The sequence below is a fragment of the Felis catus genome, chromosome A1 (assembly GCF_018350175.1).
Source record: "Felis catus isolate Fca126 chromosome A1, F.catus_Fca126_mat1.0, whole genome shotgun sequence".
Classification (NCBI taxonomy): Eukaryota; Metazoa; Chordata; class Mammalia; order Carnivora; family Felidae; genus Felis; species Felis catus.
The window spans coordinates 183093262-183237440 of NC_058368.1; the positions used below are offsets into that span (position 1 = coordinate 183093262).

The 144179-nt window shown below is 34.7% G+C and overlaps 1 long non-coding RNA gene across 1 annotated transcript; it reads right to left on the reverse strand.

Annotated features, from left to right (window-relative positions):
* Positions 1 to 1316: 1316 nt before the first annotated feature.
* LOC123385127 lies at positions 1317 to 115213 on the reverse strand. Its single transcript, XR_006597273.1, has 3 exons — positions 115137 to 115213; positions 95164 to 95315; positions 1317 to 1415 (listed from the first exon to the last, which is right to left on the reverse strand). It is a non-coding gene; the product is annotated as an uncharacterized LOC123385127 (long non-coding RNA).
* Positions 115214 to 144179: the final 28966 nt, after the last annotated feature.

Sequence of the window (144179 nt, forward strand, 5' to 3'; positions counted from 1 at the left end):
TTGAGAGAGAGAGACAGAGTGTGAGTGGGGAAGGGGCAGAGAGACAGGGATACACAGAATTCACAGCAGGCTCCTGGCTCTGAGCTGTCAGCACACAGCCCGAAACGAACGGGGCTCGAACTCACCAACTGTGAGATCATGACTGATCTGAAGTCCGACGCTTAACCGACTGAGCCACCCAGGAGCCCCAAGAATATCACAATTCACACTTGGAAGAAAGTAAGAAAGACACAAGATCTAAGACACTTAAAAGAACCTGATGATTACAGAACGCTAGTACTTTGACTTTGCCCAGATCTTTATACATATTTGACCGAGGCAGGACTTATTAGAAGAATGTGAAACAGAGAACAAAACTTTAGACTAAGGGCAAGTTCTATGATGGTGGGTCATTTGCCCCATTCCTTTACTTTTTAATTTCCTTCTCTGTAAAAGTACAGGATTTGGACGAAGTTTTCATTAAGTTCATTTGACCTTCCAAATGGTGATCCTGTATGATTTACATGTAGGGCTTTCTAGAAATTCCTTTTTTCATGCATTAAACACTCCTGCATTTGATCACCTTTTCTGATGTACTCATGTCACAAAACAAACCTGTTTTATGTACTCATATCATAATACAAATCTTTTGTATCTCCCTACAAGATGTTGGTATCAAGAAGACAGGAATTTGCTCAAGATAGATTTGCTTACTTACAACATCAAGTGATTGTTCATGTTTCAAAGCAGAGGATTTAGGGGATTTTCATTGTCTAGATGGTAGAACTGAATTTTTCAAAGAAGCCAAAGTTTTGCTCATATTTCCTTCACTTGCTGATGTATAGTTATATTAAAGATGCAGTACACATCATACATTGAATTATTCCATGTTCTTAACTTACCAGTTGAGCTGATGAATTATGTCACTAGAGGTCAAGATAATATTTTAAGGTGCTAAATGCGTTTATTTAAAAAAGGAATAAAGCACTTCATTTAAATTAGATAAAAAAATGTTATTCAGAATTATTTGCAGGTGTCGGGAAAACAAACACAAACACACTACCTTACACAGTCACATTCTTTCCTGGCACTAGGACTTTGAATTTAATTTTTGAGAAGACTCTCTCATCATTGAACAACTACTGAGCCAGAAGCCTTTTGCTTTTTGATGACATTTTAAGGTGAAACCATCAACGTGCATGTGTGGTTCTGGCCACTTAATGTTAAAAGGCAAAAAGAAACAACACTTACCATTTTGTTTCTTGATTCAAAATTTAAATTGAGTAGCTGGGAAAAATGATATAATCTGCAATGAATTCCCAATCATCCAAAGACTATTATCATACCTTTGTTATCACTGAGGGCTGGGTGCACTTTTGACCAGCTTCTTTAGAATGAGAAAGTTTCCACTGGAGCTGTTTCCTCAAGGCCAGCAGCTGAAATAAGAAAGCAAGATCTTGCAGACATTCTCATTTGGCAACATTTTGCCTCTTTCTGAGAACCTGGCAGTATTTGGCTTGTCTCAGAAGGTGAAGAGGGATCTGAACAAACACAGGTTAGATTTTTGGTCTTCTCCTTCTAGTAAGGAAACAAGAAAAAATTCACTCAAGTAAAGCATAAGAGATCCATGTCATCACCTCTGGATTCAACTTGAAAAGAATTCTTTAAAGCATCCATAAAAGACAAATGCAAACAAACTAGCCTACTCTATATAATAGTTTATTATTTCCATCATTTGCTTATTCTTTCAATTATATTTTGTTGCCAATGACCATGTGCCTATCTTTTCTTAATTATTTCAGAAATATTTAAATTTACTTTATATATATATCATTTATATGTTAATGATTAAAAGGATCTTAGGGGATTTATGTTTACAGGATTTAGTACTCTCAAATTCTATAGAAGCAAATTATAATTTTATAATAAAATTCATATAATTGAAAATCTTTAAGATTATTGATGTGAATGAGGTTTGCATATGTGGGTAACTTTTCATCACAAGTGCAAATTTTGTACACAAGGAACTATTCAAATGAACCTCTGCAGACAACTGAACACTGTCACTGTAAATGTAGGCTCTATTTCTGCGTACCTGTTGAATCTATGTCTCTTTTACCTAAAACTACTTATTAGACATACCCCTGGGTTCTCCCTTATTACCCACATCCACTGCCCCTATGTCTCCTGCTTCAAGCTTATCCTAAAACTTCTGTTGAATGAATAGTGTACATTTCCTTATCAGCCTTGGCCACAATCCACTGGATTAACAGTGGCCACTTCACCTAAACTGGATCATATTCTGTCTACATTCAGAGTTGGAATGAAGAGGTTCTGTGTAGTGACAAGAGTCTCTGCTTCCCTAAAACTAGAGAACCAACACAGAGAAAGCCAATGTGTAAAAGTGAAGTGAGCACACGTCCACAGGAAAGTAGACGCAGAAGTGCTTATAGCACTGGGGAGGCAAGATACTTTTCCGCCATTCCAGTTCTTCGTTCATTCCTTTTTGAAGGAAGAACTATATACTTCCTCACATTTGATTTGACGGTCTATATTCTGGTAAATTCTGCTTTTTGTCTTTTTCTTTCAATACAACCTAGTCTGATGGAAGTATCTGTCACTTGTAACCAAAAACATATCATAATATACCAGACAAGACAATAAAAAATCTGACTACCCTCAAGAAAAGAGATAATAAGCAAAATAATTACACCAAGCAAGTTTCAAAAGAGGAATGGAATTGCAAACTAGAGTGCACTTTACCATGATATTGGGATGTCGAGCCCAATACTTTCTTAATTAAATAATATTTACTTTAAAAGCTCAAGGGATATCCTGAGCTGAATCCAAGTGCATCTCTACCACTTCTGACCTTTGCCTTCTAAGAAAATGGTTTGGATACTTACTTCTGAGACTTCCAGTTTGAATCAGATTCCTACTTTAATACTCATGCTTCGAAAACTTTGAGATAACTCAAAATAGATGTATTAAAAAGTGTGTTCTGAGATAGTACATGTCATCTCAGAGTTCTGGATTTTATGCTTAAGGCAAGAATAATAAATATAGAATTGCATTAATCTTGTTCAAAGAACTTTCTGCAGCATCTCCTTCTAACAATTGTATTTTTATACCAAAGTCAAGTTTAAATCATTTTTTTAAAAATTAAGAGGCAAAGGAGACTTAATCCCTTACAGATCCAGGAGATATAATGATGTTAGTTTAGTTTATTTAGGGGAAATTTTAATCTTTAAAATAAGAACTAAGAGAAAAAAACTCAGTCCTGCCTCAAAACTTTTAGACAATTCTAAATTTTAAAAGCATACACATGTTCACTTATTAACAAAAATGTATATTCTCATTAACCCAACAATATGGCCAATTTTCATTATGTTAGTGATGTGATTTATATGGACATTTGTGTATTATTATTCACATATACCTACATCATTCTTTGTTAAGTTTTTGATAAAGTGCTAACATTAAATTAGTACTGTCAAGAATTTCAGTAAATACGTCAAAGTTGTTTTGTGACTTATTTTAAGAATAAATTTTACCTCTATGTAAATTATCCTTGTTTCTCTCTCTGGCTGTCAATTCAATGAACATTTTAGTAATATATTAAAAAAGTGATATTTCAAGTGCCATTAAAGATTCTGATCAACAATGTGCCATCGGCAAATCTAGAAGTTAACACTTGAATTAGTAGAAATATTCAGTTTTTTCTTTCCTGCTAACCTTCCCCTGTCCTATCAGATTGACATGTGTCATGATTCAGTTTCCACATTAAACTTTCTTATTTCTACCAAAATTTACTATAGCTGATGTACAAATTTTATTTTACATTTGTGTGGTTAGCCAAAATCTCTTAGACACACCTTTAGAATAAAACTTCAAACATGACTGTTTGATAACTGCCTATCACTTTATAATTTTATTGAAACTACATGGGGCAAAATGTGTCACAGAATATAACTAGTGTGTTAACACAAAACTAAAAATAGTAGATGCTCATCTCAAAAGATGCAGAAAAAGCATTTGACAAAATACAACATTTGCTCATGTTTAAAAACTCTTAACAAAGTAGGTTTAGAGGGAATATACATCCACATAATAAAGTCTATCTATGAAGAACCCACCACTAACATCATACTCATTAGAGAAAAACTGAAAACTTTTCCCCTAAGATCAGAAACAGGACAGAAATTTCGATTCTCACCACTTTTATTCAATGTAGTACTGAAAGTGCCAGCTACAGCAATCAAACAAGACAAAGAAATCAAAGGCATCCAAATGGATAAGGGAGAACTGTCACAATCTGCAGATGACACAATAGTGTGTATGTGTATATATATATGTATGTATATATATGTATATATGTACATATATATGTACATATATATAAAGCCTTAAAGATTGCACCAAAAAGCTATTAAAGCTGATAAATGAATTCATTGAAATTTCAGACACAAAATAAATATACAGAATTATATTTATATAAACTAATAATAAAGAAGCAGAAAGAGAAATCAAGAAAGAAACCACATTTATAATTGTGCCAAAAAGAAGAAAATACCTAGGAAAACAAAAATAACCAAGGAGACGAAAGACCTATACTCTCAAAACTATAGGACATTTATGGGGCGCCTGGGTGGCACAGTCGGTTAAGCGTCCGACTTCAGCCAGGTCACGATCTCGCTGTCCGTGAGTTCGAGCCCTGCGTCGGGCTCTGGGCTGATGGCTCAGAGCCTGGAGCCTGCTTCCGATTCTGTGTCTCCCTCTCTCTCTGCCCCTCCCCCGTTCATGCTCTGTCTCTCTCTGTCCCAAAAATAAATAAACGTTGAAAAAAAAAATAAAAAAAAAAAAAAACTATAGGACATTTATGAAAGAAATTCAAGATGACACAAACAAGTGGAAAGATCATGCTGTGGATCAGAAGAATTAATATCATTAAAATGTTCACACTATCCAAAGGAATCTACAGACTCAGTACAAAATAATATTAACAAAATATGAATACCATTTTTCACAGAACTAGAACAAATCATCTAAACTTTGTATGGAACCACAAAAGATTCCAAAGAGCCCCAGAAATCTTTAGCAAGAAGAATATAGCTGGAGGTATCACATTCCCAGACTTCAAGATACACTACAAAGCTATAGTAATCAAAACCTTATGGTACTGGCACAAAAACAGACACACTGATCAACAAAACAGGATAGATTACCCAAACATAAACTGATATACATATATGGTCAATTTATCTATGTCAAAGGAAGCAAGGGTATAGAATGGGGAAAAGACAGTCTTTTCAATAAATGGTGCTGAGAAAAACTGGACAACCACATGCAAAAGAATGAAATTGGGCCACTTTGCTATATCACACACAAAAATAACCTCAAAATAGATTGCAGATTTAAATATAAGACCTGAAACCATAAAATTCCTGAAAGAAAACATAGGCAGCAATTTCTCTGTTTGTATTTAAAATTACTGGTGTTCTTGGAAGATCATGCATGCCATATCTTGCTTAGTCACTTCAGTTTATTCCTAAAAACTCTCTTGCTACATGAAAGTCATCATGTGAAAACATATGTCCCTTTAATCGTAATGAGAAAAAATTATGATGCAGTCCAAACTAACCCAAGATACACAATATTTACAGGTAGAAAAATATATCAATTAGCAATAAAAAAAAGTTCATACAAATGATGAGTAACAGTTTGAAAACAAACACTAGTTTGTACACAGTACATATAGTGTACTCTTCAAAGCAGGAGAGTGGCAGGTGACTGGCAAAAATGTGTACAAGGGATGGGGTGCCTGGGTGGCTCAGTCAGGTAAGTGTCCAGCTCTTGATTTCAGCTCAGTCACGATCTCACGGTTTGTGAGATCAAGCCCCACATCAACCTCTATGCTGACAGTGTAGACACTGCTTGGGATTTCTCTCTCTCCCTCGCCCCACCCCTGCTTGCACTCTCTCTTTCTCTCAAAATAAATAAACATTTTTTTAAACATTAAAACATATGTATAAGGGAGAAATTCCTTGAAAAATAAATTCATTCTTTTTGATATATTTTCACCAATTTTACTGACTTTAGTCAATCATCTTGCACTCAACCTGTATTTAAATATACAGCTAAGGCACTTTTGGAGCAAAATTAAGGACAAACATGAGGACACTTCAAAGGAAGTATAAAAAACATAAATGAATAACAAATAAGTATTTATAGAAGATGCTACCTCCACATCTTTCTTGCTAATCATACACAGACAATGAGAAAAATGTTAGGATCACTCAAACTTGAATGGTGCACAATTCAATTTTGTTCCATATGATATGCTCTGAATTCACTCCCTTAGAATTTCATTATTGAAACAATGAATCCAATATATTGTATGCCTTCTACTATCCAATCTTTATATTAGATGAAGAGTACAACATTATGACCATTAGAATAAAAATATTTGGTATAACATAATTCTAATAAAATTCCAAAAGCCAAACTAAATCTCAATTTTACCTCAAGCTTTCATGACCCTTTCTGAAATCCAATGATTTTTAGTGCAATTTTTAAAAAACAAAAATTTTTTTAAAAAGCAGAAAGTATAAGTTTGTAGCACAATGGATTTTTGCAAAATAAGGAAAGTTCTCTGACTAGCACCAAAACAAGAAACAATATCATTGGAACTCCAGAAGTGTTCTCACGCCCCTTTACTAATTGCCTCCTCCAAGATAACTGCCATGTTGACTTCTCATACTGTAGATAGTATGGACTTAATAAAAGTATAATGATACAGTTCATATAAGTAAGAAGTACATATGTCTTCTTTCACTTAAAAATATCTTTGTAAGATCATCCACATATTGATGCATTTTCTATTCTACTGTGTGCATTTTCCCCTCAGTTTTGGGCTACTATGCAGACATTTGCTATTAATGTTCATGTACAAGTATTCATTGTAATTCATGTCAATAAGTTTTCATTTCTTCTGACTAAATAAATACCTAGGTGGCTGGATTAACTGATAAGAATATATTTAAATTAATAATAAATAAACTGTTTTCCAAAGTGGATGCAGTGTACCTTTTCTAGTACTTGGTACTGATTCAAGTTGCTAATATTTTAGGGATTTTCACATGAATATTCATAAAAGATACTGTGTTTTTTTTTAATTTTTTGTAATGTTCTTGACTGATTTCAACATCATGATCCGGGTGAGATGCAAAGTATTTCCTCTTTTCTCTATTTCTGGAAAAAAAAAAATGTAGTATTGGTATTATGTGTTTCTTACATACCTCTGGGTCTGGCCTTGTCTCTGTGAGAAAATTCTTAATTTTAAATACAAATCTAAATTCTTCAATAGATACAAGGCTATTCACATTTTTTATTCCTTTCAGTGTCAGTTTTGATAATATATATAGTTCAGTTTAATTATTCATGTAATCAGGGGTGCCTGGGTGGCTCAGTTGGTTAAGCATCCAACTCTTGATTTTGAGTCAGGTCATGATCTCACATTTCATGGGATTATGCCCCATGTGGCACAGAGCCTGCTTGGGATTCTCTCTCTCCCTCTCTCTCTGCCCCTCCCATTTTCAAATTAAATAAACATTTAAAAAATTATTCAGGTAATCAAAATAATAAAGTTGCTTATAAATTCCCTTATTCCCTTTAGTAACACTAGGATATTTAATGATATGCTTTTGTTGACTCTACTTGTTTTCTCCTTTTTTTGTGATCAGCACTGAGGCAGATCAAAATTTTAATATTTTTAAAATGCAAATTTTAAATTTTCTTCATTTCTGCACTGTTTCTACATTTTATATGGCTGTATTCTTAACTATTATTTTTCTTTCTACTTATATTGCATTTAATTTATTTCCATGTTTCTGGCTTCTTAAGATGATCGTAAATTTCATACTTTCATTTTTTCTAATATAATCACTTCAAGGAACACATTTTCTCTAAGCACAGCTTTTGTTGAATTCCCCAGATTTTGAAATATAATTTTTTTCCATTCATGTTTTTATCTAATTTTATTTTTGCCTTATTCCTTGACCCAAAGGTGACTTAGGGACATTAGGAATTTAAAAATGTTAATTTAATTTCAAAATTTTGAGGATTTTTTTCAAATATTGTTCTGATATTGATTTTTCATGTAATTCTATTTTGATCAAAAGACATACTCTAGGTAAATATTTTAAAATTTATTGAAATATGCTGTATGGCATATAATACAGTCTGTTTTGTGGAAAATATAAAATGCATTTGGACAGAATATGCAATTTTTATATTGGTTAGATTAATCTATGTCAATTAGCTCAAGTTGTTTGATAATCTATCAAGTTAGCGGTTTAAATATAACTTTACTGATTTTCTGTCATCTTGATTTATTCATTTTAGAACGGTATTAAGTATTCAAAGCTGAGTATGAATTTGTGCTTTGGTTCTGTCAATTTCAGTTTTTTATATATTCTGAAGTTCATTTACTAGGCACATACAAATTTAAGAATACTATAAATTCTTAATAAATTATAAATTTAATCCTTAGTAAATATTCCTCTCTTTTGCTGGTAGAATGAATTGTCTTCAAGTCTACTTTTTCTGGCAATAATGTATGCACTTCAACTTTCTTATGATTAGTGTTCACATAGAATATGTATGTTTTCATCTTTTTACTTTGACCCCTTCAATTTAAATGTAATTTTCTTTGGGGCGCCTGGGTGGCTCAGTCAGTTAAGCATCCGACTTCAGCTCAGGTCATGATCTCACGGTCTGTGAGTTCAAGCCCCGTGTCGGGCTCTGTGCTGACAGCTCAGAGCCTGGAGCCTGCTTCGGATTCTGTGTCTAGCTCTGTCTCTTCCCCTCCCCTGCTCATGCTCCGTCTCTCTCTGTCTCAAAAATAAATAAAACATTAAAAAAATTCAAAAAAAAATAATAAATGTAATTTTCTTCTATAAATAGAATATAGTTGAATTTTAATTGTTTTTATTTAGTTTGGCAATTAATACTTTTAATTGGACTATTTTGTCAACTAGTACTATTTTTAATTTTTTTTTTTACCAGTTATTTATTTTTGAGAGAGAGACAGAGTGTGAGCGGGGGAGGGACAGAGAGAGAGAGAGAAAGACACAGAATCTGAAGCAGGCTCCATCCAGGTTCCAAGCTGTCATCACACAGTCTAACACGGGGCTCGAACCCATGAACTGTGAGATCATGACCTGAGCCTAATTTGAACACTTAACCGAATGAGCCACCCAGGCATGCCTAGTATTTTGTATAATTATTGATAAGGTTGATTTTAAGTCTACCATCTGTTTTATTATATCTATTTGCTCCCTCTGTTCCTTTCTCTTGGTGTTCATTCTTTTAATCTCCTCTCTTGATTATTTTTTACACATTTTTCTTATACCTCTTTGACTTAATTTCTGTGTTTGCATTAATGATAAAAATATATTAAAGATTAATACTTACAACTTCACATATAATTTTAGAAGCTTCCAGCAATATAAATCCTTTTGTCACCACCTAGTCCTTTGTAATATTATTATGTATATTTATTTTATATATGTTTTTTTTTTCTGGGTTTGGCGTCCAGTTCTGCCACTGATTTGTATGTTTTTTATTTTTTTAAATTCACATCCAAACTAGTTAGCATATAAATTTTACATGTTTTACATCAAAACACTTTGTTAACAAAATGCATATAAATTCTGTAATAAATCTTTTTTATTTACTAATATATTTACAGTTTCGTATATTCTTTATCTCTTCATGTAGACCTGAGGTTCCTTCTGATATCATTTTTACTCACCCTGGAGAATATTCTCTAATATATCCTTAACATATTTTCTCAGCTTTAGCTTATGTGAAAAAGTCTTTGTTTCACTGTCTTTTTTATATTTTTATTTTTTTTAATGTTTATTTATTTTGAGAGAGAGAGAGCACACATGATCAGGGGAAGGGCAGAGAGAGGGAAAGAGAAAATCTTAAGCTGACCCAGCACGGAGTTAGATCCCATGACCCTGAGATCATGACCTGAGCTGAAATCAAGAGTCAGACACTCTCATCCGACTGAGCCACCCACACGCCCCTCACCTTCATTTTTAAATGATATAATCAATAGGATTAGATTTCCACACTTTTTTCCTTGGTCCTTTAAAAATATAATTCCATTTTCTGCTGACTTACATTGTACTTGATAGGATGTCAGCAATTAGTTCCATTGTTTGCCTATAATTAACACTTTTTCATGCTCTGGTTGGTTCTGATATTTTTTCCTTGTCTTTGATTTTTGCAATGTGACTATCAGTAAGTTTTCCTTGAATCTATCAGTTTTATATTTTATCATGTTTGAAAAATCGCTCTTCTTTCCTTCTGTTTCTTTAGTTACATATACATTAAGCAACATGAACTTTTCTCCCCTCAACTCACTACACACGTTTTTCTTGTTTTATTCTCTATTTGTGTTTTAGTTTGTTAAATTTCTTCTAATATGCCTTTAAGTCTGTTGAAGTTTTTTTTTTCCATCTTTACTGTCTAATCTTCAGTTGAGCTATACTGAAAAATGTTCATTTCAGACATTTCAAATTTCAGTTTTTGAATACTCATTTGGTTCTGTATCATATTTTTCATTTCTCTATTGAGTTTTTCCATCTATCTATCATTCATTTTGTACATATTTTCATTAAAGTATTCAACATTTTCATAATAGCTATTTCAAAGTTCTTGACTGCTGATACCAACTTATGTAGAATCTCTGCTGGTATTTCTCTTGACTTTTTTCTCAGAGTAATAGTTTTTGTTTGCTTGTTTTTTCTTAAGGAGAAAGGGAGACAGGGTATAGTTATTCTTTTTAGAGGTTTTCTCAATATTGTGACTACTACTTTTATGTCTGCCTAAATTGTGTTCTCTTACTTTAACAGTTGCTGAGTTGTATAGTTTTATCCTGTCACGGGTTCACTTTAATCTATGTTACAGTACATTGACATAAATTTACTGCTAAGGATTGACCTTGCTGTCAAACTACACAGGCATTCAGTGGAATCAACTGAATCCTGTGGAATCAACTGAATATTTGGTAAGTTCAGAAATGTTTCTCTAATTATTGATAGTAAAAATACCAATGTCTCCCAATATTATGGAATTTCAGGGAAAAAAAAATTCAGCTCAGATATTCAACAGTTGTTTTCTACAAAGTCTTAAGTGTTTTATCACATGCACATATTAGTATTTAGCTAAATACTCAAGTGGAATCTTATGCAAATTTCTAAGACACCTTCTCTGCACAGATCCTTTGTGTCTAATACCCCAATTCACAAATTTCAGCCCCTGAGCAGCTCCAACTCTGACTTCTATTTTTTCCAGGCAGTGAGGCCTCTGGTTTATGTTTGAGTTTCATTTCTCTGTGTCACATTTTGGGAAGTGTCTTCATGTAAAAATCTGGAATGCAGGCTAAACACATCTTTTACATTTTTCTTTCTCAAAGATCTCTCCGCAAGCTTTCTACTATCCCAGATCTTAAAATTGTGGTCTCATATATTTTATCCAATTTTATGAATTATGGAGGCAAATCTGATACCCATTACTCTATCATGGTTGAAATCATAAACCCACCCATGACATCTGAATAATTTTGACACTGTTTGTGTCATGAGATTTTTGACTAAAATAGTTACCTCTTTGACTGTTCAAGTTGTTCCTTAGTACTACTGCCTCTTTGAAAAAAAGCTCGGAGTTTCTGCTAAGGCATACTAAATGTACCTTTTTAAATGAATGAGATGCATCCAGTAACTTTTTACATGTGGGGAAAAATAGAAATTAAATTTCATTTATGAAGAATTTTCATTTAAAAACATTCCCTCAATCCAAAAGAATATGACCTCTCCTTTTTGATCACTATTTGGCAATGTCACATAATTTTACAGAAAGAATAATATGCAAAGAGTAAAACCTATAAGGGAACTAGCGTAACTAGTAGTGTTTCACTGCTGACTCCTTCAAACATATGAGCAAATTTATCAAATGTACTAAAAATATAGTGGTGTGTATGTATGTCTTTTGCTTGCATGGTGCCTATCAAAATTCAAGTCATTTATACTCATTAGCCAAATGATAGAAATAAAGTCAAGAGTTCACACTGTTGGAATAATATTCATTTTTATAATAGATGAATCATTCCTCATCTCAAGTCTCAGTGCCTACTTGGCAAGAATTTAGAGGATATGAGTGAAAGATGGAGCAAGTGTCACAATTCATACACACACACACACACACACACACACACACACACACACACAATTTATTATCAAATTGGCTAACATACAGTTTGTAAAGTGTGCTCTTGGTTTTTGGGGTAGATTCCCGTGATTCATCGCTTACATACAATGCCCAGTGCTCATCCCAACAAGTGCCTTCCTCAATGCCCATCAACCATTTTCCCCTCCCCAATCCCTCCATCAACCCCCAGGTTGTTCTCTGTATTTAAGAGCCTCATGCTTTGCTTCTCTCCCTCTCTGTTTGTAACTATTGTTTTATCCCCCTACCATTCCTCCAGGGTCTTCTGTTAAGCTTCTCAAGATCTACATATGAGTGAAAACATATGATATGTATTTCTCTGAGTGACTTATTTCACTTAGCATAATACATAAAGAACTTGATAGTTACCAAACTCAACAACCGAAAAACAAATAATCTAGTGAAGAAATGGGAAGAAGACATGAATAGACATTTTTCCAAAGAAGATATGTAAATGGCCAATAGACACATGAAAAGATGCTCAACGTCACTCATCATCAGGGAAATACAAATCAAAACCACACTGAGATACCACCTCACACAATTCACTTCTAAGTATTGTGTAACACTAAGGAAATAGACCCAATCTTGAAAGGGGGGATTAAATCAAATCAAGAATCAGAGAGCCTATACATGAGAGCTACAGAAAATGTAAAAATGTTAATAATATAATTCAGTCCCTTCATTTTACGAAGGGGAAAACTAGTTTCAGAGAGCACAGAATGGAAGGAACAGGAACTTGGACTGAGATAGATCTAGCATTGAATGTTTACTACTTAATAGCTCTGATATGAGACAAATCAATGAATAACTTTGAAATTTGGTTTCCTCATCTCTACAATGGGTAAGGCAACGTTAAATTTACCAAATAATTATGAAGAATACCATTCAAATACTTGCAATTTACCTGAACAGAGTTCAGATTTTTAAAAATTGTATTTTCTTTCTATTGGATTTGCCCAAAGACACATCATAAGCAATTGACAACTCTATAGCCAGCCCAGTGTTCTTTATATACAGACACTGTACTTCACAATGGATCAATATTTGCACATATTTAGCAACTCCCCTATAGAACACATAAACAAGTTATACACTTAATATTTTGTATGTGTATGACAAAAATAAGTCATTATACAGTGAAGCTGTAAAAAAGTTTGTTGTAAGGAAAATTTCAAGTATTTTTCAAAGGACCTACTGCTACTTTGATAATATTTTTTTCATGTCTGATTAATGAGAAACTTTTTGAAACAATTTAATCTATCCAGGGATGTGAATGCTAGCTTCCATTTTTCAAGCCTGATTACAGAAGAACTTCTAAAGCAGTTTAATCTGTTCAGGGATGCTAAACAAATATGTCAACATTCATTTTGCATTTATGTCTGCAGCAGTTAAAGGAAGAAATGTGGAAATAAACAGAATTTAGAATTTACTCTCTCACTTTTTTTAAGAACTAAGAGACTCTAGTGCATTTCATTTTTTTATAGAGGATTCAAACTCCTAACTGAGATAAATGTATTTCAGATTGAAGTTTTTAGTAGCTTTACCAACCAGTTTATGGGTTGGCACTCTGCCACAAAGTGATCTATAACCTTATAGCTCACTATTATGCAAATAAAAATTTGGCAAGAAGACATGTGTTCTAAGATTTTCTCTAAGGACAATCACATATTTCAAATTTTGAGTACAAAATTATGTTTGACATTAAATTTGAACTTGGCTTACCCTTAAAAATAAATAATATAAAATCTGTCCTGTAGTACTTTGGTTGAAACAAGTGGATTTCTTCTTTCTCGATATTTTAGGTTTATATCTTCAGTAAGTATTACATATAATGTGCAGTATATATGTATATGCTATATAGGGATAGCATATATACGTATTCAGAAGCTTCTCTTGGTCTTAGGAGACCCATAAAACATTGTTCCAATGAAAACATGGCATATTAGAAAATATAATTTACATCAGTAAACATATTCCATGTTTTTGAAATTCATACATCTAATCATAATTAATTCTATAAAATGGGGCTGACAACTTCACATGCATTCAACCAAAGTGTACAGGAATTAATACTGGAGGGTGAAAGATAAAATATAACCAGGATTGAATGTGAGTTATTAATCTGAGAAAAGTCAGTTTGGGAAGGGAAAGTTTTTCTTTTAATCTTCTTACATTTAGCAAATAGGGGCCAGTGCCACAGCTGTGGTAGACATTTCTCATCATCTTCCATCTTCTGAGCTACTCTGATGCAGATACAGCCCATTTTCAAAGCTCAAAGGTGCCAAATCAAGATGAACAATAGTTTTAATATCTGAAATTATGCTGAATACTTTGACTATTCACAGTTTTCCTAACAATCAAGTAAGTGCCCGACAGACTTCATTTCGATGTGCTGGGTCAATCAGCACACACATTAAGCAAGGTGTATTAGTTAAAATTCATTGCAAGTTGATAGTTTGTTTTGCATTGCATTGGAATTTCTGATACCAAAATAAATTGCATAATGGATCACCTCCAAAGAATCCATTGACTTTGTAATGGAGAATAATGGAATATACAATATATAAAGTAAAATATCTCATATTTTAGCCTTATGCTAAGTGAAAATAGCAGATGCAGGTGGACCCATGTTTATGAGAGTGTTTTCTTAATGTGTTGGGAGGAAAACTTACACACATTGTGACACGTTATTTCGTCTCAAGACTGCCACGCACCAAGTAAGATTCACCGTATTGCCAATTTCCTTGTATTTTCACTCACTAAGGCAGTGGAGGTAAGCACCATGTGAAGGCTTAACATTTGGCATTGTTTAAATGATTTCAAAAAGATACATATGTAGGTAGATAATATTATGATCTATATAGATATCATTAGCACAATGCAGTAAGGAGAGCCACCAAAATTTCTTGGAATTCCAATTTGTTTACTGTCTAATGTTTGACTTTAGGCAAATCAGATCATCTCACCAAGCCTCACTTGTCATGATTGCGAAGTGTAAATATCAATTCATATCTGGAAGGATTTCATAAAAAATAGAGATAGATGTAAGAAACAGAGTTCAGCACTCACTCTCTTTGTAATATTCAATATCTGGTAAATAATATATTACTATAAAATTTGCTAGGCCTCCACTGAGCAATGTGGCACAAAGACTGATGAAAATAACTGTATAAACCAAAATATTTGCAACACTTCTCTTTTCCTTTCTCATGCACCTATTAATCTCTCTCACACATGCATAAATATATCCAGAATATACAAAGAACTCCTAAAATTCAAAAGAATACAAACAACTGATCCAGTGAAAGTATGGAATTTTATACGAGCAAGAAATTTATAAAGGAAGAAATAGAATGACTAATAAGTGATCAGAAAAATGTAATTAAAACAATGAAATATCTGTAACAATGAAAATATCTAATGCTGAAGAAGATGTAGTGGAATGAATTCTCACATATACTTGTAAGCCAATATTTGGGTATCTATAAACATTTTTAAAGTATATTCACCTTTTCTCAGCAATTCTGCATGTAGATTTCTAATAAAGATACACTCACATGTTAGTCAAGGGAAATGATGTTCACTGTTCTTATTATTTATATAAAAAAAGGAAATATTCTAAATTCCATGAATAGAATCATGCTTTAATAAATTGTTGTCTATAATGGGGCGCCCGGGTGGCTCAGTCGGTTGAGTGTCCGACTTCTGCTCAGGTCATGATCTCACGGTCTGTGAATGTGAGCCCTGCGTCGGGCTCTGTGCTGACATCTCAGAGCCTGGAGCCTGTTTCGGATTCTATGTCTCCCTCTCTCTGATCCTTCCCCACTCATGCTCTGTCTCTCTCTGTCTCAAAGAAATAAATAAAGGTTAAAAATTAAAACTAAATAAATAAATAAATAAATAAATTGTTGTCTATAATGTGGAAGGCATTCATACGTTTGATGATTTACATTATAAGTAGACCTATTAATTTAGCTATTGGTATCTATAGAATTTCTTCACAAGGTAATTTAAGCTGAAAAAAAAAGTATAATACCGTTGTTCAAAAGTATTGATGGAAACACACACACACAGATTCACACATACCCACACAAAAACACATACGAAACTGTACATTTCTGTAAGCAAATTTCTAGAAATGCATTGTAAAAATGAACAGTTTTAGATGGAAAATGTAAGAAATGCACAAGAAAATAAATCTAACCCTTGTGAAGGGAAGTAGCAGAGCTGTGGGATGAAGACAGAATTACATTTTTTACTCTAATCATCTTTATAGTGTTAAAAGAATACTGAGTAATACTTTGGGACTTTTAAAAAACAGACTACATCCTTCTGAAACTTTGCTGCAATGTTGAGAGGAAACAGGCTATAGCTGGGAGTTCTAAAGATTATATTGAGCTCAAATTAGATCTCAAATTTGAACATGTGTTAGAAATTCAAATCAATTATAAAAAATATTTCATCTAAAAGTATATGAATCCTCAAAATGTCATAATATTAATAATATAATTGGCCATTTTGAATTATACATTACATTGTATGGCTTTGAGAATTCCTATCAAGGGTTAACTGCACAGATTTATAATGGTAAGATATGACAAGTGGAGTGTAACATCAACATATTAACTCTTTAATACTAGTCAGTTTCTTTTTCTTTTTAAGATTTTTTTAACATTTATTTATTTTTGAGAGAGAGAGAGAAAAAGCAGGTGAGGGGCAGAGAGAAAGGGAGACACAGAATCTGAAGCAGGCTCCAGGCTCTGACCTGTCAGCACAGAGCCCAACACAGGGCTTGAACTCACAGACTGTAAGATCATCACCTGAGCTGAAGGTGGACCCTTCATGGACTGAGCCACCCAGGCACCCCAATACTACTCAGTTTCAAGTTTAACAGAATTGTGCAAAATACAATATCTAAGCCACTATCCATCTGATCTTACTCACCAGGGTCCATGATTACAGATCTGTTACCTTAGAACCACAGGCTAATATAACACAACTTTACAGTACATCTCAAAGTTTCTCAGAAAAGTGTGCTGCTTTAATCATGTGCTTTTTCAAGTTGCAACTTATCTGGAGGGGGGAAAAAAAGTTGGGTTATGCATTCACTACCCAGTCCTGCATAATAAGGAAAATGTTAATTATCTAACAGCATGTTCACATTTTCTACTAGTTGGCAAGTATAGAATTTGGCTGCTATCACTTCTCCAATAGGTATTGAAGTTTTACACATTTGTTATCAGCACAGAATTTGCCTTGTCTAGTTGTACTGCCTACATATTCTTCTGTTCCAGGAGTCATTTAAGCATATAATAAATTGAGTTTCAATGAGCTGGAACCTCCCGCTTCAACCGATTTTTCAGCAAATTATTTTCCAGCTGTAGCTTCAGCAGGAGTTTTTCCCACTCCTGAAAAGATGGCTGTAATGGCCACATATTTTATATGCCAATTCTAAAATCATTTTAATCGGCTAGTTACTATGCATTAAGTCAGTGATGAGCACATTTAAAAAGGGTTCAAATCACTCTATGGATATGGCAAGTGTCTTTAATAGACTTCATGTTTTGGCACCAAAGCCTGATATGACAAAAAACAAGGCCAATACATTTGTGGTTTTGCCACAGAGCAGGAAAAATGTTTTGCTATTTATAGCATACCTTCTGCATATCCATGTTCCAACAAATATCACTGGAGTATGAAGCCAGTATTGATGTTTGAGGATCAGAGAGCCCCAAACTTTGACTCTAGCTTAATCACTTGCATCTGTTCCCATTTAAACTCAAGTTCTCTCTTGAAGCAAATAGATATGAAAGGTATTCAAATGAACCAGACTGAGATGGACCTTGTGTTGTGGATCACTGATTTATCCCATTTGGGATTCTATACATACTTGGCAGTAGCCTAATTGGAGATAGAGATAAAGTTTTCCCCACCTTGTGCAACCATAAGGAATGGCAGAGAACACTGCAGTTAGAAATAAAATAGAGTGTGCTTCAAAAAGTTTGCAGGCCTATTGAAAAAAGTCACAAATAAGTTATATTTCAGGCAGGGAGTTTGAAGAAAGCTGCACTCACAAACTGGCAAACCCAAGACACCGAAAGGAAAACTAATCAGATGCGATGGTTGGGATTTTTCTGGGGCTGTGCTTTAATTTTCAATGAGATGCTTCAGAGTTTTCTAAGAACTCCAGATACCATGTAGGGCTGCCATCTCTGTTCTAAAAGGGAATGTGTCCACAGAATGGGTGCGATTGTGAAGCTCTGAACATTAGCAATTTATGTGACCTTACACAAATACCATACCAACCCTGAGTCAACAGTTCCTTATGCGAAAATAGGAGTACTGAATTAAATGGCCTCAAGTTGCTTTCCAGCTCTATAATTTTTATCTTTTCTTTTGGAAGGAGGGTCACTGCATTGCTAGTTATCTTGTTCAAGTTCACACAACTAATAAACTGTATAAACAGGGTTTATCCAGGACGTTATTGTTGTTTTTGCTTCTTGTTTAATGCTACCAAAGCCTGTGTTCTTAACCAACAGGAAACACTACTTTCCATGGCAATGTTCGTTGTTCTGAAGGAGTACATTGCCTAGGTTCCTAGGGAGAAGAACCTGTAAATAGATACATTTCCATAAAACAAAGGCTTTAAACAAATTGTCTTTCTACTGTAATCATCCTTGTATTTCATCTTTTTGAAGTATACTTCAAATGGTGCTTTTTAAAAATAATTTTTATGTTTGAGAGAGAGAGAATATGTGGGTGCACTCAAGCGGGGGGGGGGATCCCAAGCAGGCTCCGCACAGCTGGACGTGGGGCTTGATCTCATGAACTGTGAGAGTGTGACCTGAGACAAAATCAAGAATTGGAAGCTTAACTGACTGAGCCACCCAGGCATCCCATAAATGGCACTGTTTTAATTATTTTGTTCTGTCATTCTTCACCCCATTGCCTAAATTGTATTATTTTGTTTGTTCTACATTGCTTTTTTTTTTTTCCCCTGATTGGAATATCATGTTGACTAGCTACATATACGGACCACAAATATTATGTTTTCATTATTTGTGGAATTTATTTGCTTTACTTGGTCTGTATGAAGTAAGTATTAATAAGAGGGTCAATCAAAATCCTTTAATGTAACTAACTGAATTCCTTTTTCTCAGCTTGTTCAACTCACATCTCTAATTCAGTTGGTAAATACACTGAGTGATCACAATGTCAACATTTGGTTACTATTTAACTGACCATTCAGCAGGCCGTTTTCATCCCCCATGTGGGCACATACCTTATTATTTTTGTTAGGGCTCTGTTTCCTCCAGCACTTAGTATGGGGCTCAGTAAGTACTTAGTGAATACTGACAAAATTAAGGTTGAATTTAATTTCCTACCAATATTCTCTTCCAGTACTTTTACCTGTTCTCCATTTCAAAAAACTAGAAAGAAGTGAATATCCTTAGAGTCACCAAGTGAAAATGATAGAAATGGCTTTACATACTCTATTTTTGTAGTAAATAAACTGGTAGGTTGGAGAACATGCTTAAAACAGAAGCTAACTTCAATTTCTACTATATTTCACCCATTAAGAAATCTGTTCAGTAGGCTCCTCTACAATCAGAATAATCATTCAATAATATAAATCACATCACACTAAATGAATACTTAAAAGCTTCCAATGGCACATCAGTGTAACTAATATAAAATCTAAACTCCACAGAATCACAATCTGGGCCCTAACATACCTGTTTCAAATGATCTGAGATGCCAACACTTTTCATCTTCACTCCCTATTCTCCAGACACACACTAACCTTCTTTACATTCTTAATTATAAAAAGCTTAAATCCACATATGTCCTGAAACTAGCTCTCCTCTGGGCTTGAAATGTTCTTTCCCCAAGTCTTTCAGTGGCTAGCTTCTTATTATACTCTAATCAGCCTAAATACCACCTCCTCAGAGAAACTCTCTCTGATCACCCAGTCACTAACTGTCTTATAAACCTATGTTAAACCTCATTATAAAATGTAAAATGATCTTTGTAGGGTATTTAATGATTTTCTGTTTGTTTGTTTCTCTCTCCCTCACCAGAATATAAATTTTGTTTTTGTAAGTAGTAGAAAAAGTGACTAAAGTCATGGGTTGGAGTCAGACTTCTGTGATTGGAATGCAGACACCAACAATTCCTAGATGAATTACTTTGGGCAAGTCCATTCCCTTCCTTAAAATTCAGCACTCCTGCATTAAAAAAAAAAAAAATGGCATAAAGATAACATTACCTCATAAAGTTGTTGCAAGGATAGGATGAGACAATGCAAAGTCTCAATAGTATTATTATTATTCCCCACCCTATGCGACCCTATACCCTGTAACAGTGCATAAGGCCTTATAAGTTGATATTTACTGAAAGAATAATGAGTGAATACAATAACATTACTGTGAAAATTGTTAAAAATTAAACTCTTCTTCCTTGGTTCTTTCTGTTTCCTGTCACATTCTCTCCCATCCACTCAGTGGTTTTTCTCCATCATTTTTCTCCCCTCCTTCTTTTATCTTACCCACTCTCATTATCTTTTGCACTTCAACACACTCATGATTCTCCCATCTGAAAAAAAAAAAAAAAGGATACTCCCTATGTACCCCTTTCCTTTTTTTATGGCTTTGAAGAAGCAGTTAAACTTGTCTCCATTCATTCCTAAACCTATTACATTATGGCTTCTATCTCATTACTTTCCCGGGATTGCTGCTGACAAGGCCACCAGAAAATTTCTCTGTTCTTAAGTCTACTAGACAATTTCTAATCTTTATCTTACTTACTTATCAGGGGCAGTTTACTCTTTAGATAATGCATAGGCACTGAAGCCAGAGAGATCGGAATTAAATTGTGCTTCACACATTAAAGAATTTTGAGGCCTTGGGCAAGTTACTTAATCCTGAGCTTTAATCTCCTCAAATGCAAAATGATAATGAAACTAATCTACCTCATTCAATTATTTACCCAACATTTATTTATCAAGATCATACTCTGTGTCAGGCCATGTTGTAAACACTGGAGGTAAATCAGTGAGCACAAGAGATGAAAATTCTTACACAGATCTTATAATCTAGTGGTTACTAAAGAAAATAAACAAGCATGTTATGTAATATGTTAGTTCCTGATGAAAGGTGAAAGCAAATCATGTATAGAATGATGAGTGGGTGGGGAGAGTTGCTATTTCGAAAAGGGAATTGCAATTTTAGATGGGTTGTGCTTTCTTGAGAAGGTGACATTTAACCAGAGATTTGATGGAGGTGTAACTATTGATAAAGAGTAGGGGTGGGAATGGAGGGTGTTCCAGGCAGAAAGGACAGCTAGTGGAGAGGCGTTCTGATGGAGGAGAGAGGGGATGTTCAAAGAAGTAGAAGAAGACAATGGCTGGAGTTATGCAAAATAGGAACAAAAAGAAAAGAAGGTCAGAAAGATAATGTGGGATGGGAGTAAAGTAAACAGAGGTCATACAGGGCTCTGTTGGTCATCACAAAATTTTTATTTTTGCACTGAATAAACTGGGAACACTGGCGTGATTTGACACACTGTAAGGGTTAAATTGTAGTGTAGGGCTAACCTGTAGCCTTGAGAAATAACAGCTTTGTTTTGACACTGTAGGTTAGGAGATAACAGCCTTGTCCTATCAATCCAGGGAACAAAAGTTCAAGGAAAATCAACTGGATTAGTGTTTGATTGAATTGGGGCAAGGGCATGTCTGAACTGTTTCCACCCCCATCTGGGAACTATTTATTTGTTCTGTTCCCAGGTGATAATAAGACAATGTGGTGGACTATAAAAACTCTGTACCCCAGCTGTTCAAGGCCGCACTCTGGTCAAGAGTGTAGGTCCCCCTCAGTCGGCTTTGCCTCTCATTGCAATAAACTTTGTGGTGACTGTCACTGGTGTCCTTAGCATTCTGTTTCAGGAGTCCTGTAGCTCCAACAATACCAGTTCACCTGCTTTGTTGGAAGGAAAGCAAAAGAAATAGCTGGCAGACCACTTGGAAGCTATTGCAATAATCATGTGAAAGAAATTGGTAGTTTCCATGATAGTGATAGCAATGGAAATAAAGAGAAGAGTCAGATTCCTGATATATTTTAAAGATATATTTAAAGGTCAACTGTACTTCTTGATTAGATGAAGGGTGTGAGAAGGAAAAGAAGTCAAGGGCAATTCAAACTTTGGCTTGGGTGATTGGTAGAAAGGAGTTATTATGTAAAAGACCAGGAAAAATTTCAGGAAAGACGTTGATTTGGGGAAGAAGATCAATGTCAACTTGGTTGGCATTAAGTTTGAGATACCTTTATATGTCCAGGAGTAGACATGAATATTTGGTTTGTTGTTCAGGAGAGATATCAGGATTATAAATAAAAGTTGGAGTCATCAGCATATAAATGGTACTTAGAGTCATGACACTAGATAAGAATATGAAGAGAAGGAGACTAAAAGAAAGTAAAGAGATGCAAGGACTAAATTCTGTGAGAGTCCACTGTTGAGAGGATGAAAAGATAAGAAATCTGAAAAAGTGACAAACTAAGAAGTCACAGAAATAGAAGGAAAACCAGTAGAATAAGTTCTTCTAAATGCCAATTTTATGAAGTGTATTAAGGAGGAAAGACTGTGTCATGGTTGTTGATTGTCCAAGTATGAGGACTCAGAGGAGAGAAAAACAAACAAACAAACAAACAAAAACACTGGGTTTGCAGTGTAGATTAATTAGCAACCTCAACAAAGGGGTGTGTGGGTGGCTCAGTAGGTTAAGTGTCTGGTCACTCTTGATTTCTTTGGCTCAGACCCTGATTATGGTTCAGTTCCTGAGACTGAGCCCTGCACTGGGCTCTGTGCTCAAAACCTGGAGCCTGCTTGTGATTCTCTCTCTCTGTCCCTCTCCTGCTCACATACATTCTTTTTCTCTTTCTCAAAATAAATAAAAATAAACATTAAATAAAAATTAGGGGCTTCAACAAATGCAGGTTATCATGAGTCCTAAGGGAAATGTTGGAATGATGTACATTCAAAGGAGAACTGGTTTCAAGTTAAGAATGCAGATTGAACCCATGCATGCAATTTTTCTTCCTCCAAAACACCACTATAAATATTAATAGAGTGTTCGTGAGAGAGGAGGAAGATGGCGGGGTAGGACGATGCTGGGCTCACCGCGTCCTGCTGATAACTTAGATTCCACCCACACTTGCCTAAATAACCCAGAAAACCACCAGAAGACTAGCAGAACAGATTCTCTGGAGCCAAGCGCAGACAAGAGGCCCACAGAAGAGGGTCGGAAGGGCAGAGAGGCGGTGCGCGCTCCACACACTGGCGGGTGGGAGCCAGGGCAGAGGGGCATCCCCCTGGCAAAGCAGAGGCCCCAAGTCTGGCTTGCAAAACTGGAGGGGCCAGTCGGAGTGTGTTCAGACAGCAAGTGGGACTGAACATCTGGAAGGTTATAAGCTAACAGCTCTGCTCAGAGAGCAGAAGGGCTGGAGGACAACAGGAGGGAGAGTTGTTGAGCCCCCGATGACAGAGCTAGGCTTGGCGGGGAACAAAGGGGCTCGCCAGCGCCATCCCCCTCGCCCATCCCTCAGCCAAAATCCCAAAGGAAACCATTTCCTGTCAGGGAACTTGCTTGCACCACGAAAACACCCAATGCTGTGCTTCTGTGGATCCATCCCTCCAGCAGTGGGTCTGACTCACTCCCGGTGCCGCAGGGCTCCTCATGAAGCAGATCACCCAAAGAAAAGTGAGCTGAGCCTGCCCCTCCCGACCCTGTGCACCTTGCCAATCCACCCCAGCTAAAACACCAGATCCCCAGCACCACAAGCCTGGCAGTGTGCAAGTAGCCCAGACGGGCCACGCCACCCCACAGTGAATCCTGCCCTTAGGAGAGAGGAAGAGAAGGTATACACCAGTCTGACTGGCCCCAGCAGTGGGCTGGGGGCAGACATCAGGTCTGAATGCGGCCCCGCCCACCAACGCAAGTTATTCAAGACAGCACAGGGGAAATGCCCTGCAGTTCCGCATCACTCCAGGGACTATCCAAAATGACGAAATGGAAGAATTCCCCTCAAAAGAATCTCCAGGAAATAACGACAGCTAGCGAACTGATCAAAAAGGGTTTAAACAATATAACAGAAAGTGAACTTAGAATAATAGTCATAAAATTAATCACTGGGCTTGAAAACATACAGGAGAGCAGAGAACCTCTTGCAACAGAGATCAAGGGACTAAGGAACAGCCAGGAGGAGCTAAAAAATGCTACAAACGAGCTGCAAAATAAAATGGAGACAACTACGGCTCCGATTGAAGAGGCAGAGGAAAGAATAGTTGAACTGGAAGATAAAATTATGGAAAAAGAGGAAGCTGAGAAAAAGAGAGATAAAAAAATCCAGCAGTATTAGGGGAAAATTAGAGAACTAAGTCATGCACTAAAGAGAAATAATCTACGCATAATTGGTATTCCAGAGGAGGAAGAGAGAGGGAAAGGTGCTGAAGGTATACTTGAAGAAATAATAGCTGAGAACTTCCCTGACTGGGGAAGGAAAAAGGCACTGAAATCCAAGAGGAACAGAGAACTCCCTTCAGACGTAACTTGAATCGATTTTCTGCACGACATATCATAGTGAAACTGGCAGGGGTCCCTGGATGGCTCAGTTGGTTAAGCATAGTGAAACTGGCAAAATACTAGGATAAAGAGAAAATTCTGAAAGCAGCTAGGGATAAACGTGCTCTAACATATAAAGGGAGACCGATAAGACTCGTGATGGATCTCTCTACTGAAATTTGGCAGGCCAGAAAGGAATGGCAGGAAATCTTCAATGTGATGAACAGAAAAAAATATGCAGCTGAGAATCCTTTATCCAGCAAGTCTGTCATTTAGAATAGAAGGAGAGATAAAGGTCTTCCCAAACAAACAAAAACTGAAGGAATTCATCACCACTAAACCAGCCCTACAAGAGATCCTAAGGGGGATCCTGTGAGACAAAGTACCAGAGACATCGCTACAAGCATGAAATCTATGGACATCACAATGACTCTAAACTCATATCTTTCTATAATAACACTGAATGTAAATGGACTAAATGCGTCAACCAAAAGACATAGGGTATCAGAATGGATAAAAAAACAAGACCCATCTATCTGCTGCCCACAAGAGACTCATTTTAGACCTGAGGACACCTTCAGATTGAGAGTGAGGGGATGGAGAACTATTTATCATGCCACTGGAAGTCAAAAGAAAGCTGGAGTAGCCATACTTTTATCAGACAAACTAGACTTTAAATTAAAAGTTGTAACAAGAGATGAAGAAGGGCATTATATAATAATCACAGGGTCTATCCATCAGGAAGAGCTAACAATTATAAATGTCTATGCGCCAAATACGGGAGCCCCCAAATATATAAAACAATTACTCACAAACATAAGCAACCTTATTGATAAGAATGTGGTAATTGCAGGGAACTTTAACAACCCACTTACAGAAATGGATAGATCATCTAGACACACGGTCAATAAAGAAACAAAGGCCCTGAATGACACATTGAATCAGTTGGACTTGACAGATATATTTAGAACTCTGCATCCCAAAGCAACAAAATAGACTTTCTTCTCGAGTGCACATGGAACATTCTCCAAGATAGATCAAATTCTGGGTCACAAAACAACCCTTCATAAGTACACAAGAATTGAGATCATACCATGCATACTTTCACACCACAGTGCCATGAAGCTTGAAATCAACCACAGGAAAAAGTCTGGAAAACCTCCAAAAGCATGGAGGTTAAAGAACACCCTACTAAAGAATGAATGGGTCTAACAGGCAATTAGAGAAGAAATTTAAATATATATGGAAACAAACAAAAATGAAAATACAACAATCCAAACGCTTTGGGATGCAGCAAAGGCAGTCCTGAGAGGAAAATACATTGCCATCCAGGCCTATCTCAAGAAACAAGAAAAATCCCAAATACAAAATCTAACAGCACACCTAAAGGAAATACAAGCAGAATAGCAAAGACACCCTAAATCCAATAGAAGAAGAGAAATAATAAAGATTAGAGCAGAAATAAACAATATAGAAACTAAAAAAAAAAAAAAAAACAAAAAACTGTATAGCATATCAATGAAACCAAGAGTTGGTTTTTTGAAAAAAATAAACAAAATTGCTAAACCTCTAGTCAGGCTTCTCAAAAAGAAAAGGGAGATGACCCAAATAGATAAAATTATCAATGAAAATGGAATTATTATAACCAATTCCCTCAGAAATGCAAGCAATTATCAGGGAATACTAAGAAAAACTATATGCCAACAAACTGGACAACCTGGAAGAAATGGACAAATTCCTAAACACCCACACAATTCTAAAACTCAATCAGGAGGAAAGAGAAAGCTTGAACAGACCCATAACCAGTGAAAAACTTGAGTCAATTATCAAAAATCTCCCAACAAATAAGAGTCCAGGACCAGACGGCTTCCCAGGGGAGTTCTACCAGACTGTGTTTTTTTTAGTTTTTTTTTAAATGTTTATTTATTTTTGAGACAGAGAGAGACACAGCATGAGCAGGGAAGGGGCACAGAGAGAGAGGGAGACACAAAATGTGAAGCAGGCTCCAGGCTCCGAGCTGTCAGCACAGAGCCTGACGCAAGGCTCAAACTCACGAACCGTGAGATCATGACCTGAGCTGAAGTCGGATGCTTAACCGACTGAGCCACCAGGTGTCCATCTACCAGACTTTTAAGCACAGATAATACCTATCCTTCTCAAGCTGTTCCCAAAAATAGAAAGGGAAGGAAAACTTCCAGACTCATCCTATCAAGCCAGTATTACTTCGATTTCGAAACCAGACAGAGACCCAGTAAAAAAGAGAACTACAGGCCGATATCCCTGATGAATATGGATGCAAAAATTCTCAATAAGATACTAGCAAATCAAATTCAACACCATATAAAAATAATTATTCACCATGATCAAGTGGGATCCATTCCTGGGATGCAGGGCTGGTTCAACATTCGCAAATCAATCATTGTGATACATCACATTAATAAAAGAAAAGATAAGAACCATATGATCCTGTCAACCGATGCAGAAAAAGCATTTGACAAAATTCAGCATCCTTTCTTAATAAAAACCCTTGAGAAAGTCAGGATAGAAGGAACATACTTAAACATCATAAAAGCCATTTATGAAAAGCCCACAGCTAACATCATCCTCAATGGGGAAAAACTGAGAGCTTTTTCCCTGAGATCAGGAACACGGCAGGGATGTCCACTCTCACCGCTGTTGTTTAACATATTGTTGGAAGTGCTAGCATCAGCAATCAGACAACAAAAGGAAACCAAAGGCATCAAAATTGGCAAAGATGAAGTTAAGCTTTCACTTTTTGCAGATGACATGATATTATACATGGAAAATCCCATAGACTCCACCGGAAGTCTGCTAGAACTGATACATGAATTTAGCAAAGTTGCAGGATACAAAATCAATGTACAGAAATCAGTTGCCTTCTTATACACTAATAATGAAGCAACAGAAAGACAAAAAAAGAAACTGATCCCATTCACAATTGCACCAAGAAGCATAAAATAGCTAGGAATAAATCTAACCAAAGATGTAAAAGATCTGTATGCGGAAAACTATAGAAAGCTTATGAAGGAAATTGAAGAAGATATAAAGAAATGGAAAAACATTCCATTCTCATGGGTTGGAAGAAGAAATATTTTCAAAATGTCAATACTACCCAAAGCTATCTACCTATTCAATGCAATCCCAATCAAAATTGCACCAGCATTCTTCTCGAAACTAGAACAAGCAATCCTAAAATTCCTGTGGAACCACAAAAGGCCCCGAATAGCCAAAGTAATTTTGAAGAAGACCAAAGCAGGAGGCATCACAATCCCAGACTTTAGCCTCTACTACAAAGTTGTAATCATCAAGACAGCATGGTACTGGCACAAAAACAGAAACATAGACCAGTGGAATAGAATAGAGAACCCAGAAATGGACCCACAAATATATGGCCAACTAGCCTTTGAAAAGGCAGGAAAGAATATCCAATGGAAAAAAAGACAGTCTCTTTAACAAATGGTGTTGGGAAGACTGGACAGCAACATGCAGAAGGTTGAAACTAGACCACTTTCTCACACCATTCACAAAAACAAACTCAAAATGGATAAAGCACCTGAATATGAGACAGGAAACTATCAAAACCCTAGAGGAGAAAACAGGAGAAGACCTCTCAGACCTCAGCTGTAGCAATTTCTTACTTGAGACATCCCCAAAGGCAAGGGAATTCAAACCAAAAATGAACTATTGGGACCTCATGAAGATAAAATGATTCTGCACTACAAAGGAAACAAACAACAAAACTAAAAGGCAACCAATGGAATGGGAAAAGATATTTGCACATGACATATCGGACAAAGGGCTAGTATCCAAAAATCTGTAAAGAGTTCACCAAACTCTACACCCGAAAAACAAATAATCCGGTGAAGAAATGGGCAGAAAACGTGAATAGACACTTCTCTAAAGAAGACATCTGGATGGCCAACAGGCACACAAAAAGATGCTCAACGTCGCTCCTCATCAGGGAAATACAAATCAAAACCACACTCAGATATCACCTCACGCCAGGCAGAGTGGCCAAAATGAACAAATCAGGAGACTATAGATGCTGGAGAGGGTGTGGAGAAACAGGAACCCTCTTGCACTGTTGGTGGGAATGCAAACTGGTGCAGCCGCTCTGTAAAACAGTGTGGAGGTTCCTTAAAAAATTAAAAATACATCTTCCCTACGACCCAGCAGTAGCACTGCTAGGAATTTACCCAAGGGATACAGGAGTACTGATGCATAGGGGCACTTGTACCCCAATGTTTTAGCAGCACTCTCAACAATAGCCAAATTATGGTAAGAGCCTAATGTCCATCAACTGATGAATGGATAAAGAAATTGTGGTTTATATACACAATGGAGTACTATGTGGCAATGAGAAAGAATGAAATATGGCCCTTTGTAGCAACATGGATGGAACTGGAGAGTGTGATGCTAAGTGAAATAAGCCATACAGAGAAAGACAGATATCATTTGTGTTCACTCTTATGTGGATCCTGAGAAACTTAACAGGATCCCATGGGGGAGGGGAAGGGAAAAAAAAAAAAAGAGGTTAGAGTGGGAGAGAGCCAAAGCATAAGAGACTCTTAAAAACTGAGAACAAACTAAGGGTTGATAGGGGGTGGGAGGGAGGGGAGGGTGGGTGATGGGTATTGAGGAGGGCACCTTTTGGGATGAGCACTGGGTGTTGTATGGAAACCAATTTGACAATAAATTTCATATATTAAAAAATAAATAAAGATCTATTGGTTAAATAAAAAAAAATAGAGTGTTCGTTCATTCGCTATTTAGACATAAACACATAGAATGGAAAGAAAAGGAGAAAAAAATCAACAACATTATGTAATCTGAAAATCGGATAGATGAGGAGAAAGAAATTTACCTGACAGAAGAATTGCAAGCTGGCAGGGAAAATTCCAGAAACTAACCTGATTTATACCTCAAATTAATTGAAGTATGTATGCGGAATGCTTAACTCAAAGAATCTCAACACATTTTACAGAATGCTAACTCCCAGAATATCAGTATGTAGACCTCTACTCTCTAGTAAAAGTTTGAAGAAGCTTTCTCTGGGAAATCTGACCATTCTAAGAAGAAATATCAAAGAATGCTTATCTAAGGAAGTTCCAACAAATGACTTTCCCAGGGACATCCACGGTGAAGACCAAAGTCAACAAACACCACCTAAGTATTCATAACTTCAAGTTACCTCTTAAGTTTCCAAATATAATCATGAAATAGACAATCCGGATTACATCACATCTAAAGAAATTCCCTAATACGGAGAACAGAGAACAAAACCAGTCAATATAATGAAACACGGATGAACAAATTATTCAGAAAAGAAAACTCTAATCATTACCTTCAGGTTGATAAGAGTCTATGCTCTCATATAGCAAAATTATATTGTTATTTTTGAAGAATTATTTAGAGAATAAAAATGGTCCTTGAGGGGAACATGGGTGGCTCAGTAGATTAAGTGTTCAACTTCTGCTCAGGTCATGATCTCAGGGTTCGAGAGTTCAATCCCCACATTGGGCTCTCTGCAATTAGTGAAGAGCTTACTGCAGATCCTCTGTCCCCCTCTCTCTGCCCCTTCCCCACTCACTCACTCTCAAAAGTAAATAAACATTGACAAAAATAAATGCTTCAAAAGAAATTGGTCCTTGATAATAAAAACCATAGTGGAAAACTAAAAAAAAAAAAAAAAAAAAAAAAAAAAAAAAGCCATCAATAGAGAGACTCAAAGATAAAATTAAGAAAATTACTAGAAAATATGTCAAAGGACACAATAATGAAAGATGAGGAAAAAGATATGAAAACCAGAGCACATAACAATATTGTCTCACATGGGATTAAGAGGAGTTCTAAAACACTGAGAAATGGAAAAAAATAATAAAATAAAGTGTTTGAGAAAATTTCCAGTTCTAAAGGATATGAGTTTTGGTATTAAGTGTGCTACAGATTGTCTAGAACAACTAGAAGAAATAGTAAAAATGTCCTGAAATATGGGGCCAAAAAAGAATATTTTAAAATTTTCTGAGGAGAATACTGGAAGTTGTGGACAAATACTGGTTATCAGAAGGTTTTGCAATTTCCCAAAAGCACTATCAGATGCTTGAAGACAAGAGAGCAAAACTTCAAATTTTGAAGGAAAATAATTTCCTACATAAAATTATATACTGAGCTAAAATATATCTGAAAGGAAAAGGTAGAATAAAGTTATTTTAAGGCAAATATGATGTTTTCAAAATCATACCTCTCACACAGTTTATTATTATTTTTTTTTATTCGGAACTTTACTAAAGAATATGCTTCACCAAAATAAAGGTATAAACCAATATAGAGGATTATATGACTGACATGCAGGATATATGAGCCAAGGAAGAGCCTAGCAGGTTTACCACGAGGGAGAACTAGTCATATCTTTCCGTTTCACCTTTTTGTTCCCCTTGTATCACTCTATACTCTTAACTGCGGTCACATTCCATTTCCCAGTTTATACCAGCCTTTTCCTCTTCACACTTTGCACACGCTGCTCCCACAACACAAGGATATTTATCTATCTTGAAACTATCTTTAGTATTCGGTTCAGAAATATCTACGCTTCTACTTACTCCCTAAAAAAACCTTCAGTGATGCTCTACTCTGAGTAAAGTGACTTTGCTCTGAGTTGTCCAAGCCTCTAGGGAAGCATTAAATATTCTGTACTTTTCTCCTTAGAAGCCTGACTCCTGCCTACTGAGCTACATATCCCTTGAGGACAGGGGCTGTGTTATATTTCCTTTGTATCTCTAGCAACCTGTCTGATGCTCAATAAATATTGAATGAGTAAATGAAGGAACAAATTTAATCCATTATTTAGAGATACGAGTCTGATTAAGGAGCTCATTAAGTTCCTAAGTGATAAAAGGACTAAAAATTATGAATAGTATATGCCTCTATAGCTACCCGTTATTAAGTGTTTATTATATTTGGTAAGTAGCTCACTCACAATCTCCTACCCAGTAAGTCATGGAATTGGGATTTGAACTCATGTCTGTTGAACTCTAGTGTCAAAGCAAGCTTTTTTTTTTTTTTTTTTTTTTTTTTACTAGATAGTTCTTCTGAAGAAAAGGAGAGGTTCTACTGCACAAATATATAAAGGCTAATTAGGACATCCTCTTTTTTAGAGAAAGAGATTTTGTAGCAAAAAAAGGAGTCTGTGAAGTCCAATTGTATGAGAAGAGACAGCCGGTATATTCTTTTTAAACAGTTGGTAAAAAATAACACCTTTCTTCCCTAGATGAGAGTTTATCTGCCAAAACTAATCCTGGAGTGAGTTTTATGACCACGTTATAAACCTCTGTAAAGTAAAGAATGTAATAGAAATGCTGACAGAGCCCTCCTTACGATGGGTTTAGAAGGTACAGCTATAAAACAGAAGTAATTTCTGGAATTTGGAAATTATGCATAACTGTAAAGACAAACATATTTGCCATAAATTGAAACCCACACCTGTATGGGGATATATTGGCTCCCACTTAATTCAAGGTCAGCAATAACTTTAAAACAAATTCTATTAAACTCTCATCAAGCTGTTCAAGTTAAAATTAAAGGGAGAAAAAAAACACAACAAAACTCTCTGCAGAACACTAAATCACACAAAATCTCAAATAAACTTAAATTCAGCTAAAGGAAACTAGGAACAAATCCTCCTTTTAAAATATTTCTCCTATAACAGCAAAAGAATCCAATAGTTTAATAGCAAAAATCTGAAGAGTTTGTAAGTGTTCTAGAAACAAAACACTATGAGTCTGGTTACATAGAAAATGAAAATGAAACAATCTTTCAATAGTTCAAAAAGCCACTTAGTCAACTGTGATCTCTTTGATGGAACCTTTAAAATATCTGTCTTCCCTGGCTAGGGAACAGGAGAAGACTAAGAAAGATTTCAACAAATAGAAAGTTGGTCTATTGACACTCCTGTTCTGGGTTTTCTGTGCTACTCAAGTACAACTGATTACATATTTTCTACCTAAAGTTTCCTACGGCGTTTTTCCTTGTCTCCTCCTTTTGAGGTCATGTACCATAATGCTCACCTTTATAATACTTTCTCCCCCATTCAATCTCACTTATCCTGTATGTCTTGATTTTGCGGCATTTATAAAATATATTTGAAAGATCTCCGGCCCTGAGATCAAATAAAACTATATTCAAATCTTGGTTTTGTATATAATTGAGTGAGATTGCACAAGTTATTCATTTATCCCCATTGCTTATTTATATTATCTATAAAATGAGGGTCCATAAAACATACCCATATTAATAGAAATGCCCACAAAAATGCCATTTTGTGGGACAATGTGTCCTTGTTTGCGTACCTGGAAATGATAGCAGTTATTTACTTGAGTCACTCAAATTTCTAAATAATTAGGTAAATCTAACATCTTAAACTAAAATGAAACTGATGTCCTTAGATGACAATAGAGATAGATAAATCAGATACAAATGGCAGGTTTGGAACCTAAAAGTTCCACTAATGTTTTATAATATTAAAAAAAAAGAAAAAAAAAAGCATTGGTGGATTATTTGAGTACAGGCCCACCAAGACTTTAAAACATGGACATGTTTGATAAGAAAACACCAGAAAACTAAGATCCCTATTATGATATCTTGAGTGCATCTCAGACAATAGGACATACCAAATACAAGCTCCTATCATGAATTATTACACCTGTGGAGTTGGTGTTCTTTGTTTTAATCCTTTGGTTTGGTATAATGACTGACACCTAGTAGGTATCAATAAACATTTGTTGAATAAATGAAAGAATGAGTGTAGTGAAGACAGACTGAGTCGATAGGTCTTTTGTGAGCTGGAAAAGGGAGCGGTATGGAAATAGCTAGAATGGAAATCGGAAGACTTGGGATTTGTTTTTTCTTCTTTCTTTTTTTAATTTCTCTTTTTAATGGTGAAACTAGAGCGCGTTTGAATGCTGATGGGACTAATATAGTAGAGAAAAATAGAATTATAATAGAGAGGAAGGAGAGAATTAAAACAAATAACGCTGCACAGATCACAGTGTCTGTGAAAGGAGAGAAAACAAGTTCCAGAGAGACAGACAGATGGGCCTTTGGTATCAGGGAATACACTTCCTCCATGGTCAGAGGAGGGAAGGAGAACACAGCTCAAGAAGTAGGTGGGGTTATACTCCTATTAACTGGAAGTGAAAGTGTGCACAAGGTCCAAATCCCTGAGGTCTGAAGCTTATTGACTTTTTAGGGTCCCTTTGAAGATAAAACACGCAAAAAATTACAAACACAATTTAAATATAAGTCCTCAGAAAGAGCCTGTAAAAGTGAGTGTTCCTGAATCTTAAATTTCATCAGTTTTGTGGAAAATTTCTTTCTCTGCCTAAAATCAAATCCTGGCTCCCTATCTTGTCAGCTATCTGAATTCAGGCAACCAATGTCTCTGTGCCTAGGTTTCCTCATTTCTAAAGTAGGGACAAACATGGCATCCATCTCATATGGCTTTGGATACAAAAACCCATGTAAAGATAATCAACATAAAGCATTTAGATACTTCTCAGTAAATGCTATTGTTTATTATTATTATTATTATTATTATTATTATTATTAGAATCTCCGATACATAGGAAAAACACGGTAAATATTATTTTCTATTCTACCTAGATGAAAGTAATTTGTAAGAGTTCATGTTATACTTCATTTGAAGTTTAAAGAATTCTTATTGCACATTAGACTCAAACACACACACATGCACACACACATACACAAATTATTACTACCCCTATCCCTGTTCCTCCTTCCACTCTCCTCTTGCTTTTCCTCCTTCTACTCTTATGGGCCTGGAACTGTGTGGGAACAGAAAATCCATATGTAAACTAACTTACATCACTCCTAAGGGTAGGAGTTGTATCATTAATATCTGACGTGCAGAGCATTAAGCACATGGTAGCTATTCAGCAAAATTTTGCTACTAAGAATATTATTGATATTATACCATCATTCACAGTTCAGTAATCCAATAGAATTTGAATGCTAAAAATGGTCTCAGAACCAATGGTGCACTTGATGACCTTTTAGAGTATATGACATAATTCTCTTCATTGTTGTAGCCCTAAGTGTGATCATAATGGAATCCTATCTCTGACACAGAATCCACATTCAATAAATGCTCAGCGGGTGAATGGTTCATCATGAGAGAAGAAAGGTAAATATAAAGGGTGACTGACTGGAGTTTTTTCACACACTGCTAAACTCTAAGAGACAGAATGCCTGCAAGGCATTCTCTATCAGAAAATGTTCATTTTGATAAGTCTGTCACCAAAAGAAATTCAAAACAATGTTAAAAAAAATTTACTTCCAGTATTCGTAACCAAAAAGCTGTTCATTCAATTTTCTGCACTGCACATACTCAAACGATGCATAAAACATTTAACACTGTTGTTCTCCAGGTTTATTAATGCTTGCTAACTCATTTATTCTCATGCTGATAATCTTGCCTGAAGCATCTCACTTTTTGTGAGGTACTAAAGTGACTTGGGTTGCAACCAAATCTGTAGTAATTAGTCAGCTAAATCTGTAAGAAACTGTTGGGATACTTTGTTATTACACAAAATATTTCAGAATTCTAAGTATTTACCTCAGAATACTTCCATCTACCATATGTCCATGCCTGCACAACTTGAAGGAATAAAAGAGAATCTCTGTAAATATATTTTTTTAAAAGGTGTTTTTGTTGTTGTTGTTGGCTTTGTTGGGTAGAGAGATTCCCAATATGTGTATTTGTAATAAGCAAAGCAAGCAATGAGACAAGAAACTAATGCTAATGGCAATGAAAGTAGGGCTTTTTATCCTCTATAATGCATTCTAGAAAGCTTTCTTCAGTAAAACTTGGATGGTGGAGAAATCTATTTCTCATAAGGTTTGGATGGAAGTGTGAAAATATTTAAGATACAAACTCAAATTTATTCAATATAAGAGGCAGGATAACAATGTACAAAATGTCAAACTACAATGAAATAGATTCAAACCTGAGTTAGTACCCAGAAAAGGCAGGCTCTGGTAGAGGCAATTCCTCCTCCTTTCATTCCCAGCCTTTTAGAAGTTCTAAAAGTGTATTGCTCATTGGAAATGTGCTCTGACACTTAGTATGACTTATATCAGAAATTGAAAGTAGACAGCGTCTTGTCCACCTCCTTAATTTAACAAAACAATCTATCAAGTCCAGAGAGGTTAAGGGACTGATCCACGTTAAGACAGCTAATTTGAGCACCACAGTGGAAAGTGGGGCAGCAAAAGGAGGTACAAAGTGTAGGATCTTGTAATCATGCACATCAGAGCTGAAGTTCCATCTCTGTCATCTATCTCCACAAGAAGTACATGGTGTGGTGATTCACAATGCTAGTTCTCAGCCAGGAGGACCTTATTAAGTTAGCTTCCAGCTTCCATATCAGTAGAAAACTCGTGATCACATTGCCCTTTTCCAGACTGTTTTGCCCTTTACATCACACAAACAGAAATGAAAGCGGTGTTCAATACCTAGGATGTGTTTGTCAGTATTCCACTGGACATACAGCCAGAGTTGCTTGAGAAGAAAAACTACATATTTGCTGTTGCTCCTCAGATGGGCTTAGTCCATAGACAGGCTGGGAACCTGGTGGACTGAGCCGATAGGGAAGGGGAAGAAGCCAAGGTAGCAGCAAATAAATTATCCTGAGAGGTAAGCTCCATCAGTAACACTCTATCAGGTAATGTTTACCTATAGGAAGTCAGCCTATTTGGATATGATATAGGCCAGTGACCATGTCCAAAAGGATATAATCTGGTCCAGAGGACACAGGGGTTTCCATAAGTGATAGTACTCAAAGTCAAAGCAATATAGCCCTCAGTCTCAGTAAACCAACCTTTTGGGACAGGCAGAGGCACAGAAAGTAATGGGAAAATAAGCAGAAGTACCTAAGAATATAAGCCAGTGTCAGGGCTGTACCAAAGTTATGACTTTAAGAGAGACTGAAGTCCCTGTGGAAGTTAGGAAACCAAAGTCATACAAACTGACAGAAGTAACCAGTTGGAGGAACTTGAAGGGCAAGGCCTACAAAAGCCTAATGCAGTTCCACTCTGATCTGTTTTTATGGGCTGTGGAAACTTCCCTGAGAGACTCAGGAACTAAGTGTGGCCGAACCTTTAGGAGTAAGGTATCATGGAATCCAAGTTGGTCAGAGTTGGACAGGGGTTGACACTAACATCCTACACATTTTGACATCCCTGACCCTGGGAGATTTGGCAGCAAATAGGATGTGGCTAGATGAATGAGAATCCCTTCACAGACAAAACACACTTGAGCTTCATCTGGAAGTGAATCCAAGTCTGTCTCATCCTTCTTTTAAAATAAACATACTTTTCTTCTTGAAATTCCTCTTGAATAAGTCATTTTCTTAAATTATTTTTTGTTTATTTATTTTTGAGAGAGAGAGAGAGAGAGAGAGAGAGAGAGAGAGAGAGAGAGAATATGTATGGGTAGCAGAGGGGCAGAGAGAGAGGGAGAGAGAGAATCCCAACCACATTTTGTGCTATCAGCACAGAGTCTGATGTAGGGCTCCATCTCATGAACATTGAGATCATGACCTGAGCTGAAATCAAGAGTCGACGCTTAACTGACTGAGCTACCCAGGCACTCCCTCTTAATAGGTTTTACACACAAATATAGTTAAAGATTTATTAAAGGATTTTTATACTTCTCTATTACACATGTATTTTCCTAAAATGAATGCTTAAAACCCAATGGGGTGTGTGTGTGTGTGTGTGTGTGTGTGTGTGTGTGTGTGTGTTTTAAGGGAGATTCCAATAGTTAACTATCAAAATTAAAAAAGCTATAATACACGGGTAAGAAACTAATCATTCTTATGCACTTCCTATACAAGCAGTCACTCAGTGAATGGGCCAAAAGAAAATAAAGAGGATTGCAAGGAGAAAATTTACTCATCTTCAAGTGGAAATTATTTGAATGATAGCACTGAATAGAAATTACTTTTTTTCCATACAAAAACAAGATAAATCTTGATAATGTTCTCTTACATTTTAAAGTGCGTTAGTCAGAATCCCTATCAAGTGCAAAATAACCAAGTTAGCATTTCGTTACAGAACGGAAGTAAAAAACTGTATAGTTCATCAGTGAGCAAACAACAATATAAGCCCAAAATCCACATGAAAAGCTTACTATATATACTTTATACAAATTTATATTTTATGTAAATATTTATGTATTTGCCAAAAAGGTCAGCATGAGAGTTACAGGATGTAAACATTATCAAAGGCAGTAATGCAAGAAAGCATCTTCAAAGAAGGGCTCATTGCGACTCTACTTTTATTAGCCATGAAATCTTATCTTCCTATAACCTTGCTTTACCTCAGTTTCCCCATCTGTAAAATGGAAATTGTAATAACAGGTCATCCCTTATAGAGTCGATTTAAGTAGTAAAATGAAATAATTCATGCAAATTTAGCATATACAATAATTCATGGTTGTTATTCATCAAGTTTTGTTGTTATTATTAAGGCACGTTTCAGGGAAATGTTCAGAAATTTACCAAATAAATAAATAAATAAGTCTAAGGTTAACACAGCAGTAAATTAGGCAACCAGCATTAATATGCCCATCTGTATTCACCTGCTTGTCAAGGACTTGCTTACTAAATAAGATAATCCGTTTATCAGACCTCTCTAATTAATAAGTACACAGCTCCTCTCCCTATGCTCTTTTATCAGATATATGACATTAGTTGCAAAATGACATGACAGTGATATAAAAATTACAACATTAACAGGCTCTGAATAAATAAAACCTGAAGCAAAATCTTTCCTGGCGCCAAGAATAGAATAGCTGAGATGCAGAAGGATATTTCAGAATTGAGTATAGAACAGTAAATCATACAATACTGGCAGAACACTAGAGATGATGCTTTTTCAAAATAAAACCATGAAATATTGGTGGGGACATACAGTTCTGCAATTTCATTGTGAATGACATAGTCAGTCTAATAAAGTAGCTGATTTATTGAAAACCTTATCACATTTTAAAGGGAGGTGTTTCACTGATTCTCTTTAACCACTACAGAACTTGTGCTGTTGTGCCAACAGAAGGTTTGATCTTTATTCAAGCAAAAACCGATTTCTTCTATGTAAGGACAGTAGGAAATTCAGCCTCCACTCCTTTGAATATAAACATTTCAACATATGCACTACCACAGGCATGTGTTAATATTGAAAAAAGTCAATCAATTTTATAATCAATGACTATAGTGGCCTCTGTTAGAGATATGATTTTGGTCTGTTTAATACCATTATTTCTATTGCATATCCATGTTTTTCTTAAACCGACAAAGGGTATTATTTTTCTCTCACTTCTCCGGAGAAGGAATCACAGTATATTCCATACGACAGGGGAGTAGGATGGGGAGTTGTGGGGAACTTGTCCATTCCTCTAACTCTATTATTAACTCCTGGGTTCCCAAATATCTCAGCTTAGGCTTCTGTTTTCACTGACTCACTGAGAAAAATAGCTGTGATATGTACTATTAGCCCTCTATGTGATTGGTGGAACCATGTTGGGTTAATAAAATAAGCCTCTTAATTAATATTCCCTGTTTTGCTTCTCAGGAAACTACACACAAATGTTCCTCTTTGGACTCATTTTCTTTGTTACTGACTGCTGCACCCTCCTCACCACTCTCCCCTCCACCCCCCGCCAGCCATATTTCTTAGTTCACACAAATATATGTCACACTGTTCAGTAGTAACACCTTAATGCCAATTCCTGGTCCCCCATTAAACAAGTAATGGTCCTTCAAAATAAATTAAAGGGTTTTTGTTTCCATTTTAGTAGCAACTTCATTTCTTTGATAAATTAGTAGAACGTAACCACGAATGTTTATAACCTTTCTTTTAAGGAATCATCTACTTATTGGATATACCTCATAAATATTCTTCTTCAATTTCCATAAAAGAATGGTGCATGAAATAACAATTATGCAATTTCCTAATCAGCTTTGCAGCACCGGACAATCATTACAATATAATAGATTTGCCATCAAATAATGCTGTATTAAACCTTCAAAAAATTACACATCACTGAAAGTCTTAAAATATTTCCAACTATCTTGTTTTAAATAGTGATTTTTCATGTCTCAGTATAAATTCAAAGAGTGTATGATGAAAGAAATGATGTCTCAAAAAACCAATTTGGGTACTATGAATTTAAACAAGGTAATTGACCTGATAGCTATTCAGAAGTGTTTTGTTTTGTTTTGTTTTGTTTTGTTTTGTGTTTTTGGTTTTTTTTACTTTTCACTTTTCTATTGTTTTATTATTTTTATATCTTAAAATTTGATTTTGAAAGGTATAACATAGTGAATATAGTCAATGATACTGTAATAGCACTGTGATTTTAGCTACACTTGTAGTGAGTATAGCATAAGGAATGAAGAGGTTGAACCACTATGTTGTACATCCCAAAACTAATGTAACATTGTGTGCCAACTGTACTAAAATAAAATTTAAAAAAATTAAAAAAAAATATTTGATTTTGGAACATAGCTATTATTCAGTTACTGATTTCCATTCTTTCAGCACCAAGACTCCATAGAAAAAAGTGTCATGGTAACAGTGAAAGTAAAGACACATTTTAAAGCTGAAATCTGTTCTGTAAGTGTCACTACTGGTCATAACATTGACTAAATCATTCCAAAATATTTGACAGTATTCAGCACCTCTCTTCCTGAGTAGTATTTGTTTCCTGTTTTCTTATTTTGTTCAGAGTTTTCTGGAATCGAAGTGTATTTTGCTTATCGCATCAATTTGCTATTTGTGTTTTATTTTTAATTGTCCTTTACAAGATTCCCTACTCTAATTAAATGTGAGCATTTAATATTTACTTGAAAGGGAAAATATAAACAGAATCAAAAGTTACTGAGGCAACAATAGTATTTTCATTAATATAACTCCTCACCTGATGATTATGCTAGCCTTTCATGGAATGCTGCTAAGCCTTATTAATATTTCAATCATTTTCTGTTAGAGAAGAAAAGGAAAGAGAATATGAAAAGTAAGATTTAATTAAAAATTAAAAGCTTAGAAAGTTAACTAATCATTCCAAAACTATATGACCTATTAATGTTGAAAAAAATTAACCTTCATAAACACAATATTTAACCCGAATTTCAGGAAGTTCTATTACTTAAAAAAAAAAAATCCAAAATAGTTCCAAGGAAGGAGGCCTTAACCTGGTAGGCGTTTATCTAAGATGCTTCTTAGGACAACGGTTCTTTCACAAGTGTGGTGATTTAAAATGACTTAGGTACTATGTTCACATGCTCTGGAGAGACAAATGAGCTTTTAAAATGTCTAATGTGAATAGGCAAGAACTGTAAGTTCTCCCTACTGATGAAAACATACTTTCTTCCTCACCCTCCTGAGCCTTTTTATCCTCTTGACATCTACAGAAATCCTTAGGATGAGATCATGCTACCTTAATATAAATGCTGAGTTTATTTAACACCATCAAACTGCTATGTCCAATTGTCCAGATGGGTTTGCATATGGATTTTATAAAGCATGTATGCAGCTTAGAGTAAATTCTAGATTAGCAAAATTTTATTTGTGCTACTCTCATACCTCAATCAGGGATAACATCAAAGTCATCCTATACATTCAAATACATGGAAAACACTAAAAATAAAGTAACCAGATATTTTCAAAGTAGCTTTATAATGAACTACTATGTCTATAATTACTGTGAATAAAATACATATGCGGCACCTTTCATATATTAAATATTAATTAAAAATACTTAATACAGAAACACTTCTATCTAAAATTATTATTGGTTTTATATTTTTTCATAATATGAACAGTTTAGTAAGATATAAGAAAGCACTATTCTAAATAAAACAAATTCATTTTTCAGCAAAAACATTTGCTGTTTTTTAAATTTATTCTGTGTTCAATGTGACTCTGTTCTGTTCGCCCCAAGTTTAGATTTAGATTTTCTTTAAAATACTAAAATGAAAACAAAGTTACCCACCTAATTTAGACTATATTTTCTCTTCAGAATATGGAATAGTAAACATTTTGAAGATGATAGGAAATAGAAAGCTCTGATAAAAACTACAGACTTTTTTTCTTGGAAAACAATGCAGCATATGTATATATATGCTGCATTGTTTATATATATATATAAATACATATATATATATATATAAATATATATATATACACCACATTGTTTTTCAAAATAGCTGTAGATCACAGGTTGAAGTATCTGACCTAGAATATTAATGGAACAATATTCTATTTTTCTATTATTAAGCATCTTATATTCATTTTTTTCTTATTTCACTTTCAAATAAATATCTGGCCATAATTTTGCCACTACAAACGTGAAAACTTAAAGGAAGAATGAGAAAATCAGAAGTGAAACTGTAAATGTGCCACTAATAGCATAATTTAGAATAAGTGCTTTGGCTCAAGAGTCATCTACCCAAACTCTGAAACTTTATCGTTTTCTTTTTTTCTCTTGCAACACCTCCAATGACTAAGAGTATGTAATTATTATCTCTGTACTTTGAATAATCTCCTTTGATCATATCCATATTTTTTTTATTATTACTATTTTTTTCCCACAGACACTTGAAGGAGAGAATCGGAAACCTAAACCAGATGGCTTCTTGTTATATATGTCCTCAGGTTAAGGGAAACTGTTCATCTGTTGACTGGGCCAGGACACATCAGCCATCACCCAAGGAGGAACAAAAAAATCCCCCCACCAACTGAATTAATGGCATGTTCTGTCTCTTAAATTAATAGCTAGTTTAGATTTTTTAAGTGAATGCATTCCAAAAGATTGATTAGTTTTGGATGAAATCAAGTACTTGCAGTACTTGCATCAAGAGTTTTTGTTTTCACTGTTTTTTAATAGATAAATATTCAACATGGGAATTTCCCTACAGGAGTGGGAAATGTTGCATTTTATAAGCCTATTTGACCTTAGTTCCCTTTATTAGAAGAGAGCCTAAAATGACTTAGTATTTAGTATTTGCAGTTTCGTATGGTCCATTATGATGACATACTTGGAAGAGTGTACAGTCTGGAACCATTGCTACTTGGGTTCAGATTCCAGCTCTTGTATCCCCTAATCTGACACCTTGATCCAGGTAATTTTTTTCTTTAATGTTTATTTATTTATTTTTGAGAGAGACAGAGAGAGCGAGTGAGCAGGGGAGGGGCAGAGAGAGAGAGAGGGAGACAGAATCCCAAGCAGGTTCCATGCCATCAGCACAGAGCCTGATGTAGGGCTTGAACCCATGAACCAGGAGATCATGACCTGGGATGAAACCAAGGGTTGGTTGCTTAACCAACTGAGCCACCCAGGTGCCCCTTGAGCCACGTATTCCACGTTCTGTGTTCCTCAGTTTTCTTATCTGTTAAATGGAGAGAGTATTTGATACCATTATAGTACCTATCTCATAGAGTTGTTTTAGAGATTAAACAAAATTCATTAATTCAGTTCCTGAGTTACTGTGCTCAGAACGCTACCTAGAATACATAAATGCTATATGAGTATTTTCTATTGTCAGATATTATTTACTTTTGGCTTCTTTAAATAAAATCTTTTCAGTTTAGAGGTATTTTTCTCTTCATAATTACTACCAAAATCCATTGTCAATGTTGGCACTAATTTAAAATGAGAATTACTCTGGGGGAAGGGAGAGAGGGAGGCAAAAATAAAATAAAATAACAAGAGACTTACTCTGATGTTTATATGCAGACATCTTTGTATTAATGGACTACACTTCCATAACTACAGACTCATTTATTTCAAAATCCTATAAACATACAATGATAGAATATATGTCTATTTTGTCATTCTCAATGTTATTAAACCATTGTTATAATTATTATCAATAATATATGCCAATGAATTTGCATTTTCACTAATGAACGTGCGTACTAAAAAAATTCCTTGGATAATATAATTAAACACTTTATTTTCTCTTTGAGCTGTCAACATTTGTGTGGAGACTTTATAATTTTTTTACAACTTGAGATACAATTTCTGATATTTTCCCCCATGCTTGGTTAGTTTCTTTTCTCAAATAAACTGATAAGTTTGACATGCCCTATTTAAAACTATGCAGGGATTTCCATATTTTTCTAATGCATGATATAATGCTAAAATATAAAAATGCCATGTCAGTTACTCTCCACAAAAAGTGTTCTCTCTGTATTAAATAATATTTCCTTCAATATTTTGAAATATAGTTACTCCAGAAATTCTAACAGTACATTAACATTGTGGAGATAGCTTATAAAATAGATTTTCACAAAAAGAACAACAATGACTGAATTCTTAAGGATAAATGAGTTGTTGTGGTCCTACACATAACAAAAAATTACTTTAACTCCAACTGGTATAATATAATTAAACATTTTAGCAGCCTATAGGCTAAGTATTGCCTAGAAAAAATTAAAATGATTAAAAGGTAGGAGAATCATATATTTTCTTCACAACAAATATTTCTGAAAGTACCTTCTTTCTCTTTGAGAACTCTATTTTTCTAACTATTTAACCTCTACTTCATGGAAAAGGGAAAATACACATAAAATACACATATATATTATATATATTTATATATTTTATATGGGTATATATGTACTATATATAATTATATTAGTATATGCAAATGTACATATATATAAATTTAATATACATTATATCCTGTGAAACCTATAAATATGATGCAGTATTAAGTGTCATTTTTAAATAAAATTTACACAGAAATATACTTAAAAGAAAGTTCATCCCAGTTTTGTTTATAAAAGCAAAATATTAGAAATGTCCTACCATTTACCAATAGGAAAGGCACAAAAAATTGTGATAAGTTCATACAATGATGGAATAGGCAGCCATCAAAAGCGTGTTGGATAAAAACATTTTGCAATTCCCTGATCTTAATTTTGTAGTATAGTCTTAGATATGCAGACAGAGACATAGTTATACATATGTAAATATATTACATGCCAAGCCAAATGCTTTAAATACATTATCCTGGAAGGTAGAGAATTGACACTCAGGGAAGTGAATTAATTTGTTCAAGGTTACACGGCTATTAAGTTGGGTTGCAACCCATGTGTATCTGTTCTCTTGAGTGATATATTCAACTCCCTATTTGTGAAATAAGGAAAAACTGTAATAAAGGAAAAGCTACAATAATTGTTATTTTTAAATAGAAAAAATAAACATGAAGTATAAAGAACAGAACTAAATATTTCTCCTGATGAGTAATAATGTAAAGAAATTACTACCTAGAATAATAGTTGTGCTTATTGTTTTACATCCGTAGATTTTATATATAAATCATACCAGAATTATTCTTTTTTTTTTTTTTTTTTTCAGCGTTTATTTATTTTTGGGACAGAGAGAGACAGAGCATGAACGGGGGAGGGGCAGAGAGAGAGGGAGACACAGAATCGGAAACAGGCTCCAGGCTCCGAGCCATCAGCCCAGAGCCCGACGCGGGGCTCGAACTCACAGACCGTGAGATCGTGACCTGGCTGAAGTCAGACTCTTAACCGACTGCGCCACCCAGGCGCCCCCATACCAGAATTATTCTTACTGCACTTTTCATCAATATCGCAAACTCATTTTTATACCTTATATTGTTTTATCGTTTCAAGTTTTTCACTCACTTGGGACATGACGTAACTCATAACCAAGAATTTTAGTTTTAAGCACTTTTACTACACTGGATGCTGATGTCACAGCTTTTAATTTTGGCATTAAATCTAGAATAGAATCAATTCATTGTACAAATATAGTCAATCTTAAAGAGTAGTAAGATGCTATATTGTGGGTCATTCACGTTTATAGACTTGGGACTATGCAAGTATGAAGTTGGTCAAAATTTACAATAAAAAATGTGAAAATAAATGAATAAATAAACAATTTAGCAAATTTAATCTTATGTTTCATTTCTCCATTTTTATATTTTTATTACTGTTTATCAACACCCTCTATCTTTATTACTGCTCAACAATGAATGACCATTAATTTACATTATCGTATGGCTGCCTTTCATAAATTTTGCAGAGCTTGGCATGCAGAAATGTTGATATACTGAAACCGATGATAAAGAGAAGTCTCAATTTAGCAAGTTGTACTTGACAAAATGATTTTAAAATGAGGAATTCACAATTGGGCTTATTTTTCCTTTCTGCTTTGATCATAGAAGCTATACCTATCATAAGATAGCTTTATTTGACAGATTATTTCCTAAATTTCTCATGATTTCTATGTGAATAAGGTGTGACATCTCTGGTGTGTTATTCACATACTTCATTGTTTTTTGAGCAACTATATTAAATAATTTCAAAGAAGAAAAAGAAAAAAGGATTACAAGTTCAAATTCTTGCAAAGACAAAGCAGTATCTTAAATGGGTGAAGAATGATTGCTACAGAGGAGAGATGGGAAAAGGAAGGAAACAGAAGGTGTCTGTATCCATTAAAAGGAAACAGCTACAATATAATTCTGGTCAATATTTTGCCACATGGAAACTGAATGCAGGCTCACTTTGATCATGTCTTCAGGTTCTTGAAGAGAAGACAGATATTCTCACTTTATATTAAATCATCTAAAGTTTAAATGTTGCCAATAATAAAAGTTTTTAAACGTTATATAGAACCAACATGCATAATATAATATATATATAAGCCAAATACATAAACCAAATATATAAACCAAATACATATATTCAGTAGTAATTTTCAAGGACACTCCAAAAGAGATTAACTTGATGTTACCCCAGCCTTTGTTTTTTAAACTTAAATCCTTAGATAGGCTAAAACTAAGTACCTATCATTGATCAATAAAACAGGGTACATTTTTAAAAATGGAAATATCTGGAAAATAGGATTGCAGCACTTCATATGAACAAAGCCACGTTGGAAGTTGACTCGGAGGAGTATGTGTAAAAAGTAACTGAAACAGGAAAAAAACTGACCTTAGGAATAATAGCAAACCTTAAAAAATTTGGTATTTGTTGACAATGTGCTTTGAGTTGGAAAATCCTGAGGTACACATTATAGCATGTTAGAGACGTTTAAAAGGAGAGGGATTAGCAAATATTCACATACCAGTTTCTACACACTATTGGTTATGTCTGATCTTACAATGTATTATTTTATTATGAAATTAAATTCTGTAAAAGTTTGCTTGCTTAACAGGACAACATTTTGCTTAAATATTGAAAGTGTGTGTTTTTTGCTTTTATTTTCTTCTTCGTAGGTGATTCTGAATGTTTGTTTTAAGAAACTACATCTGGTGAAATATTTGTTATAGAAAAATATCTGTACTCATTTAAAAATTTTAAGCTATGTTTACCATAGTAGGATGATTTTATCCACACTTTGGATAATTAATTCACTAGGAAGTCTCTTATCTAGCTTTAATTAACTCAACCTGTATAAAGATACTGTGGGTTTGTTTTGTTTTTGTTTTAATTAGGATCATAGCTAATAGTATATTTTCTCTTTTAAACAAGTATTAGCAAAATGCAGCAAGTTTAACAAAATAGCTTTAATGTATAATACTTAATCCCCATTTGTGACTGTACTTAAAAAGTCGATATGCACTGAGCATGTGATGGAATGATTAAAACATTTCAAACAGAAATCTGTTAAAGCAAACAGAATAATGACTATTCAAACAAAGGTTTGGTGTCAAGATGATGGGATGTAACAAACTAAATTATCTACTGGCAAACTATTCCTTAAATGTCATATTTAATTCTGACAAATTTTAAGATATTATAAATAAGAAAAATGTATTGCTAGTGACTGACTCTCTCCCTCTTTTCGTCCCTCCCTTCCTTCTTCTTCCAGGTCTTAGTTCTTTTTATTTTCTTCATAGAATCCCTTTGAAAATCTATCCTCCTTCCCCAGCTAGGTAGAGAAAAACATGACCCATCTGGGGCCAGAATGAAGCACCCTCTTTGTTTTGCCTTTTTTCCTATCTTTTTGATTTTCAACAAAATATTTGACCCTTTTATGCCATAGTATCCTCATATGTAAAATAGAAATAAAAGTTGTTCTTTTATCATAGAATCTCATTTAATCCTCTTAACAATTCTATGATCAAGGAACTACTCTTATTCCCAACAAAGTACATGACTTATAATAAATGCTCAAAATACATTAGCTATTGATATTATAACTATTAACTGAAGTCACTATTATTATAATACTGTTTTTCTGATCTATAGGGAGACAAGTGAAACTTCCACTAGTTGTTAGATAATCTGCAAGGGAGACTGGGTCTTAGGAAACCTGTTTGTTAAAGTTACCACACTGAGTATACTAAAGAGTGAATAGTGGAATTAACTGACTATGCTCTTTTAGGTATACCTTAAAGGTATTCCTTAAAGAGCTCTTCAATATTATTACCTCATTAGGCAGATCCAGAGTCCATGTTTTCATTTATATGGAGATGGTAGTGACATGCCCCAGGTAACTCTGTATGACTGTGAGCTAAGAATATTTTTTAATTGAAGTTCAGAGGTAATATTCACTTATGAAGTCATAAAAAAATCATAGATATTAAAAAGTGGCATAATGTTAAACATACATTTGGAGAGAGAATACTGGGCACATTTTCAAGTTAACAATGGACATTTTACTTTGTTGTTTATTCTCTATAAATTTTCCAAAAGTGCATTTGAAGTGGCTTAATTTACACTATTATAGTTATGATACAACATGGACTTGTAATTTACACCATTATAGTTATAATACAACATGGACATGCAGAAAACCTCGTGCAACTTTTTTTGGAAATTGTTGTAGCAATCATTTATCCTCTGGATTAGTTTAACATTATTATAGGTGGAATGAGTGGCTGTACCATATTATAATCCGTCACCTTAATTCACTTCTCTAAAATCTCCAACATGTAATTTCGCTTCTGTTCTATTTCCCTTGGATACCTATGCAACATGGCACCATATTCATTTTAGCAATTTTACCCGTTTAGAGTTTGGGGAATCAGGGAGGGTGATGATTGGTATAAAATTTGCTATATGCAATGTCCCGCACCTCTCCAGAGATGATATCCAGGATCCTTATTCCTCATTTTCTTTCACTGAATCTAACTTTAACATAGTTATTGAACTCTTTCTTTCTTCCTAGTAGGTGGTATAGGTTTTACACTGGCACTCACTAAGGCCTCCTTTCATGCCAAGGAGATCATCTGATGGAATTCGGAGTCCTCCTTCCAGTGGAGTTAGAAAACATCAAGCATAGCTTTTTATTAGAACCAAAAACACTTTATATGCTAATAAATATCCTCAAACATATAACAATTTCAATAAATTTATATTAAGTACTTAAGGGATTTTAATTTCAAATGTTACGTGATATTGATTCACTGAGTGACCACTGTGGAAAAAATGTAATCTAACAAATTGAACCTCTTTTCCTGTGGAGATCCTGAAAGAACTATAAGTAGGAGGATTAAAAGTTGTGATTTTTAAGTAGAGGATGTAATTGATAATGTAATTATTAAATAAATTGAAAGAACAAAATTCTTCCCTTTCACTTTATGCTGCTTTGTCCTTGTCCTAATATGACTGGTATTAGAGTGAAGACCAGCAAAAACATGCAGTGGCCGAACAGGTCTATACATGAGGATCAGAATCAGTACCATACAGCAGCATTCAGAACCTATTGCGCAGTGTTTCTCAGACTTCTGTGAAAAAGCACCAGCTATTTTTTTTTAATTTCCTGTCAGTTGCATACTGATATTTTTGTAAATAAGTAAATTGCTACAAAAATGATCATGCATGTGAATACCACAGAAATGTCAAAATGCTATAAAAGGTTCTAAATGGATAGTCTTAATTTCTTTATTCATTTCATTACAGATCAGCAACGAATAGTTTTTAGATTTCACAGCTAGTGGATCACATTTGAATGGAGAATATGAATATTTACGAAATGACTTCTGGTAAAGTAGGGTGCATGCTCCATGATTAGTTTTAAAAAACCCTCTCCAGAAGGGGAAAAAAACAAAAACAAAACAAAACAAAAACTTCCTACCACTAAAAAATAAACAAATTGATATTAATGTATGCAATGACTACATTAGAAAAAGTAGCACAACATGTTATTACTCACAAAAATATGTGACAACTTAAAAAAGTGATTGCCTGGCTTTTATCCATTTTGTTGATGGGCAAATGATCCTGGAGATGTTAAAAGAATTTTCTGAATCGGAATCCAGAGTTTTGGTAATTCATCAAATCGCCAGGATTTTTTTCCATTCTTCATTCCATTGACTACTGACTTTAGGAGAACACTCTCCCATATGCTAACTATAATGTCTCATTGTACAGCAGTCCCTCCTTATCTGCAGTTTGGCCTTCTGTGATTTCAGTTACCCATGGTTAACCATGGCCCAGAAGCAGATGATCCTCCTTCTGACATATGGTCAGAAGGCCAACAGTAGTCTAACAGTACATCATAATGCCTACGTCATGCACCTCACTTCCCCTCGTCTCACATGGGTATTTTATCATCTCACATCATCACAGGAAGAAGAATGAGTACAGTACAGTAAGATATTTTGAGAGAGAGACTAATTCACATAAGGTTAATTATGGTTAATTATGGTATATTGTTATAACTGTTCTATTGTATTATTAGTTACTGTTGTTAATTTCTTACTGTGCCTAATTTATGAATTAAACTTTATCATATGTATGTATGTACAGGAAAAAAAAAACTACGCAGAAAACTATTTAGAGTTTGATACTATCTGTACTTTCAGGCATCCACAAGAGGTCTTAGAATGTAGCCCCACAGATAAAGGGTGGAGGTGTTACTACACTACAGAATTTCTTTTAGCTTCCACCCAGTGCCTCCTTCCTCTGCATTATTAAGTGACTGGCACTCAGAGGAAAATTTACTTTTGAAAAAATAGTTCAGTTTCAAGTTTTCAAACCAAACCAATACTATTCTAAATCTCCTTAAAATCAACTCCAAAAATACAAAAATAAATTACTAAGGTTTGTGCCATGACCCTATGGCCATTCATAATCTGAATGTTCATGCTAAATCAATGGACTGTTTATTATTATTATTTCTATTAAAAAAACATGAATTCTGGATTGAAATCTTCCAAAAAAAATTTAGTTTTGATCACATATGATGTGGTTACTGAAAAAGAAAGATAAGATATATGTTTAAAATATAAAGTGTGATTAAAAGATTCTCAGGGATTATTGTAGTGAAATATTTCTTACGGTTGGCAGAGGAAAGGAATTCCTCTCATGTTAAAATAAAATACACAATAGACAAGTTTCAAGATGTAGTCTGCCAACTGGTAGTATTTTTATCAGTGAGAGAACTAGTAACCTGCTCAATAGATTCCAAGGAAGATTCATTAAAATTGCACCATAGATTTCATAATGCTCACTTTCTACTGTCATTGTGCTGGTTCATTCATTTCAGTGCAGTGCAAGGAAGCAGATGCAGGAAAAACATCTAATCTAGAACATCAATCAAAGGGAACTGTTAGACTTGACCAGGTGACATGCCTTTAAAATATCATTGGCATTCCCAAATAAAACAAAACAAAGCAAAATGAAATGAAACAAAACAAAACAATGGGGGCACCTGGGTGGCTCAGTCAGTGGAAGACTTAGACTCAGGTCATGATCTGGTGGTTCATGGGTTCAAGCCCTGTGATAAGATCTGCACTGATGGTACAGAGACTGATTGGGATTCTCTTTGTCTCTCCTGTCTTTGCTCCTCCCCCACTTGTGTTTTTCTCTCAAAATAAATAAAATTAAATAATAATAATAATAATAAAATACCAGTGGCATCCCTTTGACAATGATAAAAATTACCTGATTGAGTTAAATCATTGAGCAGAATCAGGGACTATTGAGCTTAGGACAAGTAGTATATTTTAAGTAATTATTTTATGCCTCGGTTGTGTTAGAAAGCAAGCACCTGAGGGACAAACTATATTACCATTTAAGACAATATATTGCCTAAGTGGCATATTATTATTATTACAAAATTATTTTTAAATAAAATATCATGTTTGCAGAAAATAAATCAGTAGCAAAGTTATCTATAACATGTAGACATTTTCAATTTTCCTTAAAATTCCAGAAATACTTTTTTTGTGTGTGAGAGCAATAGTGAGAGCGAGACCAGGAGCGAGAGCATCCAACCACTCCCATGTGTGCGGGAGGGGCAGAGGGAAAGTGAGAGAATTTTAAGCAGGCAGGACTCAGGGCTCCATCTCAGGGCCCTGGGATCATGACCTGAGCTGAAATCAAGAGTTAGATGCTTAGCCAACTGAGCCACCCAGGTGAGACTTTCAAAGAAAAAAAACCTGATATTGAGGAAACCCAAATTCAGAAACCTTACTATGAATTTTTTCTTAATTGTACAGTTCTTCAGGCAAGGCTGAAGGTGATTTTCTTCCTTCTCCCTTTATTCCTTCTCCCTTTCACATTTATTGAGTACCTATTAACTACAGCACCTAAACTGGGTTTGCCATGGTTTTCTTGTAGGAATAAAAATGAGAACATTTTTGATCTATAAGCCCTCAGCCCCAGTGATTGAATTAGGTTGTTGGGTTACTCAACCTGTACACTAAGTTCTTCCTTGCCTTAGAAATATCTTAATGGAAAATGAGCCCATCATCCAGTCCCCAATTTCAAAGAGAGTGTTAACATTTTTGATGACCTCATTCTTAAAATCAGAAGCGCAGCACAGCTTTTGAATACATATGAGAGATGATTATTCTTAGAACAAATACATCAGAAATTAGAAATCTAAGTATATTAATGTATAAAGAGACATATTGAGAGATTAAATGTTTTCCAATGATGTTGCCTTTACTCAAAATGTATTTGTCATTTCTTAGCAAATAGCCTTCACAGTATATATTTAAATGTTTTAATTTTGTCTAAATATTTTTCCTTGAGTATTTCACTTTATGGAAACAGTCTAAGGTCATCCAGAACTAAAAGGTGAGTAATTCAGGAGACATAAAATATGGCTGAGGCTTAAAAAAATAATAATAATAAGGTTATATTATCTGCAATGAGATTTTTATTTAGGATCATAAATAGGTCAGAGACAATTGGACAAGGATTTCATAAATGTATGAGATAATGGCAACAAAACTAGAAAACACCTAAACCTTATTATCATTATTTTTTGGAAGCATACTTTTTATTCGCACATTTATATTTAAAAATAAGGAGTATTAATCCCTCATTAGTTTAGAGTCACATGGATAAATGTGCATGAAGTCTCAGGTGTTATCATGTATATGACGAAACAGAACCTTCCATTACTTGAAGTTTTTAGGAGAATTCTGATTTCCAAGAAGGTGTGTGGTCCCAAACCAACCAGATATTTCCTGAGGGAATTAGGACCTGGTTAAAATGACCAGAGTAGGACTATGCTATTAACTTGAAGTCCTTCATGTATAATCAAAACCATACTAGCTAGAGTTCAGTTAAAAGGATTAGAGTTCAATTAAAAGGGATTCAAATGCAAAATGACAAGTCCAGTTTATATTAGTGATGCAGAGGTTCTATTCAGCAAGAAAGTCACACAATTAAAAATCACAATTACCTCCTCTCTTCCTCTGCCCCTAGCTGACTCACACACTCTCCCTCTCAAAATAAACATTAAAAAATTAAAACAAAAACAAAAACAATAAACAATAAACGGGGCAACTGGAAGGCTCAGTCTGCTAAACATCGGACTTCAGCTCAGGTCGTGATCTCACGGTTTGTCGGTTCGAGCCCCCACATCCGGCTCTGTGATGGCAGCCCAGAGCCTGGAGCCTGCTTCGGAATCTTCCTCTCCCTCCCTCTCCTCTGCCCCTCTTCCGTGCAGGCGCGCGCGCACGCACCCATGCACACACTCACACTCTCTCTCTCTCTCTCTCTGTCTCTGTCTCTGTCTCTCTCTCTCTCTCAAAAAAAATAAATGTTAAAAAAATTTTTTTAATCACAATTAAATAGCTTTTTTTTTAGTTTACCAGGGTATTTCCAAGACTTTGTAAAAGTCCTATTGAATGTTGAGGTACATTACTAAAATTACTGTACCTTTTTAAAGAATGTATATTAATGGATAATTTTATGTTGAAATTACTACACTTTTTTTAAGCGCAATAAAAAAAACTGGTTTGAAGAAAACATTATGGTAGTTATATAGTCTCAAATTACAGAACAACAGAGTGGATCATAATAATTCTATTATTTGTGAGCACAATTGAGGAAGATTTGGTTGGAATAAAAGTTCAAAATTATTTCTAAATATGGTATACTAGTATTCAGTTCTATTAGAAGTTGTAGCCTAGTAAATATATCTTATGGATTCATGTAATTAAGTTAAATTTACTGCTTCATGGGTAAGTTTTGTTTAGAGATCAATACTCACACATGGAGAATACATGAAACAAAGAGCATATTTCTAAAATTGCTAGTAGCCAGTTAATAGTTTTTAAAAAAAGAATCATTGTATTTGATTACATGCAGACTTAAGATATAAATTGCTTTTTCAGTTTACCAGGGAGTTTCCAAGACTATGTAAAAGTCCTATTAAAGGTTGAGATACTTTACTAAAATTACTGTACCTCTTAAAGAATGCAAAATCCATTAAGGTCCATTGACATCAGCAAAGGAGATTAAGAAAAGACACTAGTGGAAAGAAGAGAGGAACAAAACCAAAGAAAATGGTGTGCTGGAAGCCAAGGACAAATGATGGGAAATGCTACTGATAACTACTATGTGGAATGGGATAACTGGATTAACTACTGTGTAGAGAACTGGTGGTCTTGATAAGATAGTTTGATGGAGATTTAAAGGAGACAGCCTGACTGGTGTGAGTTCTAGAGTATATGGAGAACATTAATTCTTTGGATGAATTTTGCTCTAAAATGGAAAGAAGTGAAGTGATAGTTAAAAAGCGAAGTGTGGTCAAGAGAAGGGTGTTTTGAGAGCAAATTGTGTGTGTGTGTGTGTGTGTGTGTGTGTGTGTGTAATGGGAAAAATTTGAGAGTATAAAATCATAAATATCAAAAAGTTAAAAAAAATGTTAGTCTCATACATATATATAGTGATAGTCAATTCTATTTAACTTACTAATGAGAGAACAAGCATCATGGTAAAGAAGATTCAGAAAAAGGAGAGCTTGGAAAAGAAGGAATGTGAGATAAGATTGCAAAGTTATACAAAAAGAAGATCAAATCTTATAGTAATTAAACTATAAACTTTGGGGTTTTATGTGTGGGGGTGTGATTTGTTGTTGTTATTTTGTTTTTGTTTACCTGTAGGATAGCAAACATTTGTATGTTTCCAGATGAAAATAGTTCATAATTTATCAATCTTCTACAAATTAACATCAAACTTTACAGGTTGGGGGCCATAATCAATAGTAAATAGTACATCAAACAAAATTTTACCCTTTTAATAATTTATTTTAAAATGCACTAAAGATAAGATTAATAAATGGATAGACAGTGATAAAGAAAATTTCAACTTTTAATGTTGTGGGCTCTGCTCCTGGGATGTCAGGGAAGCTATATTTTTAACCTTTACCAAGGTCAGAATGACTTTACCAAATTTCCAAGTATAGGCTCTATTTTTGCCCCAAGCACACATTGTACATCAGCTTTGTTAGCAAATAACTTAAAAGAAACATTTCAAACATAAAGGTAAGAGTAAGAATCTCCCTAAGTTCCCATACCTCTCAAGCTTGCAACCTTGCACATACTAAAAGCATAAGATAAAATTTGTGTTTTTCTGGGTCTTATGTCATGATAATTTGTAGCTCTTGATGTAAGAAATACACAACCCTGTATTAAAAATTCCTTCTCTGGAACACTCTTTCCTGCAGATTGCGTATCCCAGGCACCTTTCCCGACCTGGATTCAAATAAAGGCATTTCTTTTAGAAAAAACCTAAAAGTTTTGTTCATTTGCATCAACAAAAGTGGGGTAGATTGGACTGATACGTGAAAAAAAATAAGTACAGTAAGGTACATGTTACTCACTGTAAAATTATTTTAATTTGCAATATGTTTGATAATTTTTAAAACTTTCTTAGGAAAAATACATCCCCAAGAGTTAGATGGTTCTTAAGCAAGATTATTAGAAAATGCTCAGTGTAAGTTTAGGAAAGCACAAAATAATTTTACTTAATTTCCAAGTTCTTATAATTTTTTTAACAGAGAAAAATGAGAAAAATTGCTAGAGGAGAGATCAATACTCACATATACAAGAAGGGAAGAGATCCTATGCACAAATAAACACTTTGGCCTTAACTGCTATCACTGTTAATACACAGTATTCATTGAAGGCAGAATATTGGCACTAATGAAGGTAGTTCAGGATATGTTTTGGTGGGAGTTGTACAAATTCTCTTCTGAATGCTTGTTTTGGAAGCAAAGATTGAGATTTGCAAAGAGAGAGAGAGAGAGAGAGAGAGAGAGAGAGAGAGAGAGAGATTTATGACAGTTGGGATGGTGGGAGACCAGCCAGCAGCCATGTCAGTTTTCACCTGTGTTCAATTGCGCAGGTGTAGGTGTGGTATAGGCAGTTGCATTTAAAAAGTTATAGTTTTGCCAAGTGACTATATAGACTACAAATGTCCGTGTGATACAAAGAGAATAGCCTTTGTTCTGTGATGTTAAGTCTTAATAATTATTAATGATGAGAAATACAATCATTTTTACCTAGAAAGAAGCTAAATTCAAGACAAAATTGAGATGCATGCATGTAGTGATCCATCTTTCCATTTCAGTTATTCAATCTACATTTTGGAAAAGATTCTCTGCCTTGTAAAATTAAATAGTGGCAATGTTTCTACTTAAGGACACAGGTTTGGGTGTACCACATACATTTCACAAATAATGCTGACTTTTCTTCTCCATTAATACTGGTAGGAGCACATGAATAAGCTTGGCTTAGCAAGCAAAATAGGGATAATTATGTATCGTTCTATAGGTACAATATTAAATACAGAAACTGAGCTCTTGCAAAGTCACATGTACAAACAAAATTTAGCCCACAAGTAAGACTAGAAAGTATCCAGAATGAAATTTCCTACTGGATTTTTATAATATATTGCATGAAACTTTGCATTTTAAGTGACTTTCTTTTTAAAACTCATTAGCTTTTAATTTAAATCTGAGAAATTATCATTTGTTGTACTTTTGCCTAAAAAAAATCAGCCTGTGTTATAACTTTAACTGACATCCAAACTTTCTTTTCTTAGATGAATGCATTTAACTCCTCCTTGTTATTTTTTTTTAAATCACTTCATGCAAATTTAATGAAAAACTAATTACAGTTTCCTACCAAACAGTGTACTTAGGCAAATAGTAATTGTATTGGTCTGTCTTCTTTTCTGTTTCTCTGAAAAGTTGTGTTCCTCAAATGAATAATTACGTACAGAATAATTAAATGTTGCTGATATGGTCTACTCATCCCCTTTGTACACAAAAACACCAGAGTCGTCTTCCTAGAAATCTGTCTCCGTCATGTTGGATAAGCTTACTGTCCATCACACAACTGGCATCAATTCACACTCATTTGCACAAGAATATAGTACTATATTAAAAGACAATTTTAATCACTGACAACCTGTGAGTCCATGTTCCATTATAGATTAAAAGGACCAATTATTTTTTTAAAGTAATGCTCTAATGGAAAGTCTTAGGAGTACACAGGCAGTATGGCTCTGTCTGTAATCTAAGGTGTACTCTCAGAAGTTTGTAAACAATTTAGACCATCATAGACATGGCCATTGTTTTTATTTGAAAACATCTCTCTTGAAAAACCTGAGAAATTATGACAACATTGCCCCTATCTGCACTTCCAACTCTGACATCCTCCAGCGCCAACCAGCTATTTGGACATGCAGTTAACTGGGTGTGGTGATGCCTCTGGCTCTGCTGGGATCTGTCAGAGACACGATAAAGGGGTTTCTTCTCAGAAGTGCTTGAGCAAGATGGGGGAAACACTAAGTTAGAGATAGGAACAAGAAAGCAGTGCATTCAGGTAAAAGTTTTCAAATTAGAAAAGTGTGGACCACTTGCAGAATGGTCACCTTTGATGCTTGAACTTTAACCTAAAATGATCAAGAATCTCCTTGAACCCCCAAAGTTAAAGACTGCTGGGTTTCCCTCTCTTGGGCTCGGGAGAGTGCCATTCTAAGGTATTATAGCTTCTCTACAAAACTCAGTCCTAAGGGACCTTTTAGCATCCACCATCCACAAGATACCTATATAGAACACTCCATAATAAGAACTGAGCCCAGTTAACAAGTGAAAATACCAGCCTATCGCAGGGATCCTAATAGCAAGATCAAAATCAGGTAGAATAATTGCAATATTTAGTGAAACAGAACTGCTAGAGGAGCAAGACCAATACCTAAAGAAAACAAAAGTAACAAAAACAGAAATGTATTTGAAGAGCACAAATCTTCTTCAACCTTCTCTGTCTCATCTCCTTCTTTCTTTAATTTTTTAACATAGCATTAACATAACAATTAATTGCATATATTTAAAGCTTATGTTTGTTAAGTACACACCAGGGAATCCATCACCATTAAGCAAGTGAATAAATGTATCCATTATCCCCCCAAAGTTTCTTCATGCCCCTTGGTAATTAACCCTTCCATTATCAAACACTATGCCCCACCCCCCAGTCCATTCCACACAACCACTGACACGTTTTCTATAGATTATAGAATCTTAAGAATCACTGTAGATTAGTTTGAGTTTGCTAGAATTTTGACTCTTGAACATGAACTATGCACATCTTCTTACAAGCATATTTTTTTTCAATAAATATATTGGAAAAATTTTTGGACATTTTTGACATTTTGAAAAAAACCTCACAATTGAACCAAAAAAATTAATAAAAAGCTAGGTATTAGTTTAAGAATACAGTATATAATACATACAATATATAAAACATATGCTAATTGTCTATGTTATTTGTAATACTTTCAGTCATCCTGAGGCTATTGGTAGTTAAGTTTTAGGGAAGTCAAAAATTATATTTTTGACTAGGTCAGGGAGGTGCTCCTAATTTCCCTGTTGTTCGACAGTCAACTGTATATGTAATCATATATTAGGTATTCTTTTTTTTTTTTTTTTTGCTTTTTGCATTCAGCATAATTATTTCCATATCCATTCATGTTGTGGTATATATCAATAGTCAATGTTCATTACTTTTGTTTGCTTGTTTTCTTTTTAATGCTAAGTAATGTTCTATTGTATCTGTCACCTATTGAGGGATATTTGAGAAATTCTTAACTTTTCCAATATATTACAACCTTTCTCTTAATATCCTTGTATAAGTGTTTATAGACACATATACATTTTCACTTGTTTAATGCACAAGTGTAGTATTTCTGAGTCATATGATAAATATTTTCCCATGTGGTTGTACCATTTTACATTCCCACCAGCAGTATATGGGCTTACCAGGTGCTTTACTTCCCTGATAATATTGAGTACTGTCATTTTTAGCAAATTTAGACATTCTAATGGGGGCTTAGAGTTATTTCATTGTGGTTTCAATTTTCATTTCCCCATGGACTAATGATTCTGAGCATCACTGGAGATATTTATTTCCCAGTCAAATATCTTTGATGATGAAGTGGCTGTTAAATTTCCACACATATTTTTAGAATTTATTTCTTTGGTTTGTTATTGTTGAGTTTTCAGAGTGTTTTATATATTCTGGATACAAGTCCAAGTTTGTGGCTTATCTTTTTATGTTTTAATTCTTTTTTTAACTAGATATTAATTTTAAGTCCAAATACCAATCAATTAATCAAAGACTGAACTTTTCTTGTTGTACCAAATAAACTCTGTCTAAACCAAGGTCATAAAAATTTTATTTTATATTTTATTCCAGAATCTTTATAGTTTTAGCCCTTATGGTTATGTTTATGAATAATTTTGAGTTAATGTATGCATATAATGCAAGGTTTGAAGTGTTTTTTTGTTTTTGATCCCCCCCCCCCATCCCCCGTAGGACAGATACTCTGTTGTTGAAGCACTATTTGTTGAAAACACTACCCTTTCTCCCTTGAATTTCCTTTGCACTTTTCTCAAAAATCTATTGACCATATAAGGGAGGGTCTATTTATGGACTTTGTTTCCTATTCCATTAAACTATTTGTCTATCTTGCTAATGCAGCCTTTATCAATGAACCTTTGAAATAATATTTAATGCGTGAATCCTCCAATATTGTTCTTTTTTAATGTTGTTTTAGTCTATGTCCTTTTTATTTCCACATGCAATTTAGAAATTAATTTAGAAATTTAGCTTGTCAGTTTTATATAAACTCTACCTGACTGTGGATTATGGTTGGGATGAATCAGTATGTCATTTTGGGAATAACTGCCTTCTTAAATAATACAGAGATTTCTCATCCATTAACACAATACATCACTCCATTTATTTAATTCTTGAATTTCTCTCAGCAATGTTTTGTATATAACCAAAGCTTATATACCTTTGGTAATATTTATCCCTAAATATTTCATATTTTTATGTCATGAGAAATGATAATTTAATTCCAATTTCTAATTGTTGCTGATATACAGAAATACAAAATAATTTTTTATATCAGTCTTCTATCCAACCATATTTTGGTATAGTCAGCTGATTCTACTGTGTTTCTTTGTTTTTAGGCTTTCTTTTTAGTTTTGTTTTTGTTTTTGTTATTTTGTTTGTTGTAGGTAGGTATCTTCTATAAATAACTCAGTGTTATTTCCTCTTTTCCAGTTGAGATCCCTTTCTTTTTTTCTTACCATATGACACTGACTAGACTTCCAGTATAGTGTGAAATAAGTGGTAAGAGAATACATATTTACCTTGTATGTAAAAGCATTAATTCATTTTTAAATATGATGTTAACTGTTTTTCATAGATGCCCTTTATAAGCATGAGGAAGTCTCCTTATATTCCTAATTAGCTATGAGTTTTACTGGGAATAGATGATGGATTTTGTCAAATGTTTTTTCTGCATGCAATGAGATGACCATCTGGTTTGCCTTTTTAAGTATAGTTATATAGTGAATTACATTGATTGACCTTATTTTTAGAGTAGTTTTAGATTTACAGAAAATGTGAAAAATACTAGAGTTTGCACATATTCCACACCCAGTTCCTTCTATTTTAATGTCTTACAACAGTATGGTACGTTTGTTACGGTTAATGGAAATATTGGCATATCATTAACTAAAATCCATAGTTTATTCAGATTTCCTGGGTTTTTATCTAATGTCTTTTTCCTGCTCCAAGATCCCATCCAGGATATCACATTATTTTTGGTCATTGTCATAATTCATTTGGGCTATTCTAAGAAAAATACCAGAGATTTGGTGGCTTATAAGCAACAGAAACTTATTATTCACAGTGTGGAGGCTGTAAAGTCCAAAACCAAGGCACAAGAAGATACACTTTCTGGTGAAAGCCTGCCTTCTGGTTCATAAATCGCAGTCTTCTTGCTATAATGTTTCATAGTAGGAGTGAGAGAGCTCTCTAGAGTCTCTTATATGGCAGTAATCCCATTTATGAGGGCTCTGTTCTCATGACCTAGTCAACTCCCAAAAGCCCTACTTCTAAATCTCAATACTTTGGGGATATGGTTTCAATATATGGATTTTGAGAGGACATAAACATGAATTCTGTAACACTCATGTTATCTTACAGCTCTCTTGACTGTGACAGTTTCTCATACTTGACTTGTTTTTTATACACTTAACAGTTTTGAGGAGTACTGGTCAGGTATTCCAGAAATATGCCTCCTACAGAAATTTGTGTGCAATTTTTCTCATGATTAGATTGGGATTATGGGTTTTGGGCAAACAATCAGGGAGCTAAAGTGCCACCATATTACATCAGGGTACATACCATCAATATGACTAACAACTGTTGTTCTGACTTCATCACCCGATTGAGGCAGTGTTTAACAGATTTCTCTACTGTGAAGTTATTCCCCACCCCCCACCCCCCCACCCCGCTCTTTTCATATGTTATTCTTTGGAAGGAAGTCATTATGCAAAGCCCATACTAAAGTAAAGGCTAACTGATTGATTCTAAAGTGTTAAATAACATTCCTATTCCCAGGTAAACACTGTTTGATCATCATGTATTGTCCTGTTCATATAATGTTAGATTAGATTTGTGACAATTTTAAGATTTTTGTATCAATATTCATGAAGTAATTGGTCTATTGTTTTTGTTTCTTATAATGTCTTTACTTTTGGCATCATTTACTTAGAATTATTTATTTTTCTTCCTTAATTGTTTAATAGAATTCCCCAGTAAACCATCTTGGCTCAGAGTTGTCTTTGTGGGGAGAATTCTTGTTTCTTTAATAGTTATAGTTTCATTTATCCATTTTTACTCATGTGAGTTTTGGTAGTTTGTGTCTCTTAAGAAATTTCACCATTTCAGCTAAGTCATTTTTTTTTTTTTTTTTTTAGAGAGCATGCATGAGTCGGGGGCGAAGGGCAGAGGAGGAGGGAGGGAGAGAGGAGACAAGGAGGGAGGGAGAGAGGGGGGGAGTGAAAAAGAAAGAGAAAGAGAGACAGAGAGAGAGAGAGAGAGACAGAGAGAGAGAGAGAATCCTAAGCAGGCTCCACGCTCAGTGCAGAGCCTGACATGAGGCTCCATTACACAACCCTAAGATCAGGACCTGACCTGAAATCAAGAGTCAGATGATGCTCAACCGACTGAGCCACCCAGATGCCTCTCGTTAATAGTTTTTAAGTTTTCTATATCCTTATTTACTTTCTATTTACCTGTTTTAGATTTTAAATATATAAAATTAAAAACAAAAGTGATGAAAGAAAAAAAATATAATAGATTCATCAATATTAAAATTTGATTTCAAATTTGTCCATCCAAAATTACCACTAAGAAAGATAAATGACCAACAACTTACTGGAAGAAAATATTTATAAAACACATTTTTAATAAAGGAGTTGTATCCAGATTATTAGAAAAAAAGGAGAAAAATCTAAAACTGCTACAAATTGATAATAATCTCAAAAACTCAATAAAATGTGCAAATATTTGAATAGACATTTCATTAGAGGACATGTATGAATGACCATGAACAAATGAAAAGATGCTCAACATTAGCAGTTGTTAGAAAAATGCAAACACCATGATGAGATATCACTTCATATCCAGTGGAACAGCTTTAATAAAGTAAGATAAATGGTAACAAGTGTTTAATAGGATGCACAGAAACTGAAATCTCATTCAGTCTTGAGGGGAACCACTACTTTTAAAAAAAAGAGAAGCTTAGCAGTTTCATAAAAAGTTAAATATAAATTTACCATATGCCCCCAAATTCCAGTTGTAGGTATCTGACCAAGGGAAATGAACATATATGTCTACACAAAGACTTGGTGTAAATGTTCTTGATAGTATTATTCATAATAGCCAAAAATTAGGGATAAAACTCACAACCGCAAACTGATAAATATATAAACAAATTATGGTATATCCATACAGTATAATACTATGTGCTAAAAAAATAAACAAATTATAAATTATAACAACAACATGATGACACTCAACAGCACCTTGCTAAGTAAATCGAGCCATTCACAAACATTACATATTGTATGGCTTCATTTATATGGCATGCTCAGAATAAATAAATCTCTAGAGAAAGAAATTAGGGAAGTGGTTGCCTGGGGCTGGAAGTAAATGAAGAGTTTGAGAGTAACTGCTTATGAGTACAAGGGATCTTTTTGGTGGGATGAAAATGTTTTAAAATTGGATTGTGTTGATGGTGTACGGCTCTGTAAATTTACTAAAATCACTGAACTGTACACTTAAAATGAGTGAATTTTAATTCAAAGGGATACATGCATCCCTATGTTTAGAGCCACATTATTTACAATAGCCAAACCATGGAAGCAGATGAATGGATAAAAAAGATGTGGTATATATACGCAATGGAATATTCCTCACCCACACAAAAAGAATGAAATCTTGCCATCTGCAGTGACATGGATGGAGCTGGAGAGTATAATGCTAAGCAAAACAAGTCAGTCAGAGAAAGACAAATACCATATGAGTTCATTCATATGTGAAGTTTAAGAAACAAACAAAAACAAGCCAAAGGGGAAGAAGGGAGACAGAGAGAGAGAGAGAGAAAGAGGGAGAGATAAACTAAGAAATAGCCCCTTAACTACAGAGAATACACTGATGGTTCCCAGAGAGGAGGTTGGAGGCGGAGCATCAGTGAAATAGGTGATGGGGATTAAGCAGTACGCTTGTGGGTAGTGTGTGGAATTGGCGAATCACTGTACGGTACACCTGAAACAAATATTACACTGTATGTTAACCATACCACAATTATTTTCTTAAATGTTATTTAAAAAAAAACAATAAACTCCTGCCCAGCAAAAATTTTGAAAGAGTTATATAACACGCACATCATACAAATGTGGAGTAAAAGCTAACCATACACTGATAGAGAAAACATGAACTATCTTTTTAGAAAGTAATTTGAGGGACGCCTGGGTGGCTTGATCGGTTAAGCGTCCAAATTCGGCTCAGGTCATGATCTCACGGTCCGTGAGTTCGAGCCCCACGTCGGGCTCTGTGCTGACAGCTCAGAGCCTGGAGCCTGTTTCAGATTCTGTGTCTCCCTCTCTCTCTGCCCTTCCCCTGTTCATGCTCTGTCTCTCTCTGTCTCAAAAATAAATAAACATTAATAAAAATTAAAAAAAAAGAAAGTAATTTGAAAACATACGCAAACTACACACAAATCTTTCTCACAGAAGTAAAATAATATATTAAATAAAATGCCAGGACATTGCCTTAGCTCAATTTTCCTTCAAAACAGAGGACAGAGCAAAGTTTTACTCTTAAGAGGTTAGTGAAGATGCAACCCAGAGCCATCGGGAAAGAAGGGAAAGGGCATATGTGTTGTGTTATTAAGCTAGTTATGGCTTCCCAGGAAACATAGCCCTTTACTTAATCACCAGTGACATCTCTTGCGAAGCTCCATAAAACTACTGCCCTCTGAACAGTCATGGATGAGAATAAGGAAAAGCAATGAATTTTCCTGTCCAGTTCTCCTTGTCTGCATGCACGCCACTCCACCCACATGAGCAATGTATTCTGAACTCTTTCTCTGGTAGCTCCTGGTGAAAGTTAGCACTTCGGACATTAGTTCTTCTTCCATGGCAGCTGTGATGAAAACCCATTCTAACCCTCAAGAGAGGCCTAAAGAACCAACGATGAAGATATGAAGTAATAGTGGCCATTTGACTTTCCCCAGAGCAAAAAGTCATTTGTGGGAATGGGGAATGCAGGTGGGGCTAAGCCAGTCTGTTGAGTCCTCTATATTAGGTCTGGGGCAGGCATAAGCAAGAATGGTTGAGGCACTACTGTTCATAATGGCAAAAAACAATTAATTAACTAATTAATTAATTAAGAAACAAAGCCAATGCTCAGGAAGGATAGCTGTACAAATTCTGGGATATCCAGATCATGTGAAAAATTGTACAAATGAAAAAACACAAAAAAGAAGTAGAAATATTCCGTACTTAAATGGTTTACATGAGATACTACTGAATGAGAAAACCAAGTTTCAAATATTTATGTATAATTGATCTCCTTTAAAAAAAAACAATTTATAAACATTTGTTTTACATTGTATGTGTATATGATACTGAGGTGTATACTTGAGTATACATATATGGCTGTGTGTACATATAGAGATAAATATGATTCTTCATAAATGAAGAAAAAATAGGGGCGCCAGGTGGCTCAGTCAGTTGAGCGTCCGACTTCTGCTCAGGTCATGGTCTCACATTTTGTGAGTGCTAGCCCCATGTCGGGCTCTGTGCTGACAGCTCAGAGCCTGGAACCTGCTTCAGATTCTGTGTCTCCCTCTCTCTCTGCCCCATCCCCACTCATGCTCTGTCTCTCTCTGTCTTAAAAATAAATAAAACATTAAAAAAATAAATGAAGAAAAAATATATTACAGTATGAATCATGGAGGGGGAGTCAAAGAAAATACTACTCTAAAGATACAAATATATAATCACGTTGTGCATTCATATACACTTTGTTCGTACACATCTTCCTTAGGTAACTTAGTAAAAGGCTAAAAATTTAAAAGGAAAACAGGGGCGCCTGGGTGGCGCAGTCGGTTAAGCGTCCGACTTCAGCCAGGTCACGATCTCGCGGTCCGTGAGTTCGAGCCCCGCGTCGGGCTCTGGGCTGATGGCTCAGAGCCTGGAGCCTGTTTCCGATTCTGTGTCTCCCTCTCTCTCTGCCCCTCCCCCGTCCATGCTCTGTCTCTCTCTGTCCCCCCAAAAATAAATAAACGTTGAAAAAAAAAAATAAAAAAAAAAAAAAATAAATAAAAGGAAAACAAAGACAGTTTCAACATGCAGTTTAATACAAATCCCAGTAATGATCATGTAATACTTCTGCTTTTCCACTTGCCATTCATATAACTTTATTTCACTGCATGCCCTGTGGCCAATTTAAGCTTCCTCCAAACCTATGTTTGCATCATCAACCTTCTACTCAAATGGCATCAAAAGTACAATACTATCTGCAAACCCAGTCAACCTCATTCAACCTATGATGGAAGAATTTGTTTATAACCCTGCCTTCTTGCTTGGCAGCATGTTTTACGCATGCATTTCAGTCCTCAACTCTCCACCATTATAATCATTCCTACCAAATCAATACGTTTGCTGTGCCAAATTAGACTTACTGGTGTTTCTTTAATCATTGTAGTTCCTTCAAATAAAATATTCCCCAGCCACTTTTTTACCAGTTCATGTCACTCACTTCCCTTAAAATACCACTTCATTGCAAATTAAAAGACTTAAACCCATCCTTATTCATTGATCCATTTCTGGGAATAGTCAATGAGGGTCAAAAAGATTTAGTGACAAGGATGTTCATTGATACTTATAATAGAAACACTAGAAAGTGTGGTATGCTGAGCAGGAGAGAATTAGTTAAATGAATTATATAGCACCACAATACAACAACAACAAAAAAAGACATTAAAAATTATGTTGTTGAAAACTATATGACCTCACGGAAAAAAAAATAATATTTAATGTTTACCCCTAAATTAAAAAAAAAAGTTCAAAATACAGCAATTGTTTAATTGATGGAGATTTATATTCCGTAACACTGCAGATATATAATTTGTAAGAAAACATACTAATTAGTTTCCCAGAGTAGTTTCTTACAATATTCTTCATGAATGGACAGTGGTATCAATGCCAAGACCAATTTGAGAAACGTAATTTAAAAACATTTGAAAGCAAAAGGATCAAGGTAGGAGAGTACATGATGTTGAGCAAGATGGCTTACTTACAGAGCAGAGCTTAAAGTATTTGGAATGGACAGGCTATATCTTCTAGGAAAGCTTTCTTAAACATTGGTTCTTTTGGCCACAGTTATGTATAATTATGCACACCTAATTACAAGCAGTGAGTTAGAAATTACATTTTCTGGCAAATATCTAGAGCACAGATTTTCTATGTTATCAGTTAAATGAAATCAACAAATTTAAACTATCAGGTAAAAAATTTAACTCCTGATATGACAGATGCTGAGCCAACATTTTTTTCCCCCTTTCCATAGAAGAAGTATAAAGACAAGAAAATTAAATAGCAATTTTCACAGCCTCCTTTACAGCTAGGCTTGCTAATGTAGCATAGGGATATACAATGAGTTGTAAGGAGTAGTTTCTTTGTGGGTTTCTGGGAATTTCTATGCCCTTAATAAACGACAGATAAAATCAGCACCATTCCTTCTTATACTTTTCTTCTCTTAAACACAGATATGATGCCTGGAGCTTTTCAAGTCACCACAAGGAAAGGGCCATGAGGATCGTAGATATTAAACAAGAGATTTTCTCAAGTAATTTCAACTACTATAGTTTAGATAAGTGCCTCAAAGGAAAAGTAGAGGTCTCCAGCTGTTACTAAAACATTTGATCTAATAAATAATAAATACATTTATTAATTAAACTAAATATGTGAATATATTCTCATGGTAAACATTCAAATGATCAAAAAGTGTAGTAAGAAAAATTACACAGATATGCCTTTCCTCATCTCTAGTTGCAATTTTCTCTTTATTTTTCAGACTTTATTTTTTTAAGGCAGTTTTAGTTTTATGACACAATTGAGAGGAGGATACAAAGATGCATTTCCCTTTTCACAAGGAATCACTGTAAAAAGCTTGCTCGTTGTTCTTCAAGACCTCTGTTTAAATATTTACATACTAATATATAGAGCCTAAAAGTATATGGTTTTAGTTTAAATGATTTAGTCAGAAATGGTACTATATGTTTCTGAAATATTCTTTCCTTGCTAATGTGACATGAAAATCTTTCCAGGTTATCTCCATATAGGTTTCACTTCATTCTTTTTTATCTACTGTATTGTAAAATATACTATAAAGGCACCATTGTATTTTTAATGTTCCTTTATTGAAGGGAATTTAGGTTATATTCAATTTTTTGCTAATCCAAGTGTTTTTATAATAAACATTCAGGTAACATGAATTTTTTGTGCATATGCGTATTTCTTTGAGCTAAATACCTAGTTCTACAATAGTGACAGAGGAATACATAAGCAAGTTATAAATTTTGATAGTTACTGTCAGGTTAACTTGATAAGAATGTTTTATAAATGTGTACTATTACTGGTAAATAAGATATTGTTTTACACAACCTTACCCTAAACTGATACCATTAATCATTTTGTTATTCTTGTCAATGTAGTAAGGGAAAAAATATAAATAAATTTGCATTCCCTAATTATTCAGTTAACTTGTCATAACTTTATTGAAATGCATATTACATTGTTTTGTGCATAGCCTATTCATTTATTTTGTCTTCTTTCTTTGTAACCTCCTTTTGTTGTTGAATTTTAGGAATTTTAGCATTTCTTTTTATATTTCTGTATTAATTTTTGGCCATTATAGAAAGGAAACAAATATTTTACCCAAAGACGTCAATTAAAATTTTATCTTTGTTTATGTATTTATTTTCCATAAATCATTTAATTTTTATATAGTTAAATTTAGCAGTGTCTTTCTTTCTTCCTTCCTTCCTTCCTTCCTTCCTTCCTTCCTTCCTTCCTTCCTTCCTTCCTTCCTTTCAAGATTCAGCTGCATTCTCATGCTAAGGCTGAATTACTCTTACCAGAAAATTATAACAATTATTCAATACTTCTTTTAAATGCTTTCATATTTGGCCCTCAATTTTACTCTTTAGTCCATCTAGAAAGAATCTGTGTGAATATTGTGATCTATGGTTTGATGTTATTAGTTTTGCAAATAGAAGGTAAGGATATTATTTTATCGTGTTTCATGAAGTACCATTTCCCCCCTTATTCACTTGTTCATACTTTCATGATATTTTATGTTACCATGAAATATTTCAGACATCCAAAAAATCACAACGAATAACATAGCAACTTTGGGTGGCTACTAACTATATCTAATCTTGTTTTTTCTTTTGCTTGAGATTGATTAAAGAGGAAAAATATTAGTCCAGATCATACTCCCTTCTAATATTATTCCTCTCTCTTTAGACATAATTACTTCCCTGCATTTATGGTACATCATTTCCATTCATGTGATTGTACATCTTCTGCACTCGTACATAGCCATAAACAAGAGACAGCAAATTTTCCATGCTTTAAGCTTTACATTAAGTGACACAATATTCTGGCATGAGTCCACAATTTCCCTCCCCACCATTTTATTTCTTTGATTTCTTTTTCTAGGTGATTATTATGTTTAAATTCAAAAGGTTTTTGTATGCAATCATATCACTTACTGGTTTCTCTGCCCTGCTCTTTCTCTTATTCTGTATCTGCTTCTTGAATTTTTAAACCTATCTTGCTAAGCTATGTTCTCTCAAAATTAAGAATATATCTGTGGGTGGTTAGAATTCTCAGTTCTGACATTACTAAAACCATACTTGTTTTCCTTTATCCCTTGGGTGTATCTATAGCAGAGTATAAATTTTGTATTATCATTTCCTTGTCATCTAATAATCAGCAGCTCTCCTCATTCTGTTGAGATACTGACTCTTATTTTGTAGTTAATTATTTTAAATTCTCTTTAAAAATCTTAAGATTTCTCATCAGCCTTGGATTAATCACTTTTCTGCACAAGTATGATGTAGTTCTTTTTTCATGTGTTCCACCTGAATTTTGTCTGTAACTTTCACTATAAATAATTATGAATGCATTAGCTTGTGATAATTTTCTTCTATTGCCTCTAATTATTTATTTTCATTTTTCATCAATTTCTCTTTGTAAAAGTTGTGCTAGATGAATAATGGTTTTTATTTTTCTTTTTTCAACTAAACGTTTTAAATTTTCTTTCACATTTTTTATCTTTGCTTTCCTTTACCTTAGTCTCATTGTTTCCTCCCATTTACCATAAAAAAATCTATTCTATCCATGTGCTTGTCTAATATATATTATTATATATAATAAATGATAAAATTTTTCCATTTTCAAGGTATTTATTTGATTCCCCCAGCACCCAAGCATATAAAATCCATTCCCACTCTCTGAGAATATAAAATATATTAGAAAAAAAATACTTCTATTTATTCCATTGACATTGTGACACTAGATATTATTTTTTTCCATTTTTCAGTTTGGTTGCTTACTTTTAATGTCATTGATTTTCCTCAAATAATTGTCAATTTTTAGTTATATGTTATATTTGTATTTGGGATATCATATTCATTCATTTTAAGATGACATTTCTATTTATCATAAACTGTTTTCAGTGACTACAGGTAAGCCATGGGATTGCTGGCAAATGGAATGTGCTGGTAGCTTGACTTCTATCATAAAGACCTCTGAATCCCTAACCACTGATAATACCTGTTAACCTTCGGGAAGCGGAGCATTTTTCCTAGTTCTTTCAAACTTGGGACGTATATCTCTCTTGTTCACTGCTTGATATAAAGAGGGAACAGAGTTTCAAACCAGTCAGCCAACTTAACCAGGATGTTTTCTCACATTCATTGATAGGTGCTCTGGGATTTCTATCTCCTTATTATAGGTACTGCCTGTGAGTGACTAAATGACTATGTCAGTAGAGTCATTTATGTCAGTTCCAGAGAATTATGATTCATGGAATAACACTCATTTAAAACTTAAACATTATGATACAAGTCCTCTTTATACAATTTGGCGTAACAATGTAGCCATAGGTGGATTCACTCTGAAGGCCAATTTCCTTATGCGTAATAAGAATGATAATAGCTTTACCAAAAGTTTATACTAAGGAGTAGAAATACCATATGTAAAATAGTTACAATAATATTTGACACATAGTACCTGCTTTAGAAGTGATAATTACCCCACATATTTAAATGCATTAACTATGGCAAGTGGTGAACATTTATCTAAAGACATTAACAATCCTAAACATTTATTTAGCTATTATTTAGTAAAGAGAAAATATTTGAGAACATGAGGGTACCAGATAGCTACATTTCATTGGATTCCAAAACTAGAAATATTGTATGAGGCGCTACACTAATAATTCCAGAGTAAAAGCTTAATAATTTGGAAAAGGCAATTAAAAAAAAAAAAACTTGCTCTGCAGAAGTGGCCTCATATACTGTCTCATTCTAGATGCAAATACAGATGGTTGATATAATTGCTGCTTCATCCTCAGATTTTATGAAGATAAGCAAGTATTTGTGATCAAGCATTCTTATTGTAATATGAAAGAATTCACAGTTTATGCAACTTTGGATACTAAGTTTAAAGAGTAGAAGGAGAGAAGTCGGTCAAGAAGCAGTTATATATAGATACTTCCAAAAATAGGAACTGTCTATATTTTATTTTTATTATTTTTTAATGTTTATTAATTTTTGAGAGAGAGAGTGAGAGACAGACAGAGTGCAAGTTGGGGAGGGGCAGAGAGAGAAAGACAGGGAGACACAGAATCCCAAGCAGGCTTCGAGCTGTCAGCACAGAGCCTGATGCAGGGCTTGAACTCAGGAACTGGGAGATCATGACGCGAGCCAAAGTCTGAGGCCTAACTGACTGAGCCACCCAGGAGTCCCTAGAAACTGTCTATATTTTAAACTGTTTATATTTTACACACAAGGGTCAGCTTCTGAGGCTGCAAAGTAGATTAGATGCCATGATAGATGTGATTCACCCATTCAATGATCAATTTGATTCATTTTTCTATAGCACAAAAATATATACAGGCCAATTGTGTAGATGGGTTGTTATCTTGATCATCTTATTGTCTCAACTAAACTAATACTTCAGTTTCTATTTGTTATATATAATAGCTTAAAAAATCAACTAGATTTATAGCTTAAAATTATTTTATATGTATTCAATTATGATTTCTTATACTAAGCACTTAAAATGTGAATGAGAAAGTGTAAACTGTGTTTAATGATGATAATATGCATATATCAGATATTTCAGAGGGCTCATGTATCTCATTACTTCTTCAATAATGAATTAGAAAAAAGTATTTTTTAACAAACATTAGAGAAAGAATGGAAGTAGAATTATGGGCTGCTTATACACGCTAGGAAGTCAAATTACATGAAGAAGAAGTTTAATTTACCCATTAAAAGCTGCATGACTTTAGGCAACTTCTCTCACCTTTCTAGGCCAATTTTTCACCCAGTCTGTAAAAGAGAGATAACAATAACACTTACCTCATAGGATTGGTGGAAGAGCTAAGGAAGTGATTGTACACAAAGCACATTAACACAGTGGAAATAATAGGTACTGACTAAATATTAGCTATGAGTATTTTACTTGCATATATTAAGCCCTTTTCATTCTACAGTTTGCAATAAGAATAATGGACAAGTTTGACACATTTTAAGCAGATTCTGTTTTGACAAACACTTGAACCTGGCAAGGAAATCTCACTAGAAAGGCAGATTGGGTTTCTGTATATTTTTATTCACTTCTAAACCAGTGTAATATAGACAACTGAAGAAGAAAACAGATCCTCTAATTTGGTTCTCAGTTTAATCAAGGCTGTGAAAATTAGGTCAGTTTTTGGAAAAGGAATGGATTTGTAAAACAAATAAACAATTGATTAGCAAGTCAATAAGAGACACCAACTCCTTTAGTGTGTGATCTTTTTAATTGCCAAGTTAAGTTAGAGATGATCAGAGAAAGGCAGAATTTAGGATCAGGAAATCTTTTTTATCCTTAATTATAATGCAGAAACTTACATGCTGGCTGACCTCATATTCCAAAAAGACCAAATATGCTTTAAAATAAATTTATGTTGATTTAGCCCTTTGATTGTATGTTCTTTATGTTGTTTCCTTTCCTTCTAAATAGTATTGAACACTAAACCCCTAATAATGGCTAAAGTCTTTGAACACATTCAATGACTGCATAAATAAGCCAAGTATATAAATAATTTCTTTTATACAACTTTAAGTTTCAAAGCAATTGGTGTAATAGGCTGAGTTCCATAGTATTTTAAATTTTGAAGCTCTTATTCAGTCCCTTCATTTTTTCTTTGTCAGGAAGATTTGTTATTTATATATGGTAATTAACTTCATCTTTATTTTAACACTTGAATTTAAAGATAAGAGGACCTGAAGTCTTTCAGTATAATTTAGACAGGTATTTATCACAAATCAGTAGGCAGAGGTATTTCCTTCTTCATTCATTCAAGTGTTCACTTCATCAATTGTTTGTGCAATAGAAACCACCAAAATTTATTCATTTGGGATTGGGGATGATGGGAACAGGAAAGAAATATTTGCAAAAACAGAAAGTTATAGCTCTCAAATTTCTCAAGCTTTACTTACTATTTAAAAAAAAAAACCTAAACTGGCCATTATTGAGTAATTTAAAAAATACCTTTAGCTTTACTGCTGTTAATTTTGACATTCAGATCTTTCTATTTTGTGGTCATTTTATCAGACTGTGCCTTTACGTGCATTAAAAAAAAACAAATTTTATTACTACTTCTTATGATGAGACAGTTTGTAAGAGACCAAAACTTCTAATGAGAACAGCCTGAAACGATGGATACATTACAAGGAAAAAAACAAAAACAAACAGAAAGAAAAAAGAAAGAAAGAAAGAAAGAAAGAAAGAAAGAAAGAAAGAAAGAAAGAAAGAAAGAAAAAAGGACTTTCAATGCTTCAAGTCCAGCTGAGGCAGGCAAGAATTGGGGGTACAAGGCACTAGAGAGAAGGAAAATAATTGAAGCCAAAAGTAAGAAATCTTCAATATGCACCTATTTAAAGTACTGAAAGAAAATAACTGCTAACACAGAATTCTATATCCAGTAAAAAAGGCCCTCACAGGTAAAGGCGGTAATTCTACAATTGAGACATTAGTATGAAGAGCTATGCAGACTCACTTCCCATTAAATCAAAAAAATATCTGATAAAAAATATAAAAGAAACCAGTCATTTAATACCCTTGGAAATTGTCCTAATGACATGGAGCATATGAAAAAGACATTCACTCATAAAACTTGGTAAGAATCAGCATCTATGGCATTTGAGCCACACCTTATTCTTTCCACCCCACCCCTCACTCTAACCCAGCTTGATGGAAGCTCCATTCTAGGCAAGTATGACCCACAAATCAGGGATCTCTCCCCACTCAGCTTCCAATCAGAGTTTAGTGTATCTCACTAGGAGTGGTAAGCCACCAGCATTTCTTATCTTTTCCACCTCTAAGTTGAAGAAGTGAAATTTCTCATGGATATGGCCAAAGGTTGAGGGCTTTTTTCATCCAGCTGGCCCCCACACATAGGATTTAGAAATTCTATCTCTAGATGACATGAGAAATAGAGACAACAAAACAAAAAGCAGATGTAAATCCAACAACAACAATAATAAACATGAATGGATTAGATAATACAACATGAGTTAACATGTTTTAATAACTTAGCTTTATATGGAAATACTAAGAGTACCGGTATATTTCAAAGTTTTTTATTTATTTTTTTATTTTTTTAATGTTTGTTTATTTTTGAAGGAGGAGGAGACAGAGTGTGAGCAGCAGAGGGGCAGAGAGGGAGACACAGAATCCAAAACGGGTTCCAAGCTCTGAGCTGTCAGCACAGAGCCCAGTGAACTCATGAACTGTGAAATCGTGACTTGAGCTGAAGTCAGACACTTAACTGATTGAGCCACCCAGGTACCCCTCAAAGTTTTTAAAGAACTTAAGAGCTAGGGTAACCAGAAAATAAATAAATAAATAAATAAATAAATAAATAAATAAATAAAATAAAGTAAAAGAGAAAAATAAAGAAAGAAAAACTGAATCTAGAAATACTCTGTGACTCAGCAATTCTACTCTAGCAGAATAAGCCACAGAAATATGTACATATGTGCCCAAAAGCATATTTAAGAGTTCATAGTTGTACTATTTGTAATAGTAAAACCTGGATAACACACCATAGTCTATCAACAGTAGAATGGAGAAATAAATTTTATATTCATACAAAATATGGTATAGTATTAGAATAAAAGAACTAACTACCTTCTTCAAGTAACACAGAAAACTCTTACAAACATAATATTGAGGGAAAAATCCAAAAAAAGGAAAAGTTTATAAATAGATTAATCTACAGACAGCGACATCAAGTGTCAGTATATCCATTCTCTTTTGGTTCGATAGGACAGAGACTGACACAAGCCCTCTAATGTGAAGACAATGGTCTAGTTCTCAATCTGCCTGGTGTTTTCTGTTTTGTTGTGTTTTGTTTTTTGGGTTTTTTTATTGTTGTTTTGTTTTGTTTTTTAGGGTTTCAACTACTGTTTATTAGTGTTTTTCATAATCTCATACGTAGTGACCTATACTTAGCTACAGAAAATACTTTAATAGCTTTCATCTGACAACATGGAAGATGATATTCAGAAAAACGGGAGAAAAAATTACAAATTTATGTGAACAGTAGGGGTGGGGTAGCGTGAAACAGACAGGTAACAGATTGCACACATGGGGTCTGTGTGTCCAAGCACTAGTCAGTAGTGATTTACATATGGTATTACACTTAGCTCAAAGCAACCAATTCTATGAGGAAGGACTTTGGTAATGGATCCCCTGGACAATCTCTTCCCTGGGCCCTCTTCTCTCTGGAAGATGCCATTTTGAAAATAGACATACTCTCTTTGGTCATTAAAGACACCCACAGACTGTCAGAAGAAGTTCACACCCCACCTCTTCCATCACTGTGTGTCAAATCCCAATAGTGAGAAACTGCTACAACTCTCCCCTTTCTGGCAAGGATCCTCTTCCCCACAGTGCTTTATTCATCTCCATGAGTCTGTTTCTCTATTTAAAAGCTCTCTTAAATGTAGAGGAAAAATAACACAATTCTACCTGTGAAAACTGAAATTTAGTTCTTAAAGCACAAAGCAGGCATTAGTATCCTTATTTCATTGATGAGGAACCTGGAGCTGAATGAATTATCATTTTAACTTATTTGAGGAGCTTTGATTTTTCTCAAAGTATATAAAATTAGTTGATCAAATAAGGGTTATTATAAGTTTACATAAAATACAGAGACATTAACTTTTTCTTCAGTCTTGTAAAGCCTCAAAGTTCTAAGAATCGATATACAACGCTTCAAACCAGAGATCAACAGAAATGTACTCTATGCTATATAAAATATGATGTCTATGAAAATTTGCGTGTGAACTAAATTTCAGTCATTGATCCTAAAAAATTAAGGTACTTGCCCATAATCACACAGCTAGTCTGTATGCAATCAAGATTCAAACCCAGCACTGTCTGTCTCTACAGCTATGCTCTTTCCACTCTATCACAATGAACCCACATCAGAACAAGAGTTCAAAGTCAAATGGCAAAACTGACTGAATTAAATATCTTCTCTTTCTGTTTTCTTTTGTTTTGATTTTTGTAGGGATCTTTATTTGGGGGGAACATTCCCATTACAGGTGTCATAGGCTGATATTTGTAGTCTTTGTGATATTGGAAAGCAGATGAAAAGTGTTCAACTTTGAGAAAGGGGAAGAAGGAGGAATGGAGGTGAGACTCATTCAAATTATAAAAAAAATAATAATAATTAAGTACAATGTGGTGGTCTGGATTGGATGCTGGGTTAGAAAGAGGGCATTAATGAAAACACTGGTGAAATCCAAATAAAATCTGGAATTTAGTTAATAGTAACACAAGGAAACAAAGTTGATTAAAATGTAGGGGCTAGTATTTCTAGAAAAAAATGTCAGTGCTGATGAGTCTAACTCTGGCATGGTGTTTTCACATTGAACTTATGATGAGTGAACCCTTCTATATGTGTTGTAGGCCAATTAAATATATTGTTAACAATAACTTTTACAGGGTGTATCTACTGATTTATTTTACACTAAAGCTTTAGAAATTATCATTTTTCACTTTATTATCAGTCTCTTTAACAAAAAAGTTCATCAATGATTTAAAAGTGTTTTCATGCCTTGAAAATGGTTACTAATGAACAAATGATGAAATCAACTCTTTTGGTTTTATTACCATTAATATATCTACATTAAACTATTTAAGTGATAGTGTCTGTGGAAATATCAAATATACTATATATATGCCTCATCAGATATTTTAAACATCATAAGGTGCTTAATTAGAAAATGAACTTTCATTAAAATTGAAATATTTACTAAAATGTACTTTAAAGAGAATTTTCAAATACATGAATCACATTGCTTCACAAATAGATCCCTAAAGAGAAGTGATAAACAAAAAAAAAATACATTAAATTAAATTAAATAACTGAATATGAATTTTACTAAAAACATACTGCAAAGTTGCTAAGATACCCCTTATAACCCAGATATCTACTCGTGGGAATAATCCCACCTCTTTAATTATCATTTTATTATAATAGACCTCATAAGGGAAATAAAACAATTATATGTGTCTACCACCACCTCCAAATAATTCTTTTGAATATATTAATACTCAAAAGAGTAGTTTATTTGTTTTAATTTTTTCCTTCCTTTCTTCCTTCCTTCCTTCCTTCCTTCCTTCCTTCCTTCCTTCCTTCCTTCCTTTTCTTCCTTCCTTTGATCATTTCATTAAAAGATCTTTTAATTAAAAGATCTTTTGATCTTTGATCTTTGGATTAAAAAATAGTTTCCTAGGGCACCTGGGTGGCTCAGTCAGTTAAGCATCTGACTCTTGATTTTGGCTCAGGTCATGATCTCATGGTTAGTGGGATCGAGCCCTGTGTTGAGCTCTGCACTGACAGTGAGGAACCTGCTTGAGATTCTCTCTCCCTCTCTCTCTGTCCCTCCTCTGTTCATGATGGCACACACACTCTCCCACTCTCTCAACATAAATAAATAAACATAAAAATAATAGTTTCCAATGAGGGGCAAGATCACATTAGTGTATACAATGACATTCTGTAAATTAGCAAAAGGCACCCTATCCTCTGTGGGGAAATCGAACAGGTCCTCTTGGCAACACAAAACAGACTAGATTTCATCTGCATTTGCCCCTTCATCTGGGTGTCCCAGTATAGGACATAACCTATCAACTATACTCATTGACCCTGATGAAGGGAATGGAAAACAAAATATCAAATGACACTCCTTTCCCCCAACATGTGACTAGTGGTGATTCTAGGAGCATGAGAATGGAAAGTAGACTGTGACTAAATAAGGGCATTAGTTAGAGAAGGAATAAAATTTTCTAAAAAGTGAGAAGTGGAAAAAAAAAATAATACACCTAAGGAATATTTGAAAAACTTTTTGAAACCCTGGTCAGGGGACCATATGATAGAGGTCACAAAAGTTTTAAAAGATGCAAAAAGCTTACAAGTGAAAATACACTATTTTAAGAGAAAGGTCAAAGTGAAGTGAATAGAGAAACACATATTATGTAAAATGTGGTTGCAATTTAGAAATGAAAAATGACCAGTAAAGTTAACTAGTAGTAACTTTATAACAAGTTGGATGTTCTTTATATAACTCATCTAAAGAAGCAGTGGGGCCATTTGGTGATCCTGAAATAAAGAACTCATTAAGGGCTAAAAAGACTATAGTGGAAAACCAATTTTTTTTTTCCTTCAGGCTATACTGAAAAGATTTAAGTGAAAGTCAAAAATGCATTTGAACTGGGCAGGTTAGAGGTACTAGATCTAATCATACTAAGTGCACAGAAAAGCCAGTAGATAAACTAGAGGTAGATAAATCACTACTGGGAGATGGACCCACTCAAGCATTTTGAGGGAATTCAAGGGTAAAAAATTAACAGTTAAGTAAAATGAGTAGCCTGTCCTTATAAAAAGACTACCAAGCTGGAGAAATGTACAGTGCCAATGTAACCCTAATCCACAAAAATGGTCCTAGAATGACTCCTCAATGTCAGAGACAGCTTCCACACAAGACAAGCTCGTGGGATCTATTATTTAAAAATATGGAAGAAAAAGTGACACATTTTTATAAAGGAAAATCATATTATGCATATTTGGTAATACTTGTATTTTATTAATTCATTTATATCATCATGATAGCAATTTTATCTACACAAAAACTTTACAGATAAGTACCATTATTATTTTCAGTTGTTGGAGAAAATTCCACATTCCAAGAGAAATGTGTATTTATTATGCATATTTTTAGTGAATACATTGAAAGCAAGGACATGATCCCTATCTTCCAATACATAAAAAGAGCTAAACATAAAAGCACGATAAGAGAAGAAAAGAATATAGTAATATAGAGAATAGTAATATAGTAAAAAATATTACAGTAATATAGTATGGAGATTTCTAGAAGGAGAATATTACTTATTGATGAGGTAAGTAGGGGTATTTATTCTTCATTTTAGAAAAAATATTTGACCTGGGTCCTACAGAATGTATGGGAATGTTCAATACTAAGAAGTTCTAAAAAGCAGGTTGGCAAATGGGAATGTTTGAGAAAATAAGAGAAATGGAAATATTTAAAAAAACAGAGTCAAAGTTATCACTTTTTAGTTTTATCATTCATACACAGATGGTATGATTGTACGTAAACAATAAAAAGAATAAATCCAAATCTTTTGGAATTAACAAAATCATTTAATTAGTTAGAAGGCTAAAAGAGTCACATGTCAATAGCTTTTTTAGACATCATCAATATTCAACTAGAAAATGTGTAATAAAAGATCTAGTTCACATCAACAAAATTTTAAAAGTCAGACAAACAAACTGAAAATGTGATCTGTAAAATAGGAAACTACAAAACTTGAAAAATTAGTATAGAAGCACTTGGATTAATGCAGAGCTTTGCCAAGGTAAATAATGGAAACAATCACATGAATATATTTCAATTCTCCCCCAATTATTTAAACAATTAAACAATTAAAACCCTTGTTTTGTGGGGTGTGCAGGAATTCAGTTTACATAAAAATTCTAAATTTTACCTGGAAGAGTACATGTAAAAACAAAACAAAACAAAACAAAACTCCAGAAACACTTTATAAAGCAATAATGATGAATTGTCTCCCTTCCTATAATGGTACCAGAAACACAGGTATTGGTAAAGGAAAAGCTTTCCAAAAAAGTGGGGAAATGGAAGAGGTATGGACTCTTAAAATGAACACAGAATGCTAGTTCTACAGTAGAAATACCAAAACCCAGAACAGACTTGTTCACTTTGTCCCTGGGCTACTGAAAATGCTGTTGATAAGCACATTAAAAATGATTTTTAAAAATGTGACTTTAGGAGTGCCTGGGTGGCTCAGTCAATTAAGTATCCGACTTTGGCTCAGGTCATGATCTCATGGTTCATGAGTCAAGCCCTGTGTTGGGCTCCGTGCTAACAGCTCAGAACCTGGGGTCTGCTTTGGGTTCTGTGTCTCCCCCTCTCTCTCTGCCCCTTCCCCTGCTCCATTCCTCTCTCTCTCTCTCTTTCTTTCTCTTTCAAAAATGAATAAACATTAAAAAAAAATGTGACTTTAAACAAGAGTCAATTTAAGTTATCATCAAACTGGGCGGAGTTTAAGATGGTTATCAATAAAAGAACATACAACATCATTAAGGTTAGCTAGAAAGTTTGGGATACCTTTGTAAAATACTGGTAACAATGGAAATAAAATAAATAAATGGCCCTCAGGTCTCCTGATGCCCTATAGATTAGGTACTTCTTCCTTTAGGATCCCATTGGAGTGGGAATATCCTATAAGACTTGCAGATTAAGCTCAGTGAGGAGAAATCATCACAATGTGTCCCCCGTACTTGGCAAGAAAGAGACGTGGCATTATACTTAAATTGTGAAATTCATTTTGGCTGAGAAAGCCGGGTCTTGAAATGTGCTTGCCAAGAGAGTAAAATGATACAAATATGCATGCTGAATTATACATAAATATGCATATATACATAGCCACCCACACACACCATGTTTGGATGATAAATAGACCAAAGACTGGTATTGAGCTATTTAGATAGATAGCCAAAGGGTAGTCTAAGGAAGGCTCTGGCTGCATTGTACTTCAGGAGAACCCTAAGCCCGCACACACAGTAGCATGTTTTCCAGAACCCATTTAATCTGAGTTCAAAGGGATTTGAGGCTAGTGAGCTGTTAGGACTTGAAAGATGAGAATGGGCTGCGAGTGACACAAGCCACAAATCTTGAGCATATGGAAGGGGCTGACCCGCTGTGCTCCACACATGAGGAATTTGTCTCTCTTGGCTTTTTTGGAGGTGCTTGTGCTGAGACCCTGGGAAAGAACAGCTCTCCCAGCAAAGCCTGAAGTGACAAACACGTTATTCACAACACCTTGCAATTTAAGTTTGAGGCTGAATCTAACGTGCTGGGAAAGAGGTCAATTGTAACAAACAAAGGGGAAAAGAGCTCCACAGCTGTAACTTGCACCATCAAAGCTTCTCAACCACGTTTATATTTCAAGTGGGAGGCAGAAAAGGGGTTTGAGGAAATAGTCCGGTTTCCCTCCAAACAAAACAAAACAAAAATGTTATGGTGTATTCCACCTTGTGAAACTGACAACTGACACTGGGGCAAGTTAGCTTTGAAAACCTTGGGAATGAGGTAGAGGTGGGCTCCAGTTCATTTAAAAACGTTTATTTGATTTCACTGTATTTTTAAACCAAGGTAAAATAACTAAAGGTCAAACCACAAACAGTTCTTAACTCACTTCCCATTTCTCCTTTGCTTGTGATTTTTAAAGGTGTGGATGGTTTGCATTCTTTGCCTCTGCTTTCTGAGGCTGTGGGATATACAAAATGCGATGCCAGTGAACTGAAGAAGCTGAGCTATGTTTACATTGCTAGTGCCTGGGATTAACTTCATCAGGTGACACTTGTTGCCTTATTAGGTAACAGTGGAAATAATTTGAATCTCTAATTGCTCTCAGGAACAAGAGGAAACACCTGCACCTTCAGTCATCCCTCCTCTCTAAGGCAGGCTTATGGGATTCTTCACAAACTCTCTGGTATTATGACTCCTCAGATCAATAATTGCAGTCCTTAAATTCTATTCCCTATGATGAGTATTTTTCCCCTTCTTGTAAAGTCATCTTTCACTTGTCCCTGTGAAATATATATCTTAATGAAATAATGGGCCCAAACAAATGAGTTTCTCTTTGGATGACACACTGGTATGGCTTGCTGGATAGAAGATGAGGTAAAACATGAAGGCGGTGTTGATGATAGTGATTAAAACACCAGCTTTGACAGGGCAATAACTATAAAATCTTGCTGCTAGTAATAATCTCTACAATACAACCGGAATATCAGTGCACCATATGTCACAGCATAGCAATCCATCTCTACGAGTGTCACTTACTTAAGCAGGTTCCAGAAGAACCTATCATTATTTTTAAGTGGGGGGAAAGAAGGACACAATTCCATCGCCGTACTGCATTAGTCACTCCAGTTCAATCCTTCAGCTGACTTATTTATTTTCATGAAAAGGAATCTGTATACTTCAAGCTATTAGATCAGATATCTTGAGTTCTGTGGTTTACATTTTTTGTTAGTGTTCTTTGGATCATTTATTCCTTATCATGCACGTATCCTGCAGTCTTTTAGGAGTCTGAGCTTGCTTTTTAATCATGTTTAATTTGAACAGCCAAAAAGTTTCTGATATTATTCAAACACGTATGTTAATTTATTATTATTGGATATAAGAAGAATTGAATACCTGCAGATACAGTACAAGATGGGATTTAGGGCCAGAACAGAAACCAATAGCAACAGAAGGACAACATAACAATTTGGCAAAAGAGAATCTTCAGAACCTAAAAATAAAAATGGTAACTTGCCTTTCAATTATATTGGACCTTGACAAGGGGTGTCTCTTGCATTACAGCAAAGGAACAGTGACTAAAGTAATTATTACCAGGCTCCAAGTTTGCAAAGCAAGAGATGTGGATAATGAATAAATTAATTGTACTGCTGAAGTGAAAAAAAATCATTTCCCTAGCAAATATTTGTTGAAAATACCATCTAGGGACTATTATGCATCTTATACATTTAATGATTATCATTTCAGAAGGACCTGCTTTACTTTTGATGTTATATCTCATATTAGTAAATTATTGGAGTCGATAGGTTTCTGCAACTCAGTTCCCCATCTGTAAAAAGAAGATAATAATACCTACCTCAAAGGGTTGCTGTGATTAAACAGTTGCTAAATGTAAAATGCTTAGAATAGTTCCTAGATCACAGTGAATGCAATACAGGTGATTGCTACTATCGTTTTGTTGTTATTTATAAGAGTTAATTATGGAGTCAGAGCAGATTTAATTCCAATCCTAGACTGCCAATTACTTGTTGGGTGATAGTGAGATCAACTGGCACATGATTTAACCATTTGAAGCCTGTGTAAAATAGACAATGACAATTTCTTCCTCAAGCTGGGAAGAGTAGATGAGATCGTGCAGGTAAGCCCTTATACTTGGGTCTGGCAGAGTAAGTTACTTTTAATAATCATAAAGGAATCTGCACGGTTACATTGCCTGCCACATTACAATAAGAAAATTAATCTATCCAAGTAAATGGAATCTGCTTTTGTTTTCCAACCTTTTAAGTTAATGAATTCCACCAAAATCAGCCATCTTTTCCTGGAGAACATCCAGGCAGTCCCTGGCTGCTTATATCTTATATGTGGCTTTTTTCAAGATTTGATGAAAAGACCTGAAACAAATAAATTATTTTACAGAAATGGATGCAAATATTTCTTCTCAAAGCTAAGGTAAAACGTAGCTGGCTTAGAAGGACAAGACAAGTAATAACACACTCCTCTTTAAGCACTTTTCCAACAAAGTGGTATTTCAAATTTCTCAGCAGATGGGGGGCTGGCGGACATGAGGACAGCTTGTTAGAAAAAGACTCAGACTGTTGAGTCCATCACATCTTTTTCTTTCCTTATTAATTCCCTGATCCTTATTCCATGATATAACTTAACTATCTCTACAAGCAAAAGCTGTATCTAGTCCTCACTACCACTCTTTAGAAGCTTGTACAGTTCTTGAGGCATAAGCCAAGAGGTTTTCCCTAAATGAGAAACCGGCAGGAAACTTTCACCTGCTCTGCAGGCGAGCAACACTTTTCAGTGAATCTCAATGAACTCAGTACAACTGCTCTTTTGTTTCAGTGTTTGATGTTGCAGGTAGAGAAGATATTTCACTCCTATGAGTACTATAGGTCGGACTACCTCATTCAAACAGAAACATATCACCAAAGATTTAAAAGAAAAGGATGAAAGAGATAATATGGCTATACACAGAAAGGGGAAAAAAAGTGTTTTATTTGGTTTTTACATGGATAGAATATTAGCTACCTAAATCAGACCTACAGAGATGTGCACTAAATCTGTTTTTGTGCTCCCGTATCTTTCACTCTTGTTGATATTAAGCCAGTGGTGTTCCCATGGAGATATCTCACACTGTTCACTGAGGGTTTCTTTTCTAATTAATGATTAATGCCATCTCCTAATTACAGAGAGTGGCAGATTCAATAATGTGAAGGATAGTCAGAAACTTTGAATTCCTGTGGTTTTCTTTTCAATCCGTTACTAATTTGTGGCACTAACGTGTAACTTTACCGTACCTTTTCCTTATCTGTAACAGGAAACACAATTTGAAAACAAAGATGGAAACTTGTGGAAAACAAAACCTCAGGCCCTATTTGGGTGGCCTGTGTGCCAGATCCAGCCCCCAGAGGTAATTTTGCTGGCCAATGTTTTTACAAGGTTTGGATCCTTATTTAATATTTAAGGAGTATTAAGAAGTCATGATTTGGATTTTGAGAGTTCAAGAGAACTTGAACAACTTGAAAATCTGGCAGCATTACATTAGAACACCTGCAGGACAAAAGTTGGCTAGGTATCTAGTGTTTCCTTTAGATGGGGCATTTGCTTTTCAATTTACCAGAGATTCCATAATACTCTCTTATCTTATCCATCTCACCTTTCACCCATTTACTATACTTAAAATGCCCCGTAAGCCTTTGATTTTATGACCTCTACCTCCAATTATCAAAAGCCAAAACCCTTCACCATTAAGTCAACTAAAAACCAACCCAACATAAATGATTGTGCAGGTAGGTCACTCTGTTATTGCTGTGGGGTTACACTGACAAATACGATCATCTCTGTTCTCAAGGATGTTAAAATCTAGAAATGGTGATCAAATGTATTCCAAAGATAATATAGATAGTTCTATACACCTGTTAGTGTAACTTACAAAGACTTTGGACACAGGGGAGGGGAAAGGGAAAGGGGAAAAATCCATAAACTACTCAACAAAGGGTGATTCTAGGTCTGCTCCGTCCAGTGGAAATATAATGCAAGCCACAAATGTAACTTACAAATTTCTAGTAGTCATAGTAAAAACAAAAACAAAAACAAAGTCAACTTAATTTTAGTAATAAATATTACTTATCCCAGTAAATCCAAAATGTCATTTCAACACTAATCAATATATAATATTTGAGACATTTTACTTCTCTTTTTCATACTAAGTCTTTGAAATGTCATGTATATTTCTGGCACCTACCAATTCAGACTAGCCACATTTACAGTGCTCAGTAATCACATGTACTTAGTATAAAAGAGCATTTCCATCATTGCAAAAAGTCCTACTGACAGTACAGTTCTCGAGCACATTCCAAGTAGAGGGAACCACAGAAATGCAGGCATACCAGACATATGAAAGCCAAAGTCATTTTCTGGAAGTACATTTCAATTTGATACAGGTCAGATGTGCAAAAGTAGTTAACACAAGTAAGATGCTTAGTAAGCTATGCAACAATTTTTTGGCTGCAAAAAACAGTAAAAAGTATTCAAACTAGCATATTGCACATTATTGATGTCGAATGAAAAATTTATAAGTAAACCACCAAAATTTTTAAATTCAGAAAATGTTCCAATTAGTGGCATGTGCACCGGTATGTATGAAATTACTGGCTCACATAACCAAATAGTTCAGAGATGGCTATAATTTCTGGAAGAGGCAGATTTAGGTGGACTGATTACTTAGGATATTTTATGTTTTACTAATACAACTGTTATGGTCACTTATATAAAACTCCGTTGCACTATTTCCAATGGCCTTTTAAATTTTTTCACTAATTTTATTTCTGACTGTTTCATTTAAAATTTAGCTCAATATATTTTCTATGGCTCAATGAAATGTATATAATCTTTTGTTTTTTATTAACATTATTAAGATATAAAGGATAAAAGTATAAGGATAAAGGTCTAAGTGGATAAAACATCATGTAGAGGCATTCTGTGTGATATCCACACCTTCTCTTAGAAATCCAGGTTCATCTAGTTTATTACTTCTTGGTAATTTCCTTCCAATCAGGTTCTCAGACAATTCACTTACTTTCACAGTTATTTTACTTTTGAAGAGTTCATTCTATTTGATGATATTCTGCCATTTAGGTATATATACTGAAATATTTGACTTTAAATAAAATATTCAAATACTTTGAGAGAAATTTATTATAAATATTAGTGGGAAAATATGTCCAATTTATATAGTTTCTACTTGGATAAGAATAGCATTTGCAATATGTATCCAAAAAGTTTTATTAGGGGGTATAGCTCAGGGCTAGAGCATTTGACTGCAAAAAGTTTTATTTATTATATGAAAATATAGAATAAATCTAATTTTAATGAAGTTTAAAGTTGTATATGATATGAAGTTAGAGTTTTATTAAAAATATGGTATCATCATAAATTAATACTGCATTCCAAGTGATAATTTTCATAGATAGTTGTCATAGCATCATTTATGTCTTTTGATATTTTACAAGTACCAAGTATTATCATTCTAATAATGTACTACAAATATAATATAAAAGCATAGGGTTGTAGAGTAAGAGACTAGGTTTACAAAATTGCAATTACTTAGGAAATTCAGAGTTTGAAAGCAGCTTATAGTAAGTCGTGATTTAATTTTTATTTAATAGAAGGTAAATACCTAAGAAACTGCTTTACATATTTTTACAGGCAAATAAGACTTAAATTACCAAATAATTTTAAAATTATATTTTTATTTCATTATCCCAAGATATCTAAATAGTCTCTTGAGTCTCTTATCTCAGGAAAGGAGATTACTGAAGCGATTTTGCAAAAGAATCAATGAAAACAATATTTTAGCCTACACTATCAAGAAAATTAAGGACTGCATGTGTTTATTGAATGAATTACCTTCAACCTTTACTATTAAGAGAGTACTGGAAAATACCAGTCATTTAACTTTCAGTAATGCAACTGTAATGTTAAGAATCCATTATGTGCTTTTTAGTCACTCAAAAGATAACTGTTGAATGTATGAATGTATGCATGCATGCATGACAATGGTAATCTTTTTGTTTTGCTTTTATTGTTTTGTTTTGTTGTTGTAGCTGTTGTTACTATTCTATTCTAATGAAGAGTATTGTGCCAAGATAGAATAGTTCCAAACGAAGACAAGTCAAAGTAAGAGGTTTACTGTGTTCAGTCAACAGTACTGAATGCCACCATTTCCTGCTCATAATAAAAGGTACTATTTTGAACTGTCTGCTTCTGAATACCTGTCTGAAGCTGTCTACACGTTCTAAAGGTGCTAGTTAAGTATCACAGTTTATATGGCATAATTTTAATTTAGATCGCATAAAAAATTGAATTCCCACACTCTATATTTGCAGATTCTAGCTCCATAGGATTAATTCTGCAAGTACTAAGAATCTATATTCTAAACAAGTCACCCTTAATTTTTTTTTTATCTGACCACTCTTAGTATAAAAAAACACTGTACCTATCCACTTAAATATATAAGAATCTTTAGGTAATACTTGTTTTATACTCTACCTCTATCCCCATCCCTACTACCATGTCCAGTGAACTGCAATTAATGTTATGTACTTGGCATTAATGACCCTGACAGAATTGATCATGGAAAATATTACATATATTCCTTAAAACTGTCAAATATATTATAAAATATTATATTTTGTTGAACATTTTTAACATATTTATAATATCTGTTGTTTCTCCGATGTCCCAAAGAAAATTGAATTGCTTAGCTATAACAATTATCACCAGTATATACTTCCTTCAGTTTAGCATGATAATTCTCTTTCTCCCTCTTTCTCTGCCAATAACAAATGTATATCATTATGATTAGGAAAATTGTTTTAGAATCCACAGGCACTCTACCAGAATGGAATCTTATTGAAGGTGTCCTCTAATGCTACCTGGGGTAAAGTTTCCTAGATATTTCAGACTTTGACTCTCAAGTAAACTGAGAATCACATCTATAGGTAATGAGATGAGGTCATCACCAAAATGTAGACTAATAAAATAAAAATACTACCCTGCTTTCAACCAGTTCCTGCCACCAGATCTACATGCCATCTATAAACTACACTAACAATACAAATTCCAAATTCTCCTCTAAAAGAAAAACTCCAGTTTCCTCGACTTAAAACATTTCTAATACAAAATGTGTGGTGTTTTCCTGCTCATTGAGCAATTTTGACACTATCTGGAGTTAGCTCAGAGCCCATAGGTTAAGGAACTCAGAAGCACAAGACTGCCCCCAACAGCAGATGCCAAGTGCAAATCCAGGCTTCCCATACTTAGACCAGCTATAAATTAAGAGTTCCCACAACCCCCTTCCCTAGTTCAGCAATTTGCTATAAAACCTCACAGAACTCAGGGAAACACTTTATTTTCTTTGTGATAACAACTCAGGATTTACTCTTTTTAATTTTTTTTTGGGGGGGGGGCAGAGGGAGAGAGAGAGAATCTCAATTAGGCTCCAGGCTCATTGTAGAGCCCCATGTCAGGCTGGATCCCACAACCTTGAGGTCATAACCTGAGCTGAAATCAAAAGTTGGACACTTAACTGAGTGAGCCACCCAGGCGCCCCCAAGAAACATTTACTTACAGTTATGTGTTTACTATAAATGATATTGAAACCACTACAGAAATGTAAAGATGGATGGAAGTTAAGATGAACACACAAATGCTTCAGTAAGCTTGACTTTGAACAATTTTTTCTCTTCTTCATTCCTCCCTGTCCTCTTCACATGTTTCTCTATAGACTTTCGTTCCAGGAACTCAGTATCAATATTGACATCTTGGTAACTCTGATGTATACTTAGTAACAAGAATCAGATGGCCAGCTAGTTGAGACCACCTTGAAAACATGATGAGGAACATGGCTGGCAGCACCTACCAAATTGCTATCAAAACTACCCAGATCCTGTATTTTCCTATAAAACCCCTCAGCTTTTTACCCTGGGTGGGTCTGCAGTTTTGAAGGCATTAGCCTGCTGATGCCACCTTTGCCTGGCAAAGTAATAAAACTATTGTTCCTCTTTATCACCAAACTCTGGTTTTATGTTATATTTTGGCTCCAGAGCACAGAAGTCAGTTGTTGACAATATAATAAAAAATACAGATAAATGGACAGATGAAGACTTACATAGGGCAATACATGAGGGCTGTGCATAGAGCTCCCACACCCTCTTTATATACGTCACTCTCCTATGACTTACCGTGTTCACCAACCTGGAAGCTCTTCAAACCCTTTCTTTTATGGTTTTCATGGAGGTTCCATTACTTAGTTATGGAAAATTTAATCATTGGTCACTGGTGTTTAACTTAGTCCCCAGCCCCTTTCTCCTCCCAAAGGTTGGGGGATCGTGCTGAAAGTCCTAAATCTAATCACATGGTTGTTTCCTCTGTAAACTAACCTCCATGTTCAAAGGGTAAACTCTAGCATAAACTCACGTGTAGTTGAATGGGGCTTATTATGAGTAACAAAAAAAATGTTCCTCTCACTCCTATTACTCAATGAAGTATATGATTTTAGGAGTTCTATGCCAGGAAATGGGGATGAAAACCAAATATATATATATATATATATATATATATATATATATATATATGTATATATATATATTATTATGTAATGTCACAATATTGCATTACCCAATAGCATTGCTGAGTATTTTTATAAGATTTTCCTAATGATTTTATGAAGAAATGAATGGAAGAGAGTATTATACTTAACTGACAAAACTTATGTTATTATTCATTCCTTCCTCAAAGTTTCTCTCTCTCTCTTACTGAAATCTCTCCTTCCTAAAGCATCTAATCGCCTCACCCTACACTGAGCTCTCAGATTGACATCTTATCCACACCCATCCTCACAAGAACAGAAGCTGCTCTTGTTCAGATCCACCCTCCTCTTTAGAAGTAAAGAACAAATTATTTTTTTTCTTTTACTGTCACTTTAGTAAAATGGAGTCAACAAAAACATACATGTGACTTGAATGTAGTGGAGTCAATTATGTTACTATATTTAAAGTTGGGTGGTATTAAGAAAAGGAAGTTGTTAAATAAAAGAGGATCAGGAAATTGAGATTGAGGTCAGAGGGAACAAAGAGTTCCCACAGATTATCTAGAACACTTGAATCTGTTGGGGCCAGAATAAAGAGGGTGGTAATAGCCCATGGGAGCCCTGCTGTTAGTTCGGGACTCAATTTCAAATACCTCTACCAAGATGCCAAACATTATAAAATGGACCTGTATTCACTGACCTTGTAAATATTTATAGTACTAACTGGATATTTTTAAGCTATAGTAAGTATTAGGATCATTTATGAATTTCCACAAAAACAAACAAATTCCCTTCCAAAATTCTTAAAAATTTTTTATTATGTTTCTTTATTTTTGAAAGGCAGAGAAAGAACACGAGTGGGAGAGGGGCAGAGTGAGAGGCAGACACAGAATCCTAAGTAGGCCCCAGGCTCTGAGCTGTGAGCACAGAGCCCGATGTGGGGCTTGAACCCAAGAACCATGAGATCATGACCTGAGCTGTAGTCGGACGCTCAATGGAGTGAGCCACCCAGGCGGTCCATCCCCTTCCAAAATTCTTAATTCTGAGTGAAGTATGTACTGAAACTTCAATACCTGAATGTGGAACATATGTCACAATGGAACTTCTTACATTATTCAGCATTCTTTCCTTTGGACATTGATCAACACAGCTACTTTTAAATGCTAAATCATCTCTAAATACCTACATTCCTAAGACAATAGCAATGTTCTAGTCCTATAGCTGTTTTTTTTTTCTTTTCTCAAATACAGATTCTACTAAGATGATGATGCATACAGCAAACACAACCATAAAATATAAAGGATATACTCTTAAAATTTTATTTCAAATACATTACTCTAGCTTAAGTAACCAAGCACTTAGGCAAATGCTTCCTATGTTTGAGTATAAGCACTCATTTTGCTAAGTGAAGTCATGTGTTTTCAGATGACAATCCAAGTCAAAGTATTTTGCCCCTAGAGTCTTCATTCAGAGTATTTTCCTGTGGTGTCACAAGTGGATAAATACAACTAATTACTAGATTGTACATCCTGATATATGTTTATTCGGCTAGGCAAACAACCCACCAAATGTACAATTTTCTCTTCTTAAAAAACATAGTAATTTAAATGCAAAAGATATGTTAATCAGTATTATCATTGAGCTTTTTCATATGTCAAGTTGGGATGCTTGGAATGATCATTTTGTTGCCAGCAATAAAGCAGCTTACGTTGGAAATCCTTTATGGAAATATCTCAACATTTTCAGTGCAATAGAGCCCACAGTCCCCTTGTCAGACTAAGGCAGCATGGTCCTGGCTTTTATAAAATAATAATTTGGTAGGTATAAACTGTTCCCAGCAAGAGTAGGGAAAGGTAAAACCTGGGATAGCTAGAATACTGTAGAAAAGACTTTATAAGACATTAAGAAGAATAAAAATTTGAAAATGAAGGGAATAAATAGGATGTACTCTTCCAAATTACTGTACAAGTTCTTTCGAGGTAGAGGTAGCCATTGCAATATAAAAATTTGAAGTTGACAGGTTTTAATCTTAGGAGCGGTGGGAACTCACCAGCATAAGGGTGCCCCTATTAGCATTTCCTACAGTAATTATTATTTTAATTGGTTGAAATAAACTATAATGCCCCAGGCCAGTGATAACTGTATAGGTTGGCAGCTTTTCCCTTCAGGAAAGAGACCCATTAAGAAAGCATATACTTTGATGACAAAAAATTAAAAAGGAGTGTTGTTACTCATTTGTATCAATGCAAAGTAATCTGGAATCTCTTCTCCATGTGCCCCCTCCACAAAACTCTGACATTGCAGATTTGTATTTTATATTCAGACAGAAAAGTTTCATTGGGGAGTTGTTTTGTAACTAGGAATTTACTCCAAATTGCCTCCAAACCTTCACCTCTGCCTTCCCACTTCATTTCCAAAGCCATGAAAACTCTAAAGCATTGTTATTTTGTTACAAATCCTGGTTAATTAATAGGGTGAGTATATATAAACTCCTGGGAATCTATATCCTTTAAAAATGCAATTATTTCATTTCTGATACATTCAAGTGTATACTTTCTAAGTACAAAACTATACACTGATAGTATGAGATTTCACAAGAAAACATGCTGTTCCTCTCGTTTAAAATGAAGGTAATGAGATGCATCTAAAATTTTATAAACTCATAGAAAAATAGAAATGTCATTTGAGAAATCTCATTATTTTACCTTGGTATGGGCTGAATTTCAGTTTTGGGGTATAGACATGGAGACCTATTAGGAAGATGATGTGTTAGTTCAGAAGTGAGGGCATGAAAGCTTGAGCAAGGATGGGGTTGCAGTGGGATTCTGCAAATAATGGGTAAAAGACTTGATATAAAAGTAGAAACAATAAGGTAAAAAAACTGTAAAATTAATTGTAAATTGTAAAAGAGTATAAAACCTGAAAGACTGAGAGAACTATAAAATTGGAAAAGGGATGTTGAAGTGAAAGATGATTAGTTCATGTTAACATATGACATTGTGATGGCATACACATTTAAGATTTAGAGATCTACACTGCTAGGCATTTTGGAGTGAGAAATACTTAGCAGTAGAAGAGAGATTCAGTTTCAGAAACATTCCTCAGTACCAGAGACTAAAGAGCATTTTGGCGTCTCAGAAGATATGATGTAAATATTATGGCAAAAACATAGTATGCATATATCAATTTAAAAAATCATCTACCATAAAACCCAATAAACCATGTCAATAGATTGAATATCCAAACAACATAATAATAGTGATAAATAGTTGTGCAATCTCAAGCACCATGGCTTGATCACATAAGAGACACGGTAATAAACACAAGCGACATTTTCCCATACCTTCCAAGAAATTAAACAGTGAAATGTTCTCAGAATAAAACTGAACTTTGATTTGCCCTAACCTATCCTATAAAATCTTTAAACTGTGTGTTTCCCTCAAAAGGTTCACTTTAGACCTACTCCTATCTTGCAACTGCTTTCACAAAGGCTTGAGCTAATGAATTTGTGGGTGATTCTTCTCCCATAATCTTTATAGCAGGTTAACCTTATATGGCCCTACATCTTGAGGATTCTATATAACCTTCAGTTGAATCCACTTCCCACTATTTTTTTTTTTGAGCAGCAAATTTGTAACTCCTTCTGGAGTTTGGCAAATTAATTGAGAAATATCCCAGAATAGAGAGACAGAGAGAGACAGAGGGAGAGAGAGAGAGAGAGAGAGAGAGAGAGAGAGAGAGAGAGAGAGAGAGAAAGCCATAGCCATATTATATACGGGGGTTATCTGAGAAATAGAATCACAACAAAAGTACAATTTACATTATGTGGCTTTCCTACAAGTCTGCAAATTGCAAGAACACAAACAAAAAGGTTAATCTTTGACAAAGATTCTTTGCTCAACCAAACTTTAGTCAGTCTCCAAAACTTTATTCTAGGTATACCTGTGTACTTTCTTGTAAAATCTAGTTTTAGCAAAAACCCTGCTAGGTCACTTTAACCAATACACCCACCCTCAATTTCTGATCAACCTTGATCTGATCAGGTTCCTCATCCTCCACCATCTCCCAAATGATGTCTGATCACTCTGGACTATCTTCGACAAGAATCCTGATGTTTTCTCTTAGCAATTTTCTATCCACTGACCACCACCCTCCCCCCCATCCTGCCTCACAGCTTTAAGTTCCCACTGGCCCATGCTATATTCACAGGTTGAACCAATCTTTCTCCCAATGCAGTGGATCCTGTATTCATGGTCATAGTCCATGATAATGTCTACCTTACCATTTTTAACAAGCGTTATTCAATGTGTTTTTCTTTCACACCTTCTATCATACTCATGCTGTCTCCCTCATTAACAATAGTAACTGAAAATCATTTATATTAATTTCATTCTGACTTAAAACACATCCACTTCCCTTTGAAACTGAATGGACCCTTTTCTGGAAAAACAGAATCTGTCTTCATAGACATTCGGTAGTTGGATGCGGAGGTATCAAAATGGCTGCTGACAGACCACATCATTTAAAGCAACTTTTTTAGAATAACTGATGAGAAGTCATCCATAAAACTCCCCCAAAAGATGCAATATAGGAACTATTGCACTTCCTACCAAATAAAATCATTCAATTTAGAAGGATTTTAGCAAAATCTTTCCAATTTTGAGTTAATTTTATTTTTCATTTTAGAGGTAAGGGAAAAATAAAACTGTCTTTCCAATGAAGGGCATTTGTAGAAAAGCTTAAAAGAAATGTATGTTGACAGACCTACCTGTGGTAAAGAACAGGTTTTCTGATGATTGGAGCCAAGATGAGGATTTCCTGCAGACTGAGGTTTCTTAAAGTGCTTCAGGGTCTCTGTCTGCTATTTTCTTATCTAATGTATCTTCACCTCTCAGCCCTTAATGACAGTGTTCTAAGGACCTAAAAGGGGGGGAAAAGACATTTTTGAAAAGACTGCTGAGTTATAGCAAAGTCACCTTGTACTTGCTTCCGATGTTGTGCACTCAGGAATATAAAACAGAAACATCTTGTTATAGCAGTCAACCTGCTGAATACATGGTCTGGGTGTACAGGCTGGGGCGTATCCAAGCAGTGTAAAAAAGGAGAAGAAAAGACACTCACTGTATGTATACACAAGGTCAGTTTGGTTTGGGGAATTGCTTTCACAAAGGATGCTACTGCATTTTGTTTGAGAAAGAACGCGGCAGGGGTGAGAGGAGCAGGAGAGAAAAATCTAAACAAGGCCCTTATTCAATACATATTTATGGAGTGCCCACTACACTCAGTTATAATGAAGAACGAGATGCAGATTATGTCTTTCCAGAGTTTCCAGTGCAGCTGAGTAAAGATTAAAAAAAACCGCAATTATAATGCAATGGGATAAATGTGATGGTAGTAGTTGAAGTGCATGATTATGGTGGAGACCACACAGTTCTAAATTTGGGAGGAGAAAAAAGGGTCAAGGAAATCTTTCCAGGAAAAAAGACTTCAACCCAGAGAGCTGAAGGCAGTGCAGTGGTTAATCAGGTTAGAACACTGGAGACACAGGTACAAAAATTACAAAAGGAAGGGGCACCTGGGTGGCTCAGTCGGTTAAGCATCCGATTTCAGCTCAGGTCATGATCTCATGGTTCGTGGGTTCGAGCCCTGTGTTGGGCTTTGTGCTGACAGCTCAGAGCCTGGAGCCTACTTCTGATTCTGTGTCTCCCCCTCTCTCTACCACTCCCCTGCTCACACTCTGTGTTTCTCTGTTTCTCAATAATAAATAAATGTTAAAACAATTTTTTTTGTTTTAAATTACATACAGGAAGAGGGATGAGCAAGGGCTAAACAAGAAGGTGAGGAGATGGATCTCACCTTAACTTCTCATGCCTTGTTTAAGAGGCAGGACCTGAACCTATAAAGCACAATTCGATTTTGAGCAACAAAAGCATTGTCTAGTGGAGTGTTAGTCTCATGGGAGGGCTTAAGAAAGTCTTACTAAATTAATTTTACCAACCTTACTTTCAACCCATTAATAAAAGCTTTCCTAAAGTTAACTTAAAATGTCTCAATTTAATGTGTTTTTGGATCTAAATCAAATGAATATATGTAACATATGTATTTTTTTTAAGAAACCAGCTTTTATTTTTTTTAAGACTGAACAAAGAAACAAGTTTTTCTTTGGATTTGGCTAAGCTAATATGCTGATAAGATGGCTGTTTGCAAATGGACCAGTTTGTGTCCACAGTGTAATATATATATAGACACTCATATAAATATGCATTCACATATGTATACACATGTATGCTTTTCTTTTGTTTCTTCCCTTGTCTTTCTTTCTCTCTATTTCTCTCTCCCTCCCTTCTCTTGCTCCCTTCCTTCCTTTCTCCCTTTCTCCCTTTCTTCCTCTCTTCTATCTTTGATAACTATGTTGGCAAACCTGCATATGTTTAGGAATTTGTAATACTTTTGCAGAATAAATTATTTTCATCTAATGAACATATGCAACAAGCAATTTAGCCATATAGTAAAAATATCACATATATCAAATATTAAAATCTATTTGATCTGAAGTTCTGAAACAAAGTCATTCAAGTGTATTAACCTACTCATTGGTTTGAAAAGCAGTTTTACATAATTCCCTTTATCAACTGGATTTTTCAACTGGTTTCCTCCAGTTTCCTCTAGACAGAGAGAGGAGAGTTCCCTGTTGAAATGTATACACATGGTGGTAACTCTTCAGATTTTAGCCGTCTCATAGAACAGTGGTTGTCAACACATGGGCCTACTTTCCTCCTTGGTAGCTTCAGAGCCCCAATCTAATTATCTTTTACCTTAAACGCCAGGCAAAAAGAGCTATCAGAGAGGAGATGCTGCAGGTGGTAGATCAAAATGGATCGTGTGTTTTACTCGCTGTAAGAACTACTGAGCCTATAGGCACGGTTCCCATAAATGAGCAGTGTGCACTACCTTTAAGTTCCTCCACCATCAACTTGGATTACACTCAGTTATATGCATTCCAAACCAGTGGTCTAGACCCAGTAATATGAGTGAATTAAATGAGAGTTCAGTTTCAAGCTAATGAATTTGTAGTGACACATCATTTCTTATAAATCCCCAGTTATGCTGACATGTAGAAATTACATCGTATCCTTTCCTACCTTTAGGTCATGATCATATTATGCTAAATTTTAAATGCTGTTATTAATTATCCATTGTTACAATAATATGCTATAAGATCTAAGTGAAAAAAAAATCTACCTCTCAGTGTAAGAACTCCAAAAGAAATGATGTAGTAAAACAATAAAACTTATTTTAAAATTAAAAAATAATTATGGTTTCAGTCATCAAGAAAGCACAGTTGTGCCATTATACATATGGCGTATTATGTTATGTTTCTTAATTGGTCAGGAAAGTGGTTCTTTCTTCTCTCACTGAAGCTTGCTATAGTCACAACGTGTTGTGTTTGCCTACTCAGAGCGATCCTCTCTCTTCTGGAAATAGATGACCTCAATTACTTGTTAGAGAACATGATCCCTTCATTCAGCTATCATTTTGACGGGATACTTATATGAGGTGCTGATTTTAATATTAGCATAATATAGGTGGAAAATGACCCAAATTAGGTCAATCAAAATCTCTCTCAGGAATTTGAATACTGAGTACAATGAACTAATGAAAAAGTTTCTTCATTCTGTTACAGTGGGAACCTGATGATTCTTTTAAATTGTTTTAAATCCCCAGATCCTAGGAGTTATCTTATTTCTTCCTTTCTAGAAGACTTGGTGGTCTACTTTTCCATTCATTCTATGAGCTGCCCCATTTATTAAACAAACTAACAAAACAAAAACCACTTTAAAAAAAATTCTCAAGGTAGCCATTGATGGTTTCTATTGCTTGTAACCAAAGAAACCTGACATAAAGACTGAGAGCAAAGCTCATAGGGGATAAGCAAGTGCTGAAAGAAATGTATTATAATTCAAAATTTTAAGTATTATAGGAAGAAACAAACAGTACATTAGGAGGAAATAAAGGAGGGTGAGCTCGTGTTTTCTTAAAAATAAGTTTTTATGGATGAAATGAAGGAATCAGTGGGATTTTCAGAAATGACAGGATTAGAACTTGCCTAAGGAGGAGGGGGCAACATCAGCAAAGGGATCAAGGAAGGACAAGTTCAAGATGGGATCAAGGGTTAGCAATATTCCCAGTTCACACATATGTCCTGGGGAACACAGAAATGGGAGAAAAGATTGGGAGGATTGATTTTTCCACTTTTAAAATAAATGTTTATTGTGGTTCTGTGAGGAAATGGTAAATACAACAAACATGTTCCCTACCTTCAGGAAACTGATACCACTACAGAGGAGAGCCAGAAATGGCTAACAAAAACATTCTCCAAAAAACAAATAAATTACTTAAAAAATGCAACACATTTTGTGTGGGAAAAAAGGAGCTAAGATAGAGAATAACGGCAGGGATTGAGGGGTGGTATGAAGGGAGAACTGGAGGAAGGCAGTGATATTTTAGATACAAATTAAATAATGGGAAATGAGAAGAATGGGGAATTCCAGGGAAAGGAACAGAACCTATAAATATCCTAGGGAGGGAAGACTTTGACTTGTTCTCAGAATTGATTGGTGGTGACTCCAGCCAGGTACACAAAGGAGACTATAGAATAAGACAATCCTGGAGAAACAGGCGGGGGCCAGATCACATAGGTTTTATATCCTAGAGAGGAGTTTGGAATATATTTCAAATTTATGAGTAAGCTCTTTACATTTTATAAGGATCAACTTAAGGGTTATGGGGGGGGCAATTAGTCTTGAATGATAAGTGAGATTTATGTGATGAAGAAATGTGAGGAATCAAGAAGGGCATATCATAGCAGACATAATGGGAAATTTAAATGGAAGCATGATGTAGGATTTTTTTTTAATCCACTAGATGATTTAGAACTACTGAAAGAAGTATTTATTATAGTAATAACTACCAATATTATATTATTCATAATATATCTCTACTTTTTTAATTTTATTTAAAAAATTTATTTAATGTTTATTTATTTTTTGAGAGAGAAAGAAAGCACAAGCCAGGGAGGGACAGAGAGAAAGAGAGAGAGAGGGAGAGGAAAAGAGAGTGTGCCACAGAATCCAAAGCAGGCTCCAGGCTCTAAGCTGTCAGCACAGAGCCCAATGGGGGGGGGGGGGCTCGAACTCATGAACCATGAGATCATGACCTGATCTGAAGTCGGATGCTTAACAAAGTGAGCCACCAGGTGCCCCATGTATTTCTACTTCTAATGTGCTATAGTGCTTATACTTCCTACTATGTAATTAGCACTTAATTACATGCTGACCAGTATGATATATTTTATATTATATGTTGTTTCCCACCTAGATTGAAAATATTTTGAGAACAGTGCCCATGCCATATATTTCTGTATTTCTCACGTTACCACATTACCTAGCTTATATTTGATATAAATATGAATTATTAATAATAATAAATATATACTTAATGCTTACTATGCCCTAGGCACTGTGCTAAGGGCCTTTACATGTATAAATTCACTTAATCCTCATTCTAATTCTATGAAGAAGTCCCAGTATTATCTGTGCTAAGGGACTTTACATGTATAAATTCACTTAATCCTCATTCTAATTCTATGAAGAAGTCCCAGTTATTATTTTATAGATGAAAAAAATAAATTTGCCATAATGAAGTCCCTTGTCCACTTACTACTAATTGATTAATTGACTTACAATGTTTTAGAAATGGAAAAAAAATATAAGTATCTGGTCAGGTAGACTCTTGGTCAGAGGATTTTGAAAATAATATATGTGAATAACATTTTCATGAAATTTCATTCCCTGGTGCTTTTGGAAATCAATTACAAATCTGTCCAGTGTGATAGAATTCCACAAATTTCCTCCTTGTGCCTTTATTAACTATTTTCATATTTAATAATGGAAGAGTTTATATAGTAGAGATTATATGACACTGTCTCATTTACCCTCTCTTTCATTTAATTAAACTGAACTATATTTCTCCTACTGCTAAATAAAAAAGATGAGTACAGATTGATTCTATAGTATATGTGAATGATTCATTTTTTCTAGATCCTAAGCATTTCTAACATCTAAATATATATGCAGAAATACCCATCAAATAATGATTGTGACACAGATTATGATTGGGGCCCAATCATCTCAACAGATAAAGATGCCATGAAGTTTAAAAGAGAAAGGAGACAGTGATATGAAGGGGAAAAAAATAGCAAACACAACACTAATGGGAATAAGAAGAAAACATAAAGACTGTCAAAGAAAATTACAGTTGGGCTCACTACGGGAGGACACAAAAAGGAAACAAAAATAAAAATAATTTAGCTTCTACCCTGAGGCATAGAGCTATAAAAACAATGGAGGAATTTTAATTGGGCAAAAGTGCTCTAAATGTTTGCTTAAAACTATTTCTCTCCTTAAAACACAACCACAGTGATGCCACACTTGACATTTGCTCACAGTCCATTCTCCTCACCCAAAGTTGAAATTTTGTAAACAGGCCATTCCAGTTTCTATTTTGGTTCACATTCTGAATGCAAATAATTACGTCTCACGCCCCTCAGGAAGAGAGAATTTAAATAATAAGTGGAAGACAGTATTAAAACAAATATCAACACACCTATCTGTGCAGAAAATCAGACAGATGAGACAAGTTGTTTGGCAACAGAAGTAGTGGAGATGAAGGAGATATGGGGAAAATGAGAACACCATCATCACACACACACACACACACACACTTAGACCCTGATTATTTTAATTTTTTTTTTCCAACGTTTTTATTTATTTTTGGGACAGAGAGAGACAGAGCATGAACGGGGGAGGGGCAGAGAGAGAGGGAGACACAGAATCGGAAACAGGCTCCAGGCTCCGAGCCATCAGCCCAGAGCCTGATGTGGGGCTCGAACTCACGGACCGCGAGATCGTGACCTGGCTGAAGTCGGACGCTTAACTGACTGCGCCACCCAGGCACCCCATCCCTGATTATTTTAAAAACTTCAAGCGTTTAGATTTGCCCAGTTCTTCCAGGAATAATTCATTATCTGGCCATGTTTAATATCTTTTCCACTCTCTCTGCCCCTCTTCCCCACTCCTAATTTTGTGAAAGTTTCTTGGCTTACAGAAAATTGTTTCATTCAGAAATATTAGGATCACAACAGGCTGATTAATAACTGTGTTGAAAAGCTAAATTTTGGTGATAGACCACATAAATCTTTCTTATATGACATGTCGGTTCTGCAGCCTGTAGGGGTGATAGAGTTTAGATCTTAGGTTTAACTGAATTTCTTTCAGAGCTCTGGCAAAAGAGGACCACAAAGAAAATGCCATTAGAGGCATTCATATTTTCTTAATGGAAACCAAGTTTCTCTTGGTTTAGGAAAACTCTGCAAATTATCACTGGCTATTTGGGTAAAGTTAGAAAAAATGCCATAATAACATGTGACTGAAAATTCTTTTAAAATAATATTTAAAGGCAATCCTCAATTTTTCAAGAATTTAGAGAATTATTTACTTGTTGCCTCATTTAGTACTCAAAATCAATTTAGCCTAAAGCATTTTAATTAATATAAAAGACCCAGAAATATGTGAAAATGACATTTTATAAACATCATATGGCTTCATAATTTGGGGCCAATTTACACATATTACATTTTTTTCTTATACATATTACAAAATATCCTCCTTGTTTTTAACCATTTATTTCACTTTATTCATACATTTTCTCACCAGAGAAGCAGTTTTTAAAAGGAACACCTATCAAAATATCATGGGACACTAGTGTTCAGCAAACATAATTTAAGAAATGCTAACAAGATTGTTTTTTCCCTTCCCTGAATAAAACAGCAACTCAGAAACTTGGTCAAGGAAGCAGGGCATTTAAGAGATGCAGAAATTAGTCTAGAAGTTGAAGATGAAGGAAAGGGAATACTGTTCGAAGTGAAGTCACAAAATTAAGGCCCTTACAACATTGTGGAACTTTCTGAAAATCAGCCGCTCTTCATATGTATGGACTGATTTGTGGTTCTATCTCAAACATTACAGATTTTCTCTGTTCCTAACTTTGTCTTAATAACATACAATAAAGTCAGTAAACTGTTGTGTTAATAGCACAGACCCTGGAACATGACTGTAGGTCCTAAGCCCTTTCTGCCTCTTACTTCTTGACCTTTGGAAAGTAATTTAATCTCCCTATACCTCATTTTTTTCATCTGGGAAGTGAAAATAACACCAATACCTACCTCATAAGTTGTTATGTTGGTTAGTATTTATAAAGGCCTTAGAAAAAAGACTGTGGCATAGTAATGCTATATAAGTGTAAAATAAGTATATGAAGTTAAAAAATACGTTGAGTCAGTAAAGGATCAATTAGGCACCTAAGCTAGTCCAAGCCATGAGGTACATGATGCACAAGGTAGAACAGGTCAAATCTGTGAATTATGCAGCTCATGTCCTAGAGAAAAATAATAGAAATAAGTGTGTCAACAAATAAATAAGATTTTTGGATGGAGGTATGGATATGAAGAAATGAGTGTTGAGTGATAGGGAGGAGAATCTCTCATTGGGAATCTCTTTGAGAATCTCTTCTGGGACCTGGTGTTTGAGATGAGAAGGTAGTATAGGCATAAGAAACAGGGACTCTAAGAACTTAGCAGTGAGAATTACAGACTGTTCCCGAGACAAGGGGCAAGGAGCTCAGAGAAGGAAGTGAAAAGGAATATATAACGCCAGAGAAGCAGGCAGCCCTTTCCCGTTAGCCAGGACTTAGTTTTGGATTTTAAGCACAATGGAAAACCAATGCACGATTTAAAACTGAGGACGAAGTTGATCTATCTAGTTTAACTGGTAACAAACTCCTTTCTTTCTGCATGGTGACTAAAACCCAGTGTGCATTGGTATGACTTACTTTTTGCATTGTCATGGTGCTTTTGATCCCGAAGTGTAGCTTGCTATTGAGTCAATAAATGCAAATGATGCTTATTGGATGGTATATGTGTATCTGTCACTAACAGGTTTTATTTCCTAATTGCTGGTTAGCTACATTCATCTAGTTATATATAAATCCAGTTACACTTTTTCTCTCACTCTATTTCACTCATCCAAAGTTTGGTTGATAATTCCTCTTTCATTTCTTGCCATAAACCCTGGATCAGCTATAGGCAGCGAACTGTAGTTATATGATGCGCTAAGCACCTTTTACAGGATAAAGGCCTTCTTTATTACTAGACTATTGTGGTACTTAAAATTTCTCTATGGTTCTGCAAAAATTTGGTGGTTGCTTGCTCAGATGTCTTTAAGTTTTGGGCATAGTTTGCTGGTTGGTTGAGGTTATTAATCATAATATTCAAATACATAATTTTAATTTATGCCCATTCTGTTTCTCCAGTAAAACCAGGTAGTAAAAAAACACATTTTTGCATGAAAAAGCCCTATCTTATAGATTCAATAGGGCACTAAACTGTGAATATCTTAAACTTTTAAACATAAGTAAAGCCAAATTTCAGCGTTTAGCATTGAAGTTATTTAGCATTTTTCTTTTTTTTTTTTAACGTTTATTTATTTTTGAGACAGAGAGAGACAGAGCATGAACAGGGGAGGGTCAGAGAAAGAAGGAGACACAGAATCTGAAACAGGCTTCAGGCTCTGAGCTGTCAGCACAGAGCCCGACGCGGGGCTTGAACTCACGGACCACGAGATCATGACCTGAGCCGAAGTTGGACGCTTAACCGACTGAGCCACCCAGGCGCCCCTATTTAGCATTTTTCAAATACAGTAACCATGATCTTATCAGAATGCTTTCCGCCAAACTCCCTGTACCTAAATTCAATAATTATTATTATTTTCTCTTTGTGAATGAGTTTTTCCTTAATTATTTAATATCCTTTACTGATTGAATACCCACTTTGGAAAGCTATGTTGGCTAAACATTAATATTGTCCTTTGCTTTGTTTCAATTGTAACAAGAAATTAGGGGACTTGTTTCTGGCATTCAGGTGTCTCCCTACTGAGAAGAATAAGCTGATTAACTGGATGCATGTTTTAGTCTTATGAAGTCTGTGATTTGTTATAGTCTCATGACTTTTAATACTTTGATCTCATTTTTATTCTTTTCAGTTTTTCTGATAAAAACCCTGATTTCTTTAAACTCAAACCATAGAATTATGCGTATGTATGGGGTTAGCTTCCCTAAGTCTATGTTAAATTAAATATTGACTTTGTGAGCTCTATATCATTTATTATTTACCATTCTCAATCTGTGGAATTTATTAAAAAATTGATAAGAATGCCTGGTAGTGAAATCCCCACAGATGTCAAATTGGATGACCCATCCAAACCAATCACAAAATTGACAGATCTACGGTTACTTCAATAAAAATGACACAATTTGACTTTACCAGGGTCTGATATTTTTAAAGGACACTTTGAGATATTTTCTTTGAAGGAATAATGTTCTTCAATTTTAGAAAACTACTTTTTTTTTTCTTCCAGAAAATGCTTTCTTGTGAGCCTTATTAGCGTTTCTGTTCTTTCTGCCTTTTCCTAGAAGTTGATTTCTCATTCTTCGGCACTTTGGAAAATGTTGGGAGAGAATTTCAAGTATTTAAAAAAATATTTTTAGCAGATTTACCTTTTGTGCAAAGTGTCAGACAGTTCAAGGGGGCACCCTGAGCTTTCTCACATCTTTTGTCAGCAGAAGAGAATTTCATCCCTAAAGAACAGTTGTTCACATTACAAAAATAAGTCTCCTATGCAGGTGCCCTTGCTGGTACCCTCCAGAGAAAGGACAAAAAATAAATGATCCTATAGACTGATTAACCTACTCTCTGTCCCATCACCAAACCTAGGGCTCTTGGTAAAGTGGTAATGAAAGGTTCTGCAGGGTTTCGAAAATGCTTTCCAGTTTCCTAAACAGTTTTTTAAACCTCTATCATATGACTGTTTTCTAATTTAGCTTCCGTGGGCAGAGGTCATATAAGTAAAGAACAAAATGTCAAATGAAGCATAGTAGCCTTGAGAATAATGTTAAAAATATCTGTTACCATTCTTTCAAACTCATGATGTTAAGCATATCAATAGATCTGGTTAAAAGAAAGGGGGAAAGCTCCCTACTTTCAAGTCTATGCAATTATCAAACAAAAACTTACCCTCTATGACTCAAGCTATCTGTTCACACATACATAGTTAGCACAGTTTTTCAAGCCACTCTGCACTTTAGAATCCCTTGGGGACCTTGTAAAACTTCCCATTGCTGGAGTTCCAGCCCCAGGGAATCTGCTTTAATCGTCCCACAAATGGGAGAAGGTATTGGCATGTGTTAGTCAGTGCTTCCCCAGATGACTCTAATATACAGTCACGACTGAGCTGGGGAAGACAGACACCTCTCTTCCAGTGTGTGGTTGAAAATATCTGAAAGGTAAAATTATTAGGAAGAATTATTCATTCTGATGAAAATAAGGCTCATCTGGAGATGGCTGGCTGTGTGTTTCACTAGCATTTATTTTTTTCTGCATATGCAATTACTCACTCCATGGTTTTATTGTTAGTCTTAGTATGATTAGTAGTAGTACGGCTTCTGTTAACCCATCTTTTGGTTAATCAATAAATCAACATATATATTTAGATTCACTGCTCTGTGGTAAGTTCCAAACATCAACAACAGCGACAAAATTAAACTTGATCCTTGAACTCAGGGAAATTACCCATGTTGTGCATGTTGCTCTGAAGACAAAAGGGCTGAGGAGGGATACAGATGGTAAAGAAAACAGGACTGGGTTCATGCACTGTTACATTTCTAATATTGAAGTTTAGGGGAGAGAGGTTCTTAGGAAAGCCACAGATGCAGGTGACATTTTTAAATGCTATGCTCTATCATTGACATCGGACAAACAACTCTATGTTCCATCCATTCCTGCTTTCCAATTCATTCAATACTCAGTAATCAGAAGCTTTGGACAGTACAGCATGTATTAGGTAGTATGCCTTTTACAGTAGAAGAGTCGTGTTTTGCAATGAGCTGTCACTGTACAAGTAGATTGGCTGGGATGTGTGGTTACCTCTGTGTTATTGACAGAGATTAGTAATACTGTAGTGAATCTTTGAACAGCAATGCCATATGTCTCAAAATTGTATTATAATAAAGTGATTAAGAGCATGGCCTCTGGAATCAGACTCCCTAAACTTTTAGGATTAGTGAGTGTGCTCAGACTAATAATAATTTCATCTTTAGGCCTTGCGTATCCCTATCCCTAAACTGAGGTTAATAGTACATATTTAATGAAGTGCCTCCCTGACTCAGTCAGTAGAGCATGTGATTCTTGATCTCAGGGTCATGAGTTCAAGCCCCATGCTAGGCATGGAACTTACTAAAAAAAAAAAAAAAAGTATATTTCAGTTGGTTTTTGTAAAATTACTTTCAGATTCCATATCAAGTATTCAACAGTGTACCTAGTACATGTCAGTCCTCAAGAAAATGCAAGTTTATGATTATTCTTTTTTGTTGCTGTTATATTGTTATTTATTACTACAAGTAATGCAAATATGCCTCACTGTGCATCCTAGGGTAAGAGACCATCAACTAACAAAATAAACAGAGGGGCAAAGCTTTACTAACAGAATCATAGATTAAAAAGCTATAATGGTAGAAAGTCATGCTCAGCCTAAAACAGTATTGAAGATGTGTAATGACAAAATGTCCTTCATGAAAATGGGAACACTGGGAATGTTCACAACCCACTGTTATAAAATTACAGGATCAACTTTGGCAATGTTGGCAAAATGTGGGTGGTAGACTGTTCAACAAAATCAAGTTAGAAATGCTAGTTTTAGCTTTTATATGTTGTCCTTTAGTAATTAAGAGTAACGCAGTGATGGGGCGCCTGGATTGCTCAGTCGGTTAAGTGCCCAACTTCAGCTCAGGTCATGATCTCACCGGTTTGTGATTTCGAGCCCCACATCGGGCTCTGTGCTGACATCTTGAAGCCTGGAGCTTGCTTCCAATTCTGTGTCTCCCACTCTCTCTCTGCCACTCCCCCACTCACACTCTGTCTCTCTCAAAACTAAATATACATTAGAAATTCGGGCCGCCTGGGTGGCTCAGTTGGTTGAGAGTCTGACTTCAGCTCAGGTCATGATCTCACAGTTCGTGGGTTCAAGCCCCGCGTGGGGCTGTGCTGACAGCTCAGAGCCTGGAGCCTGCTTTGTATTCTGTCTCCCTCTCTCTCTGCCCCTCCCCCACTCATGCTCTGTCTCTCTCTCTCCTTCAAAAATAAATAAAAAACATTATAAAAAATTTAAAAAAAATGAATAAAAAAAATAAAAGAGTAATGCAGTGAGCAAGTACTAGTAAGGGACACATAGGTGTTACACCAGCTGAAGTTTATGGAGTTTTGATACAGAATATCTTCTGTAGTTCCTATGAAAATATTAGATCCAGTAGAGGACAGCTCAAATTTTCTTACAAGGAGTATTTATTGTTAAATCTAATACATGATTTCCTGGATCAATTTTAACTTTTTGAAGGCTCAAAACTTGAAACCAAGGAAGGAAAAAGTCTTTCAGGAGATGAATGGACTATTCCTGATGGCCACACTATCTGTGTTTAAATGTTGAGTTGTGATTATGCCATACGAAGGGATACTGAGACACTAGGGGATATTGACGCAGCTGATGCAAGAAGCAGAGAGAACCCATTACTGTCAATGAGAAGACTATGAATTTGAGGATGAACAGATGTTAGACTTCTTTGAAATATGTGCCATGGTACTAATTACCAGTGTGAAAAATGAGAGAGGAGAGTGGGGGATAGCAAAATAGGTTTGACTAAGTTGGAACCATATGCATATTTAGAGGGGGAATGGGTGGAGGGCTATTTGAACAGAGAGCACAAAAGATGAAAATAAGTTTGGCATCACATCATATAGAGATTTTCAGTGTGGCTGTAGAACCTATGCCACAGAAAGTCCTTGGATAAAGATACATGATTTGATTTCAAGTCCTTAGGTACATTTTCTGTAAAACCAAGAATCCTGGGCAAATCCCATAGTGGGTGTGGAGTAAGCAATGGGTGAAGGAAAATAAATAATGAAGAGAGAAGGAAGTTTAAAACAAAAAAGCATCATAGAAAGAAGAATGAAACAGCAAAGATTCAAAATGATCCAAAGGAGGTAGAAAAAGGACACTCTAAATCAGGAGAAATGTATGCACAAAAACATTAATACAAACGTTTAGACACAATAACTTTTATTCCATATCCAGGTGGTAGGTTTAACCAGAGGGCTTCCTTGATTATGTCAAATAATTATACACTAGCATTTTATAAAAAGTGTATTTAAAAGAGCATCAAATGTAATGTTTATGATTTACCTGAATAGATCTTTGAAGAAAGGAAAAAAAAATGATACAAAAACTTTACTTATTTAGGAATAACATTTGACTTAGGCTTCACAGTAGTCCAGAGGAAACAAACAGGGAAGCATCGTTTACAAATTTTCATTATGCTTGGATACACTATTAATAAACTCTTCTTGCTGGAACATTCATTGCAATGTCATATCTATCAATACCAGCCTTCCAGCATTAATGCTATCAACAACAAAACAGTGATCACAATTTCACAACTGCTTATGAAGAGCTTATAAGCTTTAATTTGGTAGTGAGTTATAAAGATGGTCCATGACTCTCTTAATATGAACACTGTGTGTGTGTGTGTGTGTGTGTGTGTGTGTGTGTGTTTTCCAGGAACCAGGGTAAGAATTAAGAGGTTCCGATCCTAAATGTCTGTGTTTTGTTCACCACTTGAAAATGGAGAATAAATCCCATTATATAAAGATGTAAGTAAGAAACTTCTGAGAGGAAAAGTGAAAATGTCCGAGGTTAGAAATACCCAATTATTGAGTGGTTCCAACTACAGATATTTAAGGAAGGAGGTTAGTTTGATGCCTGACACTTCCACATGAATCTATTTTACTTCTCACTCTGTGATAAAAGACAAATTTTAACTCACTTAAATCCACAAAATGGGAACTTCATTTTACCTCAGCTGATTCATTTCCTTCAGTGGAAACATCTTTATTATAATGTGCTTTTGTTGGGATCAAAGGGGATTCTTAAGAGGGTCATTTAATTCTACAGAGACTTGTGATACTGGTGATGAGTTCTCAGAATATGCAATCAAAAATTGTAGTAGTATGATTAAAGTAAAATAACCTGTATTTTATTTGAAATTACATATTTCATTGGAGTATATATTGCAAGTTGCAAATAGTTAAGTCTCCAAAATTTTACCTGAAGATAGATTATTAGGGATTAGGATAAAATTTTATCTACTAAAGTATGTAATAAACAGTGTCTAGATTGCCAGGAACATCCCCCAAATTAAATTTAATCTACATTATTATTGACATATAATTTTGTGAAGGAAGTACAACATAATACTGTTGTTACTCTAAACACAGACATTTTAAAATAGAATTATCTTTTTAATACTTTTGATCTTGGGTGCTTGAGGTTCAATTAGATAAGAAGTGTCTGAGGATTCCTGTGGCTATTCTAAAGACAAAATGAGTGACCTTTTCCTTTTTTAAAAAAAAATGTTTATTTATTTTTAAAAGAAAGAGACGCAGAGCATGAGTGGGTGAGGGGCAGAAAGAGAGAGGGGGAGACACAGAATCCAAAGCAGGCTCCAGGCTCCGAGCTGTCAGCACAGAGCCTGATGCAGGGCTCAAACTCAACGAACTGTGAGATCATGACCTGAGCCAAAGTCAGGAGCTTAACCAACTGAGCCATCCAAGTGCCCCATGAGTGACCTTTTCTAAGTGCCTAGTGTATGTTGAAATATTGTGCTAGATGATTTACATAGGTTAACTAAATTAGACTTCATATTAACTCCAAAACTATACATTTTAACTTACTATAAAAGTGAAAAAAACACATATATTTAAGTAATCCATTAAGCCCCATAGATCTTAAGAGGTACATATAGAATTTTAAATCATGTTTGTCCATTGTTTATTTTCTGGATTTTGAGATTTTCAGACTCTTAGCATCTTAGGGTTCTGGATATTTATAATGACTAATTTCACTTCAAAACCTAACTTTTCTTTTCCAGGACACTGGATGAGAAACCTATCAGAGGACAACAAAGAAGGAACACCATGTCTTAAACTATCAAAGGAAGATCCACCAGCATCGTGTTTATATGATCAGCTTTGCCATCATCTCTCATTACCAAGGACTTACTATATGTGAGATGCTGTACAATGCTCTTTACACATATTGTCTTATTTGATCTCATAAAAATTATACAACTTAGATTCAACTATTATCCTTATTTAACTAAGATACTTAACAGTTTAGTAACTATTATCCCCTTGATCAGACAGGCTGATTCCAGAACCCATCTTCTACACTACTATGTTAAAATGCCATTCCTCCAACATCCATATGGAGGTACCATATATTTGTTTTAAGTTCTATTTCTTGTATCCTTCATGAGTATTTAAAGACCTCCACCCTGGAACTAATAGCAGAAGTTTCCCATTTTTGGTAAGGCACTTAGATTTACTCCCTTCTATTGTAATACCTTCCACTTGGGGCTTTCTTTCTAGGGGGCAGGTTTGATTACGTTTTCATCTAGATTTTCATGATGGGTATCAGACAGTACATATTGACTCTTGGTTATGGCTCAGCTCATGAGCTCGCAGTTTTGAGCTCCGTGTTGGCTCTCCACAGGCAGCGTAGAGCCTGCTTGGGATTCTCTGCTCCCTCTCTCTCTGCCCATTCCCCATTCATGCTGTCTCTGTCTCTCTCAAAATAAATAAATAAAACTTAAAAAAATTAAAGTTACACATCTGGGTTCAAATTCTAATTTTATGACATTGTCCAAGCTAGCATTTCTGCACTTTAGTTTTCTCACTTGCGAAAAACAAAAACAGAAAGAAGGTAAAGTAATGCTGTATTTCATCAATCCTGAATTGTACTTTTTCCTCCCACATTTCAGCATCTATGAAGATGAACATATCTTACAATCAATGATGTGGCATAGTTTAATTGACAATATCTCTACTTTCTCACTGGTACCCAAAATTATGTGTCTTAAAATTGACAGTGACTTAGATTTGACAAAATATAATGTGTTCTTTAATGATTATTATATTCACTTTGCTTGATGCCTTAACATCTAATTCTCAGATGATTTAGTTTAAGCAAATGTTTGTATATCCATTCCCTTGACAAAGATGTAACCTAGAAACTTCAGGGAAAGTTTTTTGTCCTACTAGGAAAGACACACAGAGACATCTTTCTGAACACTGTCATGTGACTTTTAGAATGGCTACAGCCATCTATTTTCCAGTTTGAAATTAAAAATACTAGCAAAGAATAATAGAACCACAAGAAATATTAGAAGCAGAGGCAGGAATCATGATTCATCAAGGGCAGAGCACTGTTCTTCTTGTTATATATGGCAATACATTTTCTTCTTACTAACAAAATACTGATCATGAATAATCAATGTTGTGTGTTGTGGAAAGGGTTTACTGTTACACTTCTGAAAATAAACTACATATCAATAAAGTTCAGTGTGGAGCCACTTTTTGAATATTTTATCAATAAATAGAAAAGAGTATATAGAAATCATATTTATCATATTTTTATGTTCATCATATTTGCACTGGAAACAAAATTAGAAAACTAGATGACAGGACCAGAGTTTTAAATGATTCTGATATTATATCAGATAAAAACAGTAACTGTAAGTTAGACTGCTTGGGTTTATAACTTGCCTTCAACTCTGCCAGCCCCAGTTTTGTCATCTATATCCAGGGTATCACTGATGTTTCTCATGATGATTCTTATTAGAATATAACGAGTTAAGACATGTCACACTTGGATTTCAAGATATAGTACAAAACTTTAGTAATCAAATGCATATGGACTAGCACAAATATAGACACAGAAGTCAATGTTACAGAACCAAGAGTCCAGAAATAAATCTACACTTCTATGCTCAATTAACCTATGACAAAGGAGGCAAGAATATACAGTGGGGAAAAGAATCTCTTCGATAAATGGTGCTAGGAAAACTAGACCACTACATGCAAAAGAATAAAACTGGACCACTTTCTAACAGCATACACAAAAATAAAATCCAAATGGATTAAAGACTTATATGTGAGACCTGAAACCATAACAATCCTAGGAGAGAACACAGGGGATAATCTCTGTGACATCTTTTTCTAGATGTCTCCTAAGGCAGGGGAAACAAAAGCAAATATAAACTATTGGGATTACATCAAAATAAAAGCTTTTGTACAGCAAAGGGAACCATCAACAAAACAAAAAGGCAGCCTACTGATTGGGAGAAAATATTTGCAAATGAAGTATCTGATAAGGAGTTAATATCCCAAGTATACAAAGAACTTATGCAACTCAACAGCAAAACAAGAAACAATCTGGTTAAAAAATGGGCAGAAGACCTGAACAGACGTTTTTCCAAAGAAGATTTATAGATAGCTAACACACATGAAAAGACATTTGACATCACTAATCATCAAGGAAATGCAAATCAAAACCACAATTAAGATACTACCTTAAACTTGTCAGAATGGGTAGAATAAAAAAGACAAAAATACACAAGTGTTAGTAAGAATGTAGAAATAAAATAACTCTCATGCATTATTGGTAGGAATGTAAATTGGTGCATCCGCAATGGAAAACAGTGTGGAGATTCTTAAAAATTAAAAATAGAAATTCCTTATCATCTGGTAATTCCACAACTGGGGATTTACCCAAAGAAAACAAAAGCACTAGTTTGAAAAGATATATGCACCCCTTTGTTTATTGCAGCATTATTTACAATAGCCAAAATATGGAAGCAACCCAAGTTTCCATCAATAGATGAAGAAAGAAGATATAGCATATACAATGGAATATTACTTAGCCATAAAAAACAATGAGATTTGCAACAACATGGATGGACCCAAAGGGTATCATGTTAAGTGAAAGAAGTCAAACAAAGGAAGACAAATAACATATGATTTCACTTACATGTAGAATCTAAAAAACAAAGCAAATGAATAAACAAATACAAAGCAGAAACAAAACCATAAATACAGAGAGAAAAATGATGGTTGCCAAAAGGGAGATAGGTAGGGGATGAGCAAAATGAGTGAATAGAAATGGGAGATTTGGGCTTCCACTTATGAAATAAATAAGTCATGGGAATAAGAGTTACAGTACAAGAAATATATCAATGTATTATGGCATATAATGACAGATGGTACTTACACCTGTGGTGAGCATAGTGTAATGTATAGACTTGTCAAATCACTATGTTGTGTACTTGGAATTAATGTAACATTATGTATCAACGATAGTGCAAAAAATATGGCACCTGGAGCAAAGTACTTGGCCCATATTAAACAGTAAAAAATGCTCACTATTATTACTATTAGGCCAATGAAATGTGATTTATTTTTATATATTACTTATGATTGCTTCAGTATTTGTCATGTGGGCAATCTACCATGCTGAAGAGGGGAAAAGTTTTAGGTTTAATTGGTAACAATAAAGTATGTTGTTAATGAGTTCAAAGGAGATATTGGGAGAAAAAAAATACAGAATATCTGTATTCCTGCAACCACAAGGATAAGTTAAACCATGAATACATTTGGGGTTTTATTAAATAAAGAAGAGGCTCTTTATGATATTGGATTGCACAGATGCCACCACTTATATTTTAGTTATGGCTTTCCCTCCGTGTGTTAATGGTATTACAAATTGATAGGCTATATGCAAGTGAATGAAATAGTAAGTAAACACTGAAAAAAAAATGAGATCTAGCTCATTCCATCTTAGGAGAAGACCAGGGGGTGGTTTGGGAGGGTTTGCACAAGGAACAAAGGATTGGTTACAATAGAATGAACATGGCTTTTAAATATAGCTGACCTGTGAACATGGGTTTGGACTATGTGAGTCATATTATACATGGATTTTTAAAATAAATCTATTACAGTAAATATATTTTCTCTCTCTTATTAGTTAATAGCATTTTTTTCTTAGCTTACTTTATTGTAAGAATATAGTATATAGTACATATAACACACAAAACATGTGTTAATCAACTATTTATGTTATCAGTAAGGCTTCTGGTCAACAACAGGCCAGAAGTTCTTGGGGAGTCAAAAGTTACACATAGATTTTTGACTTTCAAAGGTTCAGTACCACTAACTCCCAGGTTGCTCAAGGGTCAACTATAATAGGGATTATAATGAGTTTGCTTGTTCAAAAATTTGTTAGGTCTTGCAGAATTCTTGCCTCACCTGCAAATGCAGTTAAGTGTAAATAAATGGTTCATGGATACCTTCTTTAGTTGGTAATAACTTTATAATATTGTTGCTGCATAGAATTAAACCCTAGGAATGAGATTAGATGGAACCCATTCTTATGATGTGGTGGCTTTCGATAATTTGCTTTCCAATTTGTGTACCCTATCGTGAGGCATGTTTTGCCTGCCTCCGCTACCATCATCAAGTAGGACTAACCTTATTTTGAAAAGAGAATTAGTGAAAAGGAGGAAATGGAATTATTTAAAATATGTCACTTGCTATTTTTTCATTTGAAAAAAAACTCAGGTGGGGAATAGCTGACCAGACAGTTACAACTGTAATAGATAGATTTTAAATCACATTCAAAGACTTACCTCAATAGCCTTTTATACTCTGTCTGACTGGTTTTGTTTTCAGTTCAAGGTGCCACTTTATAGGTGAACTGGAGATAATCTACAGGAAAAAAAATAACACATGAAAAAGTATGAAAACTATTTCATAAGAAGAAACTGAAGGAAATTTGTGAACGTTGAGGTCTGAATAATATAATTTTGGGTCATAATAGAGCTGCTCAAATATTTGAAATGAAACTACTCAGAAATCTTAAAGATATATTTTATTACTATCAAATATAGGAATAATATTAATAATTGTAAGTCAAAGAGAAACACTTTCAACATCAATTTAAAAATTATAAAATACAACAACTATATCATGAGCTATTTAATAAGTTGCCAAGCATCTACCTCATCAATGAATTTATTAAAACAGAAGCTGGATGTCATCTGTTACGATAGCTGCAGAAGGCATTTCCATATTAGTGGATGATGCTAGAACAGATACCTTTGTATATCATTTCCAACTTGAAGTAAACAACTCATTTCATTCGTGTCTATAATCTATAAGATGTTACTCTAGATTTAGAAATGCAGAAGTAAAGCCCACAAGAAGCTTTAGTCTAGATGTTAAGCCAGATCATTCAGTAAAATTTCAAAATGATAGAGTGCTACACAAATGTTATGGAAGCGTAGAGGTGGAACAACAATTTGAGAAGAAATGGAGATAATGTGGTCAGTCCTGAAGAATATGTACAGGAGATAGGTGAAAAGAGAGCAGAAAGATACTCTATAATATCAGATGAAGTAAGAGAAGAAAGATACTCTATAATTTCTATTCAATATATATCTGTAATATATCTTTGTTCTGTGCACCTGGTAATAGAGCAAGAAGAAGATTTAAGAATGTGGATTGTCTATACCATGGTTACCTTTAATTCTGTGTGTGCATCTACCCTAAATTAATTCAAGTACCATTAAAACAATAAACAGTAGAAAGACAAATGTCAGCAGCTTTGCAGCTTGCAAACCACAGGAGAAAATATGTAAATAAAATCCCACTAATAATTGCTTTTCTTAGAGCATTGAAATTTAGAAACTAAAAACTATTATCTTGTCCAATTAAAAAAATCCCCAATAGTTAATAATTCTTTGCATGTCTCAGTTGCCATAAAAGATGTTTGTGAAATTCTTTAGTAATGTGAGAATAATAATGAGATCCCTTTATGACAGGTGTAGCAAATATCATAATTTTCTAATGGATTCCCTCTATAAAGTGAATTGTGTTGGGAAGTATGGCTTAAAAAGTCAAATCATTGGAAATATAGCAGGAAATACATATCACAATTTCTATGGAGCTGTCCCTATTTCAAATATTATTTTAATGTAAAATATGTGTTTTAATTTCAAGTTACAAAAGGTGGTTACAGAAGATATTCCTTAATGATTCTCACCTCCTAAAAGTCACAGCCTTGAATAGCATCCTCCAACAGTGAATAGGACTGGGCTGTGTAGCAATTAGGATACCATGAAAGTGACAACATCTGACATCTGGTCATAAAAAACATTGTGGCTCCTGCTTCCCTTTTTAGGATCACTTGCTCTGAGGAAAGCCATCTACCATTACATGAGGACATTCAAGTTGCCCTGTAAAGAGAAACCCAAGGCAAGGAACTAAGGCCTCCCGCTCACAGCCAAATGAGTCAGCCATATTGGAAGTGAATTCTCCAGCCCAGTCAAGCCTTCAAGTGACTGCAGTTCCAGGTGACTTTTGGTTATAACATCATGAAAGGCACTGTGCCAGAACCAACCAGCTAAGCTGCTCCCAAATTCCATACGCATGCGCTCACTCGAGCGCACACACACACACACACAAATATGAAAATAATTATTTTTTAATAGCTTTATTGAGATGTAGTTACATATCATAAAGTTATCCAGTGTAAAGTGTCCAATTTAGTGGTACTAAAATAGATTTACCAAGATGTGCAACCATTACCATGATCTGATATTAGAACACTTTTATTATCCCCAAAATAAATGTTTACCCAACAGCAGTCACTCATCACCCCCTCACCTCATCACTTTTTGCTTCTCAGCTCTCAACCTTAGGCAACCACTGAGTTATTTAGTTTCTAAACAGAGAGACATTCTGTCTCCATGCTTATTATGGGCATTTCACATAAATAGAATGATACAATAATGTGGCCTGTTGTCACTGGCTCATTTCACTTAAAATAATGTTCCTGAGGTTCTTCCATGTTGTAGCATGTATCACTTCATTTTCATTTTACAAAATTATATATTCCCACTGTATATCATTTTTTGCTTATCCTTTCATCAGTTAAATATTTGAATTGTTTCTACATTGGGCCATTGTAAATAATGCTGCTTTGATCACTTATTTATAAGTTTTTGTTTGTTTTTGTTCTTTTTTACTGGAAATATATTTTCCTTTCTTTTAGGTGTAAGCCTAGGAATGAAATTCCTGGGTCATATAACTCCATGTTGAAGTTTTGAGGAACTTCCAGGCTGTATTCCGAAGTGGCAGCACTGTTTTACGTTGCCACCAGCAGTGTATGATGGTTAAATTTTTCCACATCCTCACCAAAACTTGTTATTACCTGCCTTCTGAAATTTGCCTTACAAATGAGTGTGAAATAGTATCTGACTGTGGCTTTGATTTGTATTTCCCTGATGACTAATCATGTTGAGAGTTTTTCTCTGGGTATTAACCATAGGCATCTCTTCTTTGTACATATCAGTATTCAAATCCTGGCCCATTAAAAAAAAATGGGTCATTTGTCTTATTATTGAGTTGCTCATTATTTTAAGTTCTAAATTTTCAAGTAATTTGGTAAATGGTAAAAGATAACTAACATATGCATTACTTCTACATTTTCTTAGAGAAAATGTGATGCTGATGCATTTTAATTGATCAGAAGGAAAATATACTGGTTTGCTAGAGAAAAAAATGGCATTACTGTATTCTTAGCACTGGGATTCATAAACATTTAAAGTTAAGGTATAAAAAATAAAGAAAATTTCATCAGAAATAGAAATAAAAACATAATTCAAATACATATGCTTGCTTAGGTACTACATTGATAATTATTGATGATCCAAGGAAATTTCCAAAAACTCATTATCAACCACAACAATTTTTTCAAATATAAGAAAGAACTGAAAAAGTTTGATATGTTTTTATAAATATTTTCATCTAGAAATTTTCAGTGCATCATCTAGACCTTCCTTTGTTTATATGAAATAAAGAATATTTAGCATAAAACAGAGAACTGCATTTCATGCCTTTAAAATGCATGTCTAATAAACTCATGTTTTTCTTTAAAAAGTTATAATTCAAAATGGGATGATTTTGAATGATATAAATTATTTGGTCAGTGCTATTCATTACGTTCAGATTTAGAAACCAAATTACGTTAAGCATTTTGCAAATCTTTATTGATATTTGTATTTGAAGAAAAAATTCATTTAGTATGGTTTTAAAAAGTTATTTCTATATAATTTTTTTGTCTTCAGTTATTTTATTGATTTAGTCCCTGCCATGTGATATAAATATGGGAAAGACAAATACTATAGGATGTCACTCATATGTGGAAATTAAGAAACAAGAGATTACCATAAGCGTGTGGGGGGTAAGGAGAGAGGCAAAGGAGAAAACACATTCAACTGCAGAGAACAAACTGGGAGTTACTGGAGGAGAGGTGGGTGGAAGGATGGGTTAAATGGGTGATGGGTATTAAGGACGGCACTTCTTATGAGCACTGGATGTTACATGTAAGTGATGAGTCACGAAATTATACACCTGCAACTATATTGCACTGTATGTTAGCTAACTAGCATTTAAATAAAAACTTGAAAAAGACAAAAGAAAGAAATAGATGGCCTAAAACAAGAATGGGAAGTGAGTGAATATGTGCTTTAAAGCAACATCAGTAACTATATAGGTTACAGAAACATTTAATTTCTCTTCCTCGACTGATAAGAAAGATCCTTAAAATCCTATCGAGCCAGAGATTTAAAAATCCCCCAACTATTTTACCTCTGAACTATGTTATTTTTAATATAGTTTACTTCTACTTTTCTAGACTATGATAAAGAAAATTCAATCAATTTATATGGATGTTCTTATTGCTGTCTATAGTACTGTATAGACAGTACTTGCATTCTTTTATTCCCAAATGCTTGTTATAAATAATGAATTAACTCAACAAATATGAGCCCACATGCTTTCAACTTAAAATTACCATGGCATATCTGCAGAAAATGGCAGCAATAATCATATTTATTTTAAATGAAAAGTTGCTAAAAGTATATTTAATGTTTTTCCCCCCATAACATCTGGATGAACACACAGAATTAAACTTCAGGAATTGATAATTATATAGAGAGACCCTCTAATAAGTACAAAAACATCAAAAGCAGCTCCATCTGAAGATATAAAAGTTACACTATAACCAAGTGTGATAACAAATTATCCTAATTATTTAGTGAAAGAACAAGTGTAAGCAATATAACAAAGGTTCTTTAATGTAGGTATATGAATTCAAAAGGCAGTTCTGTAAGTGAAAGAAATTCTTTGTGACGGTATGAAATATATTGTTCTGAGTGTTTTCATGATTGGTGTAAGATGAATCTTCTTAAATGAATTATGGTGGCATCTTTGTGCTTTTTTTTCTTTTATGGAAATATTAGAATATCATTATTATATTATGCTTCAGTTGTTTACATGTTATCCAAACATTTCCCTGTCAGCATTTTACAAATTACCAGAAGGTAAGCTTAATTTATGCATTGAAGTACAATGGAGAAGCAAATGTATTTCTATTCATGTAAGTGAGTTAGTTGATTGGCATATTTCCTGTGCTGTATGGATGTCCTATGATCATGTGTGGCTAACCTCACAAACTTTGAATGAAATCTAATTTGTTTGCAACTTTACAAGATTTCTAAACAAAAAAAATCTCTGGAAATAACTGCATAGACAGTGGGATTTTAGTGATTTATTTTCTTCATTATATAAACTAGATTAACTAGTTTTAAACATCTCTCCATTCCTGCCATATTTCATATATTATTCCTCCTTCTGCATGACATACAAATATAATGAAAATTAAAAATCTGGCACTGGAGCTCTCCAAATTGTCCAAAGTTTGTGCACAATCTCTGCCATTTGGTTTTAGCTACACTGGCTATCAATTCTTAAAATATCTTAATTTTTCCCAAATTAGGCATATTCACGTTCTGTAGGAAAGACTCCTTCTACATCTGGTTTTCTTTGTTTTTTTTTTTTTAAGTTTATTCACTTATTTTGAGAAAGACAGAGAAAGACCACAAGTGGGGGAGGGGCAGAGAGAGGGAGAATTCACAAGCCAGGACATCATGACCTGAGCCAAAACCAATAGTCGGACCCTTAACAGACTGAGCCACCCAGAGCCCCTATATCTGAGTCTTCTTTACCGTTCATGTCCCAATAGCTTAAAGTTTATTTTCTGAGAGTTCTCCTTACCATTTAAATAAATCCTCCGCTTCCAATTTTGATCACATCACCACATTTATTTCCTTCCTGATGTTTTTCACAATCTGCAACGATCATTTTCATGTTTCTATTTTCTGATCCACTCTCCCAGCCCCACCAACTCAAACATAAGCTACAGGAGGGCAGGGGCTTTTCTTGACAGGTTCTTCTGAGTCAGAAGTAGAATGGCAAATACTTGTTTAACGAATAAAGAAAGTTGTACAAATGATCTCCCTGTAACTAAGGTCTTCTGAATTGATACAATCATGCATACTCCACAGGTCATGTCCTCAATTGTTTTTCTAGTTTTAAGTCCAATTAAATGATAGATATTTTTTGAACTGTAAGTAAAAAGAGTGACAGTCACGTCAGAATCGACTTTCTTAAAAAACTCAAGTATCGTAAAGATAGAATGAGTAAGGAATCGCTAAACTCCACATTTTATCGGTTGTTTTCTTTACAAATCTAATCTATCTTTTAACTATTTCACTTGTGTGCAAATGCAACACGTAGGTTTTAATCAAACTATTAAGAGAAATTCTAATGCAAGTTTATCTCATGACATGCTTTTTAGGAAAAACTGTTTTAAAAAAGGAAGAAAAATGCCATTTTTTTTTTTACAAGTAATTAAAGGAATGGATCCAATCATGCCTTTTGAAATTCTCATTGTATGGAGAGGATAATTTATTTTTAGCTAAGAACTGAAGCTAATAACTTAGGGATCATCTTTTTTTTTAAGTGTTAGCAGTGACATGAATTTGAGTAAGCTTAAGTACATTATTAAATTTGTTCAACTAGGTAGCAAAAATGGATTTAAAAGTTAAGGAGGTAAAGAGCTCTTCATAAAAAGTCAAGATATGTATATACATGTATCCATCAAGGTAGGCATTTCAAGTCTTTTTTCAAGATATCTAAATATAAAATCCTGAGGTTAAAGATATGATCACTGGAAACTTCAGATATAAGAATTTATACACAAGATATATAAAAAGATAAGAAGAAGATACAAGATATAAATTCAGGAGTTTTTCTTTTGCTTTTAAATTTATTAGACTTATTGTTGCAATCATGAGCCTGACACCAGACTGTCATAATAAATCTTTTGGGAAAACCTCTGTCCATTGGGATAATTGGGTTTGATTTTTGTCAGGACAGAAAAGAACATTTTCTTTATGCATATACAGAGTTGAAAGAGAAAAGGGAAAGAGAAGAAAATAAATGAGGGTAGATATATACAAATTTAGTTCATCCTTTCCTACTTGAAAAACCAAGCCCTCTATTTTTTCCTTCTAATTCCTAATAAGATCTCATTGAGCATGGTGTCTTACATGTTTCCCTCCATACTGAGATTTGTAGAGAATAATGAAAGATGAAGAAAGAAATCAATGTTTTTGTATACTCTCTTTTGGTTATTCCTCCAAGTAACAGGGTAAATAGTTTTAGGAATACATAAACAGGTTCATTGATCTGCTTTGTACATAAAAAAGAAAAAAATAATAATTGATTTAGTGGCTGGTGTCCCTAGGTCCTAAGCATTTTTTTTTCAATTAAGAAAATAAAATATTCAAGGACAAATCATCTGTCACCCTCTCTAGCTCCATACACCTCCCTCTAATCCTTTCTTTTTAATCCTCATTCCTCTTCCCCTCCTAGCACTGATTGTAGGATGTGGCCCACTGGAGAGTAAAATTAAAACAAAAAAGCAAAATAGAAAGTCATAAAAATGCATTTAATGGTTTTTTGCTTAAAATAAAATGCATGGTTAATTATAAGACAAACAAACAAACAAACAAACAAAAGTCTTTTCTGGGCTCTTAAAATTTACAATTGCTGCATGGTTTTAAGCCTCAATTAAATGAGGAGGCTTGTTAGGCACATATGACTTTAATTATGTGAGAGGTCCCAATATTCTTTCTACATTTCGTAAGAAAATTGCAGCAGCATTTTATTTAATCTATTTTATTAAAAATATTGAATGATATTTTTTAAAGCTTACTGTATTCTTTTTCATTTTGTCTTTTAGCTTTGTTCAATTATAAATAGGTCTCTAAGTATCCTTTAATATGAAGAAAAACCTTACTAATAAAATTGCAATTTAGATAAATTTCTTAGACTGGATAGTAAAAATGGTACCAATCACGGGGCGTATAAAGCAAGCATTCAAAACATTCTAGCCTTACAGCAATGAAAGCTGTTATATCCACTAATAAAGAAAAATACATAATCACAGGGAAAAATCACAAATCCAAAATGGCAATGCCATGTCAGGAAGTTCCAGGACTAAGTATGAGTTTACATAGGAGAGCATTAAAGTTAAAGGTTAAACAACAAGACTAGTCAGAAAATTTGGACATTTGCTTATAACTTGTCAGGGCAAAGTGAAGTTTAATAATATGTATCCTTTTTTTCACTTGGTTCTTGAAATTAAAGCAGGTTGAGAAGAGCAGATCTGGGATATAAACAAACACTTGAGAAGCATGCAAATGAATAAGGCCAAATAGTGTACGAAATATTTTCCTACCCAAGGAAAACAAGAGTCCCAATGCAATTAAAATAGCAATTACTCCTTCGATCACTGTCAGGCAAAGCAACAGGGAGTGGCAGAGACCACGGCTAACTAGAGAGCACCTGCCCAGACCTATTTCTTCCACAGGCCCACCTTATATTCACCGCCTGAAACGTGGGGCCAATAGGACTAAATCTTTGAATTTCTCAGGAGTTATAAATCTGGATTCGTATGTGAAAAACCCTTGATCATAAGCTCAATGTTTGCTCAATTCCAGAAACAATATTTTTGTTGACAAAACATGTCTACCGCAGATTTGAGAGAAAGAGCAAAGAAAAAGAAAATACATTTTACTTTCAACCATAGAGTTTTAGTTTGGAGGGTTCTATGGTATTTATTTCAGTCCCAGTGTTTGTGAAGAAATCAAGTTGTGAATAGATAATATACAGAATTATTTCATGCTAATAAATTTAAAAATCAATTTTTTAATGTTTAATATAATCTCTTTATAAATGCACCACAATTTATTTATTCAATCTCTAAGTGATGGATAGACATGTGCACTAATTCCAGTATTTTATTAACAGAAAATATTGTAAATGAAAAACTCTAATAATATAACTTATATTTACCTGTTTATTTTTTATCGTGATTATATAATATCAGATAATCTAATTTTAATACATTTGATACTTTAAAAGTGCCATTGTTGGTGTGTATTCCTTTAATTATTAGCAAATTTTAGCACCATTTTGTGTTTATTCTGGTTTAAGTATCCTCTTTTATAGGCAAGTTAAGCTATAAGTTTTATGATTGGATAAATTAAATATTCTTTAAATGGTAGGTAATTTTATTTACTCAAGTTATTAACTTTTTACTAGAAAAGTATGGACTTTTTTTTTTTTACAATTTTTCATCTGTTAAATCTTTTTTATCATTCATTTTGTGTAAATACATTTAAATTTAGACATTATAAAATATGTCAACTTTGTATGTTTTCTAGATTTGATACCATTCTTAAAAACTTTAAGAACTCAAGGTTACGTTTTTATAACATAAATTCTTAAAAAAAAAAAAAAGGTGGACAAACATTTGACCATGCCATAGCTATATGCATTGGTTCAGTAACAACTCATACTTTGCCACTAAACATCTGCCGCTTAATCTAAAGGCATATAAGATTCGAGGAATCAAAGTATTATCACAAAGTACAAAATGGAAAAAAGAATCTCCATAACACATTAGCACCAGTGTATTGATAAGCATCACGCTTTATTCTCTCCAATTTCAGATTAGAAGCTATACTAAAATTGTGAACCCGATTAACAAAATGATTTTATGAATCCTAAGTATACCTGTACATGTATTCTCTGTTTTGTACTGCATTATAAAACTAACTCAAATTTGATATACATACAGACATCACATGCCATCGAATGTTTTTGAGCACTTAAGAAGTTCTCACACACATTATATTATCAGAGCCCTCAACTGATTTAGGAGACAAACTAAACCAAAGTCACATTTTTGAGATGAGTATCATATTGAAATTGATGTAAAGGTTTGAAAAAATAGAAGTTAAATTTACCTTTCCTGAAGAAGAGGGTACTCTCCATGGGTACAGGAAAGGAACAAAAAGACCAAAACCCAAAACAAACACAAACACGTTTGTTGTCTTCCAGGAGTACACTGACTCTTATTAATATATTATTGTGTCAAATCTTGAAAGATAAATTGGCAATTTCACATTTATACCAGGACCATATTGACAGAATTCAATCTAAAAACATTTATATAGTTCTAACAATTTATATTCATTTTAATTTTTTTTATGTTTATAGAGACGTAGCAAACCTTCTACCACTTAAAGATCCTCTTTTTTTAGCAAACCTTCCACCACTTAAAGATCCTCTTTTTTTTTTTTTTGCTACAATTTTATGCTTTTGTTTCAAATTATCAATCAAATTTAGGTTAAATGTAATAACAAGTATTTTTTTTTCCTTTCTACTCCTCTTGGCTTATAGCACTTAACTTTCTTTCTCTGCCCCCTCCTGTGCGTTTTAAAAAATGAAAGTCCATATTCCCAGACTGAAATATTTGTTCTCTTTAGTAAGATTCTTTCTGGCTTCAGGGAGAATAAATTTACAGAGACGTCCTGGGACTTTGAGACTCTAACGATACAAATTTTTACCTTGCATATCCATTCTTGACTTTTCCTTCTATTTGAATAAACATCCCCTGAAGAGAATGCTGGCTTTGTGACTTACTTTATTGAATAAATTATGCAGTGCTTCTGTCTGGAACTCGTGTGAGTGATGCGAAATAAAGCAGAGGTAGCTGTTGGACATCATTTTAGCCCCTCTGTCTGATTGGCAGATCACAGGAAGGAAAAAATGTCCCATGAGCCCCTCTGTGAGGTCGTTACCAACTGATTGAGTATTCGTTTTAAATATCTGAAACCCAGGTGTGTTGTAGATTAGCACAACTTACAAGCACTGTGTGGAGATTTTTTATGATAATTGTTGCTTTTATTTTTTATTTCCCTGAACTCAAAGATAATTAATGTCAGTATGTGTCCTGGTATCTGACTCTCTTAATTGGTCCTATGGTGCCTTGGGTGTTTGAAAATCCACTCACTTAAAGCCTTCTTCTTTTCCTTTTTTTTTTTTTTTTTTCTTTTGACTTGTTTTCCTGGAGCTGTTCTTTAGTGCCTAAAATATTTGATTACATTTAATTGTGATGTCTCCAATTTTGTGCACCTGCTGCAATTTACATGAGGGGAAAAAGGCTTGCAGAAGCAGAAAAAAAAAAAAAAAAAGTAAGAGGGGGAATTAAATTTTTAAAGAATTCCCCTGCACAGGGTAATTGGGGTTAAATATGGAAACAAAATAAACTTAATAGGTAGTTAGATTTTTCTAACTACCATGGTTATACAAAAAAGGTTCTAAATCAAAACTGCTCTGTCATATATATACCCTTAACATATAGTTTCACACGTTTCTTCAAAGGTTTTTGGTTTCTGAGGGACACCCATATTTACTCTAAACTTAATACCTTTTATCAAAGAGCCCAGGGGGAGATAAGAAAGATAAGAAGAATATATTGAATCAGAAGCCTAGTTAGAAGTGTTTTGTTTCTTATAAATTTTTTAATGAAACATACCACTGCTTTTTATTTCAGCAAATGTTGAAGCATTTTGTCACCAATTTCACTAATGGTTTTCTTTTATGGTATTGTTTCATGATAGTCAAAATGGCCAAAGTTTCCTGGAAGCATGCGAAGTACCTTTGTAAATGTCTTAAGTAACATATAAGGAACAAATTATATCCACAAAGAATTACAAGTTGCAAAGAATGATACTGACCTGAATATCAATTCCAACTAACCACACAATAACTCAACAGAGGCAGAGGAAACAACGGGGTATATACTGCATTTTCAGTAGAAGAAATAAATCACCTTTCTCTCTCTCTCTTTTTTTTTTTTTTTTTTGTGAAACCATTAGTTTCTTTTCCATTTAGTTTTAAGGAGCAGTGGAATCTAAATCTGCTTCACAACCATGCTTTCAGGGGAGAAAAAAGTTAGATCTAGTCCTTACAGTCATAATGGCAATGATGCGCAATGGAGTTTCTATTTTAAATATGTCAAAACAGTTCACTGATTTACAATAGACATTCTTATTTATAACTTTTTAATGTTTATTTTTGAGAGAGACAGAGACAGAGTGTGAGCAGGGGAAGGGCAGAGAGAGACAGAGACACCGAATCCCAAGCAAGCTCCAGGCTCTGAGCTGTCAGCACAGAGTCCAGCACTGGGCTTGAACCCACGAGCAGCGGTATCATGACCTGAGCCAAAGTCAGATGCTTAACTGACTGAGCCACCCATGGACCCCTAGACATTCTTATTTATAAAATATTCTAAGGGTCAAGTAGGCAAAGTGGTACTCTGTCAAAGGACCAGCTCAAGTTTTTTACACTCAAAGAGATCTCTCTGTTTCACAGTAACTTGAAATGTCTGCTTTGAAACTTGACTGCATTGGTGAATAAGAGTATGAAATACACCACCCCGTTCTATTATTTCCTATAATAATTTATTTCTTCATATTTTATTGATGTTAACATTTTTGTCCTGAAAATATTTGAAATTGCCTAAGCATGAGGGTAGTAAATAAAATGATTAGCACATGTGTAATATTTGTCATTTTCAAAATTCTTTCACATCTACTGCCTCAATTGATTTTCAGAACAATGCTGTGCCACAGACAATAATTCCCACAAATATAGGACTCCAGTTTGTTTTTTCACCATTGTTTCAGTAGGGTTTTATTATCTTATAATGGGCACTCAGGAGATATTTAATGAATTGTTGATGAGTGAATTAATGAATAAATGAATGAAGTTGTATCTCTACTTAATAGTTGCTCAATAAAATGTCAGCTCATTTAAGTGTATTTGGGACTTCTATCAGAACAATGTTCTTAGAATGTAAACCTAGTGAATATACATCATAAGAGATGTGCTAGAGATAGGGGTGTGTTTGGCCAATGGTTTGACCAGAAGTCTATTTATGTGAGACTGTGGGACTGAGGGCCTTCATGAAAGTGGAATCTCTGAATTCACTTGAGATAGCAAGATTGGACAAGTACGAGCCAAGGAAAATGGTGACCACTGGTTGTTTAACAGATCTGTTACAGATATGTTATGCAAGTTTCCCCCTCCCCCCCCCACACACAATTTGCACAACCATTTGCAATGACCCTAGTAAAATATGTTGCTTCATCCCATTCCCTATGGATAATCCTTAGGATTCTACAATTCTACATTAAAGCACCAGTTTTGTTTTATAAGGGATTATAATTCAAATCCAATTGTTACAGCATAAGAGGACATAGGAAGCAGCAAAGGACTTCTGTGAAAAATAAGAAACAAGAAAAGCCCACTTTGACTTGGGCACCTAAACACATGGACAATATGTACCGAGTCAGTAAGGAGTTCCAGGACAAAGTGACTGAGAAACAAAGAAACATGAGCAGTTTCCTGGTACTTGAATCATTCTCCTCCACACACCTAAATTATTGTGATTAGAGCTGAACCAAAGAAATATTGTTTGCTTTGCTTTGCTTTGCTTTGCTGTATGGTCATTGCCATCCTACGTATCTAAAGGACCCCGGGTTACATATAGCCTCTGTCTAATCTTCCTTCTACAATCTCTGTCCTCCAGATAACACCAAGCATTGAATTTCTGGAAGATATCATGCCTCCTTCTACAACAGGGTTCACTCCATCCTCTGTGTCTCCTGAGTCATCTTTTAGAGGTCAGCTCAAGCCACTTCGTAAGGAAAACCTCCTTCCCTAAAAGATGCCTTAGTTCTGATTCCTTTGTTTTGTGTTCCAGAGTATTTCATAACATGTTCTTGGTTTGTGTACACTTATTCACATTATTATTATTTTGTCTCTCCTACTTGACTGTGAGCTCCGTAAGTGGAGGTTATACATCTGTGCCTAGGTTTGCTCCTTACGCTAGAACCATATCTGAGGGTTGATTGAATGAAGCATGAACATACCTTTACACGAGTTTGTATCTTTATCACCTTTTACCCAAGAAACCATCATTTAGAAGACAAGAGATAAATGTGTATAAATGTATACATATATACATATAATTTCCTTTATTTAAGTAATTTGTATTACCATACACAATTGTGCTGGCTCTGTCTGGTTTGGATATGTCTACCAGTGGGCTCAGTGATACTTATATTTGCAATTAGAATGTTATGTTAATTAAACACAGTCATACTAAATATAAAACATAAAATTATGCAATAATGAAAGAAATACACAGGCACATATGTATCTTTGTGCTTCAACATCATGATGAACATTACTTTTAGTTTCTCTATTAGTTAAAATACACACTTATACAGAATAATTAGTGGGCCAGTACCAAAGGTTTATAAGTAAATATTAGATAAGGAAACTTTGGGGATTATAGGGTAGAAGCTAGAAGTTTAGGTCCCGTTAGGGCAGAGCCTGAATAGGGATGATCACATTTGCTCCCGTCCCCTGACTTCCCTTCTAGACTCAAAAGTTCATAAGGTCATGGTACACATTCTCTCTTCTCCACCACAGTGCCTGGCACATATTAGATCCTCATAAATGTCTGTTACTATCTGATTCATTCACTACTTTTTCCAAGGAGGGGAACCAAGAGTAAACTCTTTAGATATTAAGTCACATGGCAACTATGTGTCAAAGGGAAAGTATTTCTGGACTATGTTGGATAGTGATTAATGATACATATTGTTCTCAGGATAAAAGCAGGTGACAGTCTAACATCTAGGTTTTGTTGTCTTGCTTAACTCCCAGATTTTGAGGCCTCAACAACTCTAAAGTCTGTGGTCTTTGTGTTTATCTTCCTTCATCTCCAATATTTTTTCCTCCTTTCTCCCCTCTCTCTCTTCTTTTCTCCTATTTCCCCCTTCTCCTTCCTTAATGCTAGGGTGCTATTATTTTAATAAAAAATTCATTCTCCGGGTTGGTCATCTGAGCCCAAGTTATGGGTACTCAGACTTTTAGTATGGGTACTCAGTCAGGCTGACTGAAACATGACGTGAGGAACAGATCTGGAAAGTAGCCAGTCGGATAAAGGCAATATTCTCCCTCTAGTCGATTGGATAGTCAAGAATCTGTAACAGGCCAGGGGCTCAATGAGGTCAATGAAACTGGCCCAATAGAGGGACACACATTATATGACAAAGGCCATTTGTCACAGTCATATAACTGCTCTTACTATGATATGGACTCAACAAAACATTAGTCACTGATTCCAGAAAATTCCACCTGAACAAATTTGAAGATGTCATTTTTCATTATAGTTTTCCCTATCCTTTGGTATTTTGGTTTTCCCCTATCCTTTGGTATTTGGTATCCTTTCCCTATCCTTTGGTATTTTGGTTTTTATTTAGTTGATACTTGCTGAGTGTGTATTGCCTGGACTTAAAGTTGTGTGACATGATGTTCAAAGCCTTGGTATGCTAAGTGTGGTCTAAGGACCAGCAGCAAAGGTACCACCTGGGAGTCTGTTTGAAATGCAGACCCTCAGACTCCATCCCAGACCTGCTGAATCAGGTTTGCATGTTAACAAGATCCCCAAGTGATTTGTCCATACATTAAAAATTTGACAAATGCTCTCAAAGAGCACTGATTGTGGACTTCCACAGCCATGAAATTGAGGATACTTAATTCCTCTGAGTCTCAATTTATTTACCTGTAAAATGGAACTTATTTTTCCCCCCTCAGGATTATTGTAAGGATACAAAGAGATCATATAAGTGAAGAACAGCTTAGCATAATTCCTGGCACATATTGAGCCACAGTAAATGATGAAGCTACATAATAAACATAGAGCTCAAGAGAACAAAAACATTTTAAAAGAAGCCATAAATTCTTCTTTCTGAAGCAATACATAGGATATGAAAATCTGAGAAAAAGTAACCTTGTTTTTGGCCTCTGATAGTATCCATTATAAGTTTTAGTAACAGGTAAAGATATTGAACAGTTTTGCATCAGCCATAAAGGAGGAGATGAGAAGTAACATCAATTGAATGCTTTTACGATATCATCTCATTTAATTCTTCTAACAACCCAGTGAAGTAGGCAATACTAGAAGATGAGGTATTATACAGATGAGAAAGGCTTGAATATAATAAATTTAAATGACCTGCCTAAGATTGCATACTTCATAAATAAACAGGGATAGGGCACAAAGCAATGATTACCAGTGAATAACTGTCTCCTTGCCCATTTCCCTTCACACAAAAACATCCATATATAGATGAAATGACTGAAATGTTATTTCTAGTGTTTTTTTCATGATGGACAGTGCCACAGAAAAATGGGAGGAATTTACCAAATGCTTCACATTACCTGCAAAAGATTATCTAGAAACTTTTATTATATATATATATATATATATATATATATATATATATATATATATATAATATATTCTCAAGGTCACTAACCTGGGTGTTTTTTTCTTCCTTTTTAACAAATGGAGAGCAAGGAATGAAAGAAACAAACTGAGAAGGCATACAACTTAATTCCTTTATTATAGTTGTCCAGTTAAAAAGCCAAATGTGGAAGACGTGAAAATGAGGATTGCTTGAAAGGAATATTTCTCTCAATAGCATGTAGGCGGTGGAAAGCTTTGTTTGTGTGTCTACAGGAGAGAAGATGAGAGACAAGCAGTGGTCATGCTTCTTCTGTTTGGTGGCATGCAGTGAATAATTGATCATCCTTCTCTTCTTGATTCAATCACTAATTCTCTCAGGGTGCACATCTACATGTGTCATGATCACAATTAAGCCAGCAGAGGATCCTGATGAACCCAGGAGGCTTCCTTCTATCTGAGATGCCATTTATAACCCAAATGAAAAATTAAATGGGAAAAGCAAGAAAATGCCTCTAAAGGTTTACTTTTTTTTTTCAACCTTTACTCTGCCCTGTATTGTTTGACAAGGCAGACCACACATTCTCCAAGCAAATGCCATACTCAAGGTGCAAGCCAAAGAACTGAATCCATGTAAGACTTTACAAAAGGAGACAGAACCCTCTGGTAATTGGCAACAGCACTACTACTCATTTTTCAAAGAAACTTTTGCAGTGTTTTAAAAGAGTAATTCCACCCATTATTATCCTAAGTGCCTGATAATTTTAGATTACCCTAAATGCAAAGGAATATATATCTTTATACTTTCAGGAAACCAATACCTGTTAAGTCAAGGAGCATATTTTCAGGCTCACATTTTCTTTTTATTCTTTTTTTTTGTTGGTTTTTTGTTTTTCAGGTTTATATTTTCAATTGTCATATTATATATCAGTTACTTGCTAAATACAAAGTTTTGAGGCAAAACAAAAGATTTTCAAATGTAGAACTAGATTTCAGAACTTAAAGTGTTTTCAGGAAAATTTCTGAACCATACCTAGGAATTGGGTACAGCCATATCACTTTAAGGACAATTCTCTGTATTTGGGTTTTTGCCCCCTCCACCACCCCCCCCATGAAAAAGACAAATCCTGCATTGCCTTCTCATTAAGGAAAAAGTAACTGCAAAGACAGCATATTTCTAGAGTAAACAAATCTCCCAGAGGCTGTATTTTTGATAAGTATTTGTGCAGTGCTAGTTTGAAGGTTTAACGGTGTGTAGTGTTTCACTTTAATAGTCAGACTAGCAAGCTATAACAAATGCACTTTAAAAACTTTACACTCCGTGAGCTGTGCTTTGACAGGCCTTCCTTGGAATCAGGAGGTAATACCGCTTCTCAGTGAGCCATAGTTACATTTCAAGCTGAAGAGGAAATTATTCTTGAACCATTGGATCTGTTGGTAATTTGTGGCTCAGTTTATGGTGGCCTTTTAAAATTCACCCTGTCTCACTAGGTTTGCCTAGACAGAGCTCAGAGTAGAGAGATTATGCAAAGGTGATGACTGCTTACAGAAGGAAGCAGCCTAAGTTGGGGATTCAGTCAGAAGTCTGTATGAGTGTGCTAATCAAGAATACGCACTGAAGGCCCAATTATGCCCATTGCATACATGTTGCATTTTTTACTTAGACATGTAATAGGTGAAGGTATTTCCAGAAAACATAACAAAATACAAAAGCTATGTGAAACTTTCTATAACAATTTCATATATAATTTTTTTTCAATACCCTAACACAGGATGAGTGAATCTCTGTATATATAAGGGTATATACATTTGCACACATACATATATGTACACATGCACATATACACACACATACTTGTTTTCTCACAAATGTCTGTATTTTCCCCATTATCATATATTGAACATAGTCCCCCTCATCATTATTTAATTTTCAAAACTGAATTGGGGTTTACATATATGGGTTCTGTACCAGACTTCTTGGATTCAAATCCGCATTTCATCATGACTACTCTTGAAATATTCTTAACCTCCTTCGACCTCAGTTTCTTCAACTATCAAGAGGAAAATAATAATACCAAAGTCTCACTTCAAAGTCACTAGAATTTGATAATGCAAGTAGTTTGCTTTGTATATGGAGTACATCAAAATGAAAGTTATAAATAATAGTACCTTCTCATAAGAAAAACAGTTTCTGGAAGAGCAAGTAATAAAGACTTAACTACTACTTAATGGCTGCTAGTTATGATTTTTCTGGCTGCAAACATCAAGTTTACTAGTACTGGCTCAGCATGTTCAAGGATCGAGGGGCATGTGATACAACTCAAGAGCAGAATGTAAAGTCAGGAAACCTAGAATCAAGAAAAGGAAAGCCATGAGGTATCAAAGTTTCTGCTCTCTTGGTTTCTTAGTTACTGGGGTCAAATAGGCTCATCTTGACTGGTGTGTTTCAATCTGCAGACTGCTTTCCTCTGGGTTTCTTTACGTATAATACCCACACAGCTCTCGAGAATGTGAACTTGGTTCTACTCACATGCCACCAACAAACTGGAGAGAAAAGCCACATGCCCAGTCTGCACTAGGAATCCATTCCTGACCCATGCAGCTGTGTCCCAGACCGCAGGTACTTAGAGCCCACTCTTGTTGGTAAATACGAAAGTTCTCAGAGCCAGAGAAACATTAAGAGCTGGCCACATTTCCCAAAAGATGCTAAAGACGATGTACATATTGATTATAATCTTTGGTTAAGTAAAAGCATAAAACAATAGTATAGTCTCATGCAGTAAAGCTTCTTGCTCATTGAGTGTCATGAAATATTTTTTTTTCTTTCCTCCTACTAGTGGGTTGAAATATTTCTTAGATATGTTATTCCATATATACCTTGGAAAGTACATTGTAGAAAACCTAATTTATTTTTCCCATGATTCATGAGCAGCCTCAGGGCTAAAAATTGGTTCACCAGAGATCAGAATTAATCTTGACTGATCCTAGTCACATTGTAGAAAAAAAATTATTCACTTACGATATAATTCTTTTGTCATAGCTATTGTTATTGCTGTTAAATTCTTTATCCTTCAGTTGGAGCTCAGAAAGAGAAAACAATGCTGATTAATTGAGTTTTTCATTTAATCAGTGGTTCACTCTATTTAGAATCTCAGTGGGTTTTCCGAGGAGATTCACAAGGAAATCTTGGTGGGTGTGATACAACTTAATAAGCGTGATGCAGAGAGTGTTCGAAAAAGAAGTATTCCACAGGGAGTTTCTCAAAAATATTGTCAGTGATAGATGGTGCTCAGACATTCATGGATTTGAATGCTGCCTGTGTGTGATAAGAAAACTTCAATTCAGAGAAAGATCAAAAGACCAGTAGTAAACATATTTCTTCCTAAAAATACAGAAGCATATAGGAATGAATGTGTCCTTAAGACTCTATGATATGCACCTGGCTGGTCCTGAGGTCCAGGTTCCCTGCACTGTCAAGTCACAAACAGATGCACATACAACTGATACATTTCTACAATTTCCTTATTCATACTTCTAAAAGTTTATGCTTTCAGAAAAGATTCAAATTCATCCTATTGGAACCCTCCTGTTTTAGTTGCCGATCTTACACAGCAAACATAATTTTATAATTATTTATTTAATTTGCCATTATTTATTATTATATTTTGAAGCTCCTCAAAATAAAATTAAACATTATTGTCACAGGGCAAAGAGCACACCAAAATGGGAAATGCATGAAGAATTTGAACTAATACATTAAAAGCATTTTTAGGGGCGCCTGGGTGGCGCAGTCGGTTAAGCGTCCGACTTCAGCCAGGTCACGATCTCGCGGTCCGTGAGTTCGAGCCCCGCGTCAGGCTCTGGGCTGATGGCTCAGAGCCTGGAGCCTGTTTCCGATTCTGTGTCTCCCTCTCTCTCTGCCCCTCCCCCGTTCATGCTCTGTCTCTCTCTGTCCCAAAAATAAATAAACGTTGAAAAAAAAATTTTAAAAGCATTTTTATAATTTTTGCTAGAGGTGATGTTAGCAGATTTACAAAGTACATCCATTCAGATTTCATGTAGGAAGTAACTTTTTAAATGTTACTTATTTAGATAAGAATTACTAAATAATAAATATTGTTCAATTTCAAGTATAAGCATTAGGTACTATGATCACAACAGAGTAGGAAATGAGGACATTAGAACAATGCGGTGATGTAATTCCCATCCTAAAACAATTTATGACATTACTAGGAATTGGGGAATTAGAAAAATAACCAATTAAAAGATAAAGTGATATAATAAAGTGCTAAATCATGCAGATACAATAGAGGTTCAGATATGACAGATCACCTGTCTCTGGCTTCATACATGACTTTCCATGGTGAGAAATGCAAGAGGCATTGCTGAACTGGATTATAACACTGCTTATAACTTTCAGACCATAAAATAAATGGAGACTCTTTACCAGTGGCTGTTTCCTTGTAGCAAAGAGCCATATGGGCAAAATTGTTGAGAATTAACTCAGAAGTGTCATTTGTATAGCAAGAAAAGAAAAGTTAACACTTTAAAATTTTTATTCAATCTGGGTAGAGAAAAAAATTAAGGACATTCTAGGTACGTACCTTGGTAGTGACAATCTACCAATGTCAAAAAGTTCATTACTTAGCATTTCCTAATATATTTCTTCAAATAAAATGTGTTGTAGACAACTGGAAGCTAGCAGTTGGGCTTTAAAGAAAGCAACATTAAAACCTCTTGCCTTTGGAAAAGAAATAGTGAAAGTGAATCACTGGCAGGATGAGAGCAGTATTATAAATCAGCAAAGATGAACACATAGATGCACCTGGCCCATGATAGAAAATAAAAAGTTACCACACTCTCCAGGATTACTATTCCTTTTACCTTGATATTTCTACAGATCACAATACATGGCAAAATGATAAGTGACAATTAGGGGGAGAAATTAAAAGTTACAAAGCATATTTCCTGATATACAACATAATCATGAGAGTGTCCAGAATTTAAATTGATGAAATCTGAATAATGCTGGGTAATACACGTATCTCTCAGTTTACACAAAATCTGTGTCAATAGCTCAGAAAAAGTAGATTCAATAGACTCTAAGAGAAACCCAAAGATCCAGAGGCTTGATAACTAAATGAGGAATGACACTGAAAAAACCAATGCTAAGATCGTTAGGAATCAACAAACATATGGCATGAACTTAAAGGGTCAGATTTTTCATTGCAATATTATTTATAACAGCCAAGATATTGAAGCAACATGTGTCCATCAACAGAAAAATGGATAAAGAAGATTGCACATATATATATATATATACATATATATATACATATATATATACATATATATACATATATATACATATACATATATATATATATACACATATATACATACACAAATATATATGTACATACATACATATAGATATGTGGAATATTAGCCATAAAAAAGAATTGAATTTTGCCATTTGTGACAATGTGGATGGACTTAGAGGGTATTATGCTAAGTGAAATAAGACAGAAAAAAACAAATACCGTACAATTTAACTTGTACATGGAATCATTAAGCAATGGACAAGCAAAACAGAAATAAACTCATAGATCAAGGAAACAGACTGCTGGTTACCAGAGTGGGGAGGTATTGAGGTGGGCTGGTGAAATAGGTGAAGGGGATTAAGAGGTACAAACTTCCAGCTATAATAAATAAGTCATGGGGATGTAATACACAGCAAAGGGAATATAGTCAATAATATTGTAATACCTTTGTATGGTGACAGATGGCAACTAGATTTATCATGGGGTTTATTTCTTAATGTATAAAAATATTGAAACACTATGATGTACACCTGAAACTAATATTATATTGCGTGTCAATTACACTTCAATAAAATAAAAATAGCCAAATCTTATCCAGGTTGCTTTAAACTAAAAATGCAAAAGATTATATTCCACAAAGAATTTTCTCTAAAAAAAAAAAGTCTGCCCAAACTGAAAATCATCAGCAAACCAAATCTGATCTTTATCTTTTGTTCAGGAATCTTTAATGTGGAACTACACATTGGGCCCTGTGAAGTCTAGGTAGGTAGATCAAGGAAGAAGAATTCCCTCTCTTTCTGAGATTTTTAACCAATTTACAAATAGTGCTGGAAATTAGAACACTTAAATACTAGTCTTAATTGTGCTCTCTTTGTGTGTTCCTGTGGCTCAACATATAATATTCTTATATTAACATAAATAGGTGCAGTGGGACATTTTTAGTGAGTATGGATTATCACAGAATTCTTACATTTACAGGTTTGGAAAAACAGCAAAAGTTGTCTTAAGTAAAAATATTTGCTAGTAAAGACTATAAAATTAGTATCCACCCAAACACTCCTTTTGCATAACAGAAGAGTCAATGGAAAATGCTACTACAAGGGTGCCTGGGTGACTCGGTTGGCTGAGCACCAACACTTGTTTTCGACTCAGGTCATGATTCCAGGGTCGTGGGATGGAGTTCCACATACAGCTCCATGCTGAGCATGGAGCCTGCTTAAGACCGTCTCTTTCCCTCTATCCACTTGCACACACACACACACACACACACACACACACACACACACACACACTTTCTCTCTCTCTCTCTCTCTCTCTCTCTCTCTCTCTCTCTCTCTCTCTCTCTCTCAAAAAAAAAAAAAATGCTACTGCAGGATACTAAACCCCAGAGGTGTTATAAGGAACATGCTCCACATATAATTTTATGAGAGAAGTTTATTTTGGATATAGATGCCATTGTTTCAAATATATACATTTTGGGGGCTGCCTAGTTTCAAATTGTCGCTCTACCACGTACTAACTCTGAGACTTTGGACAGGTAGCAATCTCTCCATGCTCTAGTTTTTGATCTGTGAAATGAGACAACAGGTGTTTTCATTACACAGTGATGTTGTAAGGATGAAATGAAATAATGCCTTTAAGGCATTTAGAACAGAGCCTCACACATAATGAGAATTCAATAAATGTTAGCTATTACTAAGATAAGAAGAAATTATGCAACTATAGAATTGATGGAAATACAAATAATGACGAACCAATAAAGTTGTACTTGAAAAAGAAAAGGTGTGTTTTAAAAGGGTATATTTTAGAAGAAAACGATTTAGGTAACAAATATGAATAGAAGCTGTTAGGAAAGTTGATGAAGTCCTTGAATATTTTTGTAGTCATGAGTCTTACTATGATCTTACTGCAAAAGTCAAAAGGCAAGTAAATAAAGTTATGCATTTGTATCATTTAATTTGGTGGAATTTGCATATTAAAAATCACCACTTTATTACTTATTCAGTGAGTTAATTATACTCTAAGTTTTTAAATAGAAAAAGTGTTTCCACAGTTTTTAATTTCTTTTCATGAAAAGTTCTAATAAAACTTATTTTCACTATTATGACATTTTAGGTTTGAGTAGATTCATTTTAGCTGAGCTTCTTCTGGTTCTTTCTGTAATTAAATAGGAAAATTCTTGGTTGGCTATCCATAAACATACATACCTGTTTGCCATCGGATTCTGTGTATGTGTACATGTAGCCACAAAATTGCAAATAAAAATATTTCTTTTAGAAATATAAACAACTAATCAAAGTTCGCAGTAATAATGAACCAACCAGCCAACTAATTTAATATTTCAGTATAGAAATTGTGCATTATTTATGATAAATATTTTGATTCTAATTGGTTATTTGGAGTATCTTACATACCCCATTACATGTATAATTAAAATAGAGGATCTTTATAAGCTAACCAGTGATGATCCTTCACAAGAAAAGGCAAACTAATACTGATTCATGAAAACACAAACCTTTCTTTTACTGAAGCAGAAGTAAATAAAGAAGTTAAATCTTTAGCCTTAATACATAAAGTTTGAGGAGAATTGCCATTCCAACAGAATTTTCCAGTGGACTGAAAAATGAATGAAAAGCAGGATACCTAAGATCTTCACCTCATTTTTTTCTGTCTTTAGAAGGATTATTGAATCTTGTGTCTCTGAAATGCAGTGTCTATATTCTAAAAACATACCCTTTGAATAGATCCCCAGTGGCTAAAATAAAAAATTTTGCAAAGGTGCTAGTTAACCCAATTTCACAACAGAACCATTTACACACATTAAAATTCAAATGTGGGGCGCCTGGGTGGCTCAGTCGGTTAAGCGTCCAACTTCAGCTCAGGTCATGATCTCACGGTCTGTGAGTTCGAGCCCCGCGTCGGGCTCTGTGCTGACAACTCAGAGCCTGGAGCCTGCTTCCGATTCTGTGTCTCCCTCTTTCTCTGACCCTCCCCCGTTCATGCTCTGTCTCTCTTTGTCTCAAAAATAAATAAACATTAAAAAAATTTAAAATTCAAATGTGAAATTAATTGTGACTTGACCTGGCAGATTCAGCAAAACAATGAGCTTATTAAAAAGTGACAGTAAATAGAGGGTTTGAGAATTTTCCACGGTGCCTTGGAAGTTAAAGAAAGGCAAAACAAAGTGCTTTGTTCTTAAACAGGGAACTGTTTGTTTTTAGCTTAATGTGAGTTAAAATAATTTGGCATTTTCATTATTGTGCACTCCTGCATTCAACAAAAATTTACTAGATTCTGATTATGTAGTAGGCCTATCCTATATACAATAGATATAGCCATAAGTAAATTAAAAATGATCCTGACCCCAAGGTGTCTACATTCCAGTAGGGAACATAAGTTCCTACTGACAAAGTAATAACTAATAGCAAATGCAATGAGTGTGGGTTTTTTTGGTTTTTTTTAGATGGATAGAAAAAAAAAATACTGTAAGAAACTCCATTTTAAGTATAGTGGTTTTACATTTATTTAGTTAGTTATTTTTACATTTATAAATAGATAAAGCCTTTCTCAAATTTGAATCGCAAACACACAGGCACACACACACAGTGTTTTAAAGAAAATAACTCTCAGATTTGTAACAGAGCTGTAACAGATTTTGGAAACTAAAGTTTATGCTATGAAAGTGTTTCATAACTATGGGCTTTAAACTTTTTTTTTTGCCTTTATAACTAGTAAAATTAATATTAAAAAATAACAGAATGCTGAACCTTCCAACACTCCCAAATATATTTGCAGACTCACTTTAAGAAACCACTTTAAAAGACTTCCTAGACTCTTTTTTTTTTTACGTTTATTTATTTTTGAGAGAAAGAGTGTGACAGAGTACAAGCAGGGGAGGGGCAGAGAGAGAGGGGGAGACACAGAATCCAAAACAGGCTCCTGGCTCTGAGCTGTCAGCACAGAGCCCATGCGGGGCTTGATCCCAGATGAGCAGAAGCCAGGTGTTTAACTAACTGAGCCACCCATGTGCCCCCTGACTTCCTAGACTCTTAACCTGGAGAAACCAAATGTCACTATCTATAATACTTATGCATTTTGACATAATGCCTTTACAGTTACAAACAATGAATGTCACTATTCAATGGTATTCATTCATTCTTTCGTATATTCTTTAATTAATTACTTCACTTATCTATTCATATATATACAACCACTCTATGCTGAGAAATCTAAGAATCTAAAAGAGTAAGAAAATGGTAGAGATAGGCTTGACACAAATATAATGAGGAATAGTGTACAATCCCTTTGTGAGTTTTTTGTTTAGAAACAAATAATGTTGGCATGTGAAGAGAAAGTATTTGTAATTGGCACACTTGATATTTAATAAATATTACAAAAGCTATAGAGTACAGTCAATAACTTTTATAGGACAATGTGGCTGTGGTCGTTAGCATTCTATGTATCTGAACATCATATGGATAAGAGATATGAAGTCTAGAAAAATGAAGTAAATTTTGCGGGTTTTACATTAAGGAAGTAACAAAGCTGAAAGTATAACACAAGTTTCCCATCACTTGCCTTACTTAGTTTTCTTTTAACAATGATATACCGGTCTTTTCCAGAAGTGCACCTGAGAAGATAATGTTCCAAAACATTCTTCACCATTTAAGTTTTATAAAATTCCTTACTCAAAAAATTTTAATTTTTCAAAAATCAAAGTGTGGTATACTGGCAAAGAAAAGATATCCTATTGGGGTGCCTGGGTGGCTGAGTCAGTTAAGAAAGAGTCTGACTTTAGCTCAGGTCATCATCTCGCAGTTTGTGGGTTTGAGCTCTGCGTGGGGCTCTGTGCTGACAGCTCAGAGTCTGGAGCCCGCTTCGGATTCTCTGTCTCCCTTCTCTCTCTGTCCCTCCCCTGCTCATACTCTGTTTCTCTCTGTCTCTCAAAAAGGAATAAACATTAAAAAAAAGAAAAGGTATCCTATTAAATACCACATGCAATTCTATGTAAGAATCTTTACAACAAGCCAGGGATGGCATTGTAATTGTGCATTTTCACTTTTAAATGGAGACAACCCTCAAAAGGAGATATCAAAAAGAGCTGTATCAAAATTATAGGTTGAAATATATTCTTTTTATTAAGAAAAAATTCATCTAAGATATAGAAAGTAATGTTTCCTCTTTCAAAATGAAAAAAAATGAATTTTTATGAAGAGAAACATAATTCAAAGTTTCAATACCTGCATTTAGAAAAATTGGAAGACAAATGTGATGGATGATTGGTAATCACAAGTTAAAAATTATTGCAGTTATTAGTGTTTTTACTAATGATTAGACATGATCCATCTCTTAAATGGCCATATTTAATGACAGTGTACTATCCTTTTGTGATGTTTATCCAACTCTATTTAACAGAAGGAAACCTTATTTCTATGAAAACTCACTGAAAATTCTATTTGAAAAATTCAAAAATTTACTTAAAAGCTTTTGTCACCACATAATATATGACTGGAAAAAGTGATCTTTATAGATAAGATTGTTGCTAAAAATGCACATTTTTATTTGTCTAGAGAGGAATACTAGCACCTAAGTACACAAAGCAAACATCAACAAACATAGGGAGAAATAGACAACAATACAGTAATAGTAGGGGACTTTAATACCCTGCTTTCATCAATAGATCACCCAGACAAAAAATCACTAAGTACACATTAGACTTAAATGACACATTAGACCACTTGGAGTTACCAGACGCTTATAGAACACTCTATTGCATAACAACAAAATATACTTTTCAACCACATAGGGACCACTCTTCAGCATATACCATATGTTTGGCCACAAAACAAGTCTTAATTTCAAGAGGACTGAAATCATATTAACCATTTTTTTTAATCACAAAAGGAGGAAACTAGAAATTAATTACAGGAACAAAACTGGAGAATTAAAATATGTGTAGATTAATGGCAAGGGTCCTGAACAACCAATTGTTCAAAGAAAGAAAATGAGAAAAAAAAATACCTAGGAGAAAATGGAAATGGAAATGGAACATACCAAAACTTATGGGATGCAGCAAAAGCAGTTCTAAGAGAAAAGTTCATAGCAACAAATTTTATTTCAAGAAACATGCAAAGTCTCAAATAAACAACTTTACTTTATATTCAAGAAGCTAAAAGAGAACAAAGGCCAAAGGTGGTTGAAGGGAAACATGACAAGATTAGAACAGAAATAAATGAAATAGAGACTAAAAAGACAACAGAAAAGATCAATAAAACTAAAAACTGGTTCTTTGCAAAATAGACACAATTGACAAGACTTTAGCTAGATTCACCAAGAAAAAGAAAAGAATTCAAATAAATAAGATCACAAGTACAAGAGGAGACATTACAATTGATACCAAAGAAAAATGCAAAAATATTGTAAGACAGTACTATAAGCAATTACATACTAACAAATTGGACAGCGTAGAAGAAATGGATAAATTCCTAGAAATGTACAACTTACTAAGGCTACCTACATGATGAAACATAAAATCTTAACAGACAGATTATTAGCAAGGAGACTGAATCAGAAATCCAAACTCTCCAAACAAAGAAATAGCTTTACTGGTGACTTGTGCCAAACTTTCAAAGAAGAGTTAATACTAAACCTTCTCAAACTCTTTCAAATAACCAAAGAGGTGGGAACTATCCCAAGCTTATTTAATAAGGCCAGTGTTACCCTGAAACCAAAACCAGATTAGGATGTCACAAGAAAAGAAAATTACAGGTCACTATTCCTGATGAACATATATGTAAAAAATACTCAACAAATTATTAGCAGGTTGAATTCAACAATACATTGAAAGGACCATACACCATAACCAAGCTTGATTTATTCTAGGGATGCAAGGATGGTTCAACATTGGCAGATCAATCAAGGTGATATACCACATTAATGAAATAAAGAATAAAAATGAAGAATCCTGGGAAGATGGCAGCGTCTGCTGGGCTCACCGCACTTTCTGCTGATCACTTAGATTCCACCCACACCTACCTAAATAACCCAGAAAACCGCCAGAAGTCTAGCCGAACGGAGTCCCCGGAGCCAAGCGCAGACGAGAGGCCCATGGAAGAGGGTAGGAAGGGCGGCAAGGTGGTGCGCGCTCCACGGACTGGCTGGAGGGAGCCGGGGTGGAGGGGCAGCCCGCCGGCCAAGCAGAGCCCCCCGAGTCAGGCTTGCAAAAGCAGAGGGGCCGGACAGAGTGTGTTCCGACAGCAAGTGGGACTTGACATATAGAAGGTTATAAGCTAACAGCTCTGCTTGGAGAATGGAGAACGGGAGGGTTGGAGGACAACAGGAGGGAGAGTTGTTGAGCCCCGGACGACAGAGCTCAGCTTGGAGAGGAACAAAGGCTCTCGACAGTGCCATCTCCCTTGCTCACCCCCCAGTCAAAATCCCAAAGGGAAACAGTACTTGTCAGGGAACTTGCAGCACACAAACACCCAATGCTGTGCTTCTGCGGATCCATCCCTCTGGCGGGTCTGACTCCCTTCTGGTGCCTCAGGGCCCCTCCCGAAGCAGATCTCCAAAGGGAAAGCTAGCTGAGCCTGCCCCCCCTGCCCTTGTGAATCTTGCCGATCCACCCCAGCTAATACCCAGATCCCCAGCACCACAAGCCTGGCAGTGTGCAAGTACCCAGACGGGCCACGCCACCCCACAGTGAATCCCGCCCCTAGAAGAGGGGAAGAGAAGGCACACACCAGTCTGACTGTGGCCCCAGC